We start from the raw sequence: 121,896 nt of genomic DNA on the forward strand, positions 1-121,896 counted from the left end.
ACAGTACTCAGTCGCCACGTCTGCACTCAAGCATTGCCGCGCCGCCGCGCCTGGCGACACTCATGCCAGTAATCGCTCGCATTTCAGCATTCGCATGGGTCGTTTGACATCGCATTTAAATCCATGATTTTAGATATGATGCCTCAAACCGATTTTGCTCAAATTTCGTGAGTAACTAGGAAACTTGTGAAGCTTTATGGACATAATCAAGCGAATTGCCGCAGTCCTTTCATTTTCGCGTTGCATTGCAAAAAAGCGTGGAGACTCCTTATAAGGGGTGCCCCGGGGGTTACTTATAAGGGGGACGGGGTTACTTATAAGGGGGACGGGTTACTTATAAGGAGGGGCCCCCCTTGTGAGTGGGTTTCCCGAACTGACTTTACGGCCCTATTATCGGTAGGGTGGGATATCTAATTAGGCCTACCGGACGCTTTTTAATTTTATCGTGGCTTTGAATTCCGTACTCAGTGGATGAAATTTCGGCTAAAAATAACACCACTTAATCACAGACTCCTGGAAATTACGAATTCAGCCAACCCATGTCGATTCTTCGTTCCAGTTTTTTAGAAAATATGCTTCAAAATACCCCTCGGCTCTAAAAATATTTGTTTTTTGCGTGATGCAAAATCGCATTGTATTACCGGACGCGATGGCGATTTTCGTAATCGAATAATCGAGGCCTTTCGCACCTAGTCCTTGCACCAGAATCACAATTCATCCCACAAATCACCGTACACATTCTCACCGAGTGGATGACAAAGAAAAAAATGGGCAAATGAGGCTCAAATTTCGTATTTTACGGTAAAATGTCTGTCTTGCACATTTCAAACAGTTCACGCAATAAAACCTTGTGAGAAATCGACAACTGGTTAGACTCTATAGATCTACTTCTAGTTTACGTGCTTTGTCTATGGGAGCTGCACGCGCGGGTGATGAGTTGTGGGCCCCTTAGCGCACAACTATTCCGCATCGTTCGCGTTTGAGGACGATAGCTACAAAGAGAGGACCTTGGGAGAGCTACCATACACTGAATACTACAGCCAGTGCATGCGAACACATCACATGCGCACAAATTTCAAATCCATCAACGGATAAGATGTTTGGGTGCGCATGCGCTGGCCGTAGTAGTCAGTGTAGTAGCTCTCCCAAGGTCCTCTCGACCGAGTCACATTCAGTCATCAATTCGAACAGAAAGGGACTGTAGGCAGAACCAAACTTTGTTCGAGGCCTGTTTTCAATACTTCAACTTAATTGGTAAGTCTTCAAATCGAAGAAATTTTTGGATTTTAAGTTGCCATTTACCCGCGATACTAATTCTGTCATGATCCTGAATGCTACAATGCGAAGCCCCATTACGCTATGCGTATGGGGCTGCTGGTCGCAGTTAGCTATGCATACAATGAGCTGCACGCTGCTGGTCGCAGTCTGTGGTTTCGTACAATACTAGTATTTATCGACGCCGTACGGCGACAGCTCTGTTACGAAACCATTATTGCATGATTACTAAGACATGAGAGCACTTTGGGGCGAGTAATTCTCACAGACAACGTACTTTAACGTGAAACACAAACCAAGACAAGGAAATTCAAGGAAACTTTGGGGTACCAAAACTTTTTATTATCTTTAACAAGTTAAGCTTTATTGCAATATTTACTCAACTCAAATAATACTCTCCAAAATTATATCTATGATAATGTATGTTGAATATATCAACCTAATTTTTACTAATATTTATTTTGTTAAACAGATCATAAAATTTCACAAAAACCCCAAATATCATCACCTTGTCAATTCCCCAAAATTCGGACAGCGTCTCCAAAATTCGGACATGCGCGCAATGTCAATACGCATACAAGGCAGCTGAAAAATCTGCGCGCGCCATACATTGTTGGCGCAAGGTCGCATCAGGGATGTTGCGGCGCCCGTTCGTGTCCGAATTTTGGGGACCGTGCACTTGCATTCAGCCCCTGTACATTTATTCACTGCATCGGCACGTACGGAGATTTTGTTTTTCTTTTGTGTTTTTGAGGATACCATCACACTCTGAGCTTGCGATAACCGAAAAATCTCGCAACGGAACGGCGTAATTTTTCAATTTTTAGCGCTTTTTCGGCGACCCTGATTCTTCACACGGGACCTAATTCGCGCGCACTTTGAAAAAGTTGCGGCGATTCCGTGTTTTTGACGGCAGAATTTGGGATTTCAGATGGATTTTTGGAGGTGACTCAGGCACTTTCCTGTGGTGAACGAGTGTGCTAGTGTGTGAAACGATGTGATATGCTTGTGTTGTGACAGTCGACTTTGCTGCATTGTGATAAGTGGGACGTGTCCAGATAGTGGAGGCTGGCCGAAAATTGGGGTTCTTACTCTATACAATGTTGCATCACAGAAAATAGCCATGATCATGGCTCAAAGTGTGAGAAAGTTGGCAGTAGTCTGTGATATAATAGATTCCATTTTGAACATGCTAGCTCACACCAGCTTGCCACAACAGTTACGTGAATATTTTCATGCCTCTTCATCCATCCCGATCCGACCCCATCACAAATCGCACAAACCAACCACGCGGGCGAGGCTTGTGTGTGTGTGTGTGTGTGTGTGTGTCCATGTATAGTGGCTGCCCGTAAATCGGCTCGTTTAAATGGTAAACTGTGTAGACGAAATAAACACAGACTGACGAATCGGGATAAGATTTTGGCTTTTTTAATATCACTTCACAGAATAATTTTGCCAAGGCCACAAGTGGACATATGTTCTCTGCAATGGGATAATTAGCGATTTCCTGCTTAAGATATAACGCAAAATTCATTCATTTAAAATCATGATTGAAGCACGGAAGTTTATCACTCGTTGCGTTTCGTTGTGTGCCAATGCACATACAGCACCCTGTTTGTCTAGGGTCTGCTCGCGCTCGATCACGCTGCGCCGCACAGGAAAGGGCATTAGAGCAACCATGTGGCGTACCGTAAGAGCTTTCATCACGCACACGCACGTTGACACATTCACACACACTGCATGCATCCCAACGCGAAATCTCACACACATAGTACAGTGCCGGAAGACCCGCTGTCAACCTGCGGTGCTTGATAGGTACTCGAATTCGCTCGCACTGCTCGATTAGGGTAAAATCTCACACCGATAATATGAGGCTGTAAAGTGCACAATTGCCAACTTTTCAGCGATTATTACTAAAATTTTCTGTTTTTTGCTGCAGTTTAGCAATTTTCTGCACCGGCCTCCCTTGTGAGATAACAGCATGTGCGTAGTGCAATGGATGCGCGCGTATTCGAGTTGTTTTAATGGGCTTCCATTGAAAATGTACGCGTTCGGTAATAGGATTCTGTTCGGTAATAGGATGCCTGCCTATATATGCCAATGTCAATGATGGGGGGTTGTGTTTCCGGACACTTAACGTCTGAAGTTCGCGCGTGAAAACTTACCTATTTTACATAGAATATGCACCCTTCTTTACCTCAAAGACTTGATATAGACTCCTCATATACTAGACAACATACTCTGAAAACGGCGTGAGAATTCCTGGGTGTGTCATTTTCATTACAGACGCACTTAAAGTCTTACTCTTACAATACGCGTGCGGTCCCACTGAAAGGGGACAACTTTGCACAACAGGGAATGACACTAGAACCAAACTGGCAGGGTTTGCCTTTGAACACTTTAATTTGGTCTTCGGTATCGAATCGTCAACATCGTTGTTTTTTCCGCCCTCTCTCGGCGTATCTGTTACAACCGTTTACACATTATGTTCCCTTACACCACAACCTGTCCGGTCCCACAACGCTTGGTCATAATAGTAAATTTTACAGTAGTACGTAGGACCCCCTACGTGCGTAGAGAGTAATTTATCTATGATGAACACTGACTCTGAGTGTTCGACTCGATGTTGCTCACATTCACAATTGCAAAATTAGCGAGCAGTGGAAAGAGGCTCCTATTTATGGCTATGGTTGTAGGCCCCTACTGGCCCTAGATTCTAATTACTTCATTGACATAAATTTACTACTAGTTCTAACTTAGCCCATCCAGCAATTGTGCACTTTACGGCCCTATCGGTAGGCCTACCTCATTCACCGTGGGCCAAGGTGATATCCCATGAACCACCCCGCACTGAGGAGCTGGCGAGCTTCTCCTGCTGTATGGAACGCCGTTTGACTAGTGATAAGGTCACTAAAACTAAAAGCCCGCCTCACTCACTACTGCGCTTCTGCGGAGCTAGGTGACACATCGGACACTGTGCGATCGCAATTTCGCGTGCCTTTGCTCTCCACTGCAGGGTTATCGAGCTTTAATACAATGTTGCATCGCAGAAAATTCCCATGATCATGGCGCAAAGTGTGAGAAAGTTGGCAGTAGTGTGTGATACAATAGATTCCATTTTTGAACATCCTAGCTTGCACTAGCTCGCCACAACACAACAGTTACATGAATATTTTCATGCCTCCATCCCGATCCAAACCCATCACAAATCGCGCAAACCAACCACATGGGTGAGGTTTGTGTGTGTGTTTGTGTCCATGTAGTGGCTGCCCGTAAATCGGTAGCTATACACACTTCGCACAGCGTCTGGTCGGTTACTTGTGTAGACGAAATGAACACAAACAGATTGACAAATCGGGATAAGATTTTGTGTTTGTTTTTAATTATTATTTCACAGAATGATTTCACCAATCCCGGGAGTGGACGTACAATATGTCCTCCGCAAGATGTTAATTAGTGATTCCCTGTTTAAAGATATAACTCAAAATTCACTCATTTAAAATCATGATTGAAACTTGATTGCGTGGTGGTTCATGGGATATCACCTTGGCATACGGCGAATGAGGTACCGATAATATAGGGTTGTAAAGTGCGCAATTGCTACCTGTTCTTGGTGCCAGTTCTAACATCAATTGCTGTATAGAATCTAGAATCTAGTCATAGATGTCTAACATTAGTCGCCACGTGTGTGTATTTCCTATGCACTCCCGGGTTGGCGAACTAACGATAGGCACTGAATTAGTTCGCTGCCCATAGCGCGCCACGTATTATTAGCGTGTGTGTTATACACACACTTCAAAATGTAGGATGCATTGTGCATCATTGCATTTGAAAAACTTTGTTAATCTGCCACCTGAAATCCATTCGAAATCAAAAACATTCTCGCATTAAAATGGTTTTGTCACCTGTTACATGATAAAATACATTTGGATTACGATTATTTGTGTTTTTATGGAGGAAAAAGGTGAATTAGGAATATCTTTTGAGAGCGATGAAAATCAGTCGCCCCAGCTGATCTCCGATCGCGGCGCACGTTACATGCGATGTGAATGTCTGGCGACTTAATGGTAATCGACATTAGATCTAACACTATTTAGTGTTAGTTATGCAGGGTGATGTGAGCACGAGAGAAATTACTGTGAACCAGGAAGTTGCATATTTTTACAGATGAACACGAAGGTTGCAGATGAGATCAGGTCACGCGTCACTGCCTAATTTGAAAGTAAACAACAATCAAGATCGATGGCACAAACTAGAAGTTATGTTGAACCTACATTGAGATATAAAATGTGTTTCAGACCTAGTAGGGTCATATTTAATACAATAGCTCTCACTGAGGTAGCTGTCCCTGCAATGTTAGGTGTCAAGTTTGATCTGCTGCTTTAAGAAGGATTAAGAATAAGAGAATGTTTTGGGAGATGCAACGTCTCAAGTTAGAAGAAGCATGTAGGCAACATAACATCATTCCACTTTGTTTTGCTCTCCAAAAATAAAATGCTCTTCGCTCACATCTCCTGCTCCTTTGGAAAAAAAAAATGCTGCAAATCCAGTATCCAGTGGATATTCTCCGCCATATTCAAGTAACAAAAAGTAAGCGTGATATCTGTTCCAGAAACGTTACACTCCAACAGCATGGGAGAGGTGAGACAAGAAGTAGTCTAGCGTCTACACGCTGCAAGTGTAGACTGGAGAGCTCTAGTAGTTTAACTAGTAGTACATGTGATGCAAGATGCGCCGGTGCTTTGCATGCAAAACTTATCTGTGATGATCAATTGAATAACGTGGGCAAAATTTTTCAATAATTTGAGACTGCCAGCAGGGATTTGCATAATGTAGATCTATAGGAATACATGATAGGGTCTAACCACTTGCCAACCCCCCCCCCCACACACACACACACACTTCCCCCCCCCCCCCCAGAAATGGCACCAGAAAAATGTGGTTCTGAAGGCGTTCTGTCAGCTGATGAAACCCGGAAATGGTACCAGAAATATAAACTGACCCCCCACACGCTTTTAGAAATGCAGCACCAGCCCTGTGTTAATACTGAAAATCGTCCCTTTCGTCACCGCGCATTGACCACCTAAAGGGTGGACAACAGAGCACCTCACATCACCTTGCATCACCCACTACCCGAAAATTTGGGACATGATAGCAACAAGGGCACATCTAGGCAGGCATGACGTGCGACTAGCCGGACCGTGTGGTAGATGCCATGCAAAGCAGAGTGCTTTGTATTGTTAGGCAGCATTGAACAGTGGACAGTACCAATAAACGCTCATTTGGAAATGCATGCATACCCAACACAGCACATGCAGCCTTTTAACTGTGATGAATGTAGATTTCATGTTTATGAATGGGAATGTAGTTTGTTTTCAAATAGTAAGTATAATTTATATTTTAAACACATAATAGAATAACTGTTTTCGTGTAAAATGAACGGACATTTTGTGTAATTCTCTCAGTTTCAGGCCACAAACATACATGTCTCCATGCATGCCTGTACAAAATTATGCATTGCTCAAGTTCGCTCATATGTTTTATATGATTTGTTATGTCGAGATCATTATCTAAGTTTTATGTATGCATAGGAGAACTCAACATTGATGGTCTTTTTACAGAAATTCAGTGAGACTTCGTACAATGAGAACCATGATAGGATGAAGCCACTGTCGTCTTGAATTAGCAGGAAAATTAGCGGTAGAAATGCTCATTCTTTTCTTGTGCAAAATACTCCAAACTCCTCTTTACTTTTTCTTCCTTTCATATGAATCACACGGTTGACCCATTCAAGAACGAGGCATTCCAACAATTTAAATCTCATAGTCACCAAACTCATCTGGGTTACCAAGCAACAAGGTTTCATACAAAGACATTGTGTGATGTTGAATATTGCAGAACCACAAGCTGTTTCCTTAAATCATCTCTTCATATCTCCCATTCTCTCTCTCTCTCTTTTCCATCTTTATCTACAGACCACATTTGTTGTGGATGAAGTGAGCAACATTATCAAGGAAGCAGTCGAAGGAACCATCGGAGGCAGTGCGTACCAGCATAATAAGGTCAACCAGTGGACGTCCAATGTCGTTGAACAGTGCCTCAACCAACTCACCAAGCTAGGAAAGCCTTTCAAATACATTGGTGAGCAGTGACAAATTATTTCCTAGCCTCATTCACTGCAGTGGTGCCCAATGTCGTGTACCGGTACCTGATTCATCAGTTTGTGCTAGTTCTGCACCTTTCATACACATTGTTCTTGTGTAATTTCTGGTAGAGATCAAGTGTTGCATGTTTTGACGCGGGTAACTTGATCAACATGCTTTCAATGGGCATCTTAAAAGAACTGTCATTCCAACTGTAACAATGACATAAACTGTAAATGCTGATTTTCATTTAACCATGTGGTCGTGCCATTCAATTGCATGTTTTGTAAAGACTAAGTAGAGTACTCTTCTTCATGTATCGAGTCGAGCTTTATCAAAACGTACAAGGGTACAATGTACATGTATGTCTTATTGTACTGCTTTTGACACATGTTTTTTGTTTGTTTTTTTAAATTGATAAAGAGTTACTTGCTCTTCAACTGTAAAAGAAATACGCCAGTCAAAGGAAATACGCCAGTTATTTGAAGATGCTGCTTTCAGAAGGTAACTTTATAAATGCTTAATCTGCTACAAGTATTGGTTTGTCTCTTTCTGTTACCTGTGTAGATTTCTGTGTCGTGTAAAATGTTCAGCAAACCCCTTACATGCATTGTATATCTCTCCTACCACAGTGACCTGTGTCATCATGCAGAAGAACGGCGCGGGTCTCCACACGGCCAGCTCGTGCTTCTGGGATAACTCCACAGATGGCAGCTGCACCGTCCGGTGGGAGAACAAGACCATGTACTGCATTGTCAGCGTCTTTGGACTGGCCATCTAGTTCCTTCCCCTCCTGTTTGTTTTTGTCATGTTCTGTTCTATGTAATGTTGAGCGGGCTTGATGGTGTGGGCAGCATGGCCGCAGGGAAAAGAATTGACCACTGGACGCATCTCCCGATGTCAATGTGATTCCATACTTGAAGCCTTTTACTCTCTGTTTATAAACTTGGTGCATGCTGGGATGGAGGGGAGGGGAGGGAGGATGGGCGTAGGGGAGTTTTCATTTTGAGTACACCTGCATACCCATAAAAAACTTCATTTGCCAGCCGTTTCATTCTTGGTGTTTAATGTTAACACCTGACTGCACAGCCCATATTCAGCAAAATTTTAATATCAGATGCAAAAACTTCATATGCAATCTTTCTTCTTTTCCTCTTTCCTCTTTATCTTTCCTTTGGCTTTGTTGAAGTAGTGGTGGAAAAGATAGATGTTTGGCCAAATGAGATACAGATCAGAAAGATTTACTTTATAATTGACTGTATGTTCCTGTAATTGGCCAGTATATTAGACAGAAAAATACAAACTACACTGTGACAGAGCTCAACAAACATGTTATAGTACACATCAGTTTGTGAAAAAGAAAAAAGAAAAATATGTATATGAAAATTAAGGGTAACCCAGTGACTAGCACCAGATATCATTGCTATGGGTGGCCAAGATCATTGAAGGTGTGCTTTCGATTTTGAAATGAATAGTAGTCTACTCACATGCATGAGGGTCGTACTCACTTATCAAGAAAGCCTTTATTGTAGTCATTGTGTGCGAGCAAATTAATATCACTGTTCAACAACACTGGTTAGATTGTGCAATTAGAACAATGGTACTTGCAGAGTTTAAATTGAATTCCCCACAAAATTTTCTGAACAATTTTATAACTGTAATTAAAATGCACCCATGGTAAGACTACGTAGTCTCCATTATGTATGCTTTTTTATACATGAAAAGCTGGTGTATGAGCTTATCTAAATTATTTCCAATAGATGAGCCAGAAATTTAGAATTGCAGCTATTCCACTGACAGTGTAAATATGCCATTACTCTCTGTTGTTTATATTGTAAAGTCATTGTGTACATAAATACATATATATGTATCTAATGCAAATCTTGGTTTTTGTGTGAAGCAAAATATTATTTTACCAAAATTAACTTTGTTTTTTTTTCTTCAACTGTCCTTGTAGCATCTCTCAAGTGTATACAGGGGAAACTCAATAAAACGAACACTGCTTTGACGAGATATCGGCTATTACAAGGAAACTTGCACAGTCTTAAATTTCCTTCCACGCAAGTCTATGTAAAACACTACTCTTATAGTCTATCGGCTATTATGAAATAACTGCTATAACAAGATAAATGTTATGTTATGCTTTTTTCCTGCCTACTGATATAACGAGATATCACCTGCAGTATAACGAGGAAAACGACTCGGTCTCGACCTTCTCGTTATATTGAGTTTCCCCTGTACTCTCTATTCCTCTTTTCTACATGTTCGGTAATTATGAGAATGCACATGTCAGCTAGTAGGTGAAAGGCTGTGTCATGCTCGAACCAGTTTCAGATGAGTGATTATTGAAGTGGAGCTATTTTAATCTGACTGATTTGGGAAAGATGTGAATTATAACTGGTATAAATGCTTTAAGCAGTCCTTCAGGGTGCTTGCAGACATGTACACTGCACGTTGGAACGCAAATACGTATTTAAAGAGAAAGGAATTGAAATGTGTGAAAGTCTTTTACGCGCCTTTACATTTGCATAGTGTCTACAGCAAATGGGAAATGTCAATAGTTTGAAATGCCCATCATTTCCACACCAGTGAACAGGAGTTGGTCCGTGACTAAAATCGACAGGTCAGAGCCCGTAATGACTTGTCACGTCTTATTCATTGCACGTTAGCAAAGCTTCTTTCATCGTCTTCCTTTCATTCACTGAGAACTGATCCCAAGTGTGCTCAAGCTGACACTGCTAATAGGATGCTTCATACATGTACTTATAATTTTGTCATTGTTATGTGTAGAATTGACATATTGATATTAATTGGGAGGCAAACATACTTTTTTTTCAGTGTTACCTGTGAAATGTTTGTTGAAATTTTTTTTACTTGTTAGCCTTGTGTTTTACGAAATATGGAGGCTTTATACAAATTGTACAGTGATATTGAAACAAGAGCAGATTGTCTTTTTTTTTTTAATGACATGAAATGCAACCACACACATCTTTTTTCTTTTTCTCATTTAATTTAAGATGGATATCTGTTCCAGCTGAATTTGTCAATGAGGAACATGTACAAGACAAAGAGAAAGCAGCGAGGAATGCTGTAAATTCACAGTTCATCTTGATGCTAGTAGAAACTGTCGAATCTAGTCATTTATCACAATGACTATAGAGTCATACCTTGAAAACTGTGAGGAAATTTACAGATAGATTAAAGTTACATTTAATCCATACTTGAAGGAATGCCTCAAGTTTCAAGCTAAGAGCAAAGAGCATGGATCTGCATGAAGATATCAAGACAATGTATGGAATGATCAGTGAATATATGAATGTTGTTACCGTCACACATTATTTGGACGCACAAATCTTATCAGCAAGGTAGTTAGGACCACAGTGATTCTCTTGATATTATGAAGTCTCACTACAGTAGACAAAGTAAATAATGGAAATAATGATTGTATGTATAATAGAAACTGCATTGAATCCCTGTCACTTTCAAGTTCAGGGCAAACCAAATCTGTTCTCCCAGCTCCATTGTGCATGCATGCTGAGAGTTCTGAATCTCTTAAGTTGTGTACATGTTACTACATTCATTCCCTGTCAGTGATCAATTTTGCTATAGTACTTCAGATTTCATCCCACTGTGACCATGCTTGACCAGGGTAATGAGTTTGTGGCTCGATTCTCTATTTATTTAAAGGAAACAATGCTTGAGATTCCTGTCTTATATGCAGCCATTGACATAATGCATTCTCCATGAGCTTTTTGCTGTTCTGATGGAGGCTTTTTGAGTTGTCATAGCTGAGCACATAGTAAATTTAAGACAAGGAGTGTGATGTCTTTACAAATATCGTTCGTGCTTGTTTCAGAATATGTCAAACCACATCGATCACAAACGAAACATAGTTTGGTGTGAAATATGCAAAAATATGCTAATTAGCCACCGTTTATTAGACAACATAGTTTTCACCCACCTGTGTATTAGTTTTATATCATTGTATTTTAAGGTAGAAAAATCTAAGTGAAATATGTACCAATAGACTTATGCTCTGCACCCAATCAATGGAAATTCAAGATCCAATATTATTCTAGCTGTAAATGTTTTGTTTGTAGTATTGGTAAGTCAATCTTTGAGAGATGCCTTTGATGTGTTGTTTTTTTCTGTGTGTTTCTTATTAAATCTTTCAAACTTAATTTTCAGATGTGTGTTTGAGGTGTATCTTGTTTATTTCTAGTAGAGGCCTCTATGAGTATTTTTGAAGTAGGCCTACGGTCAACCTTGCCTATGACAAATCTACTCGGACTGAACAAATATTATATAACAAATATCTTCAACTTAGAGAAAATTTGACTTCTTTGGAATTAAAATCAAGAGAATATAAAGAAAAGAGAACTTGAAAAGACTTGCAACATTGGTGATTTTTTTGACTTATGCGAGGTTGACTTATGCGAGGTTGACTTAAACAAGGTTGACTGTACCTAACAATGATGACTATGCTTGCACTGCTAATTCTGTGAGGTTACGCTAACGAGAGACCATGCACAAGTTGAGAATGCCTGGCCTGGTGAATGTGCCAGTAATGTTTCATATTTATTCATCACAAGCCAAGTGGCAAGGTGAGACTTACACACATCGTGTTGACAGACAAGTTTGCATGCCTTCAAAATAAAATTACCTTGCACAAGGGGATTAAGCTGAACAAATGAGTGACGTAAAGAACAACAAGGTAGGGTTGGGATGCATGCAGGAGAGATAAGCTGAAAAAAAAAAAAGAAAAGAAAGAGAAAGAGATAGCGTGAGGTACAGTAATATTGATTGTTTTCCGCACTGCTCGTATTCCATATGAATGAGTTTGAAGAGCTTTTGTGCAAACAGTGCTGGAAGATGTTGCTACTGATGTTGAAGTTATGCAAATGTGCTTGATTTAATGGTGGTTGTAGGCACACAGATGGTCTTCACAGTTTTGACAGCTTTCCTTTTTTTTTGGGGGGGGGGGGGGGGGGGTACCTCTAGGCCTGATCCAGTGGGTTCTTGTACATACAACCTTGCCATAAAACTTCTTTTTTTTTTCTGGCCCCAGTGTTCTGAATATAAGTTCCCTGTATTGTTTTTGAGACATTGATTGGCATATAAAGAAAATGTTATTATGACAAAGTGAATTCACAGGACCTTGTACCAAGGAGTCCACTATAACTAAGCTAGCATTGAACCTCAGTGACACTGATCTTTCTTCTTCTTCCTTCTTCCTCTTTTCCTTCTTCTTCTTCTTGAAGCAATTTGGGAAAATGACACTGGATGAAAATAGTCAATACATGTAGTGACTGAGAGAAAATCATGGTACGTGTACTGGTACGTTATGTACAGGGTATTTCATCTTTCCGTACATCTTGCCTAAAGAGGGCGGCATTACACTTGCATCAACAGTCCTGTGTGCTTGCAGTTAGTTCCATATACATTGTACATCAGTAATGGAAATTAAACATGAAGCCCATCTCCCTCCCCATCCCCCCCCCCCAAAAAAAATTAATAATAATAATAATAATGATTATAATAAAATCACATAAAGAAGACCTAGGGAACTAATAATCCCACAAGTTTAACCCAAAAAGTGAAAGAAATCCAAGACTACAATGAAATATTGTAAGACACTATGTGAGATGATAAAATACACACAACTAGAAAAGCACACTCTAGGAGCGCAGACCTCTGCCAAGCAGCTAACTTCTGCCACTTGATACATTATTGTTCTTCCACTGAGATCAGTAACTTCCACTCGTACATGCATGCTGAAAGTCGCCCAATTTCCCGATAGGCCACGCCCGCCCGAACAGACTGCGCTTTCGTCCGCGTATAAACATGCAAACCTCAAATACACGTAGCTAGAACTCCCGAGTTCATTGACCTTATCTACCATTTTTTTTTAAGATGAAAAAATCCGTAAATCTATCAACAACAACAACAACAACAAAAACAGAATCCCGGATCACTACCAAAATTAAATAATTTGTTCTTTGTGTCATTATCAACTTTTCCTACAAGTTTCATTCATATCTAATCACAACTTTTTGAGTTATTTTGCAAACAGACAAACAAACTAACACCCGATGAAAACATAACCTCCTTCCTTGTCAAAAGTAAAAATAAATGTAGAAGGGAAAAGAAATTGCAGGCAGTTGAAGGAAACATGGTGGTACTAATTCAATGCAATTCAGTGTTGAAAAAAAATGACATGATATAATAAAAGTGAAGTTTTGTGAAACTGAATATTAAACGTTTTTGGTTGAGAAGAGAATCTGAAAATTCATTGAATGTGATTGTACGTATACAGTTCAAGATCAGCTACGGTTTAAAGAAGAAATCTACCCCCCCCCCCCCCAAAAAAAAAAAAAAAAAAAAAAAAAAAAAACTTCAAAAGAAATAGAAAAGTATTCCCTACAGAACGATACAAAATGACAAAAATCGGATAAGAAATAAGAAAGATATGGCATTATGAAATTTCATTTTTTTTCGGAAAACATTTCTTGACAAGTCCTTAAGAATATTCAAATAAGCGAGTTGATGATGTCATACCCTCACATTTTTTTTCCTGTATGTTATATATGAAATTCAGAAAAAAAAAAGTTATTCTTTAGCTAATACAAGAAAAGGCATGTTCTTATACGAAGGTATATCAGGATTAACATTATTGTTCTTTTTTTATTTTGGGTGGATCAAGTTTTATATTCACACAGCTGAAATGTGAGAATTTTGTCATTTCTGTACTATGAAATGAATACGAAATAGAGAGCATGGCATCGTCAACTTGCTCATTTGAATATTCATCTGGACTAGTCAAGAAATGTTTTCTGAAAAAATATGAAATGTCGAAATGTCATATCTTCCTTATTTCTTATTTGTCATTTTTGTATCGTTCTGTAGGGAATATTTTTCTCTTTCTTTTGAAGTTTATTAATTTTGGGGGTTGATTTCCTCTTTAAGAATGTCTTGAGACTTAATTGAAATGAAGTAGGGATGCCTGAATTCAGGCTCTGGTAGTCCAAAGTTTAGGCCCAAATGCGTACAAAGTATAGTTTCATGCAGAGTTGGAGGTAGTGCACACGTATATCCTACAGCTCTCTTTCATTCTAATCAGGGAGGTGAGACGAAAGCCACCTCCCTGTTCTAACTGACATATTCCTTGTGAAGTAAGAAACCACTCCAGTTATATCATCTCATTGAACACAACATTCATCGTTGGGCAATATCACACATCATACATCAGGACCTACAATTTCAAACACAAAACCCAGCAATGCCCAGTGGCGGATCCAGGCGGTTGCGCGCCGGGCGCGCGCCCCTTTATGATCATTATTATTATTATTTTTTTTTTTTGCTAAAACAAAAGAAATAAATAGAAAAAAGGGGGTAGGGTAAGGTATATTTCGTTTCGCAATCTAGTTAGGGAGGTAAATATAGGGTTTATTTTTCGACAGATCTGAAATTGAGAGAAGAAATGAATTATAAAGAAATATACAAAGTAAAATTAAAAGATTATTGAGTTGGTGGAAACAAAGAGATTTATCTTTGATGGGTAAGGTTTGTTTATCTAAAACATACTCATTATTCAAATTGAGTTATATATCATCGTTAATTGTTGTTTCTTGTGGGTATAGGCCCCCTATGTAGAGGTTAATAAAATTTGTTTATCTTTTTTTATGGAAAGGAAAAGACCGCATTAAAAGGGCAATTATTTGTATCAAGATTACTGAAAAGTTTTAGGGGGACTTAGAATGATAAAGTTTTGAATTGTGGGCTATGTTTTCTGCATTTGAGGGCGATTTCTACATTTGTGGTTTACATTGGTGGGCGTTTACTACTCTGGGTTCAACATGGGCCGCATGTAGAACCACTGATACATGTACTCTGCATTTGATTTCACGCTGAGGGCCCGGGGTGCAGCGGTGCGGTACGGCGCGGTGCGGTGCGACACGGTACGGTGTGCATACATGACGAGCGAACGAAGGAGCGCAACGCAACGCACCGTTGTCCCTTGCGTTGTCCACATGTGTGCGGCGCATCTAGATGCACACAGTTGGCAGCATGCACGTGCGCTACGTACGTACGTACACACTCTACACACTGCACGTGCATCATGTGGAAAAAAAAAAGCCGTTTATCGGTGTTTCATCATCATCAGCCAGTGTATCACTCGTACTCAGTTCGGCGTTTTTAGGGGTTTGTTTCTTCAAAATTAACAAAATGGATTCGTTTGGCTCTTCTTTAGGAAGTTCTCCAGGAAGTGGAACTATGGATAGTGCAAAGAAGAGTCAGATAATGGATGAAGTACGAACACAAATTGCTCTTGCTAACGCCCAGGAGTTATTACAGGTACAAATTTTGCCGTTTGTGTAGTCCCATATATTGGTTTGGATATTAGTAGATCTACGATGTACATGTATGTCATGTCGCATGTCGGTCACCATGTCAGTTCGGGAAACCCACTCACAAGGGGGGCCCCTCCTTATAAGTAACCCGTCCCCCTTATAAGTAACCCCGTCCCCCTTATAAGTAACCTCCGGGGCACCCCTTATAGGGAGTCTCCACGCTTTTTTGCAATGCAACGCGAAAATGAAAGGACTGCGGCAATTCGCTTGATTATGTCCATAAAGCTTCACAAGTTTCCTAGTTACTCACGAAATTTGAGCAAAATCGGTTCGAGGCATCATATCTAAAATCATGGATTTAAATGCGATGTCAAACGACCCATGCGAATGCTGAAATGCGAGCGATTACTGGCGTGAGTGTCGCCAGGCGCGGCGGCGCGGCAATGCTTGAGTGCAGACGTGGCGACTGAGTACATGTACTCAGTCGCCCGGTTGGCCCGGTTGGCCTTGTCAAGCCGCCCTTGTTGGCGCCGCAAATTCATTGCTATTTTTATGCCTCCGCCACGAAGTGGTGCCGGAGGCATTATGTTTTCGGGTTGTCCGTCCGTCCGTCCTTCCGTCCGTCCGTAATGAATTTTGTGGACAAGGTAACTATCAAAACCTGTTGAGGTATCCTAATGAAACTTGGCATGTATGTGTATTAGGGGGTGAAGTTGTGCCTATCAACTTTTGGGTGCACATGCTCAAGGTCAAAGGTCAAAAGGTCAAGGTCAAATGCATAAAATTTCACTATTTCCACCATATCTATTGAATGCATGAAGATATTTTCTTGAAACTTAGTGTATACATGTATTACCCAATTGAGATTCTCTGGTGAAAGTTTGGGTTATGAGGTCAAAGGTCAAAGGTCAAAAGGTCAGGGTCAAATACATAAAATTTCACTATTTCCACCATATCTATTGAATGCCTGAAGATATTTTCTTGAAACTTAATGTATACATGTGTTACCCAATTAAGATTCTCTGGTGAAAGTTTGGGTCATGAAGTCAAAGGTCAAAGGTCAAAAGGTCAAGTAAAAATATTAAAACTTCTTTTTTGTTCTCCGTACCTTGGAAAATTGTTCAAGGTATCTTCATGGAACATAGTATATACATGTACTGACTGGAAGTGATTATCTAGAGAATGTAGGGTCCATGGGGTCAAAGGTCAGGGGTCAAAGGTCAAGCACAGCACTTCAAAATTTTACTATTTCCCTCATATTTATGCAGTGCCAGCAGGGTTATTTTTTTTTTACACATGGTGTATGCATGTGTAACCTAATAGAAATTCTCTGGAAAGTTTTTTTTTCCTTCTTTTTTTGCATCAAAGGTCAAAAGGTCAAAGATCAATTGAAAGTGCTGAACTAACTTTTTCCTCCATATCTCGGAAGTGGCTCAAGTTATCTTGAAACTTCGTACATATTATGCATGTTCTACCTGAAAGTGATTATCTTATGAATTTTAGGGTCAAGGGCCAGATGAAAATGGTAACAATTTACTATTCAATTCAGAAATTGCACTTTTTCTCCACACCTGTACCTTGAAAATTACTCAATGCCTAAATGTATGAATGGGTCAAAGTCAAGTTAAAGTCCTTAAATCCCTAGATACATGCTCTCCTATTCATCCAATTAAACCTAGGTCAAGGAAGGTGAACATTCAACACATTTGTGACAAACTTGTCATTTCAATATTTTGCCAATTTTGTGAAAATGTAATCACACATTGTCCACATGTACTATCCAGACCTATTGGGAAAATCATGCATTATGGCGGAGGCATACCAGTCGCCAAAGCGACATTTCTAGTTCTAATCTGCAGTGTTTTATTCGACCAAGTCAGGTCGACATTAATTACAGTACAGCCACAGACACAGGATCTAGCGAATGAGGCGCGAGGGAAGACGAAAGCATGGCCCTGGGTTTTGGTTACCGGGCAGCTAACTAACCGTACCGGGGCAGGGGGTTGCCAGTGATGCCAACACGTTCGTGTCGATGTTGGGTTATTAGGGAGTTTTCGATTGGGTGAATGAGAAGGTTGTGAAGCCGAGCACAAGCATATGTCATGTCTGTACGTTGACCCGCTGCGGAAAAAACATTTCGATTCCGGGCGTCACGTCTCGTGGCGTGTGCAGGAGACATGTGTGTGAGGCTGCCTGTGCCTTGGGTGCATATTTGGAATTTGTGACTTGTTTTTTTACTTGTAATATTTATTTTGTCTTTGACTAGATGCCGAATAAGTACAGTTGTATCCTGCATTCCTGGGATGCATTATGTGGATTTTAAAACATGATGCATGGTAAAACTACAAGGTAGAATGTACTGCACCAGGCCAAGCACAAGATATGATTGTGTACAGGCTGCAGCATTACGTGTAAATGCATGTGTCGGACTTCGGTATGCAGTTGCAAATTGCATAACAGTGAAAGCAGGCAAATAAAGTAGGTACCAGAGGCTGTAGTTTGTATGTCAGCGCTGCTTCTGTGACGTATCAAGATCGTAAGCTTTCATGTAATTAAACCATTAATATTCTCTCGAAAGAAATAGGAAGACAGGTGAACTGAGCACGAATTTCCTGCGAGTCATCATGCTTTTTCGCATGATTTCGTCTATCGCGAGAGGAGTGTGACGTCATAGATAAGGCGGCTTGAGCGCGGCGCGAGTGAATTGGGTGGACGGTGATAACCGGGGTGAACGCGTTTGAAAACTGGGTGATGAGCCGAGGGTCGACACTCACGCATGCGCAGTACGTAAAAAAAATACGTCATCGCACGAAGACGCCTGGCTCAATGTGCAAATCGAAAAGTGCCCATTTACTGGGCCCGGACGGTTAACCGCACTGGCGACCCTGACCCCGAGGCGCTGTAACCAGTAGTAACATCGAGTGAAAGATTTTGTTTGAGCTTTGAGTCCTTGTGCACTTTGTATCGTTGTACAGTTTGCACGTTGATAACTTCAACAAACTGCACGCAAGTCATCAGGGCGCTGTTCGGTTACTGATACTGGTTACAGCGCCTTGAAGTTAGGGAATCTATACCTCTATTTGAGGAAATGTAGATTTGATTGTTGCAACACTAAAATCATTCCTGTAATTATGACTTGTGATACTTCTTCTGTTCTTTTGACATAACTAACTGCGTATGAGTAATATAGAACTACAAATGTAGACCAGTTTTAGTGTATCATATGGTAAGTTTACACCGAAAACCAAGTCCTGGGCCCCGTTGCAAGAAAGTTGCAATCAATTGCAAATAATTGCTAATTTTGAAACAACCATTCTGATTGGCTCAGGGTCTGCCCTATTAAGAAGACATGCATGCAACAATGATTTTGATTGGCCAGTGACAATCAGTTGCAAGTTGCGTTTAAACGTTAAGTTTCTAGCAACGGGGCCCTGATGTAGCAGGTAGTCTAAACCCAATCTGTCGAGATGATTTTTATGGTTTTGGTTGCCATTAATTTTAATTATTTATTTATTTTTGTCTCTCGAGTCTCAAGAACATTCAGTAGACCCGTATATAGCGTTTTACCAAATTATATATAGCATACTGCAGACTAATGTTATGATGATTGATAGCACACCACCATCCAAATTTCCTTTAGAAGTTTAATTTCCATCATTCATGTTCTATTTCCCAACTACTCAATTTTAGTGCTAAAGATGTACAATAATACAACGTGTGTCACATTCACTCTACTGTACAGAAAATGACAGACAAGTGTTTCAAGAAGTGTGTCTACAAGCCTGGTACATCATTAGACAGTTCAGAACAGGTAAGGTAGCATGCATGTACAATTATTTGAAGGAGTGAATCTATAAAGGAAAGGTTTCAGGGCTCGTATGCGTCATGGAATTTCTGGAAAGTCAGGGAATTTCAAAATACTTTTTCCAGAAGCAAAAAGTCAGGGAAAGTCAGGGAATCCATCTATTTCTTCTGGAAAGTCAGGGAAAATCATTTTTTCAAGATATTTATTAAAATGATATTTGATTTCTCTTATCAACAAAGGAAGAATAGTTTGTCAAATTTGTGGTTTCTCGTATTAAGACCGTTTTCGTAACAAACTCCACGCACATTGGTGTCTAATTGCGTCTTTCATGGGCATGTGCACGTGTACTTGTGTGTATGACTATCGACTGGCAGTGATGTAAGGTGCCGTGGTGCCTTTGTGTACACATATGTACATACGTGACATGAGCGCTGCTGATGATGTGATTTAGTCCATGGGCCAGGCCAGATATTGGTACCATCTGAGGTGGCAAAACCTTTTTGGTGTCATTTTGTTTGTCGGGCATAGATATGCTTATTAAGCTATGATAGCATTTCCAAATGAGTAGCTTAGTCATAGTAAATGAATTTTTAACCAATTTGGTCTCGTTGTTATATCTCTATACTTCTGAATCGAAACTAACCGCTATACAAAGAAGAGCACTGTCTTCTGTATGTTCCATAGAGCTGTAAAATGCAGCTCTATGGTATGTTCACAGGTGTTCTATTGTAAACGCGGTGCGCTTAGTCTTTATTCAAGGCAGCGAAGGGAATATCCAAAGGTTATGATGTCCACAGCGCTTAGTCTTTATTCTAGAGGGCGAAGGGAATATCCAAAGCGTATGATACAGTGTATATCCTTTTATCTAAAAACAACAACAACAACAAAAGCAATTCCTCGTGAATTTTACCGTATCTTTCAATTATTTATCATTTTCCGGCGAAAACGCTACGGTGAAAACGCTGATACCACGCCAATGTCGCTTTATTTCCCTCCAACGATATAAGATATGCAAAAACAATGTACCGGTACACTACAATACATTATAATGAATGATATTGTAAACGAACAGAGTGATTTTTGTTTAAAACTGATGTATTTGTTGATAGGGTAGTATAAAAACAGTATAGATAATCCCTTCTATGAGGAACTGTAGATATGATAACGGTACATTGGTCTAGATAAAGACTAAGCGCACCGCGTGACAGCGGTGGACATCATAACCTTTTGGATATTCCCTTCGCTGCCTTGAATAAAAACTAAGCGCACCGCGTTTACAACAGAACACCTGTGGACATACAGAAGGCAGTGCTCTTCTTTGTATAGTGGTTTAGTTTCGATTCAGAAGTATAGGGATATAAAAACGAGACCAAATTGGTTAAAAATTCATTTATTATGACTAAGCTACTCATTTGGAAATGCTATCATAGCTTGATAAGCATATCTATGCCCGACAAACAAACTGACACCAAAAAGGTTGTGCCACCTCAGATGGTACCAACAACCCATTTTTCGGGTCTTGGCCCATGGACTAATTGACATTATTTTAAATTGCGTGCATGATCGAAGCGTCAGTCATCTAATACAGGGCTCGACACTAAGGGTGGGATTTCACGGAGCACGCGAACGGTTTGCGAAGGACGCGAATGGCAAAATCCAGCATTCGTATTTTAGTCTGCAAAAGATCGCCAAACGAACGTGAGGGTTCGGAAGCGTCGTCAATTGTTCGCGAATGTCGTTTTTACTTCGGCGAGAATTTCAAAAAAGTTTGAAATTTTTGGCGAACCTTTTCCACACACTTGGTCGTGATTTGCTCGTGAATTGTTCTCGAAAGTGTCTTTAAAGCCTCGTCATATGCGCAAGATCTTCGCAAGACACGCGCGATGTTCGCAAAATGTTCGTGAAACCCCAAACAGACTCCGAAACTTTGGAGAATGTCTCGCGTATGTTACGCGAAATCTGCGAAGTTTTTCCGATCATTTTACGACGTAATCGCAAACTGTTCGCATACCTTTTGAGATATTCTCGCGAACGTTTAGCGCACGTTTGGGGGATATATTACCTATACGTTTTCTACAAATAAAAGTCGTAGCATACATCTAAACATCAAACAATTATTAACAACTACAGTAACAAAAGAAATTAAAGACCAGCAAAGAGAAAGAAATGTTTGATATACAAAAAAAATCGCAGAATACACTTAATATTAATCTAAAGTATGCAAAATTTCCTTTAAACTATAGAGATTATGTGTTGGAGGAATTGCTAAAAAAAAAAATCAAATGCTTTACTACTTGTAGTGGAGATAGGTCCTAGGGGAAAAAAAATGTAGGCAAGCACAGGATAGAAAAATGAGAGAAAAAGAAAGGAGAAATAGAGGAAAGAAAAAAAAAATCAACTCAAGACAGCTTCCACCTCTCCTTGGGTACATTTCCTCCCATGATTATTGAAAAATTTTCGTTGTTCGCATTTCCGTCGCGTGTTCTTCGTGAACGTAACATGCTGTACTTAAGCAATGATACACACGACATTCGCACAAACGTCGTGGAAACTTCGCACAAATTGCGCAAGAATAGTTTTCGGCTTCATTGTCGGAACGCATTCGGAGAAAAACTTTTCCGAATGTTGGATTTTGTCATTCGCGTCGTTCGCAAATCGTTCGCGTGCTCCGTGAAATCCCACCCTAACGGTGGCCCGGTAGCCCGTGGCCACAAAAAACGCACATCGGGCCACCAAAAAAAAAAAAAAGTTGGAGGATTGCCTTTACTTTTGGAAATGGACAGCGGTATACACAATCGGCTCCGTAAGATGCTAAAATAAATGTCAGATGTTTGCTTTTAATTTTGGAAATGAATAACGGTAATATTCGACTCGGTATGATACTTAAATAAACGTCAGATGTCTGCTTATACTTTTGGAAATGAATAACGGAAATATTCAGCTCCGTAGGGAGCTAAAATTAATGTCAGATATTTGATTTTGCGTTCGGAAATGAATACGGATAACATTCGGCTCCGGAAGATGCTGAAATAAATGTCGAATGTTTGCTTTGACGTTCGGAAATGAATACTAATAATATTCAACTCCGTACGATGATAGAATAAATGCCGGATGTTTGCTTTTACGTTCGAAAGTAAATAGCAATAACATTCAGCTCCGGAAGATGCTAAAGTAAATGTCGAATGATCCCTGTGACGTTCGGAAATGAATAACAATAATATTCAACTCCGTACGATGATTAAATAAATGTTGGATGTTTGCTACTACTTTCAAAAGTAAATAGCAATAACATTCGGCTCCGGAAGATGCTAAAATAACTGTCAGATGATTGCTTTTTCGTTCGGAAGTGAATAGCAGTAATATTCTGCTTCATACGATGCTAAAATAAATGTCGGATATTTACTATTATATTTCGAAATTAATAACAGTAATAATCAGCTGCGTTTGATGGTAAAGTAAATGTCTGATGTCTGCCTTGACGTTCAAAAATGAAAAACAGTAACATTCGGCTCCGTATATACGATGCTGAAATAATTGTCAGATGATTCATTTCACTTTCGGAAGTGGACAGCAATAACATTCGGCTCCGTACGATAATAAAATAAATGTTAGATGTTTGCTTTCAAATTTGGAAATGAATAACGGTAATATTCTGCTCCGTACGATGCTAAAATAATTAATAGATTGTTGCTTTTACATTTGGAAATGATTAACGGTATCAATCGGCTCAGTTAGATGCTAGAATGAATAGCGGATGCTTGCTTTCACGTTCGGAAATGAATAAGGATAACATTCAGCTCCGTAAGATGCTAAAATGAATGTCAGTTGTTTGCTTTTAATTTTGGAAGTTAATAACGGTAATATTCAACTCCGTATGATACTTAAATAAACGTCGGATGTCTGCTTATACTTTTGGAAATGAATAACGGTAATATTCAGCTCCGTATGGGGAGCTAAAATTAATGTCAGATATTTGATTTTGCGTTCGGAAATGGATAAGGATAACATTCGGCTCCGGAAGATGCTGAAATAAATGTCGAATGTTTGCTTTGACGTTCGGAAATGAATACTAATAATATTCAACTCCGTACGATGATAAAATAAATGCCGGATGTTTGCTTTTGCGTTCGAAAGTAAATTGCACTGAAATTCAGCTCCGGAAGATGCTAAAGTAAATGTCGAATGATCCCTTTGACGTTCGGAAACGAATAACAATAATATTCAACTCCGTACAATGATTATGTCTGATGTTTGCTTTTATAATGTTCGAATGTAAATAGCAATAACATTCAACTCCGGAAGATGCTGAAATAAATGTCGGATATTTGCTTTGACGTTCGGAAATGAATTAAAATAATATTCAACTCCGTACGATGGTAAAATAAATGCCGGATGTTCGCTTTCATGTTCGAAAGTAAATAGCAATAACATTCAGTTCCGGAAGATGCTAAAATAAATGTCGAATGATCCCTTTGACGTTCGGAAATGAATAACAATAATATTCAACTCCGTACGATGATCGAATAAATGTCGGATGTTTGCTTTTACGTTCGAAAGTAAATAGCAATAGAATTCAGCTCCGGAAGATGCTAAAGTAAATGTCGAATGATCCCTTTGACGTTCGGAAATGAATAACAATAATATTCAACTCCCTACGATGATTAAATAAATGTCGGATGTTTGCTTTTACTTTCAAAAGTAAATAGCAATAACATTCGGCTCCGGAAGATGCTAAAATAACTGTCAGATGATTGCTTTTACGTTCGGAAGTGAATAGCAGTAATATTCTGCTTCATACGATGCTAAAATAAATGTCGGATATTTGCTATTATATTTCGAAATTAATAACAGTAACTTTCATCTGCGTTTGATGGTAAAGTAAATGTCTGATGTCTGCCTTGACGTTCAAAAATGAAAAACAGTAACATTCGGCTCCGTACGATGCTGAAATAATTGTCAGATGATTCATTTCACTTTCGGAAGTGGGCAGCAATAACATTCGGCTCCGTACGATAATAAAATAAATGTCGGATGTTTGCTTTTAAATTTGGAAATGAATAACGGTAATATCCTGCTCCGTACGATGCTAAAATAAATAACAGATTGTTGCTTTTACATTTGGAAATGATTAACGGTATCAATCGGCTCAGTTAGATGCTAGAATAAATAGCGGATGCTTGCTTTCACGTTCGGAAATGAATAAGGATAACATTCAGCTCCGTAAGATGCTAAAATGAATGTCAGTTGTTTGCTTTTACTTTTGAAAATGATTAACGGTAACATTCGGCTCCGTAAGGTGTTAAAATATAGTAAATGTTGAATGATTGCTTTCACAATCAGAAATGAGTAACGGTAACTTTCGGCTCTTTACAATGCCAAAACAAGTGTCGGATGTTTACAAATGTCTGTAAATGCTCCCACTTTATCATTTCAAACGTAAGTTTTGACCACCTACATGTAAATAGGCATCAACTTTTATGATAACTCTATTCATTTATTTTAGACATGGGTACCTGTATCACGTCAGTAATGCTTAATATTTATTTTTCTATGTTTAGTAGGACCGATTTAGTTTTTCTTGTGTTTTTCTTGGTTTTTTTTTTTGGCCACCAGATTTTACTTTCGGGCCACCAAAAAATAGAAATCAATGATTTCGGTGGCCAGATCGGGCCACCAAAAATAGAAGTTAGTGTGGCGCCCTGTCTAATAATACGAATGTATGATAACTTTTGGATTGAGATAGTGCTTTGATTTTGATGTAGAATTTGAATTAAAGCATTTTACCACAGAATATTGACAACACAATCATTTCAATGTAAATAATAATCATCTTCCCTCTCCTTTATACTTGAGGATGTTAAGGCTTAGATAATTGTGCGTACATTTATTATTGAACTTGATCAACTGCATTATCGATATCCAAGAAAAAAACTAGAATTGTGAAATTCTATGTACAAATTCAAAGGAGAGTTGTCCTCTTGTGATATCACATATTCTGGCATAGTTCTGTCCAAAGAGGGCAACATACACACTTTTGCATAATTCTTGTTAACAGGTTATCCAAATTTGCTCAACATTTTACTGTTGGGTTTCTAAAATTGTTTTCTACTCACCTAATCCATGTTGTTGTTTGGGGAAAATTCCCCTTTAAGGTGCTTCCTTCAGAACAAAGCATAAGTGTGTATAACCGAATATACACACTTGTTTTGTGTTTTGCTTCCTAGTATTATGATGATGTATTTTTACACACTTTAGAATAAGATGTGTACATCGTGTAAAATAGTCATGGAAATTTACATTTTCTGCTCTGGAAAGTCATGGAAAGTCAGGGAATTTTGAAAATGTGGAAGCGTATGAACCCTGGGTTTTGTAAGTGTGAAGTACAGTCTTAAGTCGACCTCACATAAGTCAAATTATTGCCTAAGTCGAAGGTCTTTTCAAGACCCCTTATTTTTTTTTCATTGTAATCCCTTGTAAGTTGAATTTTTCTCTCAGTGGAAGCTACTTCTTCAGTTTGAATAAATTTGACTTAGGTGAGGTTGACTGTATTTATTTGTGTGCAACTTTTCATGCATTGATTTGCTAGTTTTATGCAGGGAAAACTATTAAACAAGTTAGCATGCGAAACTATGATGTGGGTATATGGTTGAATAGTTTTGAAATGTAATGTATGTCATGTGAAACAGATCATATATTGGATGCTAATTTTTCAATTTTTTTTCCACTTTTCCTCACCCCTCTCCAGAAATGTATAGCAATGTGCATGGACAGGTATATGGATTCATGGAACACGGTGTCAAAGGCCTACAACGCCAGACTGCAGCGGGAACGCAACCGGCTGACATAATGCTGGCGGATGGCCTTCTCTATCTCTTGTCTCTCTGTGTTGTAGATACTGCTCAGTCATCCTTACTTGCGGTCAGTGCAACGGGCATCAACGATTACTGTTCCTCAACGATTAATGGTCCTCGCACGGAAGGTTACGGATAATGCATTCAGTCGGTCAGTCAGGGGACGCAGGCTGAGTGTGCCACGAGTTGGCTGTAATTGTCAAGCGTTTAATTATGCTGTGTCAGTTTGGTGTGAGGTAATCGGTGAGAGATTCGATGTACATGTCTTCCTCTTCAGTTCTCACCCAGCAAAGAACTAATTATTTTCCCCCCAATGAAAGAGCGATATAAGAGTGATTTAAGAGTTCTCATGGGGGATGCAAGCCTACCCAAAATCAGAGATTAACTCCTACCAGAGGATTGTAATGATTCCTTCTGTAAAGGAAGTTTGAGTGTTTGGTGCGGTGGCATTTTTATTAGTCGATCACAACTTTTATCCTACACAGAATCAAATTTCACTCCAGTGTGGTATAGTGTACGTGGTATACAATGTATTCAGTGCAGCAGAATCGGCAGTAAATCAGAATACAGTGGACTCCCATTGTAACGGAGTCCTCAGGACCGGCAATTTTCTTTCGTAATGTCGAAATTTTGTTATAACCGAACAAATAAACAATAAAAATACATAGAGTGGATAGTGTTACAGCCTGAATTTTCACTTCGTTGTAACCGGAATTTCGTTATAACCATGTTCGTTAAATCGGGAGTGCACTGTACTATTTTGCAAGAAGAAGTACGGTAAGCTTACAGAAATTGGAGAAATGCACTGTTTGACTTCTACAGACTTGATGGTTGTTGATAATGGAGAGCTTGTAGCACGACAATGAAAGCCTACTGAGAAGAACTGTGTGTGTTCATTGTGTTCATAAGGTGATGTGAAGTTTGAATCACAGCATGGATCATAGCAGAAATAGATAGCACAGAATTGTCACAGGAGTTTTATATTCTGCTGTAGTCCAGGTTGAAGAATTCATTACCTCCTGTAAAAGTGAAAACTTTCATGCTTGGCTGGATAAGATGAATTTTGTGTTTTTAATTCCACCAAATCAAGATATTGAACTAGTATTACGTATAACAAGCAACAACAACAACAAAAATTATGCTGTTATTTTTGTGTTAGTTTCATGTTGTGTGAAGTGTAAAGATAATTTCTCCACTGTGAAAATTTCAACTTTTACAGTACGTGAAATCCTCAGGGTCCTCCGTTGGAAAAAGTTTAAATTTTGGATGAGTGTATTCAGTAAACATGCATTGATTGTAGACCTATAGAAACCCTGTGATATGCAATTTTTTGGTCACGTGGAACCCTGTCCATTCATACAGATGCTCTACCTCACTGATTCACATGATTGCCAGGTACATACTGTTGAGCATATTCAAACAAATTCTGTTTTGTTTTGGAGCAGCCAGAAACAGCAATATGCCTGCTATGTTACTGTAGGCTGTTTCTGATGCTTATTATTGCAGTTGTATATTTTGTCCCTGTGAGTGTAGTGGAAGTAATTAGTACTCGCTTTCCCAGCATAACCGTATTACTCTCTTTACTTTTGTGTGTGTGTCTTTGTCCATCTCTTAGCCTCTACCCCTACCCTTTCTGTTCATGACTTTCTTTCCTGCTTGATAAATTGCAGAGACTCCAACTCTCCCGTTTTCGACGGGAGATCTCCCGCCGAAAGCCCATTTTTGCAAAATCTCCCGTTCTCCCGTTTGAGATTTGATTTCTCCCGCCCTGGCTCTGTGTCTCCCGGTGGAAAGGATTTCTTACTTATTGCTATCATATGTTGAAAAAATTAGCCTTGATAGCACCAGAGAACATCTAGAACCCTAGGAACTTCGCACACATCAACTTGGAGTCTCCCGTTTGCTAGGGGTTTCGGGCGGGAGAATCTCCAGATCAGAAGGTGCTTGGGGTTGGAGTCTCTGAAATTGCCTTGTAGGTAATTGCCATACATTGTATCAGCGGGAAGGTGCATTAAAGGTGCATAGTCCCGGTAGTGTAGAGGACACTGTTGATGATACTGCCTATCACCGTTAGCCTTGATACGAAGATTACCGAAGTTGAGCTGTCATCAAGAGTAAAGTGCGTAGGTGTTGCTAAGTAACGTTGCCTTTGTTGTCTTTTCTGCGCATCGCGCAGTCTGTAGTAATGCCAGGGTGCGTGCATATGTGCTTCTTATTATGACATCACAAAAGAAGTTTGCTAAAGCTGTCATCCCCCTCAGCCGAATCATGAGCCGAACTGTGATCGGACCACTGACTACAGTGGATCGGACTTCTTCGGACTCGGGGAAGTGGGCCACAGCGTAAGCGCTAAAGAGGAGTCGATAGAGTAGGTCTCTATAGAAAACTTGCGCCGTGCGCCCGCGTACGCATTTTAATAAACCACCGGGACCATGCACCTTTAACCCGTCCAATGCCATGTCCCTGACATTGCAAGCTAGACTGTGTAAAAGGGACCAGATTAGGAGAGCCTCTGCCAGTTTCTGCCCACATTGAACTGTAGTTGTGTTGAGTGTGTAATTTAGCCAAGAAGACTCCATTTCTCCATAATTGCAATTCAGTTCATCTGCTGTGAATGAGGGGCACCCGGACTTATATTTTCAGGAGCTGGCTGAAATGAATCAAATGGCAAAGGAGAGTACAGTCCTATCGTAAGCCCCTCCAGCAGAAAACAACTTGTGTTTCAAAATTATCAAAGTCACTGTCCTGATACATGTATTTATGTTTGTTAAGAGCATGTATGAAATTTTACCTGGAAGTCTTTTCTTGGAGAGATGTCAAGCTCTTTGCCATACTCAGTATTTTTCTTTTCAAACAGTTTATAACAAATTAATTTTTCTTACCTCAGAATTCAAGGTTTGTTGTATCTTCTAACAAAATTTTGATCTGCTATAGCAGTGATTCCTTGGTTTCCAAGGGACTTTTGTTGTGATCAGAAATACCCCGTAACCGCCAAACAATTTCTTCAGAGACCAGTTCACTGCACATCCCATGTGTGGGCCCGACTTGTGCTGTTTCTCGAATTTTGAATTAAAGTTCATGTGCGGACTTGTGTCCCTCTGAATGTTGTTTATGAATTCACCGCTTGCTTGGGAGTCTGCAACAGTCCTCTGAAGTCTGGTGGACCTCGTGATGGAATTTTATAAAGACTGTGAAATGAGTTTTTATGTATTAAAAAGAAAAAAATTATACAATAATATAACTGATTTTTCTATGTGCTGAGTAGTTTTTTGTCTTACATGATTCATTCAGTATGCTCAGTGTGAGAGTTTGGTAAATGTGTTGAATGAGTTTCTGATAAACAGGTACATGTATTCTCAGAAATCAGACCAAGGGTACATTCGAGCACTCTCCTAAATCTGAACCAAACTGAACTGAGCCAAGAGTGGACCACTTCCCGATGTGCTTCAAAGAGGTACCAAGGACGTACATAAAGTTCACATGTGAAGAATGCATGTAACCTGCACATTCATCATGATGCACAGAGTTCATTTGCTTTGTTCAGGACATCTGTAAGTTAAAGCGTGCCAGGTGAATGACCCTGTCGCTACAAAATGTGTGACCCCCTCTAAAAATAACTCGTGAGGTATGCTTTCTCCACAGAGCACTGGAATGCTCAAAATCTTGCACAGTATGGTATGGTTCACTTTGGTTTGCTCTTGAGCACTCTAACACACCGTATTTCACATATCTGCACATTCATGTAGCTCTCTAGAGGCTCCTACCCAAAGCATCTCTTCAAAGGGGAGATTCTCCTACCTGGGGCCCTTTGCAAACTGGAGACTCTGACTGCACAACATGCACACAATAGTGAGAGAGAGAGAGAGAGAGAGAGAGAGACGGCAATCACATTACATTAAGAAACACAAACATATTCAATGGTTATGTTTTCCCTATATATTCTCATTTTAATTTATTGCATGCAAACACAGCACAGTTAGCAAATGTCATTACAATGGTGGCAACGTCTTTAATACACAAACACAGTGATATCCAATATACCCACATCACCAGGTGTACAAAATCCAATAATTTCACACTATAGCATGCATAGACTTAGGTACTGATGGCATAGTAGATAGTATATCCAAAATATCAAATGTACAGCTGATTATGAAGCCCAATGAAAGGGCATATCAGTGCATTGAATCTCCATTTACATCTTTGTTTTTGTGTTTGTTTGTTTTTTCCTCCCACTTTACATCTGCATTCTGTAATCTGGTTATCTTGCAATTGAACAACAAAGTTTGAATATTCATTTTGGGAAGAAGAAAAATGGCAAAAATAAACCCCAAAGGACTGACAAATCACTACATTAAGGTCTTCAAGAACTTTGCTCTTTTCCAGCATTCATGTGGATTACCCTATGATCTTTCATAAGTAGAGGAATGTAAGGTTATTTGCTCCTAGCTTTCAATTTATCCCACAGTTATCTTCCAAAAAACAATTTATGAAATATTGATGTACTGGATATATGCATCATATGGCCCTCTCCTATCTGAAGCATATTTTGCTCAGACCTAAATGTCTCGAAAAGTCACAGCACTATCCATCAACACAAACTTGAGTTCATATAAATAACTGTAGCTAAATACACATATTTTTATATTTTGCTTCTTTTGTCAGTAAATACGTCACTCCAAATATAGCATTTCATGCAAAATTTGAAATAGATGGTATTTTTTAGATGTGAAAATAAATTTTGTTTTTTTTAAATACATGTTGAATACAAAGCATGTGTAACAGGTCAAATAAACCAACTGCAAATACTTTGAAACAAAGGCAATGCAAGAGATTCAGCACATTTTCCATAAATAAGTAATTCTACCCACATGAAGGGAAAATTCTAAAATTCTTCATAACATATACCATTACAGGAATTACAACTTGATGTCATATCTTCAAGGCTTGGAGGACAAAACATTGAATTAAACATGGCACTACACACACAGTCATATATTCAGTATTCAAGGCATTGAAAGTTTCACAAAATCAAGGCATCTGGAGCGCACATTACTACCACAGTACTGGAAGCACCAGCGAACATCAAAAACTGGACGAAAGAGGGCATGGACGGAATGGAAAGTCTTAATGCAAACATATCGTCGGTGGATACGATTCAGTGACCTGGTTTAGGCTGAAGCTAGCATTTGGCTGCATACCGTATTTGTAATACTGTTTCACTTCTATACTTGGCTTCTTTCTCCCTTTAACATAAGAAATGAATAGGTAACTGAGTCTGGCCTCTACAGCTAACCAGGTACTATAAACTAAAACAGAAAAGAGAACAAGACAGTTCAAACTCTACAAGTGTAACACTTGTATGTGAGTCCCACTCGGTCAAAATGGCTCAAACTCCCATACATTGACAAAAGCCATTCATGCAGACAATTGATAACCAACAAATAGAACTACAATTTGCTGTCCCCACGATAACAAAAATGGCATGGTAATAACAAATAGAGAGTATCTTGTACTAAATGCTTTAGATGGTCCAAACAAAAGGGTCATATAGAACTCTGTCACAGTCCACATATTTCATTAACATCATACAAAACAGGTAGCTGATATCTGCAAGGCTTCTTAGACAATACCACGACAGTGTATTGTAAGGAGACATAGCCCACAGTGGAATGTACATTATCTTGTGGTCCAACATGTAAGCTTTTGTAATAAGAGTGTAATGTCTACATGAGGTGTAAAACCAGCTGGCTAGCAAGGCCATGACAAAATTTCACTTCAATAATTTCAAAGCAAAAGGAATAAACTGATGCATATGACAATGCCACTACAAATGCTGAAATAATACATCACCCAAATACATCGAACCGTGTGAATCTATGCATTGTATGACAGTAATTTTCCATTTGTGTAAAGATGTGTGCTATTCTAATTTTTGTATCAGAATATTTATGATCCTGTCCTGTCTATATATCATCTTATTCTTCCTCCCTACATCAAATTATTTTCCCCCATACTAAGCTTCTCATCAATCCCTCAACCTCCCATCTTTCCTCCTCCGCATCCTGCTTCTTCTCCGTCTCCCACGGCAACCAGCCAGCCGACGCCCTACTTGGTGTCGCAGAGCAGGGCCACGCCCCTCAGGATCCAGTGGTCCGGGTGCTGCACGGTCTTCAGGTACAGCGGGAAGATGTAGGTGAGGTCGGTTCGGCGCGGCTTCTTGTAGACGGGGCACTCGTAGAGGCGCGGGTCCTTGCCCCCAAGGGCGTTGATGGCGTACACGTGGCAGACAGGGAGCGGGGTGAAGAGAACCTTGGGCGGGGGCTCAATCAGCTTGCAGTTGCGGCGGTCCCAGCCGGCACCATCCAGGAACAGGCCATGGATGTAGACGCCTAGAGAACGGGGAGAAAAATTCACATTCAAATAGGAGAATGCCCGTCAATCATCATCACACACTTAATCAATGTGCATTGCACAAACAAGATCTCAATGAAATCATAGAAGATGGATATATGATTTCTGACAATATCTCAACAAATATTACAAACAAGCAATGTGATGCACACAAGCATTAAAAAAAGCAAATGCACATTTCAATCATGTCAAGTTCCAATCAATCAATTCATGGCTAAGAAAAACAAAATATTTGTTACATAATATTTTGTGCATATTTGTGAATGTATAATTCTTTTTTTTTCAATCATCAACTCATTTAGGAGAAACATGTGGGAAATCAAGGTCTTGGGTTGCTAGTTGGGCCATTCAATTTTGTACTGGGATGGAGCCATTGCTTTATACAAATACATTTTTTTTTTCGAACTTCAAGTCACTCAAGTCAAGATGATTGGGCATAAGTCTTAAGAGTCTTTGAAAATTCACCAAATTCACCAATTTCAACACCTTGGTGACCTAGTTGCCTGAACTTAGCATTTCCATTCTGAGCGATGGAATGACGTTGCTACAGATGGGCAGGGTGAGTGATGCATGGTAATGTGAGTTGTATCAGAGAAGGTATGAAAGACCGGTGGACTCACCTTCAGCCGGGGGCCCAGAAATGTCTTCCTTGAGGTAGCGGGTCATGTCGTTATGCAACACCACGCTGTCCAGGGCCCATCCCTTGTGGGCACGGGTGATCTCCTGTCGCATGGCTGTCAGGAAACCCTGTGAACACACACACACACACAGACAAAAATCCATTTATCATATTCAAATATGTACAGACACATTCAATATATGCTACTGGAAATTATACAGTCGATTTCTCTTAGCAGAAATTGACAGAAATTGACAGTTGACACCAGACTGGAGACTCATTGCCATATTATTACATTTCTCTTGGGTGTCCTCACAAAGTCACGCATTATCTGATTTGCTTTTTCAAAATGCTGTTGCTGATCAAAACATAAAAGCAAAGGAGTTAACAAGGACTTAATTTTCCTTGTACATCTAATTGAAGAACAAAACATAAAAGCAAAATAGTTCATATAAATTTTCCTTTTCTGAGCAAAAATCTGAAATGATATCAAATCTGAAAGTCACTGGGAGTTGTATACAGCATACCAGTGAATTGGACCTAAATGTGTGTAACTAACTATTAGAAGTCTGTAAATGTTTGTTTGTATTTGTGTTTCTGTTTTGAATGGCTGTCCCTCTTACCTGTGGATTGAAGAATCCTGTCATCCAGAAGACATTAGGGCGCCCGTCGAAGCACCAGCTGTGGAACTGGGCGTGTCTGTCGATCAACTCGGTGAACCAGAACCCCAGGGTCATGGAGTCCCAAGAGATCTATGTAGGCAAGATCAGAAATAACATTTACCAGTTAGCGATACACGAGATAACATCGACAGCACTCACTGGCATGGATAGTTACTGATCATGAAGGGATGTACTGCAATATCTGTACAACACCGAAAAAGATTCTATCTATCCGATTGGTTGATTGCTCATCACATGACATGCGGTCAAAAGTACCATCATGTGCTGTCACTGTTGAGCTAAGCAATTTTCGTCTGGCAATTTTGGATATTGCAGGGTTGACATCACCAATTTACACTGATACCCAAGTTCAGATCATGATCGACTCACAGTTGTTGCAACATTGCAAGCTTCTGACGCCACAATACACAAACTTTTTGGTGAAAGATACATGTACCACTCAGTGAAAGATGAGGTACACTTTTCAACTCAGCTTCTCCTCATTAAACAGACCACCTTATCTTTCACTTGTGTGAAATCTTGTACCATCTCTCTCGTGAACATTCACTATTTGTATACTACTAGTAAGGCATCTTAGAAGACTGTTTTTTTCTTTTTTCAATGTGGTTTCAGCACGTTGGCAAAGACAAACACACCTTCTTCCAGAAGCCGGGCACCCTGGCATCGAACATGTTGTCGAGGGCATCCCGCAGGTTCTCACTCATGATGATGGTGCCGTCGATGGCCAGCTTAAGGTCCTGCAGGGTGGTGCGCACCGAGCTGATGACGCGCTGCATGCGGTCAATCTCCTGGCGCAGGAAGATGTTCAGCGGCTGCAGGTGGCCCATCTTCTGCAGGCGTGCCTTGACCTGGTGGCGGGAGGAGAGAGAAATTTTGAGCTTCAGTTTCAGCGAGGATTTCTTCTACAGGTATGTAGCCACAAAAGGAAGCAAGCAACTACTTATAAACTAGCAACCACAAAACTTGCAAGTCCCTTCAGAAGGACTAAGCGAGGAAGAGAAGGGGACCTGCTGATAGGCACTATCACAGCCACCAACAGACTTGAACTGAGGACCCTTTGACTGAGAACCCAATGTCCTATCCACTGAGCCATATACTGTATAAGCTGTTATTTTTGTGAGGGTTTAATTTTGGCGAATTTCGTGAATCACAGTTGGATCGCAAATTTAACAACACGCGAAAATGCCTCCATGCGCTTTGTTAACAGAGCATTAACGTAAGCGTCAGCGTCAATTCGCGAAAACAACATCTCACGAAAATGTCTGTGACCTCGTCATTTGAGAAAATATCTGTACGCGAAAATAACAGCGTATACAGTAATATGGCACCTGGCAAGGACATCAGCCCCTCAGATGTTACAATATATTCCCCCACACATACGCAGTTCTCATTGGTGGGAACTTGGACCAGAAACACAGCAATACTAATTAAATAATGTCTCACAGCACGATACGAAGGATAACTCATTTAGACATGAAGTGCATGCATTTCTCACTACATTGTATGTATGGTACTATATGAGATCCCCATCACTCATTTATCTGTACCAAAGCCTATCTACCCTCTGTCACTAAAAGCTGCACGCATTGTGAGATCTTCACTGGCATGAGGTTTCCAAGGCAACGATCGCTCACCTCGTGAGGGATAAAGTCGTCCGGTAGTTTGGAGAGCATGTCATCACAGATCCTGTACACAGTGGCCTCACGAGTCTCTCCTCCTCCACCGCCGGAGTCCTTGGGCTGGATGTTGAGGATGGTCTCCAACACCTGGTGATGGGAGAGATAGAAAGGAGGATGGGGGAAAAAGAAGATGAAACTCACTTACAGAACCTCTCAGTTATGTTTGTGCTATAGTACAATGTATGTATCTCAAGATAAAAACTGATGGGCACTTTGGTAATTCTTGAATTATCATCATTATCTGCATCATCATCATCATTACCATCTCCCTCATCATCACCACTACCTTCATTATCTTCATCACAATCATCACGACCAACATCATCGCCATCACTACCATAATCATCATCAACATCATCAGCATCATCATCACCATCATCATTACAATCACCATCATCATTACAATCACCATCACCACCACCATCACCACATCACCACCATCATCATCATCATCATCACCATCACCATCACCATCACCAATCACCATCACCAATCACCAATCACCATCACCATGCCTCACCATCACCATCACCAATCACCATCACCAATCACCAATCACCATCACCATGCCTCACCATCACCATCACCATCACCATCACCATCACCATCACCATCACCATCACCATCACCAATCACCATCACCACCATCACCATCACCATCACCATCACCATCACCATCACCATCACCATCAACATCACCATCACCATCACCATCAACAATGCCATCGCCATCCACCATCACCATCACCATCACCATCACCATCACCATCACCATCACCATCACCATCACTATCAACATCACCATCAACCATCACCAACCACCATCACCAACCACCATCACCATCACCATCACCATCACCAATCACCATCAACATCATCCTACTCACCTCAGTAGCCATGTTGGTGGAGAAGGTAATGTCAGCGTTGGGGTGAAGTCCAAAGGCCTCTGGGGAGTCAGTGAGGGGAAGAGCGTCGATGGCATTGCGATACTCCTCCACATTTCGGCACTTGGGAATGGTGTAGCCTACATATATGACAAAGAAAGCGAGAGAAAAACCACATGATATTGCAATGGATCTGTACATTTTGATGCTCACAGACAATGTGGAAAAACTGATATTCTAACAGATTTCATGAAAAATTATCGTCCAATAGAAAGGGTTACATTTCCCTCTCTGCATTCTAATAATTTATTAAAAGATGTATTGCCCTATTATGGTTAAACTGTTTCTACAATATCTAGACAATTCTTACCAAGTCAAAGTGCCTCTGCTCTTGCAAAGCACTAGCTCTCCTAACATACCAGTACACAATCTATTAATCGGGGAAGAGGTATATTTCAGTGTGGAGCTTGTGGCTCAAAATGGTCTTCTAATATGTCAAGGATGTATTTTTTTTTGGGGGGGGGGGCAGTGAGGGTCACATACATAGGACACTGCTCACTCTGTTGCTCTTATCTTTTACTCACCAGTGTAGAACTTGAACTTGTCACTGAACATGTCCTCGGAGAACCAGACGCGGCAGTAGGTGTTGAGTAGGCGCTTGTCGAAGTCATCAGTGACACGCCCGCCGTACTGAACCTCACCAAACATGTACCGCACTGTGTTCCAGGAAATACCCTGTTGATTGAACGAATCATCAGTTTTAATATCACCAGCACAATCATACTACCCCTTTCAATTGAGTTGTTCCAACATTCAGAACCACAGGGCTGACTCTGCTTACCACAGTGTACACAACCTATTTATTTTCCAGTATACTTTTTGGAACAACAGATAATCTGTGCCATCTGTAATAACATTCAATTTGTTTCTTGCTATGGCAAAGAAAGCACACAAGATACAGCTGCCCACGACTGGAATTTACTTTTCCTTCAAAAACCCTGCACCTTCTAAAGAAGAAATGAAACTTTGACAATATATCACTGTCACAATTTAAAATCATTGCTACAACATGCGAAATTTTCACTTCATTGTCATACAGTCAATAATAATGAATAGAAAGTTGGTAGTCTACAGGGGTGGATCCAGGAATTCCGTATAGAGAGGGCGCCTTAACAAAATTAAAGGGGAACACACACGCCCCCTATTTTTTTTTTTCTTCTGTTTTAGCAAAAAATAAAGAGGGGAGGGCACGCTGGTGCGCTCCCCCCTGGATCCACCACTGAGTTTATAAGATTTGAAGGCAGACAAAAATGTAACTTCACTTCATTTCATATCTGGGAATGGATCAAAGACAGCAAGACAGATGAGAATTATGGAGGGAATGGTTTCTGTGAAACCCTTGTTTGGTTTCAATGCTTTCCTGGCCTGCACCAAACTAGAATTAAAATAAAAGAATTGAAGGCTTCTTTCTACCTTCTTGGGGTCGAGGTCGTCCAAGTGGTTGTTGACAAACTGGACGCTGGCGGTGAAGTCGGCCTGGTTGAACTCGTAGGGGATGTTCCAGCCGAGGGGGCCAAACTTGCGCCTCTCCTGCACCGTGGTGTGGAGGAAGGCCACCCCGTACAGCATCGGCTTCCACTGCGGCATGTTGGAGATCTCAAGTTGCTCCTAACAGAGAGACATGGTGTGTGGGGGAAGGGGAGAGCATATCAATGATACTGGCTCATCTTTAGTAGACCTCCTAACAAATTTTCATTCTTGGTAAGTAGGATTTGTACTGTAGAACAAGATGAGAGCACAAAACAGCATCATGACATCACAAAATACAATATCGTAGTGCCATTTAAATTCTTCCATCTGTGTAAGCAGATGTCACACATAATGAGGATATAAGTATGTGATATGACAATAAGAGCCATTCACTTGTTCTACCAAAAAAAATAATAATAATAATATGATAAAAAAGAAAAGAAAAAAATCCCCAAGCCTCTCTGACTACAATGTGAATATTAAATGGCTCAAAATGACAAAAGGTGGGTTGATTTTCTAAATTACACATGTCTGATTGAATGACAGAGTGAGGAGTCCCACATGACACACACACACATCCTGATACTATTCCACCGTATTTGCTTACCACTGTGTATCTGCAGTTGAATCTTCTCAAAGCTGAAGATACTTCATTCTTGTGACTTTATGAAATATGCACACCAAAACCTCGTTTGGGGGGAAACTCTGAGGTATGTGACATACCTGGGAGATACCAGCGTAGGTCCGCTTGAGGCCAGCCTTGATGCCCTGGGGAGGCTCGTTGGTGAACTTGATGGATGACTGAAGCAGGTTGATGGGGAACTTGGGGTGCACCTCGGTGGTGATCCAGAGGCGGAACTGGTCGTGGCATGACTCCGACGTTGTCACCTGCCAAAAGGATCATCAAGAACAAAAATGTCATAGGTTGAGAAGAGCTTGGTGTGCAAACTTGCTTATTTGACGCCATAATGTCATTCCCTCAAATTTGAAGCTAAAATGCTTCCTCTGTACCTTAATTCAAGGACATGCAAAAAGACAGTAGCTACAGTTATATGCCAGAAATTACAACAAAAGGGTTATGATGACATCAAACTGCACTAATGCTACAGATAAACTTGGCCATAATTGACAAAGACAAAAATAAACATTATATACGAGATAAATTCTATATAAAATGCTGTGAAACTTAGCCATGAATGAGTGCTCTATAAATGAACGTGCAATCCTCCTCCTCTTCCTCCTCCTCCTCCTCATCATCATTATCATCATCACCACCACCACCACCATCATCATCACCATCATCATCACCACCAATCATCATCACCATCATCATCATCAGTACAGTGCCACTTCTGGGAGTGGGCTGTTTGTGGGATACTCACCGTCTCGAGGAGTTCGTCCATGAAGCCGAGACCAAGATGGCAGTTCTGGAGGAGCACCCATCCTCCCTCCCCCATGAATGACTGGAGCAGTCGCCGGGCGTGGACCTCCTGACCTTGACCCATGCTGATGGCACGGCAACCTGCATTGGTGTGTGAGGATGACACATTCATCTTAAATTAATCAAGACATTATCCCCCATCAAACCTACCACATCTAACTTCTAATTCTCCCTTAAATACTTACAGAGGTCAGGAAATTTAGATTATGGCATCCATCCCCAAGAGTCCTCATGACTCTGGATCATACTCTATGTGGTGACTTGACTTACTGCTGTGTCTGACATTCGCATACAGTATTGTGCGCTTGTGTTTCAGGCTAGAGTACAATTCATAGTTCATAAACATTTCACTGTTTTGATTAACATTACAGGAGTGGAAGGGGGAGCTGAGTTTTGGAGCAGAAATACAGCATACACACTGGTACAGTGCGATAGAATGAGTTGGTAACAAATCCCTTTCACAAATCTCTTTAACACTTATAAAGCACACCAACTCTAAAAGCAAAACTAGAAATGTCGCTATGGCGACTGGTATGCCTCCGCCATAATGCATGATTCTCCCAATAGGTCTATAGTACATGTGGACAATGTGTGATTACATTTTCACAAAATTGGCAAAATATTAAAATGACATGTTTGTCACAAATGTATTGAATGTTTACTTTCCTTGACCTATGTTTAATTGGATGAATAGGAGAGCATGTATTTGGGGATTTAAGAACTTTAACTTGACATTGACCATTTCATAAGTTTATGCACTGAGTAATTTTCAAGGTATGGAGAAAAAGCGCAATTTCTGTATTGAACAGTAAATTGTTATCATTTTCATCTGGCCTTTGATTTATAAGAGAATCACTGTCAGGCAGAACATACATAAATTCAGCATGTACTAGGTTTCAAGATAACTTGAGCCACTTCCGAGATATGGAGAAAGAAGTAAGTTCAGCACTTTCACTTGATCTTTGACCTTTTGACCTTTGACGTTCTTGGCAAAAAAAAAAATCCCAGAGAATCTCTATTGGGTTATACATGCATACATTGAGTTAAAAAAAAAATCCTGCTGGCATTGCATAAATATAAGGAAAATAATAAAATTTTGAAGTATTGCCCTTGACCTTTGACCCCATGAACCCTAAATTCCCTAGATAACCACTGCCAGTCAGTAGATGCATATATACTATGTTCCATGAAGATACCTTGAACAATTTCCAAGATACAGAGAAAAAAGTGAAATTTTAACATTTTGCTTGACCTTTTGACCTTTGACCTTTTGACCTCATGACCCAAAACTTTCACCAGAGAATCTTAATTGGGTAGTACATGTATACACTAAGTTTCAAGAAAATATCTTCAGGCATTGCATAGATATGGGGGAAATAGTAAAATTTTAAGCATTTGACCTTGACCTTTTGACCTTTGACCTTGAGCATGTGCACCCAAAAGTTGATAGGCACAACTTCACCCCCTAATACACATACATGCCAAGTTTCATTAGGATACCTCAAAAGGTTTTGGTAGTTACCCTGTCCACAAAATTCATTACGGACGGACGGAAGGACGGACGGACGGACGGACGGACGGACGGAAAGACGGACGGACGGACGGACGGACGGACGGACAACCCGAAAACATAATGCCTCCGGCACCACTTCGTGGCGGAGGCATAAAAAAAAAAAGCAAAAAAAAAAAAGGCAACAACAAGCAAAAACACCAAACTAAAATGTAAATGTTTCAACCAATCTTATATTGTATGTATTTTTGGGGGGTCTGTATCACAAAATTTACGTACATTCTTGTCATCAAGTCATGTTTTGTCATCAAGTCATGTTTTGTCATCATGTCTTGTCATTATGTCATCATATATATTTTGTACTCTAAAATCCCACAATTTCAATAGGGGAAGAGGATAACTCACGAAGGTTCATCTTCTTAGCCAGCGCCTCGATGGAGGCAGTGGGGTCGGATCCCATGGACAGGAAACAGATGAGGGGTGTCCTCTTGTCACTCTCCTCCCACATCGTTTCCAGGTTGAGGATGACTCCCTCCGCAAACTGGAACGCATCACAGAGACAAAGAGAGATGGAGGGGTCAACGACACCTGTAAGGATGGCACTTTACCCTCAACAGGTTAACGGCAATAATGCTATGTCAACAACAATGCTGTGAATTTTGAAATTGCTCCAGTGCATAGATGAGCATATTTGTCATTATATCTTTGTAGAGACTTTGTAATCACTGTACATGTGTAACACAGTTTTAAGAAAATGAGGGAAAATAGCTGGGAAAAGACTGAGAGAGGGAAAGAGAATTTAATAGAGAGACATGAAGAGAGAGACAATCGACTTTAATAAAAAGTAAAGTGTCAACACACAGTCACTGAGGCATTAATATCATTTTGTTCTGGCAGTATCTTGGCTTGATTATATGTCTCTAAAAGTGCCGTAGACAGAGAGAGTCTGGCCAACTACAAGAAAGGGCGCCACGTCATGTTGCTACCCAAACATTGAGTATGTTCATGCATGTATATTTACACACATACAATTGTATTTGCAGTGTTTTACATGTAGTTTGATAACTATAGCCACTGTGTGGCGAGCATGGCATTGGGTAAGGACATGGCACCTGGTGATCAACGGATCAGCTATTGACCAATCACAGCTCATTTAGGCAACTACCTGAGTTGGCCATACGCTCTCTATATACGGCATTGGCTTATCCGGTAAGAGTATCCCACACTCACCCTCACGCCGATGGAATCAGCAATGTACTTGCGAGCCTGGGGGATGGCGCGGTCAGGACACCAGGAGCGGACGAGGAGGAGGCGGCGGAAGACGTCCAGAGAGGTGGAGTAGCCGTCGGGGATGGTGGCCTCCTCAGGGCTGTCCTCGTCGAACCAGTTCTTCCAGGCCTTGTCGTTGCGCGACACCTGCCCCAGCAGCTGGGAGAACTGGGGCAGCTTGCTCAGCTGCACCAGATTCAGCCACGTGGTGTCCAGGATCCACTTGCGGGGCTTGGGGTCCACGGCGTTCATGTCCAGAGCTGCACCACCTGTTGGGCATCAGCACAACGCAGAAAGACAGTTTGCTTGTTAAGATGTTTGTACTTTTTTTCAATATGAGCAAATGGATGGAGGAAAAATACAGCATCATCCATATAAAGAAAGCCCTAGTGCTCTCAGAGACATTTAAATCTTAATAGAGTATGCAACAAATGCCATAAAGTAAATAAACTCTTAATACAAACAAACATATGCAGTGAGTCCCCATACAAAGAGAAACAAACTAACGGTTACTGAATAGTAAATCCTCCATGGGCCTTAAGGAGTTGGCAATGAAAGTCGAGCTTTGCTAAGCAACTCAAAAGAATTCATTTGTGTAAAAGTTTCCTCTGAATACTCAGAAATATCTCAGACCCTGGTCAAAAAAATGCACCCATTCTTTTACATATTTCATGAAGAAAATTCTACTTTGATAATAAAAAACCCCACACAAACATACAAAACACTGAACAGTAATTGCTAATTTGTATTGCACCATATCTTTGGAGGGAAATGAATTTTTTTTTATAGTATTTTCTCAGGGTTCTGTAGTCTCACTCTAGCTAATAGCTCTCATTAAAGCATCTTTCCCTATGCTGTGGATGTGACTAGAGAAAAATGAGCATGCTTACCCTTGATGAAGGTGGAGAACTCCTCATGCTTGATCTTCGCGAGCTGCATGTCGATCTTCAGCGTGAGCAGCAGGGTGAAGAGGAACTTGTGGTTCTCGTACAGGCCGCGCGCCGTGTACTTGAAGACATCGTAGGTCATGAAGTCGATGATGTTGGCGATGCGCTTGGCAGTGATCGGACTCTTCTGCGACCTGTGCGATCGGGAAAGGAGATGGATGGAAGAGTGGATGCGTCAGAGACCGAGTGGAGGGGACGAGGGGACAAATCTTACATTCATGAAACTGTCTTGATGGTGCATATGCATTGAGGCCTTCGAGGTGCGATATCACTGCAATGGATACCCTCCTCACCATTTCTCATTTTTCCACACAGTCACGCGTGTTATACAGAAAACTCACTTTCCTCTTAACAATCTTATTGTGTATAGACAAGATATCAATGGTTTCGATCCACGGACGACAACAGTTTTTGTCGCCTATCAAAATTGTGTGAGGAGGGCACATCATGTGACTGAAAATACTGGTTCTTGCCTGCGCGGTATCTGTGGGGCTTTCAAATGAAGTAACTTAAAATGTGGAGGGAAAACAAAACAAACTTCAAGAGCACTCTTGTGTATTTGTGTTGGTTTTTCTCCTCTTTTTATTTCAGAATGGTTAAACATTACAATATGAATGTTATCTCCCTAAATACAAATTCCAATCTCAATTCCATAGCAGTACCATACAAGCACCTTCTTCTTCTCAAAACTTAATACCTTTTTCATGTTTAAATTGACAATTGCTTACATGTATGTATGTATGTATATACATCTATATTGTTTGTTGTTTGTTGTTCTAATGTTATATATTCTATGATAATCTGTTGTGACATAACATTCTGTTCCACAGCGTCATGAGTAACTTTTGGGGTTGAATGAGCGCTCTATAAGAGTCTCTCTATCATTATCATTATCATATTATTACTAGTATATGTAGTGCAAAGTTTGGCTGTCTGGTAATTTACTTTACGAGAGGCAAACATGTCATACATCAACGAGATGTGTCTAAAGCAACAACTGTGACAAACCTTGCCATGGAGAGGTCAAAGAGACCCAGGAACTGCTTGAGGGAGGTCTGGTACATGACGTTCACCATGCTCATCTCAGTGATCAAGAAGTACAGGGTGCTACCACGGGTGGCCACTGGAATGATGGCGAAAGGGAGAAAGATGACAATCGTAAGTTGTACAGTGTATTAATCCATACTGACATCTTTAACACATACTAGAAGGCATAGAGAGATCTCAGCCTTCCTTGAGGCTTACTTGCTTGTTTGCTATGTGCATACTTATAACCTATCTTTTGTTGATGAGGAAATTAAATGAATAATTACAAGAACTGCTTTGGTTCCATGGCATTTCTAAAGCTAAAAAGATTTATCAAGACACTACAAAGGGCACTTAAGACTATATTCCTATAGGCTTTGGACGACTTGTAAAAGACACATATGGGTAAAAGGTTGGCATAATCTTACTTGATAAATCTTTGACAATTACATACACACGTTTCAAATCGTCCTTTCCCTACCAAGAGGGAAAAATGTACAATAAAAGTCACAAGAGCTATTAAACACAGACTGGTACTAATTTTTCGCACTTGGGGGGGGGGGGTAGAAGAGTTTCGTGTGTTTTAATTCTGCAAAATCAAGACATCAACTACTTGAACCTGTGGCAAGCAAAAATATTTGCATGCTTTTCTTTTCCTGACAGTTTCTGGTTGTGTGAAATGTACAAAAATTTCAACACCACGAAAATGTCCACTTTTACAGTATCTTCACAAGGCATACAGCAAATATTGCTTGTGGAAGGAGTCGCTTAAAGGCACGTGGCAGTGAGCACTCACCCGGTCTGAACTCCTCGCGGGCGGTGTTGATGCGGACCTCTGTCTCCGCGGCGATGGTCAGCTTCTCGCTGACCTCCTCGGCCGTGATCTTGGTGACGCGCAGCACCTCGATGAGGCTCTCGTCCTCCACGAGGGAGCCCTCCGTGCTGGTCAGGCGGTAGAGGAGGTTGTCCTCCAGCTCCTGCATCTTGCGCTTGTTGGCCGTCACCTCCTCCATCAGCTTGGTGCGCTCTGCCTCCAGCTCCTGGAAGAGAAGGATATTTAGGGGGGTATTTAAGGAGTCGGTGGTTACGTGAAAGTGGAGTCAAGTGCATCAAAGCAATGAGCAATAGTTGCCAAGGCATTTGAGGAGTAAGGAGTTGGTAGTCGGTAGAAATTGAAGTCAAGTGCATCAAAGTGATGGCTGATTGTTGCTGAGAAATTTGAGGGGTCAGGAGTCGGTAATCATAAGAAAGTGGAGTCAAGTGCATCAGAACAGGCCAGCAATATCAAATTCCTCACATATCAGAGTTATAATCACCTCCTAAAAATGGTTTTGTGGCGTAAGGCACGAGATTAACGGACCATCTACTCGATTCTTGATCCATGACATTTTTTTTCTCCTTTTTCTTCTCAGCAAAAGAATTGAAATGGGATGACTCTGTGATGCAGTAGTATTCCCGTTAGGCACAGTCTAAAATTTTAGCACAAGAATCTATATCCTACCTCCCTCATGTCAACAATTTTATGATTGGTAGATCATTACACAATTTTTCAGATGACAGATTATACTAGGCATTGTAAATTCCTCTGAAGTCAATATGTACCAACACAGCTTACAGATACAGTAGACTCCCATTATAACAAAGTCCTCGGGACCAGCTGTATTCTTTCGTTAAATCGAAATTTCGTTATAAGCGAACAAATAAACAATAAAAAAACATAAACCTGATAATGATGTGACCTGAATCTTAATTTTGTTGCAACCGGAATTTCGCAATAGCTGTGTTCGTTATAACGGGAGAGCACTGTACCGTATGTCCCCCCCAAAAAATTACAATGGGACCTTCCACAATGATAACTCTAAAAATAGTGAATCAACCCAAATACAATTTCAGGGTATGAAACTATAACTTATTTCCCACATCATACAGAAAACCCCATCCAATTTGCTTCAGTGGTCAAAGAGAAATGAGGAGTTTCGTAGAACATGTCGGGAATCCCTTCCCTCCAAGTTCTGTCTATTGTGTTCACACATTATGCAGTTCCAAGAGCATCCAAGTGCCTAACTTGGAAGAATCAGACTCATGACATGCTTTACAACAATCCACATTTCTCTGTAACCGCTTGACCAAATTGAATGGAGTTTTCTGCAAAATAGAGCTAAGATGTTATATTTTAAGATCCTGAAGTAGCATTTGGACAGTTTAATCGCATTTGGTATTATCAATGTGAAAATCCGATTTTTATTTTTGTTTTGGACATACTGTATGCATGTGTGCACATGTTTCGATGTTTGTCAACTCACATTCTTCTCCGTAAGGATGACAATGCCCAGAAGTTGGTCTTCCAGCCCCTTCATGGTGACAGTGAAGTCGATGATGGAGGTCCTGGCACTGATCTCTGGGGTGTAGGCCGGGTTGGCCAGCTTGGTGGTGATGTACATGGCAAAGTTGTTCATCACGTCACACTCCTTGTCTCCAACTTTCACCTGGAGGAGAGGTGGGGAAGGGGAGGGGGGAGGGAGGAAGGAACCAAGTGATATGACATCTCAAGATGAATGATGCTACTTTGAAGGTGATGATATACCACACAAGAACAACAAAAGCAATAATGAGTACAATACTCAGAGATATAAACAAATCGAATGTTTATGCGCAGCTTATCTACCTTAAATGAATGACGCTGCTTTGAATGTGACGATACGCAAATTCCAACTACAAACAAAAACAACAATAAGAATAATCAGATTTATAAACAAACAAATGAATGATGCTACTTTAAACGTGATGATACACCAGGTGAAGACAACAACTAACAAACAAGCAGTAATGAGAACAATACTCAGGGATATAAACAAACAAAATAACGATTATGTGTCGCTCATCTACCTTGAATGTGGAGCCAGATTTGATGAAGTTCTTCTCCAGCACATTGTCCAGGGCGGGGTCCAACTCCTCTGCCACATCCTCGATGAGGAGGGGTCGCCCTAGCGACAGGGCATCCTCCAGATGGGTACGGAAGTACTTGTGGTTCAGGGATGTCACCTGTAAGTTGTAGGAGTGACAAGTTGCACCAAATGGAACGACTGTAATGTAATGCTTATCAACTCCTTTTCCTGGCTGCATATTAATAATAATGAAGACGACTTTTGGAATCCAAATATCGTAAGAGTCTCAACAAACGCTGGTAAATATGTGATGGATGATAGCACTACAAGCATTTCTCTTTTAGTAAGCAACAGTACAATCACATACAATTGTATACTAAAATTTCAGTATATTGGGATACATTTTGTATGACTACAATGTATAATACTATTATTATCGTCATCGTCGTCGTCGTCACCGTCTTCATCATCATCTATCATCAATCATCATCTTCATCACCATCACGCTCTATCATTATTTGTACTAAAAGATTATAAACCTTTAATTTCTCTTCTTTTTTTTTTCTTTCTATCTTTCTTTTTTCCCGAGAGTGTAGACGGAATCAGCTCTGACCTGGAGTTCGTTGGACTTCTCCTTCTCCTTGATCCAGGCCTTGCCCTGGCCCTGGGGGTCGATGAGGAGGGGGAAGCGGGACGCCTTGGTGACGATGATGCCGTTCTGGATGGAGAGCTCATCGTTGGGCAGGCCCTGCAGGTTCCACTCGCCAATGGTGGCGTTGTCGACCAGGAGCGAGGTCAGGTTCAGGTCCTGGGTGGAAGTTGCAAATGAAGCAGAAATAGAAGGAAAAAAAAGAAGAAATACATGTATGAGACCAACCAGTATCAACTTTGTAATTGACATCAGTAAGCATCCAAAAATGTAATTGCATGTCCTAGAGTGTTTGTCCCTGCACCTGTGTTCACTGCTGGCTATTATATCAAACTGCCATCATACTTTCCAGGGAACAGAACTATGACCTAATTTGGGTCTACATCAGAATTTCACCACACATTGCACAAGACTTTTCCATCCAAACTCACAGACAATATAAGATTGGAATAAAACATCATGAATGCACATACTTAATCAAAGATTAAAAGATCTTGATGGTCAGAATAACAGAGATATCCTACACAAACAAAATGACACTCACATCACTGTAAGGGATCTTGTTAGAAGCCATCTCCCTCTTCCAGTTCCTCTGCAGGAGATTTCTGAACTCTTGGTTGAAGGGACCGGAATACGACAAGAACCCTGTGGCCAGCAGAACATCACCAACCAGCCTGGGAGGAGAAGTAAGACAAAGGGAAATATTTCATCATGGTAGTCAATCATCAGCTGTAGTTGGATTTCTACCTGTTTTGTGTTTGTTTTGGGTTTTGTGTGTGTGTGTGTGTGTGTGTGTGCGCGTGCATGTGTGTGTGTGTGTGTGCATGTGTGTGTGTGTGTGTGCGTGTGTGTGTGTGTGCATGTGTGTTTATTTTGTTTTGTTTTGTTTGTTTTCTTAAGGGGAAGCATGGTATCTAGAATGAGCTTCCTCCAAAAGCCACAAAGTAGGCAAAATATTAGTTGTTCAGTGAGCAAAAGTTTTGCTAAGCATCACACCAGTTTGCAATGAAAAGCAAGTGAACATGGGTTCTAGTGTGGAGGATGCGGGACCACTAAGTTCCAAGCTTTCTCTTGGCTTTACCTTTTGTGGCAAAGAGAGTAGTGGGTGATGAATAAATGAACACCTACAGCGCAAGCACACCTCTGATACAGGACTGGAAAAAAGGAAAGGGAAACATAATCCGAAATTGAATGGTCACCTGTTGATCTGGTCTTCAAATCGCTTGCTTGCCTCGGTCCAACGCACCCTCTCGCCTCCCAGGCCAGAAATCAGGGCTGTGGCGTTGTTCATCTTGCGCCGACAGCTCTCAGCGTCGTCCAACAGAGCCTGATGTGGAAGGAAATGCACAAATCATTCCGTTAGAAACAGGTTATTCTCCAGTTGAGATATCAAGTCTTTCTAGTTTGGCGCATCATGCCATAACACAACAGAAATATATCTTTCCAAATTTGTCAAGTTGTGTATGAGGTCATGCATTTAGATTTGTTAATCCCATGACTCTGAATGTCACTCCCGTTTCATAAAATCAATGCATCTTCATTTTGTTTTTGTTTCTTTGTTATGTTTTGTCTTTGTTCTGTTTTTCCCAATAAGACCATAGTACATCATACAAACAGGCATCCTGGGCAACTTTTATTTTCAGGCACAATTTATCATTAATCAACATGCTAGTTTGCTTCTCCCAACTGTTCCCAGAGATATAAAACTAAACCACAAATTCTCCATCCATTCATACCTGTGCGAGAGAGGAAAAAAGGTTGACTAACTGCCCTGGAATTCCACGAAGTTTTACCCCATTCAACTGCCCTGGAATTCCATGAAGTTTTACCCCATTTACACTCCAGCCAAAATTTGGAGCCTCTTCAAACTGTTTTGAAAACTCATTTGGAAAGCCAACCGCTTGCCTATTTATACTGCTCTGGCTGTCTGCTACGATTTTTTCCCAAGCAGGTCATGACTGGCCCCGTTCTCATGGTCACCGGGTCCCCCTCCTATGAACGACACATGTTTATGAGTACCATAACGCTTCTCTAAACCCATAGTGCTTATGATGCAGCTTAGCCTCTTTGAGGCAGCTACAATAAACAGAAGGCGCTGAAACCTCCCCCTTTACATGATTTCAAAACCTGATTGAATTAGATCGCCTCTGTCATATTTTGGTCTGTCCACGCTGGGCTACAAGGTTGTTTGAGGCTGCTCAAGGAGGCTTCAGAAACCAACTTCTGCTTAGTAGAAGTGTAGTATTTGTCACTTCTAAACACGCATCCAAACAAGGGGGGGGGGGGGGGGCCTGAACTGACCTGCTTCTCGCTCATGGCCGCATCAAACTTGGCCTGGACAATGTCCAGCTCCCTCTGCTTCTCGTCCAGTTGGGCCTGGGCCTCGGCCAGAGCTCCGTTGGCCTTGGTGAGACGGGCCTCCTGCACAATCAGGTTGGCCTGTGATGGGATAGACGGGCACACACACACACACACACATGCAAAGATGACATTATCAGCAACACTCCAGTTAAACTTCATTTTGTTTTAATGTGAGTCATTATCATGAGACACGAGCACATGGAAATATCATCCTTCCATGGTTAGCTTACCTTACATGTACTTTTGTGTATATGTAAGCTCGTTCAGATGTTGCAAGAAAGAAAACAGGACTATATATAAACAGTCATCAGACTGCTATTTACAGTGAAATTCCACATCACATTCAAATTGATCTGAATAATTTGAGCAAATTTCGAAAAACAGAACAGTAGAAGTTTTAGTCAAAATAAAGCGTAAGATAAAACTCTAGAAAGTAGTGGAAAACAAGACAAATCAACTTAAATCATCTTAATACTCAATTGATAAAGACATGAATATACAATCAGAGAACTATCTAGTTGATGTATATTTAGAAGACAAATAGCTGTTCAGCATTCTGTTCCTTTTTCTTTATATAAATATATATAAAAAAAAAAACCTTCCATACTCAAATGAGCTGACAGTGTATATACCTTCAAGGGGAGAACTTCCTTGTTGATACCAAAGAAGAAGGCCATGGCCTCGGTCCAGGAGCAGAGGCCAGCAACGTCTCCACACACCCTCTTGGCGGTCTCTAGGTTGTAGTCCTCCATAGTCAGGTAGGGCTGTAGGAGCTCCACAGTCTCACCGTTGATGCTATCCTTGGGGAAGTTCATCAACCCCTGCAGTTGCCATGGAAACAAAATACTAGTGACATGCTATGGTAAACATGGAAACGATGCGGTAAGGAGAAATTTCATGATTGAAAATATAACAATGTATGGAGGTTTTGTCAAACGAACGTCGTCAAGGAACCAAAGAGTTCATCTTCATTAAAATCAATATTATCATTCTGTGATGCTGTCGACGGACAACCATGAACTATGTACAGTATAGGACCTTTTTATTCAGATGCTTTGCAATCACAAGTACTGTTTGTTGGAATAACCGCAGTTGCTGCAACAGTAAGAGAGTGCTGATTGGAACAGAAAAACCCTACAGTGTTTGTACACTCTGTCCGTAGTCCCTGGCACAGAAAGGGTTAAAGGGGAAATCAAGTCCAAATATGAGTTAGTCTGATAAGAAAGGGTAAAATGTTACTAGTTCAACGGTAAAATTTTAATCGAAATCGGGCGAAAAATAAGGAAGTTAGGACATTTTGAAGTTTCGCTAATTTTTCAGGAAACAGTTCTTGAACGGTCAATATGAATATGCAAATGGCAAAGTGAGCACGTCATTCCCTCACAACTTGCCATTTATAGTTTGTACACAAAATTGTGAAACTTCCAGTTTTTCATTCAAACGCAATTATGCCCGAGGCTTAAATCCTGGTTTATCTAACTCATCACTATTCTGAAGTTATTCAACCGCGAATAAAATCATGTTTCAGACTTCAGTGACAGAAACATTGAATTTTCGTCATTTTTTGTACACGATCAATGGAAAATTGTGAGGGTATGACATGGTTAGCTCACTCATTTCCATATTCATATCCACTGTACAAGAATTGTTTTTGCAGAAATTAGCAAAAGTTCAAAATGTCATAACTTCCTTATTTTTCCTCCGATTTCAGTCAAATTTTTACCATTGAACTCGTAAGATTTCACTCTTTTTTTATCAGACTAACATCTATTTGGACCGGATTTCCCCATTAAAGCCATTGGCATTGTTTCTGCTATTATCACAATTTTACAGTGACTGTTGCAGAAAGGCATTGACTCTTAAGACATTGGACAGAGTGCGCAACCTCCCAGTTCCCAGCTCAGGATGTGGTAACATGACACACAGCATGGAATAACCATGTACAAGAACAGAAGGGTCTCGGAGAAGGAGGAGGAGGAGGAAGAGGAGGAGGAAGAGGAGGAGGAGGAAGAGGAGGAAGAGGAAGAGGAAGAGGAAGAGGAGGAGGAAGAGGAGGAAGAGGAGGAGGAAGAGGAGGAGGAAGAGGAGGAGGAAGAGGAAGAGGAGGAGGAAGAGAAGGAGGAAGAGGAGGAGGAGGAAGAGGAGGAGGAGGAGGAGGAGGAGGAGGAAGAGGAGGAGGAAGAGGAGGAGGAAGAGGAGGAGGAAGAGGAGGAGGAAGAGGAGGAGGAAGAGGAGGAAGAAGAGGAGGAGGAAGAGGAGGAGGAAGAAGAAGAAGAGGAGGAGGAGGAGGAGGTGCAAAGTAAGAGCTCCATACCGGCAGGAAAGTGTTGCTGCCCATGAGTCGAAGGGCCTCGCCCCAAGAAGGCTTGGGGCAGGGGCGCTCTGGGTCCAATTGCATGGTCTCCACGCGGCGCTGGAAGAGCAGCAGTACACAGTCCATGATACGCATGATGAGGTGGGGCGGCTTGGCCAGCTTACGCACTGTGGAGATGTGGGCGGGCTTGATGGTATTCAGTGCCGCTTCGGCCTCAGCGAGGGCGGGCTTGGCCGCGTCCAGCTTGACCTCTGCTGCAGATTTGTCCACCTGTTTGTTTGGAAAGTACAATGAGATTTTTCAACATACCGTAGATGCCAATCAACTTGACAGACCAGATATAACAGTAAATTCGTGCATCACTGCTGTAACAATCATAGCATTCTTTGAATTTGTCTCCATGTCTTGATGCAAAGACTACTGGATTATGCAACACTTCATATGTAGCATTAGCAAAATTTAAACAGAAATAACTAACCTGCACACAGATTTGACAATTAAACACTTATTAAAATTGCAACCCTTGGATTAATATCATCACAAGGAAATGATACACATGTACCACATATCACAGGTAATCACTTTACCCTTCAATGCACCCATATTACACTACACCCACATGATGACAGACTATCAAATCTTTATCTAAAATCTCTAGAATTCTATTGATGATCTTGAGGTAAATGTGGGCAGTTTACAACATGTTTACAGGTCAAGTTCACATTACGTCGTGCGCATGGCAGATTGTCATTACAGCGCTTCCTTGCGCCTGGTAGATTGTCGTTACAGTGTGGGAGTGCGCATGGCAGATTGTCGTTAGGGTGTGGGAGTGCGCATAGGGTTAACAACATTCTGCCATGCGCACGGAAGTGCGCTAACAACAATCTGCCATGCGCATGACGATTAGTCAAAACTCTGCACAAAAATATGTTACTAGGGAACTGTTTTAGTCACCATTGAAATCAACGGGGAAAAACAAGCAAGCGGATGTTTCAACTTCACTTACAATAGTATCTTAACAAGAGATGATGCCAGGTACTCACATTGATTTCGTCCACAATGGCCTGAGCCTTGTCCTTGACCTTTTGGACTTGAGCCTTGACCTTCTCGGCAGCCTGGGCACTGACCGTCACTTCTGCCAGCACGGTGTCGGCCTTCTTGGATGCCACGGCCAGCTCCTTCTCCTTGACCGCCAGCTCCTTGCTCAGTTCATTGACCGAGGCGGTGGCTTCCACCAGCTTGGCCAGACCTAGATTGAAGGCGAATGAAGATGGAAAGTTTTGGGGGCATCACTCTTTACCAACTGAATATTTGTCAAACTTTGAAAAGAATAAGGAATCAAAATCCACATCTTCAGCACAAGGAGCATGACAATGCTGGAATTTTTGTCTCGTGGGCAAAACAAGATCATGAATGCACACTGTTCTGCAAGTATTACAGTAAGTCTGTCCCTTTGTATGTCTCTGTCTGTCTAACCCTCACCCTTGCCACTCCATCTATAATAACAAGCTTAAAAGCAAAATTACCAGCTTTAGATCTGCAACATAATAATAATAATAATACAGGGTGCTTATAATGTGCCAATTCCACATAGCTAACGTGCTCAAGGCGCAGTAGAAGTAACTTATGAAATACAAAAATCCTTACACAAACATGCACATGAAAATGAATGACACAATAATGATAATGAAAAAAATATATATCATAATATACAATTCTACAGGAAAATGGTTTCGAACAAATGAGTCTTGGGGGCAACTTTAAAGGAGTCAACATTTGAAATGTAACGGATAGCTTGAGGCAACTGATTCCACAGGTAAGGTCTAGCATGTGCAAATGAACGATCCCCCAATGATGACCGATCCCCTCATGAATGCTAAGACGACGCAGTCTCCTGTGTTGGACAATAAACGGCTGTCTCGTGCATGTGCAGAACACCTTTTTTGCCTGATTAGCGTCGTCTTAGCGTTCGCGATGCAGATCTAAAGCTTGCCATTGAAAACAGATATCTCACACATGTGCAGAATACCAATATTTGCCTCTTATATTCCACATACTAAGAATCTTGCTATAGGATTGGTCAAGAGCTGATCACATGATAAAGCGTAGTTTTGCCCATATAATCACCTGAGAAGAACTAGGTCACTTGATAGTACACAGTGCAACGCACTTTCCCTTCAGTGTCGCGCGGTGCGCACAGCAAATTCACTGTTTTGTCATCTAAAAGACAGCTGTTTGTTTTGCTGATCTCTGGCAGTCCATACAGTCTTAACGCGAGATGAGTACGCGCGAAATAAAAGTGCGTTGCACTGTGGACTATCATTTAACTAGGTCACTTGATAGTACACAGTGCAACGCACTTTCACTTCAGTGCCGCGCGGTGAGCGCAGTAAATTCATTGTTTTGTCATCTACGCGCACAGGTAGCCTAAGCCCTAAGGATACCTAAAGACAGCTAAAACTGTTTCAGATGTGGAATAAAATGGGAATTTCTAGGACCCTAGATGTGGACTATACAGCAAATAATCAACTTTAGTTTCAGGCAATGAGACAAACTATCACTTCCTCGGCGATCTGAATGTGTACGCTATCTTTCCTCAGCTGCGCTTCGGAAAGATAGCTACATCCAGATCGCCTCGGAAGTGATAGTTTGTCCCATCACCTTCACCAACGTTGATTATTTGCTTAATAGTGGCTTCTTAGAGTTAATGTCCCAGATCTAAAGCACGCTTATACACCTCCTTAGTTCACACTGTCCAAAATCCCTGGCACACAAAAGGTTACATGTAAGCATTTTTTTCACCGAGATTGAGAATGGCTATATGCTGACTTTCAAAGGTTATACCTGTGTGCATCCTCTCAGCAAGAATGCCAATGGCTTCCTTTTTCTCCATGTAGATCTTCTTGTAGCCGTCGATGAAGGACAGGTAGGACTTGGGCGTCACGTGGGTCTGGCGACGGTATCGCTGGAAGTATTCCACGCACGTCTCGGCCACCAGATCCTGTACATTTTGGCGATTGGTGATTTTGTTAACATCAACTGGTTAGGGGGTGGGAGTGGTGAGATATAAACGTTAACATTCTGTGCTGGGGTGCATTTTTGGTGCCATGAATTGTAACAGTCTGCTCATAACCTAACCTGCATATATGCATATGGTAAGTTCTGAAGTGTCTACCTTTACACACATCTATCTAATTTGTCCTTTGAGTGCTACTAGTTCTACCTCGGGTACAAGACAATTGAGCAGGTTCACCTCAGTAAGATAGCTAGACTGTGACAGCTTTATACCCAGTTCATCGTATCAGTGATCTTACTATCAAATGCTATCAATTAAAAAACAAGCAAACAAGCAAGCAAGCAAGCAAGCAAGCAAACAAACAAACAAACAAACAAACAAACAAACAAACAAACAAACAAACAAACAAACAAACAAAAACCGTTGCCTGATGCAAAATAATCGAGGGAAATTGTGTATCTAAACTCCCATGTACCTAATCATCAACATATAGATGTATGCATGGAAGTTTGCAAAAACGTAGTCTTTTTTCTCCTTTTAATGGGGAGGGGGTGGGATCTTTAATTGAGATGACATCATAAACTGCTAATCCTGTTTAATGTATTCATCATCTTGGCCATTTGGCATCCTTTTCCAAGAATGAATGCATAATGACCCAAACTGACCTGGAACACGCCCATTGTGTTGACCACGCTCTTCTTGACTGTCTCGGTGCAGACGATGGGGAACGTGGACAGGAAGTGGTGCGCCACCGCGATGAGGGCGTCCTTCGGCCAGCGGCTGAACCAGTCCATGGTGCAGCCCGAGAAGAGGCCGGGGAACTTCAGCGAGCGGTTGCGGAACTTCTCGCCGACCTGGCCGCGTCAACGGCAGAGGGGGATCAGAGAGAGAAGGAGTCAACATAACTGATGTGTGCATGCCAATAAACAAGACAATATACAAATGATGCACAGGTGTGAATGCATCAGCAGGAATTGTGTGTATAAGGTAACTACAGAATGTTAGATCAAATTCCACAGTTACCGCATGCACACTATTCCTAATGATGCACAAGACATGTCCATCATCTGTTTTATATCACGGGAGACAATTTTTTTTTTTTTGGCCAGAAACCCACTTTTTGCCCATGAGACCTGATGGCAAATTTATTGGATGCATTTCCTTTTGAATTGCCATAGACGCAAACCATGTATCCAATCCTTCCAGCCATGCATCCAGTAATTACTGAATGCACAGTAGATTAAGTGGATGCATGGTTAGCTAGCCAATAGGCATCTCTGAATGCACGAATGTTTGCTTAATGCGCAAACACTTGCTACAACTGCGCCATAACATGTTTACAGTGATTATTTCAACAACTTGTCTGCTCAGCTGTGATTTACAAAAATATCTGTATGCAAAAATATCAACGTGTACAGCACAATGTTTTCTCAATGAGTCAAAATATTCTGCAGTGCCAAGACATTTAACAAACAACTCACAGGCGAGAAGCAGAGAACCACGTGAAGGTTGTTGCGGACGCGAGTCAGGAAGTAGTCGTAGAGGTTCTCGTTGGTCGGCGGTCGCCGTGGATACTCCTTCTTCATGACGGCGATCAGCTCGCCGGTGATTTCGTCAATCTCGTCACGGGCAAACAGGTTGGAGACCTGAGGGAGGAGGCGAACGTACATGTATTCACCGCGAAACTTATTCCAACTTTTTCTGACGTTCATGACACTCTACAGAAGGGACTGATTGACTAACAAAACAATATTTCAGTTAGTAAGTGTGGAGGAATGCCATGGGTGATATGAAATATTAAGCAATACTCTTAAGAATGATTGTACATGTCAGATAATATCTTATTTCTGTAATCATGTGAAATGGATGGGAAATGGTTCAAATTTGCAGTCTTGCATTCACACTCTTTTGGGCGCTAATAGATCAGGTTCAGATTTATGATTTTGTATTTATAATCTCTGGAGGAAAAAAAGTGCTGCACATTGAGCAAGATTGGAGTCTTGGATTCTTGATCTCATAGGACAAACTGAACTGACCAAGATTGTAATGTTACATTTTAATGAGGGGGGGGGGGATTGAATTGTAATAGCCATGAAATAGGTGATATCACGTCACATGATCTCATATTCACACTCAATACGTTGTAGATTGAAATCTTTTTTGAAGTCTATTAATAATTTTGGGGGAATATTTCAAAATAGTTTAGATTCAAAATGTATTATACATAATGAGGGAGCGCTAAGGAGGGGAGTGTGAAGGGGTGGGGTGGGGGTTCCTAAAGCTGGATTTCTGAAGTCCAACTAATAATATTCTGCTTTATAATGTAATACACATATGGGCCTGGGAGGTGAGAAGGGAGGAAGGGAGGAATGGGGAGGAATGGGGGAGGGAAGGGGAAAAGAGGGTGAAGGGGGGTGAAGAGGTGGGTAGGGGGTCACATTGAAACATTCCAACAAAGCAGGTGACATTTTGCCATCCGGGGGAAAAGATGAGTATTATGAGAGAGAAATCACTGACCTCTCCGGAGGCGATGACGTTGTTCATGTACTCCAGGAAGGCTTCGTCCTTGATCTCGTTGTCGGTGAAGATGAAGGTGATGCCCTGGCCGTGCTGACCGGCGGTGCGGTACAGGTACTTGAGGTCATCCATCAGGTTGGTCACATTGTAGGACCTTTTAGAGGGGTTGGACGGAAAAACAAGAGGAGAATGAATGAGAGTGGTGTAGAGGGCAGTGAGTGGAGGGAAGGTAAATTTGTGCATGAATATTCCAAGCACATCATGGTTATTAATATGTGCACATGTATCACCAGTAAATACATGAATTCTCAAGGAGTTTCTTTGTCATGCATTGTGACAAACTTCCACTCTTACGAGTAAAACTTTTTGTTCACAAAACTGATTATGGTCAATTCAAAGATGAATTGAATGAAGAGAGGCTTAATTTGCCCTATGAAGAGAAGTGGGAAACTGGAAAGCCTAAAACTAATTGTCTTGGAAGAAAGGGAAATATCCCTTGGTGATAACAGTACCCTAAAATATCATCTCAATCAGGACAAAATGTGCTCTTCCTTGCAAAAGATTTGAATTCTCTGAACTATCAAACTCTGTTATGTAAAATACTAGTCTAAGACAAAGATGATTTCTTGAAAACAATTCTCAGCAAGAAAATCCTACAACACCAACTTGTATTGAAGAAGAAATGAGCAGTTATCAAATACATGATGGGTTATTTCAAAAGAGGAAAATTCCGTTGGTATCGCAACACATTTCTCCAGCAATCAGTGAGCGATCCCTCTGCCCCTTACCTGCTGAGGGTGATTTGGAAGCTCTTGTAGCCGGCGATGAAGGAGGCTAGACGGGTCAAGCTCTGCTTGCCGGAGCCACCCACTCCCACCAGGAGGGCATTGCCCCGGTTGGTCCGGATGACGCGGGAGATCTTCAGCAAGTGGACCATGGCATCCTGTCAAACAACATCGATGAATAAAACAAACGAGGGAGATAAATGAAGGCTGTCCGAGTGATGCGCAGATGGAATGCACTTTATACATCTCTTGCTCCTTCTCTGCTCCATATTTCCTTGTACTTTAAAATAGTTACTGTTCGTGATGATGTCCTTGTTACCTACATTACATTGAACAGTTATATTTTAGCTGTCCATGGATAGATTTTGGATAGTAATATTGTAGTTTCTACACATATTACGTTTTGAGTGATCCACATTTTATAAGCCCTGCTTTTCTTTCGACCACTATTTTCCACTGTTGTACTTACTTTTCTGTCAAACTTGAAATGTATGCATTGCTGTTCTTGGGTATTCTACTTAATTGCACATATATTTTGTTGTGTACTTCGTAATCCACACTGCATTACATATTTCTTACAAACTGATGTAAAAAACAGTATAATTTGTGTCATATGTACGCTTTGTATTATGTTTCGCTCTTAAGCTGGATGGAAATGAATAATAAATTGAACTGCATTAAATTGAATTGCTCCGAATTGTTCTCTACATGTGCTTCTTACTGATAAACACTTCCATCATCCTCACAAAGTTCATTGGAATCTGATTTTCTTTGTTTTGTTAGAATTTTTTCGGAGAGCAGTGGTGCATACTTTCCCCCTACTCCAGAAAATATCAAGCATCCAGCCCGCTAAACTCACCTTGAAGAATACAAGGTCCATCTTTGAACCACGGATGGACTCGTTGTACATCTCCTGGAACATGGTGAGGCGGTCCGCCAGGGCCTCCAGTGTGGTGACTGGCTCATAGATCTTGGGAGCGTCAAGGTCCGCGTCTTCTGGCTCCTCTCCTGCAAGGTTGACCATTTGGAACAGCTGGACATTAAAGACTAGCTTCTTCAATGTCTCGTTCACATCAGTCCCCTTGTGACCATGTCGCCTCATACCAGCTCAAATCAGTGATGCCCAGCACAAAATTTCGAGAAAACTTTTTTTTTCCTCAACTAAAAACAATTCTATGGAACCTCAGTTGCCTCCCTCAATATGCGCCAACTGGGCATAGTCATCTCTGAACCACTTTAGGTTGCACAAAATAAACCATGAGCTAACAAGACAAAAAGAACCTCTACTGTGATGTTGACGAGTTAAAACAACTGGATTTCAAGACTAGTCTCACATTATGGGAAGAACAGCTTCAAGAGTTTCTGCTTGACTACCTTGTCTGTCACGTATGCCTCCACAGTTTCCATAGTACAGTGTCAATGGCTGGTATTCACTAAGGTTTAAATTCAGTCCTTGGTTTTCGCAAATTTCTTCTGCGTAAATGTGCGTGACAGATTGTATACGCCAACAGACATCCAAAGGCAACTGTGCATTGATACTCACGTATAAAAGGTATGTGTACGCCTATTTCATGCTTATGTTTTGTCCATGTACTGAATTCAAACCATTCTTTTGATTTAAACCACCTACATGAATATGAGCCTTCAGAGTTTTCCTTTACGTAAATCAGATAATTCCTAACTTACATGATAAATGATGAATAGGACTGAAATGGGTCTTTGGCAGTGAACTGAAATTGTCCGTGAATATATTTGATATTCCCTGCGAAGCTCTATCATGCATTCACATTAGTGGTAACTCTATCTCACTGCACACACCAATGAAATCAGTTGATAGTCTTGGGAAAGAATGTGATATTTGCCTGAATTCAGAGTATTAGAGATATATCACTCGAGATTGTGTGAAATGCTTTTCTCACAGACCTGTAATCTCTGGTGCATCCCTGAGGAAATCCACAAAGAACGGCTCCTTGGGTACCTGCTCGGCAAAGGAAGTACCCAGGTCCTCTTCAATCGTCTGTTGGATGACAAACACACAGAGCAACAAGTAGAGATGAATATCATATCATATCATATGTGACATAGCAAATGATAGAAACTTCAATGCAGCTGCTATAAGAAACTAAACAGTTTTTCCTCATGTAACAAAATATGAAACTGTTTGCTGAGTTGATGATGAAATAGAATAATCCTGATAACTACGATTATCATTTTCTATAACCCATGCCATATGGGAACCTGGTGGTCTGTGTTATAACTCTATGGGGATTTCAGAATTCAGTGTGGAATGGGTTAATGCAGCAACCATTCATTTTGCATGAGAAATCCACTACGTGACAATACCAGTACTAAACAGAAATTTTCAATTTGACCACTATGCTCCAATACATGTGGACCTTGAAACCAAAGTCTAGCATATTTGTTGCATCTGAAATAATATTGGACTGTTTTTCAGCATGAACATCATAAAAACAGCTGGCAACACTTGTAAACAGCATAAGGAAAACAAACAAAATAGAAAATATCAAACAGCTTACAGGAAACAAACAAAATAGAAAATATCAAAAACAGGAAAGTAGGTATTGTATGAAACAGATAAACAATAAAGTTTACTAAATTGAAAGTCAGAGAATGACGGAGATCAGATGATGATTAGAGTGACCACGACCATGAGAGGTAGCATTCACTCTACATTAATCCTTATGTGTGCATCGATTGTTGATTGGCACAGAAAACCCCATAGCATTATACACACTGTCTAAAGTCCCTGGCACAGAGATGGTGAATTCCATCCATAGATGGCATAGAAGTAAACATCAGAGATTGTCTTGGCTGCACCGCTGAGGGTCACATCGACTCACCAGCTTGATGGTCTTCTCAAACCAGTCCTTGTCCTCCTGGTTGATGAAGCGGTCAGCGACGACACGCGTGCACTCGTGCTTCCACAGCCCCAGGAGCACGGATGGGCTGGAGATGACCTCCGCCGAGCTGTTCAGCATACCCTGAGATGTGGGGGGAAGGATGGTATAGAAAGCGGTAAGATGAGATGACCTCACTCAACAAGGCTTCCAAAATTCTCGGAACATACTGACGATGCATACATTCTCGAGATAGACAGAACTTCTGGACAAGATTTAAGGGGATGGTATAGCTACAAGTCAGTACTCACTACATGCCCATATTTAGCTCATGCGCATGCCCAAAGGCCTGCTGACATAATGTGCTAGTATTTTGCTAAGGCTCTGAAAACCTCTGCCAAACAAAAAAGTGAAACACAGCCCATAGGAGATCTGACACAAATATCACTACTACTGCAATTTACCGCTACAAACACTTTTAATAACGATAAACAATAATGAATATTACAATGATGATTATAATCATCATCACCATCATCTTAATCATTATCAACATCATCAGCATCATCTTCATCATCATTACCATCATCATCATCACCATCATCATATAATATCACCATTATCATCATCACTATAGCAATACCAAAAACGATAACACCATCAAAAAAAAAAAAACCCTCATGATCTTACCTCCCAAATCCTGCTGAGATCGCGGAGGTTGAAGATGTAGTGGAACTTGGCCGGTGTGGGCAGCATCTTGATCTTGGTGCGCTGCCAGAGCTTGCGGGTGCAGGAGACGAGGCTGTCGGCCAGCTGGCACACCTCCTCACTGAACTCTCGCTCCTGGTGGGGAGAGGGGGGACAGGATGGGAAATGATCACGATGGCATGGGTGTGGTTGACAAGAGTGCAGATGCAATTGACAGGTCATAATTGTTGGCTGACATGAAATAATTTTGTAATTTTGGTGAACTATATGTGCCATTACTCACTCTCTTTTTTTTCTCTCTAGTGACAGTCCGCACTACTTTACCTCAAGCTTTGACATACTTGATATGATCTTCGAGATCTTGCTTTCTCCTTAAGAGTAGCTGGTTGTGTTTTGCCGAGTTTTCTAACATAAGGTGAAGGTGGGCCATATGACTTCATATTTGAGGAGCTTCGCACTTTATTTCATCATCATTCCTTGTCCTTTGTCTTTATCTTGGTTTTGATTTTAAACTATAAGCCCAACTTTCTCATGAACCCCCGTCTTTTTGCCACTCCTTTGTTATTTAGCTTTCAGAATTACTTTTGTAGCCATGATTGAATTCTTCTAGTTGTGCCCTATGGCAGTTCCTAATATTCTTATTCTACTTGAATCACCCAGTACAATGAAATGAGTAAGAGATTAACACCAAGCTACAATGTCACGACAGAACGTCAAAGCAAGTGATATTTGCGAAGCAGACACAGCTTCCTGGTAGTCATTTCTTCCAAGAGTCAGGCTAAAATGTACCTTGCAATAGTGTCCCGTGCCAATGGTGCGGAAGATTTTGTCGATGGAGGCGTTGGAGGGCAGGGTGCAGTTGAAGATGTTGAACTGGCGCTTGAGGCGCTGCGGGATGTCGTTGCGGCCGCCTCCTGGTTGGATCATGGCTGCCAGGAACTGGATGTCCACGATGTTGGTGAACTCGCCGGGCTTCTCCAAGCTGTAGAAGCCCCTCGTTGCCATCAGCTGACGCACAATCTCGTTGGTGATCTGTTTGAATGAATAAAATCAAGGAGTGTGACAAGCTGTCACTCAAAATCCCCTTCCTTCATAGGTTACAGATAGCAAAGACAACACATTCATGTACATGTCCTTTTAGTCATGAAGATCATGTAATATTCCTGTTCAGTAGTTGACGTTATGAAAGAGTTGACTTTCTGACATTCTTTTCTTTGCCCATTGTTTGTTTGTTTGTTTGGTTTTTTTGGGGGGGAGGGGTCATTAACATTTCATGCTGAATCAGCAACATCAGAAGTGTAGCTTCCACTGTGTGTGTGTGTGTGGGGGGGGAGATTTCTGTCTGTAAGTATCTAATACATTTTTTTCAAAAATTCTCTTGTTAAGCTGATTATCCTTGCAGTACAATCATTGTGGTCAACGGTCCCGATTTATTGTAATGTAACACTGTTGCATGTGCTAATCTCGCTTGCCTACTCCATTAGCTTGATACAGTGACACTTGACAGCAAATCACCAACCACTTGTCCTGTCTTGTCTTTTGCTAAATATATAATTGATAACTTAAAGAGAAATGCTTGCAATGAGGAGGAATGCTGGAGGAAGTCGTGTACTTGTGAGATCAACAAACAACAATCTCACCTGATCTCCCCACTCATTGATGATTGGCATGTTGACGTCGTCAATGAAGACCGACATGCTCTTGCCAGCTGGAGGGCCATAGGTGGTACCCACTCGCTTGTCCACGTAACTCTCGATGGTACGCTGCAGAGACGGGGAGGAGGGTGTAAGAGTAGATAGACAAGCATTGTAGAAAATAGTACCTCCAGTCAATTGACATAAAAAAAAAATGATAAACTATTTTTCAGTGACACTGTGTCAATCCCTCATCAAATGTAGAAATGCATTAGAAGAATACACACAAAAAGCAATCATATAGTATCAATCCCACATATTAAATTTTGAATCACAAATAAATTTGTGTCAAGAATTTAAAAAAAAAAAGGATGGACATACTCTGTACGGACACAACATTCCTGCTGGACTGAAGATAGACCACTCTTTATCTCATTCTTATCAAATTCTCTATGCATACAATAGCTATAGAGTAAAAAAAAAACCCTGCTGATTGGCCAATCTTAACGACAGAGTTGCTTATTTTTATCCTTAGAGTTCTGAATAGGTACTATGCCTACATAAAAACTTATCCTGAAAGGACATCTGAAACTTAAAAAAAGAAATCAAAGAAATCACTGCACACCATATCTACGACAAGAGTTCTCACGCTCAGGTAAAAAGAACTTCTGTAAAATCTCTGCACCTATGACAGAGGCACGAGTACATGTAAATGTTTCAACAGCATACCTGGAACATGTTTGGCGTGGTGGCGGATGAGAAGTTCAAGCTCTTGAAGAGGTGATGTTCAGCATCATACTTGTTGCAGTAGCCCTTGATGACAACAGTCTTGGCTGTTCCTTGCTCACCTGTCGTGGTCAAATGTGGTTATATAATGATTACAGAGTGATGACTGTAACTGCACTTATCACATGCTATATGACTTTCAAGCAGAAATACAACAGCACTCTACATACACGTTGTATTTCTTCAAATTCACTGGCCAGATCATTAACTCTTCATTCTAAATATGACATGCTTCGATATAGCTTCAACTGACTGATCTTTAAGTTACTTATATCAGATATACCATGACCAAGTTTGATTTCCACATTCTATCAATTCTTCTTATGCACTGACAAAGTCGTAATTCCCGTTTCACAACCAATATGTCATGAACTAGTGCAAAAGCTGACCTGTTTAAGTTACTATGATACAGGCAACATGACAAGTATGATTTCATTTGAAATGGTTGTCAATGCTACAACTGCCAGTGTTACATAAATACTTGAAAACAGATTATCAAATACTTGGAAATCTGAGAAAACATCTCCTTTCCAAATGACAAGAGTTCAATAAGAGGTCAGTGGACAGCTTAAAAGGTGTCATCGGAGTCAGGATTTGATGAACCTGTCTGAATAGATATGAATGAATGGGAAGGCATTTACAGTAAGGGGAAGGGAAAGGAGTAAGTAAAGTGGACAAAGAAAAAAACAAAAGGAAGAGAGACAGGTAATAAGAGAGGTGTAGCTATAACGAGGAGGACACCATAGTCTTTTTCTCACCAATGAGAAGAACGGCCTTCTCCTGCTTGGCGATGGTGTGGATCAAGAAGTCAGTGCAGACGTTGTCCACGTTGGGAACCAGGATGGTGGCGTATTCTGGGGTAGAGTCCTTCGGATACACATACTCAGGCACCTGGGGATCAGAGGAGACACAATGATTTCCAGTAAAATCACAAGCAACATGTGTCATGAGATACGTGCGATAGTCACAGTATATTTCCACACATTTCAAGCATGATGCCTGCATTATTGGATTCCTCTTTCCCTCCAATGAGAAGAGTGAATAGATAACTTGATATCTGCTTAGCTTTCTGACATTAAACTGTCCATAACGGGTGTGTATACATTATCGTACCTGCGCTGATTTAATGAAACAGTACATCAAACCCTTTCAATGCAGTTTGTTTCTCAAACAGCATCCTACGAAAAAGTTGAGATTTACATATCATTATCTTTATTATGATTACTTATTCAGCCAAACAAGACATCACAAATAAAGTTACATGTTACACATCCAAGTGGAAATGGCACAGTTCACTTGCATAGTTCATTCACCAGCCATCCATCCTTTCATCCATTCATTCATCCATCTATCCATCCTCCATCATCTATCCATCCATCCATCATCCATCCATCCATCCATCCATCATCTATGCATCCATCTATCATTCATTCATTCATCCATCCATACCTTTATCCATCCATGCATCCATTCATCCCTCCAACACATCCTAATCATCCATCATCCATCTATCCATATATCATCAATCCATACATACATCATTCATCCATTTCCCCATTCATCGATCCATCCCTCTCATCTGTCCATCACCCTATCTTCCAAAGTAATCACAGAAGGGATCAGTGAGCAGCGGATCCTCCCAGAGGCAAACGTTCCTTACCCTATCCGACCAGTGCTGCCACTGACCGTCGTCCGTGACGACAAACTCAAAGATGGTCTGTCCAGGCTGGGTCTTGGGTAGCAACAGGCCACCTCTTTCCACTAGCCACTCCTCCATCTGTCAATTGAACGTAAAATGACATCATCAATATCAGAAAATCATGACCATCAATTAAAATTTAATGCTGTGATGATTTTTCCCCCAGAGCAGCAAGCGATAGGGACAATTTTACAGTAAAATGTTAGTAGAAACATCTGGAAAAAGATGAATGAATAGATTTTTAAGACAAGATAAACTGCCTCACCATGTGTTTATCAACCATGACTACTTATATCAGCACTACACACCAACAAACCAGGATTATTGCAATGTATCTTCCTTTTGTTTCAGTTTTCAAGCATGACACTCAACCCCTGCATGATATTTTTTTCTTTATTCAAGGCACAAAATTATGTAAGATTGCTACAAAAATATTTAGCATGTAAGCTACGGTGTACTTTATCTGCAAAAACCTGCTAAAGATGGCTACTCACAAGAGTCCAACATGCTGTTCTCATTGATAAGACAGCAGGGGGTAATCCATCAAATAAAACTATTTCAGACATCCCACACTTGAGCATTCTCTTACAAAAAAGTTCTAAAATTTATCACCAAACCAGAAACGTATTTCGTTGTTCTATGATTGATCCTTTGTGGGCTTCTTTTAAAGCCACCTATTTTTCATATTGGGTGCTCTGAATCCACTTGTCCTCTTGCGCTAGGCAACCACAGCTCCCCCCCCCCCCCCCCCCATCTCTAGAATGTGTGATAAAAGATGAATGAGATGCTTATCCCTGACTAGGGAACTTGAAATTGAAACAAATTTGGTGCCTACCAATGCCACAAATATTTGAAAAATAATATTTAATATGAATGTGTAGATATAATGATTATTGCCTACATTTTTCATTGAGTCAATCTCTAACGATTTTGTGTTTTTTGTTTGTTTGTTTGTTTGTTTTTTGGGGGTGTTTGTTGTTGTTGTTGTTGTTTTCTCTCTAGTTTGTGATGAACTCTGACCTTCTTCCTGTCGTCCAGCTCCAGCAGGGCTCCCAGGGACCACATGAGGCCAAAGATGTAGAGACGCTCCAGATGCTCCCTGGAGGGGTTGGCATCCTCCCCTGGGATCAGGCCCGACAGGATGTCGATGGCCTGACGCACGTACATGCACTCCAGGATCTGTGAGTGAGGTCAGAGGTCAGAAGATGAGGTCAAAGGTCATAAGTCAGCAGTTATGCAACCAGAGGGTGAGGAGGTGAAATGGACAGGACAAATTTAGGTATTTGACAACATACATGTACTGACATAAATACATACTGACATACATACATACATACATGTACATGTACAATTTGTACATACTGACAGTTCAGAGATAGGTAAATGATTAGAGACAATGAACTCCTTGAGATAAGAAGAACAAGTCAGGATCACATAGTGCTACAATACTTACATGTCCCTCTGGTAACCTTACAGTGACAATCTCCAAAATTCTTCTAAATCAGTTTTGCGATTTATAAGAATTTTGGATATTACACTTCGACTGGATGAATAACAATCTACATCAGCTTACAGTGACAAGTAATTCAAAGACCACGCTATATGATTAAAGGACGTCACACAGGTTGTAGGAGAAGCTTCAGGGAGCTGTAATAAAACTTTAACAACAAAATGCAAGATAGATAATTCGTGAACATGACACTATGCTGTCATAGCACTTGTTGGAATAGCAAAAAAATAACAAAGACAAATCTTACATCCATCTTGGGCACCAAGTTCTGGACGATGTAAGTGTAGAGATCCTTGAAGGTATCCTCAAACAGCGACATCAGCACTTCCTGCTGGGTGGCCGGCCTGGTGTACAGCCAACCCTAGAGGGAGACATAATGCAAATACAAACAAGGTGAGTAGACAAGATAGGAATTCATGCCTGCCTGTGATAAAGCACATGGAGGTGCATGTATGTAAGGTCAATTCAAATCTGCACATTGGTGTGGTATAACATGGAATGCAATGTGCTTTAGTTTGACGTACTTAAATCCTGAAAACTACTTGTATTTTTACCCATCTCCATCTTTGTTAAGTTTATTTCTCTGCCTGTGCCAACAAATCACTGAGGATATTTATAGATGTATCAATGTGAATTAGTGTACATCACAGTGGAGAACTCATCAATTTTCACTTAAACCCAGACTATCAATACGACACTTTCAATCTGAATATCTTGAATGAGCATGAGTCATGACTGGTTCCATGACATTTGCTCCTGCGACAATTTCGCCCATGAAATATCTGCACGCTAAGCCAAAAATGAAACTTACCCCACAAACACAACCCTGGCCCTAATTCTATTCTTCACATCAAACTAAACCTAAAATCCTATCACAACCCTAACCCTAACCCACAAACATCACCCTAGCCCTAATTCTATTCTTCGCATCAAACTAAACCTAAAACCCGATCACAACCCTAACCCTAAGTCCTTGGAGTAAATAAGACCGGAACACCTGTCGCAGCAGCAAGTGTTGTGTCAGCATCATGACTATGCTTTGTTCCTGGAAGAAATTGAATTTGCAACTGTCCAGTCTGATAAAATCTTGCTCCAATATCAAACAAACAAAGAGAAAACAAACAAACGAAACACATAAACATAACCCTAACCCTAATCCTAATCCTCACATGAAAATAAACCTAAAACCCCATCACAACCCTAACCCTAACCCTAAGTCCTTGGAGTGTATCTTACTTGGAGGATGGGATTCCAGTCCATGATGGAGGAGCTCATGTAGACCATGCCGTTCCTGGAAACGGTGGCCGGGGAGGCGTTGTCGATATTGTGGGGCTCAAAGACCACCTTGCAGTTGGGCGACATGGGGATTCGGTCGCCGTTGGCCAGGGTCAGCGTCTTGTTGTCGTCCAGCACGCTGTTCAGGTTCTCGATCCAGATGGCGTCCACCGGACCGTCCAGCACGATCCAGATGTGCTCCCCCTGGAACGATGCAAGAGCAATCCACGAGTGGAATAATGTTCTCTATATTTTGCCGCACACAGATTCAATACATTAAAGAGACTTTTTCCATATTTCTCATTATTTTCATCCATCTTGAAAAAGAATATACACTCTAACTGCATGCAATTGTTCTTTATTTAATTAATCACCAGATGAACAAAGCATACACAAACAGGTATTGCCTGAGCACCATTACTTACAGTCTCTGATGTAATAATCTAGATAAGATATGAAGTGAGTGAGGAGGGGTACAACAACGGGAGACAATAACCCTCAACCACTGATCTCAATAGGAGGTATCTAGATGTCTCATAAGCCAATCGCTTTGAAGCCAGCACACGGCCATCTTACCTCGCACTTTGCCCACACAGTTGTGAATGGAGTTCACAACTAACACGATCTTGGTGACAGTCTGCTTGAAAATGCATACAAGTCCCCATAGAGTGTGTCTGGTAACATGTTGGCATGGTGGCTTCACTCGATTGTACAGCATGAATGGACGACTGAGATATCCAGACACTTCCTATAGTGATCAATGCCCTCAAATCCATCAAGAATGGATGCTGAAATAAACCATTTAAAGTGAACTATTCACGTCACTGACCTTCTTGGCTTTGAGCGTCTTCCTCCAGAGGGTGGAAAAGATACCGTCAGTCCAGTCGTTGGTGGCGACGTCCAGTCGGCCGAACATCTGGGGGGCGGTGATGGCCTTGGGATTCATCCTCATCTCCCTGTGGGGGGCGCCACAGTCACCCATGGCCTTCATCAGAACGTTGATACACTTTGTCTTGCCTGGAAGGGAGGGGGCAGAGGTCAATGAATTGTGATGATAACTGCAGCATGTAAAGAATTACTTGTTTGTTTTTGTTATTTTGTTTATGTGTGTGTGTGTGTGTGTGTGCGTGTGTGTGTTTTAAGAGAAATGACAGGCATTGAGTAAAAGCAGTCTGCAAAAATAGAAAATAATCTGGGGGTATATATTGTTTTCTTTGTGTGTGTTTTTTTTTAAGTGTGTAATAAGAAGCCTTATAGGATATTGGTATGCATATCATGAATACAACAGGGCAAAGGTACCAAGTTGACCCTGATAATAAAAGAGAAAACAAATGCATTGGCAAAGTCTTTTCAGCCTAAACTCTGATAAGGGAGAAGGGGAGAAGTAAATGGAATAAGTGAGGCATACCATTTATCTAATTTGTATTGAAATCTACTCTTATATATTGCATTATGTTCTCCCAGAATTAGGAAGCTCATTCTTGGGTTATGACTTCCTGTTGGGGATTTTGCCACCACAGCCTCTGACCGGTACACTGACCTGCACCGCTGGGTCCAAGGGTCATCATGCCGTGGCGGACGCGTTGTGTCTCGTACAGCTGAATCAACTTCAGCGTCCAGGGGGGATGGTGGACCAGGCCTGCTTCACGGATCTACAGAATTTGAGAGAAAAAGGATTGAGTGACAATTATTCACGCTCTCCATCTCACCCTTCAATTTGTAAAAGTTTGTGGAAAATTTCAGTGATCGACAATTTGACAGAAATTCAATGTAAAGATTTATTACATCACTCTTTCCATGTAATTCATATGGTGCTGAGAAGCAGAAGTCACAGGATAACATAAAAGCTTGTGGAAGGCCAGATTCACTCAAATCTACAGTGGCAAACTGTTGAGAATAATGACTGGCTTTTCTATTTCTAAATTGTGATATAACAATTTAGTCATTTGAGTGGCAAAACTTTGTTGGCAAAGAAACTATGTTGGTAAAAATTGATGCCTTTAACTTTCTTGTTATCAGAGCGGCGTCCACATTGCTTCAAGCAGATTTAGCCATAATATCAGGATTACACTCGGCACATTTTTTTCCCCTACATCTACAAGCAAATAGAAATATTATAGGCTAGTGTCTGTCTTACCTGTTTCTCAATGGCTGCCTCGATGTCGGGATAACCAGCCTTGTCTAGCGTCATGCCAGGGAACAGATCATCAATGAGAGACAAGAACAAAGGTTCATCCTCGTCGACCTGTAGAGGGCAACAAACAGAGGCCATATCACATTCAGGTTTATTTACTGGTCAGCTATTTGGACAAGGTCATGAGTAGTACTTTACTTGGGAACAGCTTTCATTCTCTTGCAGTTTAAATGCTAACAGAAGCACAACAGATATTTAGCCTCACTGCAAGGATGCTAATCTTCTCAAAAACAAGGATCTCAACTTGGGATAAGCAACATCACAGACTCACAGGTACGAACTACTCGAATCACAAAATCCACATACCAGTTTGGAGAGGTTCATGTCCCTCAGAACCCTCATGACAATCATGTTCTCACTGTCCTGTGGGTTAGCTCTCTTGAAGGCTCCCAGGGTACGCAGCACGGAGAGAATGTTGCGCAGACCAAAGTCGTAGTGGACCTGTTAAGTCACATACATGTATGAGTAAAAGGAACATTTGTTATAAGAATAGAACAGAAAAGCAATTGAAAGATTATTTCATGAAAGAGAGAGTCTGATTACAATGACTGCTAGTTATCTGGGTGAGTACATACATGTATGCCTGTATTCAACAAAATATAATTACCCAGTTATCATCACGAAAAGGAAATGACATACGGGAATCATACTCTTTCTATGGAGGGGGAGGGGTGACAGGGGAGGAAAAAGTCACAATATCAAGGATGTCACTACATGTAAAAAATTGACATCTTCTTCAAGCATACAGTGGATGCCAAAAAATGACATTATGACAATAATGACAAATCATGTTGCCCTATATGACTCAACACTCATTAAAACATATCGCTTGATCAATATGACTGAAAACTTACATGCAATTGCTGGAACGTATCCATCCAATATATCAGACATTGTATTACACCTATACACCATGTTCTTTGTTGAGGATGCAGATTTCTGCTTACACACAAAATGTATCAGTTCATCTCCGTCGCATGCAATATAAGGTCTTTATGCAATCGACGCTCCGGTCAAACTGTCCTTGATGACCGCTCACCTGTTTGGTCAGCTGCTCCTCACACAGCTTGTAGAGGGTGTAGAACTTGCGGGCCAGGATCACGTTGCCCTGGAAACCACAGGCGGCTAGCTTGACCCTCATGATGATCTGCCGGTCAGGGACCATCATGGCCACGGTACGGAACTGGATCTTCAGGTTCTCGGGCAGCTCCTGCCGACCGGCATAGCCAGGGTTCTGTTGGGGGGGGGGGGGGTTAAAGGATGGTACAATAGGTGCAGATATTTACAAGACAGTTCACTTCCAATATGATGCATTTTGATGGTGGTAAACTTTGAGGAAGGCAAGTAAAAAAAAAAAAGTGACATTTAGGTTGACTTCTGTGGGTGTGAGACACAGTACAACTTAAGTGCACACCACATATCTGTTATAAGCAGAATACATCAATGAACTAATACAGAACATGAGAGACACAACGGCACATATTTCTTTGACAACAGTGACAAGTTGATAATGCTAACAAAAATGGGGGCGGATCTACAGTTTTGAAGCACTGGGTCTGCTCATATCAAAATAGGTTACACGTACTTACAACTCTTAATAATATGACTGTACCACCAAACATTCTTCCAGTAAAGTTCTGATATGTGCTCCACTAAATCAAAATCTCCATGCAGCAGCATTGTGGTACTCTAGATAAGACCCTTGAATTTGAAACAGGTCCCAGGTTCAGGTCCTGCAAGTGCCTAAATCTTTGGACAAGATGTTTTGTTTCTGTTTTTTTCCCTGCCCAGTCCAGGTGTATAAATGGATACCAGGCAATGCTAGGGCAATAATAATGGTAGGGTCCTCTGGAAGAACAGTGCTAACACTGAAGAAGCTACCCAGGATAAATAAGACCACATAAGTGAACAAATTGACAGAGTGCAGCATCTAGGAGGATGGAGGTAGTCTCACCATGGTCAAGAAGATGCCAAACTCTGGGTCCATGTCGACCACATCTCCGTCGGTGAAGATGAACTGGTTCTTGCGCTCCTTCTTGCACATGAGAACGATGTAGATCTGCTGAGCGGCCACGGAGAGCACGGGCAGTTCAATGCGGTTGAACTCGTCGAAGCAGCCCCAGCTCCCGGACTGAGCCAGACCTGAAGAACCATGAACACAGCGTGTGAGTTGGTGATGGTGTTATCATTCGCTCTCTGTGTAAAGCCTCTTTTTTTTCTTGTTTTTTTTAATCCTAAATGATCTAGACATGCTCTGCAGGGAAATGATACATAAATGTGGCTCTGAGACTTTGTTTATTGTCAATATAGCGTAAAGGATTCTGATGTTGATCAATCATCTCTGCAGATTTTATGACAGATGATCTTGAATTCACTTGGCTTATCAATCCCCTCACTCATTTCTTTAATACTAAATGTGATGTTCACAATGTACTAGTACTGTATGCAAACACATTCACTTCCGATCTTGTTTCTGCAAGTTCTCCTCATTTTGCCACCACTAGCCCAGGACTTTACCTTTGTAGATGCGCCCCAGACCTCTGAAGTCCATCTGGTCAGAGCAATTGAAGACGACAACATATTTTCCCAGAGCTTTGCCCATGTCCTTGGTGGTCTCTGTCTTGCCCGTGCCTGCGGGGCCAGCTGGGGCTCCTCCCATACTCATCCCAAGGGCCTGAGACAGGGTGATGTAGCACCTACAATCCCAGCCAAAGATGATGATAAAGTTAGTTCAATGATATATCACATTACTTACAATATACAGTTACAAAAGGGACTAAGAGAAACAAAAATATTATCAAGTTTCAACAGATGTTTTACTGTTCAAGTTATGTTTGGGTAAGGTGGATCTTCTCGCCCCCTGATTTGGCTTGTTCCAGTCTCTGCAGTGCACACACTTTTTTCAGTTGGAAGGGAGGATGAAACTGCTAATTGGTCACTCATTAGTTTGTTTACTTGTTTGTTTGTTATATTCTCCTTCCCCATCTCGGAATATCGCTCTTGCACAAGATCTGATTTGTATATGGTAACTTAATGTTCTGCCTTTTTTTTGTTCTTTTTTACAATTCCTCTATGTTGTTCAGTGATTGCGTTATTCTAATCAAGTTGATTGTTGTAAATAATGTGATTCTGTATAATTTTTCAATAAAACATAAATAAAAAAAAACAGATGTTTTACTGATTTGATATGAATTTGAATTGATCTGAAGATAGCTTGAAATACATGGATTTGCGAATGTACAACCCAAATACTGTAACTTTATCACTGTAATATTATCAACACCTAATATGAAGATATATATAAATTTACGATTAAATTCACTGCATACATAGACGTTACCCCCATGCACTTAATTCTCGTGAATTGAGCCCAACTGGCTACACAAAGCTATAACAGTTTCTCGTGAAAAAATCTGCATGATTGTTGAATCCATGCAGTTGTCATTGCACAGGAATCCCTTACTCAACAAACTGTGTAACTCTGATATATATATACACCTCATAAGCCATTTACACATACTCCTTGTGAGCCATTTGCATATAATCCTTGTGAGCCAATTCAAACACACACACACCTTGTGAGCCATTTACACATACACCTTGTGAACCATTTACTCATACTCCTTGTACGTCATTTTCACATATTCCTTGGGGGCCATTTCTACATACACATTGTGAGCCATTTGAACATACTCCTTGTGGGCTAGAAGTGTTTACACATACACCCTGTAAGCCACAAGTGTTTATACACATACACCTTGTGAGCTACACTGGGGGAAGGACTGACCTGTCAGTGAGAGGAGTGATCACCAATCGGTCCGTGCAGCCCACAGGTTCGTTCATGTAGGCAAAGTCGACGTCGGTGACAGAGATGATGCACTGGTCGGTGTCCTCGTTGAAGTAGAAGCGAGACTGCTTGAGCCACTCAAAGTCATTGGATGACTTGATGTGCATGCGTACCTGTCAGATGCCAATGAAAATATATGTCATATTATACCCATATGCACCATAGTACATACAGAATGTTCTACATATATCATGTGTTATGTTTCAGACTTCAATCTCATACACAATATCTATAGCAGTGCATGACTTAAACACACTGTGGCAGAAAGCCAGAAAATTATATAAGATAGATGCAATGTTTGATTTATTAGTTTTGTGAACAAAACATAAACAGTCAAACCTATCTTAGCGAATACCTGTCTATAGCAGCCCTTACCGTATATAACCATTAAAAACAATTCCCTCTCAGAGAAAAAGCATGTTTAGGCCACCGCAATACTATACAACTTTAGGTCACACGACTAAGCAACTTTTGATCTGGGCTAATGTAATTTCGGATCCAAAGTCTGTCAATCATGCGACTGACAGTCAGATACTAAGCGGTTGCCTTTATATAATCTGTCTATAGCGGCCACTTGTCTATAACTGCCACCTTTTTTTCGGCTCCCTTGCGTGTCCGCTACAGGCCAGATTGACTACTTGCAGGGGTTGCCCAATATGTGGTTTAAGTAAAGCGTCGGCGATCAATGCCCCCATTTCACGAGGAAAATGCATCCTCTACAGCTGGTCACTTGGGAAAGGTTAAGCGTTAGGATTTGGGGCACCACTGCTCACCAGATCATCAAAGATGTCCCTCTGGTGGACGTGGATGGTGACAAGGGTCTCAAACTTGGTCCTCTCATACTTGGTGAGCTCCTGGGTGGTCATGTCGATCAGCATGTTCAGCATGTCGAGGAAGTACTGGTTGGTGGTCGCCATGATCTGTGAAGGGGACACAGAAATTATTAGCATGGGACTATCAAAGTTGCAGGGATCACTAATCACACATGATATTACATACATCATAGACAGTAAAGGGACTAGATCTGCATTCGCCTACAAATGTTTTACACCTTGACAAGTACGAGAAGCAATCTACATACAGTGCATTCAACCTAAAGATCGCAAATGCATTGCAAGGTATCGTCATCAAATTCATGTACCATTTTAACGGATAGTGAAGTGACCTGTCCAACAACAACACCAGAATTCAGGTGACTAATGCCGACCCCTCCAATAGATTCACCCTGGGTGTTGAACAGCAGCCACAATAATGAATACATATTTTGCAAATAATTTTTGCACTAGACCGTGTAAGATGAATCTTAAATGTTCTTGATTCCACAGAATCAGAACGTAAAATAGTATTACATGTACATGTAATAATATAAAAACAAATTGTATGCTTTTCCTTTTATGCTAGTTTAATGTCTTATGAAATGCACAAAAATTTCCACACCACACAAGATTTTGACTTTTACAGTGATGGAGAGGACGAACCTTTCGGTCTGAGCGGGCATTCTTTAGGGCATCCTCGCTGTCCCTGGTCCAGATCATCTGGATTCCCAGCAGGCCCACCTGGGCTGCGTAGGTGTTCTCAAACTCGATCAGATTGAAGTTCTCCTTGTCCTGCAGGGCGATGTGGGCCGTGCGGATCACAGTGTGGATGGATTTCCGGATGTTCTTCAGCAGCTCTCCCAGCCACAACTCAACGTTGCCCTGGAGGAGAAAGGTGTACAGGAAAAAAAAAAAGTTTCAACCTTGTACAGTTCATTCCCATAATAACAAGCATGTTTGTAACAAAATTCTCAATGCAACAAAGCAAACATTCAGGTCCTACAAATCATAATCTATACAGCTGTACACACTTTACTGTCCAGCTACAACAAAATTTTGGTATAATGAAAAAAAACACAACAACAACAACATGCCAATCCAAAGGGCTTTTACACAAAAAGGAGTGCACTGTCCTGACATTTAACTCCAATGGCTTGCAATCCAGAAACATTATCGTACCTACTCCATGAATCATGTTTTTTCTCCTGCTGAAGGCATTCATACATGTAGCAATCAAGCTGATGTTTTCATCAAGTCCTATGGAAATATTCAGAAACATGGATGCAAACTCAACTTCTCAAGTTACAGAATTTATTGAGAATGTGATACCTGGACCAAACAGGCATCATTCTCCTACAATCAGGAAATCTTAAAAACTAATCACAATCCATCTGAATTATACTTAGTACCAAAACTTTAAAAATAAAAAGTGAACCGATAGAGTGATAGTTACTGTGATAATACTTCACGATAAGAAATATCAGGGTTGTCATGGCAACTGACCTGGGCATTGATGGGAGTGACCAGGTCAATCTTTTCCTTCTCCCTGGAGCTGATGGCCAGGATCTGGTCGTAGTTCTTCTCATGGAAGTCCACCGTCTTCACGTTGTCAAACAGACCCTCAAGATGGTGCTGCGAGGTACAAAGAGATATCCATGGGATGATGAAGAGGCCATAGTGTACACCAAAGTCAATAGCAGAACAATGTCTGAATGCTGAATAATTATAATATGGTTCTAGGTAATGTCCTTAGTGCCCTTAAAGCTGAAGATAAGTCATCGGACAGATGGCGCTTAGGATATTTAACTACTTTGATGGGATGAACGGACATTACTACATGTACTACATGATTAATTTTGAACATACATTGTAGGTAAAGCTTGCGTTAGAAAGATTGCATAATTGCATCTAACAGAAAGACAGAAATCACGTCAACCTTTTTCAGGATGGAGTGAAGACACAAAAACTCTCGTTGTCAGTCCTTACCTGGATGGTGTGTGAGTCCGAGGCCTGCCCAAGAATCTCCAGCAGGGCGGGGTCAGAGACGAAGAAGAAGCGGGGGAAGACCAGGCGCTTCTTCTCCAGGTAGCCCGTCAGCGACTTCTGGCAGATCTCCAGCTGCTCCAACAGGTGGGGCAGGAGCTGGGAGAGGGTGTCGTCACCCACACAGCAGCCCACCACATTGGTGTTCTCATGGGCCCGCTGCATGATCTTGGTCCACGACTTGTCGATGTTGCTGAACCGCTTGGCTTCCTGTAGGGGGTAGGGGAAGGGAAGCAAATATAAGGGGGTGACTTACCTCAGTTGCGTGCTCATCAATGATCATCTTATTCCTTAAGTTTAGAGTATCTGGTTTCATTAAGTCATAACATTTTAATCCATTTAATAATCCCATCAATTAACCAGTTGAGGATGAGTCCCAAGTACACTCGGGTGAGTGTCTATGGGAAATGCGTGTTGTAGCAAAATCAGTCTGTTCTCTATGGGTTAAGTGGCAAATATGCATGGGTGATGACTGACACTTGATCCATTGATGTAAGGATACTAAGATTTCATCCTACCAGTCAGAGGACATATTATTTAACCCATTGAGGATGGACTGTTTTTGCTATAACACATATTTCCAACAGACATCTGCCTGAGTATCCTCTGGACGAGTCTTCAACAGGTTAAGTTAACAGTCAGACTTGTAACAACATCTACACGGCCATTACCAAACACATAGACAGCAAAATTAAGATTTCTGGAATGGTGACATCGCTCAATGAATCCATCACTCATTGAAATGATCATCAAATATTCTACTAGTTTCTGTGGAAACGGGTGCATCACGACATCTCACCTGCGGCAACTGCTTGGCGATGTCGCCACCGACGAACACAGCCTCAAGGTAGACCCACAGGTTCTGCACCTGCATCCAGTTTTCAATGATTTCAGTGGTGTTGGACAGCCGCTGCACCCATTTCTGGATCTCAGGCTTGAATGGGGCATTGTATCTGTTTGCGTGTGTGGGTGGAATATGGTAAAGAGTAGCCATTAGCATAAAATCAAAGGCAGCAACACTTTTATCTCTATCATCTATATTAGAAAAATTGTTGATGGAGAATTATTTAATTGCAAAATCTACAATTTTTATATGACATGTACGTAAACTCTAATCACATAGACAACAAAACAACTGATACATTGCATGTCAAAAGATGATCATAAATCAAATCTAAGGTAGCATCTGGAGTTGAGATCTCAATGTAACCAAAACTTGTCTGTCACTAGGCATGCAATTAGCAGAATGTTTTAAAGTAATCAATTTTCTGGGTGAATCTGATAAAAACTGATGAGTATGGTATTCATTAAAAGACATAAAACATGCCCGTAAAATTACAAGCAGTCAATGTGATTCTTGAGTGCACTTACTGATACCTTTCATCTAGCCAAAACATTCAAACATGCTTAAAAATTTTCTCTTCACCATTATATCCCAAATTGGCCAATATACCTTATTACATTTCCGACAGTTGACACTTTCATTCTAAAACTCCATCTAAACTTATCAGACAACATATCACTATTGCAAATGGTTCCTAACCACTGAAGAACAATTTAACTGAGGCTAACAACTTTCTTCATTGGCAAAGTGTGAAAGCTTTGAACACATAGAGGCAGGCACTGCTGAACGAATAAATATGCCCTCGTTTGTAGGCATTGTCATAATTAGAGAGTCTGGCCAACCTGGTTTTTGACTAATGAGCGGTGATTGGTCAACAGTTGGTCCCATGATCTCCGGCTACCATGTCATTATCCAATGCTGCACGCATGACCAGAGCTCACTGCCTAGTGCTAACTACGTGTGTGTGCCACTTCGAAAAACACTGCTCATTCATGCTCTATATATACGGCACTGGCTGCAGGGAGTGAACGAAGCCTGCCCTCACCTGTTGCTCATGAGCGAAGCCAGCACCATGAGACTGTCCTCCATCATGGAGATGATCTCGCCCGTGGTGTCGCCCTTCAGCATCAGCTCCCCACGCGTCTTGAAGGAGGAGAACTGGAAGTCCTGCACGCTCCACTCCGCCACCACCTGTTTCAGCTTGGCCTCGATGTCCTTCTCCTTCACCGCAGAGATGCACACATCCTGCAATAGAGGGCGCCAGACAGTGGAAAACATTTTAGTGAATCAACAAGGTTTTAAACGGCTTGACAAAATCTTATTATTGTTGCCATTATTACTATTCTCACATATCTATTCATGTCTCTTGAATGTGCATGTCTTTCATCTGATACACGCTAAACTACTTGAGTACCAGTATTCTGGTAGCATAGGAAAACTTTATTCCAAAGATTACTTTCATCTTGCAAACAACCGTATCAATACTGTAAAACCAGAAACAATACAGCATTACATTTTCGCGAACTGGCGACCATGAAGAAGTTACAAATGTACTACATATAGTGTACCACATATACTAGATTGCACAGATGAAAACTTTTGCCTGCATTTTTACTTTGCAAATGTGAATCGTGGCTCCTTGCAATTTTCACAAAAGTTTCATACATGCAAAACTTTCCAGATTTATAGTATGGCGTGGCATATTGAGGATTGCATTTGCACAAAGAGCAGAAGAAAGAAGAATGAGTGAGTAATATTGGAGAGCCGGCAGGAGCCACACCTCAATGTCTTCCTTGTTGGGAAGGAGAGGAGCGGTCATGATGTTGCGGAGAAGGAAAGTGTCCGAATCCACGTCGAAGGTGTGGCTGGTGATGTTGGCGATACGGTCCCAGTGCCTCGTCATCATGGCCTTGTTGGACATCATCTCCAGGAGGGGGCAGCACTCGCTGAAGTCGTCGATCTTCTTCTTCAGGTCCAGGAAGGCCTGCCATTCCTTGAGGGCCTTGGGCAGCTTGCGGCATCTAGGCAACGAGACGGATTGATAATTTGTTTTAAATTTGGGTGACAGAGACTCCCGACTTGTAAAATTTACTCTAAAAGCTGTAATTCTTTAATGAAAGTATCAGTTATAGTCCTGCACAAAGAAATTTCATAGTTCGGAATGTGCCTGATGCTGCACACATTATGGATGTCCCAAACATGCAATGGGCTATATACCATTAAAGCATTAATTAAACAAAGACGTTTGAAAGTGTCCCATATAGCTAGGTTATATAATTACATTTAAGTTGCAGTTTTAAGCAAGATATCATAACTTTGCTAGTTTCTGAATGGTGCCATACTCCCTACATCAATTTGCAGTCTTTTATAGCTGGTGAAATTGATGAAAGATATACAGGAATGAAGTTTATCAAAAATCTGAGATACACTCCATCAAGGCTCTTCTAAAACAAAGTTTTCTTGACAAAAATCATTCATTTGGGACTTTCCTGGCCCAATCAATCATAGTGATTTTCTTGGCCAAACAATCACTGAGTCACAAGCTAACATGTACTGTAAAGCAAGATATATTCGCGGCACAAAATGTTTGTGAATTGGAGCCAATGGCCTTTTTCATGGCACAAAATTTTCACGATTTGCCACTGGCCTTCAACGTATACAGTACAGACAAGGACTTTCATGTGCATTCTAATTTTGCGAATATTGGCTCTCACGAAATTCGTGAAATTGAAATGCACGCAGATATTCCTCGTTTTTACGGTACACATAAGTGTGAGAGACATAGAGGGAGTTAGAGATATAAAAAAATGAGATTGTACTTGTTCTGGAAGTCCTGCAGCTCCCCATTGATCTTCTCGATGTCGACGTCCACCCAGGGGATGTCGTAGTATCCGTTGACATTCTCGATGACGGCGTTGTAGAGGCCGTAGAGCTTCTGGAGCAGGTTCAGCTCCTTCTTGATGCGCTGCAGGTCCGGGTACTCGGTGACCGGGAGCCCAAAGAGCTCCTCGCCGCCCGAATACGTGATGAACTTGGACCAGAGCTCGTCGAAGCGGGCCTGGAATAGCTGGAGACGGTCGCTGGCCTCACGGGGTGCGATTCCCTGCACCATGGGACCCCTGTATGAAACAAACACAGTCATGCACAGTTATATGAGTATCGTTCCAATTCTATAAGTTGTGCAATATTGTCGATCTATGTAATCCTTGTTTTGCTGGCTTCCCACTGACGCGCAGTTCGCTACGCATGCCACGATTGGCCACTAGTAGCCAATCATGGAATCTTTTGTTAATGTCTATCACAACAATTATGCTGTAAATTGTGGAGTGACAGTGGTGATAGAATTAAAATCTTGAAGTTTGTCATGGCAATTCCATTGATTGTAAACTATTTTCGAAATGTCAAATATTTGTACATGATTATCGTGATCGCCACAACCGACCTCAAGATCTCATACCATCTGATATGATCACAATTACTCTTCCATGAAGACCACAATTTCAATTCCAATTGTGCAGCAAGTTGTCATAGACATAAACAAAAATTCCGCGATCAGCTACTCATGGCCAATCGTGGCTTGTATAGTGGATCCCTTAACAGTGAAAATCAAGCAGACCACAAAAAAAGAAATACACAAATAAGTAGCTCCTGAGTAGCTCCCTATCGACACGTTTTCTTTTTCCTTTTCTTCAGTCTATTAACAGTCCATTGTACCCATAAATTTCAATTATGTTCAGGTGTGCAGACTGTATGCCTTATGGTGTTGGAAAAATAAATAACTGTATATCATTTGTAATTATATTCAATGCAGAAAAATTCCAAATAAATTCAACTGAATTGAAAAATTGAAATTGAATGTCACAATAACACAATACCACATTTACAATGTATGAAGCACATGACTGTGGAAGAACTCAACACTCTTTTAAAATCTGTACGTGGAAATGAAATACAAAATGCTGGAAGTGAACTATAGTATTTGGCAAATGGTTTGACACAAACATAGCATTGATTTATCAAGATGATTACAAAGATTTTACAGATCAGGATTTTCCACTGGAGATCCCAACACAGTAGAGTTGAGGAGCACACTGATAGATTCTACTGGTCTACATGTATCCGTCTGCATGGGCTAGCCAAACCCATCACACCGTGCTCTGTATCTTGCACTCACTTTTCGTTGTACTCGTCCACAAACAGGGTGGAGTCTTGCTGGAAAACGCCCACACCGGTCAGCAGGTCACCTTTGAACTGAGGCTGGATGGACAGCAGGTGATCTTGGACAGTGATGGACTGCAGAGTGGGGGGGGGGAGTTGGGGGAAGGATGCACAAAATAGTGAAATAAACATTCTACACTTATTCGGAACGATGCATGCTATGCGGATTAAAATCAGCACTGGCTTTCGTGTAGAAGCTCAGTGGTTTAGTGGATAAGATGCCTGTTCAGAGATCAGGAGGTCATAGGTTCGAATCCTGTTTGAGTATGTACATGTATGCCCATTTCTTTTTCATGGCTAATACTAAAACACTAATCAATTCAGTGCTTATTTACAGTGATGTAGGGCAATTTGTCATTCAGCTGCAATACAAGCAGCTTGACACAAAATTTCATAAATTCAAAAAATTTTACACATGATCATCAATTTCTTGATGTAAAGAGACAAATTAGCTTACATCTAACATTAATTCAGCTATCTTCTCACTGGTAGCTTACACTAGAGATGTCTCAGCTCAACACAGCGGCATGAATGTCATTTCATATCTGATGCCACAAATCTCGCTCTCAAATCCAAAGTGTTTCTGAAAGATGATTAGTTTCATACTCAATATGACATACTTTGGGAATGTGCAGTCCAGCAGCACAAACATCCACACTTATTTCTTTCCCGTTAAGATTTTTGGATAAGGAAATTTTAATTTCTTCCTCTCCACCTCAAACATACACTACTCATCCTCTGCTGATAATCATAACAATTATGGCCTTGGTCTCAAAGCCAATACAAAAAATAGGGAATGTTTCAACAGTGCATCAAATGTTGTTACACATCTCTTGCGAGTAAATTCCATATTATCTACCTGTGAGGTGACATTCTTCCAGCTGTAGGACAGGCTGTCGACCTTCTCAGCGTTCCCGTCAGAGAAGAAGAGCTCGTACTTGTTGAGCAACGCATATGACTCCTCGATGGGAGTGATGGTCATGTCGATGCGGATCTCCGACTCGCGAATTTCGTTGAGGGACGCCATGGCCGCCCGGACGTCGTCGAGGTCCTTGATGGGGCGCGAGAGCCGCTTCTGGAGGTCCTCGATGAAGTCAAAGATCTCGGCCATGTCGGCAGAGGCCTTGGAGTTCAGGGCACGGCCGAACGCCACCTTCCACGCCTTTGTCTCCGCCACGAGGGCAGTGTTGAGTCGCTCAGTCATGCAGATGACAGAACCTACACGGTAGTTAGGCGGGATCTCTGTAATCTTGTGCTCATAAGCCTGACGTACAAAAAAAGATATAAAGAAACCAGAGGTAAGACCGACACATGGAAAACTTCTCCTTCTTTTCCCCACAATACCATAAAACACATTCCAATGCTTCTCAGAAATCTTCAAAGTGCCTTTTGAAAATTTGGTGTTCTTCTTGTAAGAATTACATCAAGGCTATTCCTCTTTTATGAAAGTGAAAGAGAGAGACTTCCCTAACTAATTTGTATGCCTTCTGAAATTGTTGTAGTCCTATCTGTAAAACTTACAGCATTTATTTCAGTGCTTCTCCAAGGCATAATCCAATTGTCTTGAGAAAAACATCTTTCTATCACTGATAATTCCAATCACATAAGAGTCATTTCAATCTTTACAAAGTCTGTCTTCTGGTTTCATCATGAAAGATTTGATCTACAGATCAACAGGATGAATTCTCTACAAAATAAAAACACAAACACACACAAACACAAACAAAACCCCAAATTACCTGGTAATATCTCATATTGGACTCAATCTCAGACATCAAAGGCTTGGTGTCCATGAATTCCTTCACCTTTTCCTCAGGATCCTGCAAAATATGACACAGAAGAACAATGTTTACATGTATGCAACAAAAAACCGATGGATCTTAAGGACACAAATATAACAGAAAGCAATATGATGCAGTTACTACTGGCTGTGTAAAGGTGTTTTTTTTTTCTGGGGGGTGGGTGGGGGGGTCATTGGCAAAAAAAAACAACAAAAACCCACAAAAAACTTACAACATTACTGTCAAAAAATGTTTCAATAAAAACTGATGTGAATGAGAAATGTGGCATAATGAAATACTGCGGATTTTCACAATTTCATTTTCTTAAATCACATGCAATGACTGTATTGACAAAAATGACAGTTCTTGCAGAAATTACATAAATCTAACATATTACAACTTTGTGGCTGTACCAGATCAGATTGTCAAATTTTACAAATTGTCAATATTTATTGAATTATCAAATGTAAAGCTGGGATTTAAACTGTACAAATTTGCAAAAGACACTAAGTTTGTCATGTGGATAAGAAGCAATCTCAGCGAAGAAAATATTTCACACTACAGGTGAGTATCTTTTTATGTATGGCAAAACTTCACCCCTAGATCAAATGCCACAGTTAGAGAATCACAATAGATTTACTTGTACTGATGAGTTGACGGGTATTACTACATGTAAATACACATGATTGTCTTTTGATAGGGAGAAACAAGAAGGAGAATCATCTCAAATAGCTGACTCTGGGCACAGTACCTCATTCCAGAGCTCGCTGAAGTGGGTGAACTCATTTAGGATGTTCTGGCACTCAATCTTGAAGTTGCCCACGATGTTGTTGAGGGCGATGACCACCTTGATGATGTCCTTGTGCTCGGCGATGACCTTGTGCAGGGGTTTCTGGGATATGGCCAGCAGGGTGACCTTCTCTGCGTCCGCCTTCTCATCCTTAGATTCCTCCAGCTCCTGTTGGTAGGAAGCAGTAGAGGAAGTTTGATTAACCCACTCGACGCTGGAACATACAGTTTGCGTGCCTGAAAATCCACATCCATCACTTGTGCTGACTTGAGGAGGTCAACACAACTTGCCAAATTCTATAAAGTTACTTGTTTGTATGTGTGTATGGATGCAAAGACTTTACAGATTAGCTACCATGATGTGGTCCATATATTCTTGTGATGCTACACTTGTACAAAACCTGGTTGCATGCGATTAAAGCTCATACAATCTGCATCTGATCAGAGTTCAAGTTCAAATATATCAAAACCTGATCATATAGCTGATATTAAAAGGCAAGCAATTGTCAGTTTACTTACATTTTAACTTGCTCAGATGAGCTACCATTTCAACAGATTAATAAAAGCAACATTAGCTGACATATGCATAGCAATACATGCTTGTAAATGCGGTTAACGCAACAGTTCCACTCAATGATATTAGTCGAAACATGGAACGATCATGATTGATGAGACACTATGAATGGAGCAGTTGGAAGAAAAATGTGTACAAACACTGACACTAGCATTACAACTGATTGCTTGGGAGCTGAATGGGAGAACGGTGGTTTAATTCTGATGTTGTTTATGAATGGATATATATCAATATACAGTGTAGATACCAACAAAGCAAAAGCTTAAAACAGAATGGAAATGGAACTCATTAGTTAGAGAGATGTCCATGCAGAGACACAAAAGGCATCTTATTGAATTTGCATAGTAATGTAGAGTTTCAATATTCATCCCTCTACCACAGCTGTACTGCATTCCTTATTGTTCCTCTTCCAAAATTTGACAATTCCATGGGAAGGTCATGATCCCACTCACTAATTCCACAAAATGGGAATACCTTCCTACCTACAAATTGTATCTGCCCTCATACAGTAATATTGCACAGGAGCAATTTCTAGCACTGTGTGTATTTGGAGAAAAATTAACATTTGGATTTTGGTGTTAATATTCTGTCAGGATAGGGGTGATCACTAACATGACCTTTCACAGAACTGACATGAGAAATTAAACAGAATAAATGTCTCACTGTCCATCTACAGTATCTGATGCTACATCAACATTGCATGTTCACATACTCTGCCTTCAAGATCTTCTAATTTCTAACACTCCTACATTTAAAGGTATATATAAAAAAATCATATCACTAGATGTGGGTAAGATCACTTGAAATAAGATGACACTCATACCCAATAATAATATTATTTAAATGAAAACTGAGCATTTTTAATGTCAAAAAATTAAGTTACACCTTCATGCTAGTCACATGCTGAGCTTAGTATTTCTTTGAATTTTAATCATCTTGACAACATCACTGATCAAATGGAACAGACATGATATAATCTGACTTGTACAGACATGACAACCCATCAATTAATGAATATAAAAGGGCTTGCAATAAACATAGAATATGCATGATGCATCACAACATAATCTGCAAATTGTGATAAGTTGTGCTGGTGAAATGCTGGTGACTGATTATTTTTGCAAATGGTAGATAATATTTTTTTCTTTGGAATAACATCCATTGTTGGCAGAAATATTAATTGCAGAATGCTTCACAGAATAATATACTTCACGTAAGATATGCTGTACATGATATATATTTTTGTGCAGAAGACCAAGTGAATTAAAATGCAAGGCAGAACAGAGTTTTGCAGGATATGTGAACTTTCAACACAATTCATTACACAGAATTGAAAGGTGAGACATCCAGACCTATGATGTGATAAATATCTCCCCACTCCACTCGGAAAGCCATAGATACATAACACTTGCAGTGATGACATATACATGTATCATATAAACACTGCACAAACTTGAAATACAAATATTTACCCCATCCTTACACCCCTTCCCCCCCCCCCCCCCTCCATGAGAAAGTGGCTCTGAGTCTTATCCATCTCACAAAGTAAAGCATTCAACCCTGAGAGCTGTTCAAAGCAAAACAGAAATACTTGTAGTGAACACATTATTTTCTAACGTAACTGTAACAAGGACAGGAACAATGGTCTCCCACCAGGCACTTCTACCTCAAATACTGAAGACTTTGGCTTTTGGTAAATGTATAAGATGGGCTCTCTTGAAAAACAATAATTTGAATATCCATATTGCAGGGCCATAGCTTCAAGCTCATTACCGCTATGTTCCTCTTCATCCTACAGTACACTCGACTACCGATAATCTATATTCTACATCACAATATTTTGTGTTCTTGTCACAAATAGCCATTACACTGTCCTAATGCTGCATACAGAATGTATTAGTCACCCCAAAATCCCTATGATAGAAAAATGGCACAAAAAGAACTTGATTATTAAACTGGCCAGTTTTACGGATACATATTCCAGGTGGAACATTCGATTGGTTATTAATGATTTATGATCCCTCGCACATGTAAGGATACTGTGTATGGAGATGAAAATTTTACACTTTTGAGCAGTTGCCAGTTGTTACTGATTACATGCTGCAGGTGAGTAATTTCAAGATGTCAATCAATGATACCCAAGCACACATTTTATGCATGGGAGTAAGCAGGTTCCACCAAAGTATATACACCATTAGCTTTTGGGAGCTTACCCCTTGGTACATGTTCATCTCCAGCAGTTGTTTCTGTTTTCAGAAACACAACAAACAGCTCAAACATGAAAACGGTTCAGATAGGAAGTGCATTCACGTTTTGCCTTATCACCTCCTCTTTTTTCTTTTCAGCAAGCAAATTCTTGAAGCTTTGGAAAATGAAACTAAGGAAGATGAAGGATGCTAAGAATGCTTCTTTTCTTCTGAGGATAGGATTATAAAAAATTCCATTCTGAAATGTGCATTATCTCAAGTTTTGTCCAAAGTTATTGCTTTTCGTTCTCCAAAATGACAGTGATGTCCTCATTTGCTAGGACATTCCCTCCATTTCTTTGCTCATATTTCGCCCCAAGATTGCATTTGGCATCAGAAGAGCATAGGATGATTAAACAAGATGAGGAAGAGAGAAGATATCGCAAGGAACACCCACTTAAATGTATTAATGTTTGTGATATTTGTCTAGGCAATTTTCTGATTTGGGAGGAAATGCATCACTGCGAGATCACTGCCCTGCTCTCACAGAGCAATCGTCTTTACTCCAAATAAATTTGAAGATATTCAGGTATAGTTCACAGAGTCTGGATATTTGCACAACAGGAATGTGTTATCACTTGTCCAGTGGGAAACAGATTCAGAACACACTCAAAATAGGACTTGAATATATACATGTATATATGAATATATCCATTATATAATGGACCACATCACAGCATTCTCAATTTGAGCCTCCAGAACAATGGATCAAAGATAAAGTTAAGAAAAATTATAAAAAAATTGAAGATGGCACAGAAAGTTCTTCTTGTGAGATGATCAGAGGTGCAGCTGCTGAAGTGTAGAAAAATACACAAATAAATGAGTGAGAAAAAAAAAGGGGGTGTGGTTAGTTAAAGTTGTAATGTTAGTGTGAATTCCACCGACTGTGACAGTGGTGATGAGCAGGTGGGCAGATGGGGAAACAGAGGGTGCGCCCCCTTGGGGAGAGTTGACACGAATACGTCACCTTTCTATCCCCCAGCATGATCTTGGGTTGTGGGTGGGGTCAAAAAAAAAAAAAAAAAGAGGTGGGTGACATCACAGACGACATGGAAGGGAAAAGTTGGATAAGACAAGGCTTTGGTTAGAAGGTGGGGGATTCTACGACTTTCACCACTAACACCGTGAGAGCTATGAATAGAATGAAACCTCTATAAGGAACACAGACAAAGGGTAGACAATAAACACACTGACTTCTTCTTCTTCTATACTTCACATTAATGCTCCAACTCCCAACCTCTCCCCCTCTCCCATAAAATAAGGATATAAACAAATGTAAAACCACAGGTGCACTGGATATACACACTGTTTGCTATTGCTATAAAAGTGAAAGAAACTGTGAATATGGCTTCATAACATTGTAGAATGTGCAAAAGATACAGAAGAGTGACAAGGGCAATTACTTGAATGATTTGGAAAATTTGGCAAACTGGCAAGGTTCACTCAGTTTTGCAGCACCCCTGTAAACTGAATTACTCAAATCCTTAAAGTCATTCATCTCTACTCCGAAGAAAATGCACATAGAGTAAGGATGGATTTGTGGTTGACTTCTGTCAATGGTAACAACAAAAGTGGCACATTCTTGAACTTTACAGCAGTTTAAGTGCTTAAGAGGCCAAGTTTTGGGGTTTACTCTCCCAAAATGATAGTGTCTGTGCAACAGTGATAATATTATACAAAACCAAAGATATGAGTTTTACTGAGAGGAGACTGCTACACAAGAACTGCTACACAGTAAACACGATAAAATAATTTCACTGGTTCCATATACATTTTACACCAAGTGTCCACCGTAAGTCGTGTCAAATGAATTGGAGAAAACTGTGTCACAAACTTTTCATCAGAGTTGCTCAGTTGACAAAGACATTTAACTTGTGTTTTGTAATAGGCATAAAGCAAAAAAACACTCTTAGCACGGTGTCAGTGACGTATGAACACAGCAAAACTTGATGTTGAAAGCATTATTGGTCAGGACATGGTGTACTTTGACATATTCATATTTTATATGCAAATTTCATATCAACTGAGAGAAAAGTGAAGTACAGTCAAAATTAACTTAACATACATTGCATACGCAGTCATCAATTGTAGCATTGTGAGCAGTGAATTGACACTTACACTGAGTGTTTAAGCAGACACATGTTCTGTAGTGTATGTTTATAATGCTTTTAACGCCATTAAGAAAGTGCACAATACTCTTGCCTCACATTCGATTGGATCTTTGCAAACTTCAGATTTGACAAGAAAGTGCATTTTATGACTCGTTAGAGCTTCATTCTTTTTTTTCTTTTACATCTTTTCAGATGAATACAGTCCTTGCAATTTTGTTTGTGGGTATTTGGAGGTGACTGTGTGGATAAGGGTACACATTCCAGTGGAGTACTTGCTTTGACCATTCCGCGCTGAGCGGATACCTGGGCCAGCCATTTGCTGAAGAGGTCGGGAGGAAGCCGTTTCTACGGCAACCAAATTAGTGACCCGTTTAGGAGGAGGGAAGAGAATGATAGAGTCAGAGAGCATCCCTAGTTAGTATAGTGAGACGTGGTCGAGTGCTGAGGGACACAGGGTTTAGATAGACGACTTGATCCAAATTTAAGTGTGCCACGAGTAGAGACACCAAAATCCCTTCAGTTAACCCTTTGTGCACTTTGAGTAAAGATTGATTAGAAACTGCTATAATGCTGTGTTTGCTGTCTAAAGTTCCTGGCAAAGAAAGGGTTAAAGCACATGATGCTCTACCAGACAGTTGCAAGACCTGGCATATCTAACCCTGTCAATTAAGTGAGACAGCTAACAAAAATCCTACAATTGGTCCCCCATCAACAATAAAAGAGATTTTTTTTTTTTTTAATATTTCAAAAAATCTGACCTCTGCCTCACAATGATATTAAAGAGCTTGCACGGGAATGGGCTTTGCGGAATTACCAATTAAATTTTGGAATGTATCATCGAAGCAGTGAAAACTTTCACAGAATTTTTTGCCTGAATTACATAGATCTCTTTCATTCATTGCCATAAACATCACGTCTCTTAATTATTGTTACACATTGCTTTTAAAAATCTACTTACACCTGACAAAATTCCCACATTCTTTGTCTTTCCTGAAATAACATAATTTTCACTCTGAAGGGAGGGTCTTTTTTGTTTCTCCCCTTTGGGGGGAGGAACCAACCAATACTACATCATGACTGGTTGGAAAAGAAAAACTGAAAAAAAAGACAATGACGGACAGAGAATAGATTTTTATGAAAAAAAGCTATATTGGCTTAGATTTGCTGCTCTACAGAGGCACAAAACAGTTTGTGGGGCTGGAAATTGTCTCTAAGTGTCATTGCAATCAAAGTCATTCTAATGCAAATTTTTCAACACCTAGAGTTCAAGATAGGATCATCATGCTTAGGATAGATGTACAACGCATACTTAGGGAATAGTCAGCGCTTTGAAGATTTGCCTGGGCCTGAAATGTGAGGCATGTTGAAATAAAGACGCAATTTGCCAGACTTGAAAAAAAAAACTATCTCGAAGAGGGCGCGATAGGTCACCGAGTGACCACTCTCATCAAAGGCTCAGCTTGGAGCGCAATATCAAGAAGAGGTTCGGCTTTGCAACGACTTCCAAAGGAGAAGCAAAGTGAAGGCCTATGCGAAAAGATCCTCTGCCTTCGAAGATGAATTAAACATGGTTTCCCCATTAGTGCTTTAAAAATTGTTTGACCCCATTTTTGAAAGAGTTTCCAAACATCTACTTCCACCTGTAATGGGCGGTGAAAAGCACAAATCTACTTCAATAAGGGGACAAAATGTCTTCATATTCAAAAACAAAATTGCACAATGACAAAACAGCATCTCTGCATCAAACTGGGTTTTCCTCTGAAAAGTAAAACTTCTCAGTGATTGGGCTACACAAGTCTGAACTTCGATAAGAAAGGTCACTCGGGCAGAAACTACACCTAAGAAGGCAGACTAGATTTGAAGAAGATTTTTTCTCTTTGTGCAATATCTGCTCTTGACATCTACAGAAGCGATCCAGAATACTTGCTTCATGAGTGCGCGACACTCTCCACCTTGTACCAAATATGTTTGCAGAACTTATATTCTAACTCCCAGAGGGGATGAACACGGGAAAGAAAAAAACATAAACATCTATGAATATAATGCTAAATATTAGCAGATACTGGAAATAATGACCCGGAAGATTTCCCCATTGTCAAATCAATCTTTCAGAGCTGCAGATATGCCTCAATTTTTTCTTTCTCTTTCTTTTTCTTTCTTTTTTTTTTTGCTTGCTATCAAGTTGGTATTAGCCTCACGTGTGTACATGTACATAAGATGTGTATGATATACTTTCATTCATTAATGGTGAGATCCCATGCACCCAATGGAAATTATGCAAGTATGAGTGGGTTTTTTTTTTTCCAACTGTTCAAGACCTCTTTGGTGACAAGTTGACCAGCACAGTCGATCCTGCATAAACTGCTGTCAGATAGAAGTAAAGCCAATATAAATGTATGTAACTGTCCATTAACAGAGATTGTGCATATCAGTGAAATTGATAGAGCTGGGTCATCATCATTACCGATAGTGCATGCCTATATCTGCGTTATGCGGTCAATCTCGGTTTATACGAACAAGGTGACCCTCTGTTACCTTGAGGGCAGCCTTCTGGCTGAGGATGGTCTGCTCCCACTGCGGGATGTTCTGGGCCATCTTGAGGATGACCTGGACCGCTTTGTTGACCGTCTGCTGGATCTCGTCCAGGCTGGGCTGGAGGACGATGGAGGGGATGACCAGCACGATGTCGGCGTGGAAGAGCGGCACCTTGGCCTCCTCGTTCTCGGTGGCACCGCGGGTGTACTTGTTGGTGCCCGTCTGCAGGCGGCGCTTGATGGTGTCCAGGGAGAGTCGGGTGCCTTTGGTGGTGAATGTAAAATTGCAGAGTCCAGATGGTTGCACATCCATTCAAACACATACATGTACTTGCAGCTACAAAATCATGGTGTATACACCATCATTACAATGCACTCCTTTCTTGTGTTCATGGTGCACCACCATCTTTCACCCATTATACATGATGAAACATTTACATAGCATTGTTTCTTGTTGATAACAACTACAAGTAGATGGTGTATAATGATGGATGATTGTAACATTAAAAATATTATATACATATATTACATGCAATGTCTAAGTTAATATCATGAAATTGTGGCATATGTTACTGCATCTCAGTTATAAATGGACAAGTACCATGTGAAATAAGATATGACTATTCACTAGCACATGCATCTGTACATTGGCAGCTTACAGGGCTGCAGATAATGCAAAGACTCAATCCAATTGCAACTACACACCAAGACAAGTATGTGGGGCTTAAGAAAGATAAAGGACAGCCCAAGATGTACCCCAATTTTTACCTACACAAAGTTGAATACATGGGACCTGCTGTTTCACAGGAAGAAAGAAGGGAGGCAATTAATGGCACTCACATTTGATGAGGGCATCGGTGTTGCGCTGGCTGAAGCTGCCAAGCATGGTGTAGAAGCAGCAGGGGAGGCACTCCAGACACCGTTTGTGCTTGGAGTCGGGGTGGAGGCAGGGGTAGGCTCCAGAGAGGTTCTTCTTCTCATTGTCCCGCAAGTTGCTGACCAGCAGGCCCACCAGGTCCTTGACCGAAGCCTCAACTGCCTTGCTCTGCCTGCAAGATATACCAGGGTTGGAGGAATATGTTAAATATTACACAATTGTTCATCCATGAACTGCTCAAAAGTATGGCATGAACCTGCTGAAGAGAATGGAGGCAAGCCCAGAGGGGCATATGTATCAATTGTATCTGTCATATATTTCATAACCATATTATTACACAAAGTGTAAATGAGAAAGCAGACGTACACTTTTTCAAGAAAAAAGTTAGTAATATCCTACTTTCGAGACGTTATACAATGTATTTGTGTCACTGAAGGCAATATTTTTGTGGACTACTTGTTTCCGTGCGTATCGGTGGACTCAATTTGCAAACATGAAAACATCACAGAATATTATACCACATAGAGTGTACCAAAAGCCCACAGGGGGAGTTGAGGGGTGTTCTAGAGATGGCTAGACCACATTGCCATCCTATGTCCTATCCTATCCTACAATATTAGGGAAAGAAAAGTTGGGAACTTGCCTCGTCAGCTGCTCGCAAGCTTCTTGGCACGTCTTCTCCGTGGTGGCCAAGAATTCCTTGGTGGAGGTCGGCTCGTGGATCGGCAGGTCGCACAGGGCAGTGGTGGCCATGTCCTTCAGGACGTCGTCGATGCGGCACTCCAGGAGGTCAACGACCTGCTTGGTCAGATGCTGCATGAAGTGGATCTCGGTGTACGTCTGGCTGATGTCTGCAGAACATAAACGGAAACGAATGGATCAGCTGAGAAACTTTAGTTTGCTCTTAATACACCATAGCAATGATATGCTCACAGCATTACAGATTTCAAGGACAAGTCAGACATCTACACAGAAGTAACACCAGTTTTTTAAACACTACAAACAAGATTACAAGAAGGACAATGAAATTTGAATGATGGTCGATACAGTCGTATCAGGCAGTTCAGACTTCTTTCTGGTTTGGTCATTCTTCCAGGAATTGAACCAGGACTCACATTGGTCAAGGCTGAGCGATGTCCAGTTGAGACTGGTCAGGCCTGGCTGGAGGGCGTCCTCCACGCGCTGCCGGAACGGGGTCATCAGAGGGAGGAGGATGTTGGGGATGGTGCCAACGATGCGGTCATATTCCTGCAGCATCTCAAGCAGTCTGAAACCAGAACATTTTTTTTTTTTAATGAAAAAGAGAAATCAAACAGATGAAAGCAACAAATTATGAAAATTTGCAATGCAAGATGAAGACGAACAGCAAGAAAGTGTTAGTAATCTTCAATGTCAGTGAATCATCTGCATGACATCACATACATGTAGCAACCTTAAACTTTTCATCTTTGCCACTTCCACTGTAATATTGCTTGTGTACAAATTTTCATAGGTAAATTCTCTTAAAAGATCTAAAGTGGACCAGCATTTAAATCTAAAATCGAGATCAAAGCTATCACATAATATTTCGTCAGCTGAGAGCAAGAAGGTGGTAAGTCAACACAAAGTCCATTTAACACACTTCTGTCTCTCAACCAATGATCTACGGATGATTGTGCCCCGTCAATGCGTGCAAGGACTTCAGATTGGCTCACCCGACATAATTGTCCTTGATGTCCTGTTCTCTGAGGACTAGGACTCCAGCAGCCTCGGGCACTTCCAGCCCAAGCTTGCCCATGTACTTGGCCTCAGCAATCAGCTCTAGGACCTGGGGGTCGAAGTTGACAAAGAGCTCCTTGGTCTCCGGGTGGCGGACCAAGAGGGAGGCCTGGAGACCAGACTTGATGTTGTCTACTGCCTTGAACCAGCCGCGGTGGTAGAGAACCTGCCAAACACAAGGGAAGATGCATCAGAATATGAACATCATTTTGAAAAAAAAAAAATATTATGAATTCATTAGAAGAAGGGTGTTAGGGTTGGCAAAGTACACAGTAAACACCCTTCTGGCTTTCTACTGACAATCTACTGCATGCGGCAAATAATTCATGAGGATTTTACTTTCGCAAATTTCACAAATTGGGTGCTATTGGCGAATATATACAACACTGATTCCATTCCATCAGATTAGTTTTGAGGAAAAGTGTGGCATTTATGGTGTAGCAGCATACTTGTACGTATGTCAATGAAAATGTCTCTTTCTCTTTGTTAAGAGCAAGATTGCATTTTGCCAAAGCTGCATTATCTGCTCTCCTGGGGAAAGACCATAGCATTCATCAGGCAATGTGTCTTTATGTCATCCCACGGCCTTCAACAATGCGAGTTCCACAGTGTGATGTCATAGTCATTTATTGCAATGGAAACTGGTTCTAAACAACCTCACCTGGCCCGAAATATGAACACCACTGTTGCTGATCATGCTCTGCAACTGGTTCCAACCCAAGCTATAATAAAAGACTGTGACATGATCACTTCAGTACTCTATACTACTGAAAATATGAATGAGTGAAAAGGAAAGCTACTTATTATCTGGATGCAAGGGGACTCACCTCATACTCTAGAAGAACTGTGGCCATCTTGTTGTAGTTACGGATCAGCTTCTTGGCTTCATTTGTCTGTGCACAAAGACATATATATGGGATGTGAAAAAGTTATAACTGCTTCATGTATCAGAGAATTGTCAGCAACACATCATACATACACATATGTATGCTGTCATCATACAGTGTGGCATCACACAAACAGGAATTTTAAATATTATGTTACTCATAAAGTGGTGTGGCTGTTACTTTGCATACTTTATTTCAGTAAGTGCTCTAACTGCTCGATAAGGTCTGTTTATATACCTTGCTGATCAATACATTCTTAGTAAACAATCTATTACAGAAATAATTATGCCCAAATGTATATTGCAAAACTTTTCATAATTCATATCACAATAACATGAAAATATGGTGCTGATATATAAACTGGGTTTACAGTGAAGGCTCAATATCTCTAAAATGATAGTCGACTCCCAAACTCAATACAATGCGGCACCATTTTCATAACCTTATAATCCATTTCAAAATAATTTGGCCATCAATAACACCAGCATGCTATTGCATGAATGTTACAATGATGAAGAAACTCTTCATAGTGCCCAGATAATCTTGAGTCAGAGATGAAAGGAAATGGCCAAAAGAGGGCGCCCCTCACCCGCAGGATCTCGGCCTTCATCTTGAAGGCCCGCATGGGCTGCTCGATCTTCCGGTACAGCTGGCGCGCCCAGACAATCTTGCCTGCCACAGGTGGAATGTTGCGCATGGTTGGCGGGTCTTCCTTGCCCTTCTGATACAGCTTGCGCACCGTCTCCAGGTCGCGCCCGTAGTTGGCCAGCACCCGCATGTACTTGTCATTCAGGTTCAGGTTGGCTCCAGTGATCTTCTCAAACTTGCCCAGGAGCTCAATGGCCTTTTCAGTCTGTGGTACGTGCAGGTCACCACGATGAAAAGGAAAAAATGAAAATGATGATATATAAATGACCATGACTTCTATCAATACATAGAGTACCAAGTACGTATTAACAGAATTGTGCCGACCCTCTTAAAAAGTCTCGTATATCCAACACATTTGATCAATAACCCTAAGCATCATTTGTTTTTCAACTAATATGGGAGTTTCCCCATCATAAATGACAATGCTGCAATTGGTAGAAAGCATATTCTTGAGTCATTCTACACCCACTGAAAGTTTAGCAAATAGCTCTGACACCCTAGCTTTCTGAAACAGGATTTTAAACATCAAGTCAGCGGATTAACTCTACTTGCCACTTCAATCGCAAACCAACATCTGTATAAATCTGACGTATACTGAGTCACTGCGCAAAAACCAATAAATACAAGATCATACATAACTTGAATATAAAACATCTTACTAGAGGCTACACAAAAAAAGTAATATGTACAACAACAAAAAGACTCTGAAAACTTTACATATGAGCAGATTGGCAACAACTTAAAGGGCAAAGCAAAGTATTTAAGACATCACAAATTTACATAAAAGATGACTGCAAACTCACGGTAAGAGGCTTCTCAAACCAGCTGTCTACAAAGTTTTGCAGGGCACTGTGAAGGCTTTCAATCTGGGAGCGGAAGTCCATGTAATCCTGGTCAAACTGTGGAGCAACAGATATGCATACATTTAAATATAGCCTCAATTTTTTTTTCGGCAACTTTCTTGTTTATCAATTCTCAAAAGAAACATCAAATGAATAATAATCATTTCAGCTGATCTACTCCAGCATTGCTTGATGTAACAAATGCATTAATTAAGCAGTATGTTTGAGAGTCTGGGGAAAAATTTTCATCAAATATACAAATGATTGCAAAAGCATATGAAGAGTTTTATCACAAAATGGGCTTTGCATCATTTTTTAACATTTTACAGTAAGTCCATCAACAGATAGAGCAAAATAAAACTTTTCCAGTGATACCTCACTTAAATCATAACATGGAATATTCTTGAAGTTGTTTATAAAAATATCCTGTATTTTCTTACTTTTTTTCTTTGTTTATGTATAGAAGCTTTAATCGCAAATATCTCAATTTAACAAGAATATAGTTAGCTCCTTTTGTGGTAAAACTCTCCTTTTGTGGTAAAACTCTTTGCATATTACGGAAGGATGATAATAGAAATCATTGCATGGTGAAACACATTCTCCTCAACTCTCTCCTTCTGGGATGGGAGTCAGAATCATTCCATTTCTGAGCTCACCTCTCCCTTGCGATGGTCAAGCAGGTCATAGTTCTTCTTCTTGTACGTGGCCACAATACCAGTGAAGCGAATGTACAGGGAGTCGATGCCCTCGATCTTGACGTCGGCCAGTCCGCTCAGGGATTCCATGGTGTTGACCATGTCAGCGATGCGCTGGAGGCGGCGGCAGAAGGTGTCAAACTTGCCGAAGATGTAGTTCTCACTGATGTGGAGGACAGAGAGAGAGACAGTTTAAGTTGTCATGGCAATCGATAGATGAGAGATGGCATTATGTTCTGCCTTCACAAACATTAATCAGTATATCAGCAATTGTGTTCAAACACAAGCTGCACAAGTAGGATGTCTGAGGACACAGCAGTCTTGGAATATAAACATTCATACGCATTACATGAGCCCATTTTGCTATATTTTGGACTTTAAAGGCAAAACACTATGAATATCTTACGCAAAAGAGCCGTCAACGCATTAACTGAGCATACTTGTACATGTTAAGAAATAAGACAACGAATTGTACGGATAATAACACTAGAAATGACCAATCCAATGAGGACATTGTTCACTAGGAAATTAATCTCCTCACAAAAATGTGCTCTTACCCCTGCATAAAACTGTCACACATGCTTTTCACACTCTTTTCATTTCATATTAGAAGAGAAAAATGAAAACATGATAAAATTCATCAAATGACACAGCTTTGAATCGACAGCTCATTTATTCAACAATCAATTCAATGAAATTGCTTTTATCAAAAACTCAGGACATTTTCATGTTATTTTTGTGACCAGCTAGTTGCATGAGTTGACCTCCCTGAATGGCTTCTTACCTGAACTCAAACTGGCGCTCCTCTGGAGTCTCTTTCAGACGTTCCTTGGTGCGGTGGAAACACTTCTGGTACTCGTCATTCAGCTTGATGCAGTCATTCAGTCTCTTCAACAGCTCAGGCCTACAGAGGTCAAGATATGACAGAATTGGGGGGGGGGGGGTGAATATTACAATATGTTTGATTCTTTGACAATGATATCAATCATCTCAGTGGTTTAATGATTACCAAGTCACTGTGGATGTCATAAAGTTGCATGTGAGTGTGTGTGTGTGTGTTTGCTTGTTTGTGTGTGCATTCCACAGATGGACTGCAGCAAAAGCAAAATCTCACGGTACATGACACACAAAAAGCTTTGCGGTCATGTCTACACATAAATTGCAATAGAATGAAATGACTTACTGCTTTGACAACAAATGGAAGCAGCAGAGTTGGAGTCTTAGAGTGCGTTTGAGCGCTCTCCTAAAGCGAACCGAACCGCACTGAGTCCGCACCAGAGGAGTGCTCGAATGCTCCTAAAGTGTACCATACGGAACTGAACCGAGCCAAAAGTGGATAACTTCCCAAAGTGCTCTAAAAAAGTGCCAAAAGCGCACCAAAAGTTTGCTTGTGGACAACGAGCGTAACATGCACATACGTCATAATGCAAAGAGTTCATTCTCTTTGTTCAGGACATCTGAAAGTAGTTTAAGCACACCAGGTGAATGACCCTGTTGCTACAAAATGTATGACCCCTTCTAAAAACAACTCATGAGATATGTTTTTTCAACAGAGCACTCCAACACTCCAAATCTGGAACAGCACACTATGGTTCACTTCGGTTCAGTTTGGTTCAATTTTGAGCGCTCAAACGCACCCTTTGTGAATGCATGAATGAGATAAAAAGTAAATCCTGCTGACCTCTCATGGTCCCAGATCTTGGAGACGTCACGGTTGATGTAGGCCTTGCAGGTGGTGATCATCTGGTTGGTGACCTTCACAAAGAGCGAGGTCATGCGCTCCGAGGTGTTGTAGTAGCGCGAGATGCTGTGGATCATGCGGATGGCGTTCATCAGGCTTGGGATGTGCTCAATCATGGCACTCTGGAGATGGGGGTGAGGATTGTGGAGGGTAGAAATCAAAGACAGTGTCATCAAGAGGATGTTCATGGTAGGGTAGCATGATGTGAGAAAAATGCAAACAACACTTATTGATGTTTATTACTTTATCCATGGTGAAAAGGTCCACTGTATAGAATGTAACTCATTCAACCTTTGATAAAGCATTTTCCCCTGCCTGTATTCAGGAGTTTGCAGAATTTGCAGAAGCAGTGATCAAGTCCAGCTCAATCTTCAGTTTGAAGCTTTGCAATATTGCATGTCTACTATTGCCCTTAATTGCCTTTTCTGTTGTTCTTGCTAGTAAGATCCACATATCTGTCCCCTGATTTTCTCTATTATACACCAACAAAAATCCCACATACATACTTCATTAAAGTTACTACATTGCCGTCACAGTTGGATATGCCAATGCAGCAAAGACTGATGAAATTACTGTGCTTACCGGGTCACATTTGACCAGGGGTCCGAAGAACTTGTCAAGGGTGTAGAGATACTTTACATTGTCCTTTGCCTCGTTGGCTGCATCAGTGATACGACGATCCTGCGATAAAAAGAGAAGGATGTTCATATAAGTACATATACAATGTATGTGAAACTGCTAAGTAAATCAACATGTGCCTTTGCCGTGTTACTGTGTTGAGATCTTCATTAACAAAACACATGTTCTCCAAGTAGCAATTCGATTTTATATGACTTTCCATATGTTTCAAACACATGAGGATACATACACAACAAAATGATTGCTGGATGTAGAACTATACATGCTGGAGGTTAATACGAGATCTATCTCCTCCTTGAGGGCTTTTCTTCTATAAAGTCATGGTGTGTCCCTGGGACATGTGAGAGAGAGAGAAAAAAAGGAGCATTGAAAATATACATACAGGGAGCTTTGGGCTTCCATGCATCTGATCTTGGTATAATGTCAATATATGATGATGTTATCAAGAGATATGACTCTAAAGAAGATTTCAAGTCTGATGAAAGTCTAATCTTGGTGTTTTCCAAGTCTACCTTAATATAATAAAAGTACTGAACCAAATCCCATACCCTCATAGGTCTAAAGACAGTCTTCTGCAAAGAGAGTGCAATCACAATCAGACCAGAGTCCACTCTAGGTCAAAGGGGGGGGGGGGGGGGATTTATCAAACATTTTGTGAGATACTTTTTCTGACAAATGTGCTCTCAGCTAATCAGATGCAAGAGTTTCAGTAGCTTGGAAACAGCTTGTGAGAAAAAAAATCTCTGACAAAATGCTTGATGAAATGCTCCTCAGATTTCTTGACTCTTACCAGTTCCTTCCACTGCTTGAGGACCTTGGACTTGGCCGCGTTGAGCACACCAACCACTGCCTTGCAGCGGGGGCTCTTGATCTGGTCCAGCAGACTGTTGAACTTGGCCATGCGCTTCTTCCAGTGGTCCAGCTCGGCGGCGGGCCCGATGTCGTCGGCCTCCTTGCGCATCTGCTCGCTCTCCGTCAGCACCTGCACGATCTGCCTCAGCCACATCATGCTCAGCTCCTCCAGTTTCTCCACAGTGTCTGGGGCCGAGGCTACGGGCGATGAGGGAGAGAGGGGAGGAGGAAAGTGAGACATCGTCCGCTCATCGAAGGATGGACATTTCATACATAATCATTGCACTTTCAGGTTCTTGTTCACACTCAAGGGATGATTTCATGGGATTTCCACTTTGACGGAAGGATCTGGTGCACTAATTTGAGATTTAAAAGACCAACACATGCCTACACTGTTTTTCTCACAGTTTTTCTTCTATATATATATCACTACAGCATATGGCATAGATCCTGCACAATACAAAGAAAAACATTTTAGCCTTTATATACTGTATACGCTACATATTTCGCGGGGGTTTTATTTTCGCGAATTTCGCGAGTTGGGAGCTATTCGCGAAATTAACAATACGCGAAAATATTTACCTTCCAAAATGAATCCCTTGCCTTGATGATACAAACATTTCAGTACTAGTATACCATGTCGCGGCTTACTGAACAGACCATACTGGTTAAGCTTGTTTACGTACATACAGCACGTCCACGTCTATACTTACGAATACTGTAGAGAGCCAATCCATTATCGCAAGGGGACCACTCGTCAGAAATCTAGCGCGATGGAATTAACCACTTCAAAAATGTTGAATTCTAACTTACTAGTTCGCAGAGTTTGGTAAGATTTTTTCATGCAGTGTATAACTAGTATCATTCTTATTTGCTAGTAAGTTGAAAATTCACACTTTCTTTGCCACTTCATATTTTCTCTGGTCCCCCAATCGCGAATTTAACCACTCGCGAAAATGTGTGACAGCGGCAATTCGCGAATATTTATGTACGCGAAAATTATAGCGTATACAGTATTTCAGTAACAGGCCGCCAAGGAAGTGTGTACTTTTTTGTAGAAAGATGAAGATTTGTTGAAATTCATTCAATATTGTCTTTATTTTGTTCCACTACTCCGACATCGCAAGTTCTTGTACAGTTCTAATCTAGTCAGACCCACATGGGAATTTCCCAGAACATAAGATTCATAACTTTTTTCAGGATGGTTCTGGGTTCTGGGTTCTTGATTCTGTAATCAGGATGGAGCAGCTACAGTGTAGCTGCCACATGTTTATGTACAGCGCCCACACACACGACAGCTTACACAGTACCATGGATGCAAGTATCCCTGTCTTAAGAAACCAAAGCAGCCACCAAATCAGGTCAGAGCAAGAAAGACACTGGGTAAACTCTCCGTCCTGTCTGCCCTACTGTCCCGAATCAAAAGCTCCCTAATACGATATCTTTCAACTGTTTCTCACCAGCAGCCTGGAAGTCAGCAGCAGTCTTCAGCGAATCCAACATGGACTCGAGGTACTCGTGCTCACACAGCTGCACGCGGCCGTCCATGTTGGAGGTGGCCGTCCCGAGGCTGCCTACAAACTTCTCCAGCTGCTCCATGAACTCGGACACTTGACCGTTGTCCTTGATCTCGCCCCAGTTCTGTTGAAAGTGAGATAATGTTGAGAATGAGATGTTGGTCATTTCAGTAGCAAGGCGTAGAATCATTAAGTAACATGCCTTTCCTTTTAGCACAGCAATTGCAGATGGTTAGGAACTCACAAGGTCTCAGCATTTTATGCATTGTTAAGATATGTGATAAATGAACGCACATATACCAATGGGTGACGAGTATGCTTATTACACATTACCATGAACATCACCACTGCCAAGTTACGAGTTTTTCCAACACTGTTATGATGCTGTTTGTACGCTCACATTAACCCTTTATGGTATGATAAATGTCTAATCTTCTGGCACTTGATCCCAGCTAACACACCAACCATGTAAAAGTAGAAACTTTCACACAATTACACCTTTTTGAACTGGGCTGATTTCAGTTAAACCTCAATTTGTTCTGAGAATATCTTTCGTACAATCTGTTATACCTCCATGAACATTTGCATGCTAGCATTTTGACCATAACTATGTTAAGCCCTAAATTTGCAAAAAAAAGTATCCCCTGTGTGAAATACTCCAATGTTAGGATATGCTCAACATCACAAGCACTATTAACATTGTTATCCTCACCACCATCATAAACTTCATATCGATTGTCATGCACACTTAGCCATAGCTCACCTCTTGGAGTTTGAGGGCGGGCATCATGACCCTAGCCAGCATGGTCTTAAAGCCCTCCAGGATCTTCCCATTGCCACAGTCCATCATGCCAAAGTTGACCTCGGCAGCGATGTTGGCCACCGTGATGGCCTTGTTGGTGGAGCGGAGGAAGAAGTAGCACATGCCATTCAGCCCCTCGGACGTACCTGCAAGACAAGGGAAGAAGGACATGTGAATGGAAGTCCTCTCTAAAGAGCACAGTACACCAGGATAGATATTTAAGTTCTTATTCTTGGCATTTTAACAGAATGTCAGGTGGAAACTGTTGTAATATGCTAAAATGAAACTTGCAGACATGTAATGCCTTATATGGTTTTTAAGCATCAATCATCCAGCCTATTCTATTTTCAGCCTGATACTTCTTGTGTCAAGTCAACGGATTCCGCAGGGAACACGTGGAATTTCTCCTTACATGTGGCAAAGATATTCATGGGATGGACAGGAGTCTATTTTTACTTCTCTGATTTCAAAACAGCAGGAAATGAGATGAAATAGTACAAGAGAGAGAAAAGGAAACAGGGGAACTGCAGACACTGTGTAGACTATAAAGTTAACAGGATTTGGTTTTGTTCATCTCTTTTTTTATAAAGCATTATCTTTTCTAATATGGTATAGACATGTACATGTATGGTAAAAGCAAATCAGATCAACAACTGCATCCATTGTGTTGCAATTTACCTGTGGTGAGGAAGAGGCGTTTCTGGGCTGGTTGGGTCACCACGCTGGAAGTGTCAGTCCTAGAATACAGGGTGTCTCGACCCATTGTCTCCTGGTAGAAGAACATGAGCTTGCGGGGACCATCCTGGGCAAAGAACTCCTCAATCATGTCAAACTGAAACACAAACAAACAAACAAACAAACAAACAAACAAAAATGATAATTTGTAATACATAATGCAAGCAATCGTTCATGATACGGTGTATTACCTATCTGTTTTATCTTTAATGTACTGCATGTTGGAGACTGTTCAAAAGACACCAGAAACAAGATGTCAGAACAACAGTATCCAATCAACAGTCAAATGGCACAGATTTGCCCGAATGTCAGATGCTTTGTTGCCAGGTACAATGTAAATGACTGATGGTGGTTGAGTTTATAGGCATCATTGTATCATATACTCATCATCCCAAACAATTACTGTGGCATGACATGGGCCAATGATGTACTCAAAGTACTTAAGTTAATGGCCAGAGTCTAGCTTGCACAATTTGAGAGTAAGACATTGAAATGTATTTTACACATGAAATACCATATTAACCTGTTTGAGGATGAGCTATTTTGCTATGACATGCATTTTCTACAGACATCTATCCGAGTATAGACCGATTCTGTGAGGTGGTTTGCGTATTATCGGCATGGGCAGCGCCATTACTGCGGTGTCCCGGCCGACCCCAACCCCCTCCCTCCTCCCTACATTCTACACGCGCACGGAATGAAAAACTGATGCACGGTTGTTTTAGCCAATAGGCGTCTCGTACTGAGTGCACGAACGCTCACTTAATGCGCGAACCTTTGTTACAAGTGTGCTTACTCCTGCTATAAGTGCGCGATAAGCATGTTGCCCGTGGGGTGGGGGAGAGGAGGGGGGGGGGGTAGGCTGGGACACCGCAATTTGAGCTAATGGCTGCGCCCAGTGCCACAAATTGTCTGCTGCCCTCAACGAACCCGAATCGGTCTATACTCAGGACTAGTCTTTAATGGGTAAAGGTGATCTCATGCTCAATATCCTGTTATCAGAAAGTCAGTACAAATTTGGAGAACATGTAAGTGTAGGGGAAAAGTGTAAACCATACATTCTTTGTATCTTCAGCTATTCTGAAGGAGAAGCATGACAACACATGTGGGCCAAGATATTGAAGACAGAAACTGAGCTGTGATCAAAATTTTGGCGATCAATTTTAGCTAACATACTATTGTCGAGGTGGGGGGGGGGGGGGGGGGAGTGGTAGATCACCCTTGTGCTATTAGCCTACAATTCTGCTAATACTTTCTTGCATAATAATGTACTGCTGATCTTAAAGATCACTGCAATTCTCACTTTCTCGTAAGGTACACAACTACATGTACTTACAGCATGTACAACAACATTACATTAATTATTCTCAAAATTAAGAGTCTTAGAATGGATTGCACATGTGATATAAGCTTATTTAGACATCATGCATAAACCGATGAATGACTTCAATACTGGTTGTATAATATTTTACCCTGAATAAATGGTAGGTTGAACTGAAGGTCCCAGAGTGGGCAGTATAAAATGTAAACATACTCATTGAACCTTGAGCGTAAGTCAAGTGCATTTCCAGCATGAACCATCCCTCGTGCTGGTGGGAGCTAGCTTATACCTGCCTGCCTGTGAGATCTTGGCCCTCTGGTTTCTTGCACTTCAAATTATTTTCAAGAGGCCGGCCTTTGTTCAAGGCTGACGTACATTATTGTGTTTGTACCTTGTCATCCCCAAGGAGGAAATCTTCCACTTGCGCCATCTCCATGTTCAGGGCGTCGGCAAGCTGTGAGGAAAATAAGCAAAATGTTACATGAATGAAACGAGAAACAGAAAATACTGAACAGAGTATGCATCATTGCGTAGCAGATGGGCTATATATTTCACAGCGTTACAAATTTCAAGAGTTGATCGATATTTCAGAAATTACCAACTTGTACAAATATTGCTTCCAGCAGAAGCACAAAAATGTGTTGTTATATTTTATTGCTTGTTTTTTATTTTGTAAAAGGTGATAATTTGTCTTTCCTATTACTCAAAGTGGTTCTAGATTGGGAATTAAACCACTTGCAACATTGTCTTACAATTCCTAATTTGCAAAATATAATTATGGTGTACACAGTATGAGGCAGAATACGACCATACTACATGTCATCCGCGATCTCAGTACAAAGACTACAAATGTACCTAGCATGAATTATTACAATCAAATCAACAGTAGTTTCTGTCATTAATTTCTAGAACATGGCAAAATTTTTATCAATATGTAACAACCAGAAAGCCACAGGATAAACTTAAAAGAATGAGTTCATTGTTCATGCTGATCTGCATGAAAAAATTAAATAAAGTGTATTATTCTGATGATGCTTTATGGACTGTACTAATACTTACACTTGAAAACATGAACTGATGTCTTGCATCCATCTGTTGAAGTAGAAAGAACAAAGACAATTACCTCAATCATATATCATGTTTAAAATAATACATCTATCTACTTTCTACCAGAGCATTTATGTTTGCTTGTTTTTTCTTTGTGGCCTCAAGAAAAAAAAAAACATATACATGTATGTACATACCCAGTAGATATTCTACTCAACACTTGATGCAACCCAAAGATTCAACTGATAGAAAAAATATTTGAGTAATTACCTTCCCATTTTATCCATTATGAACCAATGTGTTACTTGTCTTTCAAATACTTTATATCTGCATACATGTATTCTTGCCGGCATAGATAAGTAATGATGTTTAGAATCCATTTAGACAGACTATATAAAGAAAATTATGGAAAGAATATCTAACAATATTACTTCATGATGTGTTTGTTTTATTTCTTCTTTTTATATTCTGTCTATCTTTAAAAAACAACAACAATGCTATGATTATGAGTAGCACCCATAAAACTAATTACAGCAAACACAAGGAACAAAACTTGTCTCTGGCAGAAAGTGGTATTGTTTTACAACATGCATTTGACCCAAGCTTTTAGTTAAATAGTTAAAGTCTATTCTCGTATCATTGTGCTATATAGAAGAGAGGGAAGACTAATGTGTATGATGACCAACTCACCGTCAGCCTGCGCTCATCCCTGTTGGCCTTAGCCTGCTTGGCCATCTCTTTCATGGCCTCGGACGACATCACCACATTCTTCTTGACCATAGACTGTGGACAGGACAGGACAGGACAAAGACAGAAGGAAAGCAGTAAACTCACTGACCAGTCTGTTGGTTTGTCACTTTAATGATTAATGCATTCATTAACAAGGAAAATTGACTGCAAGCATTACAGCATATTGTAGCCACTTGCAAAAAGGTTTCTTTTTTTTTTATGAAACTGCTGTTGTGGCTGCAAAATAAAATGCTCAATCAAATAAATGTTGATAGAAAAAAGAACAAATAGCATTGTTGCATAGGAAATACAAGTGTAACTGCAGCATACACTTGCAGAAAAGCTGGATGAGGCAAAAGGTAAAGAGATGGGAAATGGATACATGAATGTTCATAATGACTTATTTCCAGCATGATGCAGGAATTCCATCTAGCAACAGAGGAAATACAGTGACTTGAGATGGAGATAGAGATCTATGAATTATGCTTTTTCTGAGGTAAATGCATTGAACTTTGAAAGGCACAATTACAATTGTACTCAGCTGATGCAAATCGGCAAATTGTATCTACAATGGACAGTATATACTGTATATGCACTAGTGCTTCATCATTCTCATTATAAAATGGGTACAGAAATCTTTTGTGGGCAATATATACAATGTACACATTCTACAGTGAGCAATGAATCTGACATACATTTGTACATTTGTACAATCTGCAACATCTGAGATGGCAGTGGCTGCTAAGAAATGATGAAATCAAAGTGAAATTCTTGCTACATATTGTATGTACAATGTACATGTACATGTACGTTATGCTATGAAAAAGCCAGCATGGAATTGATCGACAAGTGAGAAATAATAGCCATTTCCTTTTATATATCTCACTTGATCAGAGATACAGTGTACTTGTATGTGATCTGAACACATGTGCATACACACTGGAAGATAGTGCTAGCAATAGGAGCAAAAAACAAACAAACAAAAAAATATACATATATATATATATATATATATATATATATATATATATACAATGTATATATATATATAGTACAATATGTAAATTGTACTGACTCATAAAGTTAGTACAAACAGGTGTGTACATGTACATTGTACATTGGAAGCACATACAACAGCAGACAGACACTCTTCAGTGTATAGAGTCAAGTTTGAGGGCACAATAAGGACTATGCCAGAATGAAAATCTCATTGACAGTAAAGCTTTACGGTCCAATTGTCTCCATCTACAGCAACTGCTAATCATCTTTTTGCAAAAATTTTCCTCACTTGTTTTGCATGGCAGGAATTGGTGTAGCAGGAAATCTACCCCTGATGTGAAATATATTTGCAAGAAAGCAAGAAAAAGATAGACCACCTGCACACAGCATGACAGTCAGGGATGCCAACTGTATAAATGACATTGCTGGATTGCAGTATTCTGAAAGCTGAGAAAGCATATTTTTGGTGGAAAAATAACATACTGTATTTACCTTTCCTGCAATAGACATGTGTGTAATACAATTTATGGGGAAAAGTATTTTCCGTGAAACCTGCAGTATTTGGGAAGAAAAACAGTGCTAGATATTGCTAAGAAAACAAACGGCTGGCGTTGCTGGACAGTATCGGAATACTAGTGTTGTAGATGAGGAAATATGCACACTTCAAGAAACAGCAAGTCGATTATAACTTAACATAATACACATACAAACACACAATCAATCTTCTTCAACTTTTTATCTGTTACTTGACGTACAAGTATGTCAGTTAATTGACCAGTATTTTGAGGTCATGCAATTCTATGTACGGTACTACTTATATCATAAAGTATTAGCCAATCTTTAAGTTTCCTCCATGAAAAACAAAAGAAACAGCACTTATTACTTTTCACTTTTTAAGAGGGTCATATCAGGAACCAAGCACACGGTTATCAATGTAATACTTTTGCTCTGTTTGTAAAGAATATTCAGTTTTCAGCAGTGCACAGCACTGTTCAACATAGAAGAAGCCAAACTGTCTACAATGTATTTAAAGATACCCAGAGTAGAACACTGATTTGTGCAGGCTGTGGATTAACTGCTATATCATGGTCACTTACAATACGCACAAATCATGACCATATTTGATATATCATATTTAAGTGCAGAGGCCACAACCTGTACACTGAAATATATATCTAATACTCCTCAGAACACCTGCCACTTCCGTAGTCAATTGACAATGCATCTTCTGCACTGCATTTTGTATGAAAGGTGCCATGGGAAGTCACTGACTTTTTTTGTTTCACTGTCAGCAGGTGGGTTGGATTGGTTGCCAGGCAAGGTCTATTCTGTTGTTAGGGAAGCTGCCAACTTTATTTGAGATTGGGGGAGGGGTGCATAGAAAGCTATTATACTATATTTTTAAAAGGCATGCATGTAATTATCGATGCAGAAGGGGATGGTTATTATACCTGTACAATGTATATCATGTTCACAATATGTATTGCCCATCAGTGCCAACACACAAACCTTGAAATTGTATCTCATTTATTAGTAGTTTCATTATCTCCATGTACCTTATCTCTTCCATTTTTTGTTTTTGTTCCGCATTGTTGCTATGGTGTTACTGATCATTCTGGTAACATGTGTGTGTGTGTTTTATGTATGTGTGTATTGCACATATATAGACCGTGTATGTAACTCTGTACAATGTATTTGTACATTGTACATGTACAGATGTATAAATTGTGCACCTCTCTATTCAAACCTTGTGTGAAAAAATGTTAATCTACTTGATGAGAATGGCTAAATTGATAAGCCATCAATAAAACCATTAACACTACTGTGAAAACTGCCCAGCCAGTATTGCTACATGTATATCTCTGATCATACCTATTAATTTCTGCAGATGCAATGAGATGGAAAAGCAATAATTTGAAAAGGGCATGATAATGGCACTTTTCTATGCATGCAGATCTCCTTGTTCTACAATATGGGCAACATAAAGCTTGGTGGTGGTATTGCTGAATGAAAGAGCATGTATAATGTATGCTATTAAACTACTGTATGGAACTAATGAAAATGTGTCACATGCCATGGATGAAAATAGCATGCACAATGGGAATAATTCCAATTCTATTGTCAGTTTTCACTTTAGTTTCATCACCAAGGCTCTTTGAAAAGACCAGTCTGTTATAACATGTGGGATTAATAAGTCCTCAGTAGAGTATAAGTGTTTGTATTTTGCCCCCTCCCCTCCCCCTGTCACATTATTATAATGTATGGTAGTAATTGAAGAATTGTACTGCAGATAAATGTCACTTGCAAAATAGAGATTAAAAAAGGAAAACGTAACAAAAAAATATCCTAGTCTCCCCCATCCCCATCATTTGTAAAACAGAAATGAAATTACCAAAAAAAAAAAAAAAATTCAAAGAGATGCCCAGGTAACTAAAGAAATAAAAAACAATGGAGTATACCTGTGATGCTTATAAATCTGCAACCTACTGCAATCTGTCTAATATGTGATGTGACTTTTTAAAGTTTGATTGAAAATAGCTTACTCTGATAACAGTCAATACAATATTAGATATACTGACAAATACAATGAATTATATATGGAATGATTGCATTTCATGGGAGCATTTGGATGGAAGCTCAAACATGCAATCTCTATGGAAGCATGGTAGCACTTCTTAGCATTATGATGAAATAAGAGTTTCTGCCAAAGGTCAGGGAGTTGCATACAGTTACTTGGGGGTAATGGTAGCAATATGATGGAGTGAAATTTTGTGTAATACATAGAACATACAAAACGTCTGCTCCTGGGATCGCTGGTGGACCCAGATACATGGATGTCCCCTGGCTGCAGCGAAATGGAGACACGACTAGTCTTGTGTCCAGGAACCTGAGTTTTCAGAGGTGAGAGGTCATTTTGGCATGATACCTGCACATTTTGGCCTCTACAGAGCACATCTTATTTGTTAGAATGAATTCCCTCCCTGCCAAAATGAATGGACTACATGTATGTGCATAGAAATTAATACATACAGTATATGTGTGATTTTGAAACCAATGCTCCATTTTTTATTTACAGCATGGTGTATGTAGTTTAACTACTTTACACAATACTGTAAAAAAAAAGTGACTGACAATATGTTTCCACTATAAGCAGGGAATAATTTTACCTCCTCAAAACTAATTAGCAATTTCAGCCAATAGATCAACATTTCAAATGAAATTGTGTACACTTCTACATATGGAAGAAGAAATTGCTAAAATAATAATTTAACAAAAGATATCTTGTATACGTGCTGTAGCAGTCATATAAAGATTCACAGCAAATTGCTTTGCAGTACCAGGAAAATTATTCTCTGATATTATAAGCTAGCAGAATATGATAAATGACATTTGACAATTTGCTAAGAGATACACAGTGTATGCTTTGCATTTATTTCTTTTTTAATGATTATGTACACCTGTAAGGTAAATTTTTATGTGCCGCCACAGGTGTAGAAGATGTAAAAAGTCTATGCGACTATGGATACTAGGTTATCTCTGCAAATGCACTTTTCAGTCAATGGCATGGTGCATAGCAATACCACATCAACTTTTTTCCCCTTGATAATGATAAATACCTTTTTATCATTTCATCGCATATGATATAGTATGTTTGCACAAAATATTGCCACACAGCAAAAAAACCAACAAAAAAACGAAGTCATTATACATATTAATTATAACAAAATGCATGTTTTCAAACAAATCATCATCCTTTTATATGTGCACAGTGATCTAGTGTACATGTACAATCGTATACTGTTATGTCCTATTTCAATGAAACTGAACTGCAAATTCTGTTAATGAATTTTTTTCACTAAATTCAATATTAAGGTCAATTTAACCCTGAATTGGCATTTAACATTAAAAACTACATTTTGTAAATCCCATGGCATAATCAAAGTACGGTTTAAGACAATTGTAAGTACAGCTCAGTGTACAGAGGCACAAACTCTTCCCAACTTTGCACAGCATGGAAGCACTCCATGTTGCTCTAGTGGTGGGCGAACTCGAGGGGGGTTAATGTAAATATTGACTCTCTGTCAACAAATGCCCTCCTAGACTGTATCAAGCCCACTAATGGGGCCACAATGAGATATGTCAATAGACAGAGCCCATAGTCAAACCACACCTACTGGGGTAGGGGGACAATGGTAGCCAATGGTCTGGGTCAACAGGATGGAGTGAGTGCAATAAGGGTCAACAAAAGGGACAGCACCTGTCAGGGCACAGTGATCTGTGGGAGCGCACTGGGATGTACAAACTGTACGAGAACAATTTGCACTGAACCTACACTGTAGGGCAGGCATTTGATTTAAATTGTCAATATTTTGAGCATGCAGTTCTTTGAATGCAAACAAATTGGTGAACATGATAGGATGTGTGCTTCTTAGCTGTATATTAGAGTTTCTTTATGTATTTTTTATGATTTCTCTTTTTATAATGATACACCATATGTGTTAGCACAGGGATTAAATTTGTGAACAATACTTATGAATGGAAAAGTCATTCATATTTAGATTTTTTTATAAGAAACTAAAAAAAATAAATTCACAAATGTGGATAATGGATACTTGAAATTTAGGCACAATAGGGATATTATGAATGACAAAAGCATGGTGTAATGACCTACATTGAAAAAAAAAAGTTTCAGCAGATAAGACAAACAATAAGAAAAATATGGAAATATTTAGTTACATCTCTGCAAAACAAAGACCTGTACAACGTATCTGTACCATCACTGTAAAATGCAAATTAAATGATTACGTCATCAGCTTGCAATGCTTTGATGATTTGAGCAAACAAACAAACAAAAACAAAAAAAATTGTAACTACAAATATTCTCTTTCTTGATGTCAATGTTATTGTAACTCCCCTTTCCCCTAAATAAAAGTTTGCATTACTAATTTGTTCTAGAAATTTGTTCTAGAACCGAAGGATACATGTCCAGTACAAGATGCAAAAATAATGGCTTTTTCATGTCCAAATGGGAACTTTGCAACAGATGGCCCACAAGCAATTGAGGATATGTGAGGCCTGGACATACAATGAACCTCTATTTATAATCACCTTTATCCAGATCTAATTTACATATCAAACACTATAAGACTACTCTAAAACTGATAACTGTTTGGGAACTACATTGATTACAAAATTCCATATTTTTCCTTTTAAAACAAAGTTCTTTCTGTTGTTAACAACAGTAACTCTTCTCTGGAATATAGTTTACTTGAACTTGTATGTAAAATTCTTACTCTATAAATACAGGCAAGTTTCCGGACATCTTTCTTGGCTGTTCAAATGTAATCTGTCTTTGCCTTGTACGTGTACGTGTTATCAGGTTTTCGGGGTTTGCAATGTCTACCTTCATGAATATCAATGTTGTCTTGGGAAGGTTGCATAAATCTTTTGCTCATGAAATGCTATTTTGATTTACTTACAATAACTTAAGGACATTTAGCCCATCTAGTAATTACAAAGCAGGCCTTTCTGTTTTTGCACAGCACTTCAAACACACACACACAAACATAAGATTTCACTAGAAACTTGAGATGAATTGCACGTTTAATGAATCCAGTACTAATAAAACTTTGAGCATTATCAAAAATACTGAATGTTGAATAATTGTGACCTGCTCATCAAACATCATTGTATCACTGTTTGAAAATTGAATAAACTCTAAGTGATTTCTTAACAAGACAAACATACATTCAACATCAACCACAAGATTATTCAGTCAACTTCACAAAGGTCTTACTGAGACAAAACTAGTGTATGACATTGTGCATGTTGTATACACTGTACACCTGTACATCACCATCAAGTAGAGGCATTTTCTGTAAAATGCAGTTTAACCAAAAGTGATTTATGAATAATTGTGTTGCTTTCCACAAATCGCTTGAGTTATGATTCATAATTATTGCACAAGACTCACGACTATTATTTTTAAAGTCATATCAAATCTTCCACTACATTGGTGTGATACAAACATGGCAACAATCAAGTAGTGCATCAGCACTGATAAATGCAAAGACATGGCATCATGATCACAGGCCCTTGTGTGGCAGCAACAATGGCAATAATGATGTACACACAAGAGACGTTTTCACATCAGCCCGATGTTTCGAAACAGCGCATATTTTCTGACTTGGGAAATTAACACGATCACAAAATAGCGCGCTATTTGATAATGTGAACACAAATTAGTGCACTAATTGTATCGCTCTGATCGAGAAAATTTCTTGAGTCCAACTCGGGAAATTTCTGAAATAGCGGGATAGTAGCGTGCTATTTGATAATGTGAAAACGACTCGAGAAATTAGCGCGATGCATCCCATCATGCCTATCGTGTGTGACCCGATCGATCAAGGCAAACTGCCTATAAATCATGACAAATTTTTTAAAGTGCACACATTACTGATGCTGCTTGCACATGCTCAGCTGTCGAATTAGCTCAAAATAATTTCGGGCTTATTCTCTTCGGGCTGATGTGAATAAGAAATGAAATCGCGCGCTAATTCGCAATCGCGAAAAGTATCTCAAGCTTGGATTTTTAACGGGCTGATGTGAAAACGTCCACTGACAGCAACAGGCAAACCACCCCAAGAATGCACATCAAATCAAACTTACCGGTCCTTTTGAAGCATGCTGAGAGCAAGGAACAAGTAACAAAAGTGAAATGTTATATTCCTCAGGGAATTCAGAGACAATGTCAGTGGCCTACCAGCAAGACAACTAAAGGTATTTCAGAATCTGGAACAATTTTATACTCATCAAGCTCATCCCTCTACATGTACAATACCTCTCTGACACTTGTTTTCTCTTGTCATTGAGAGCTGTCGCCAACTTTCTGACGCAAAGTACTGACACCTATTAAAAGCAGCCTGCTCGTTCATCTTTTTTCCGAAATTTGATAAATAACTAACGCCAAACAATGCTACACAGCTCGCTTTCACAATGGGGGGAGACAAGTGTCAGGGTAAAGCAAGGAGATGGGAAGGTTTCATCAATCGACCACCTGGTGGCCCACTAGAGCTGATAAATCAGTGGTCATGTGGTCTTTTGTGTTCGTTGAAATGGACAACGGGCCCCGATGTTCGGCGTAATTGAATAGCAGAGCGTGGGCAATTAGAGTCACAGTGATCCTGGCTGACAGGATCCCTCATTACAATGATTATAGGAAGAGGCAAAGAAAAAAAAAGAGGACAACTTTCACACCAGCTGTAAGTAAAGCATGCCTCTTACACAGGTGGAAGAATGCATCGTTATTGGACAAATTCGATATTGATCTAAGTTTTTGACACATGGAGCAGTTAGGCACGTGGCCAATTTTGTTTGGAGCATTTTTCACACAAATTAGCATCCATCAAAGGCAAAGGTGCCATGACAGCATATTACGTGTACATGTATGACAGTTGTATAGATCTGTGAAATGCCATATCTAATGGTTAAATCTGAAGACTACCAATTATATCCTGAAATGAAAAACTTAGTCTGTACACAGTTTAGAATTTTCTTTTCTTATCAATGATTGGATGCAAATATCATAACCCCAAATCACATTTCTTAACACACATTGTAAGTTTAGTAAGTATTGTACTTCTGAAATAAATGTGCAATACACATATCAAATGCTCAAGTTTTATAAAATGTAATTAGGAGTCTGAAGTCCTAAACTACAGCTGTAAGTACATCCACCTCTCATCCCCCTCAAAATAAAAACAAACTAAAGTGTCTTATATGCAAATACATACAAACACACACACACACACACACACACACACTACGTGTATAGTGTATCACAAAAAGTCAAAGGACAGATTTATAGAAGGAGGGCTTGTACAACAAGTTACAAATCAAGAAGCTCTACTTACTGCTGGCCCAGCCCCTCTTCGTGCTGGAGCACCAACTTTCTTCTTCTCTTGCTTGGTCTCAGCATCTTTCTCCGCTGGTGAATACAAAATAATAATAATAATAATAATAATAATAATAACAACAACAATAATAATAATAATAACAATAATGATAATAAAAATAATAATGATAATGATAATAATTAGATAATAATAATAATTGACAGTGCTTACATACATGTAGTGCATAACACATAGTGCATAACGCAAAATATGAACATCTTTTCTGTTGAAAAAAATATAAATACACTGTATATATATTTACACATTTAGATACAAAACAAAAAGAGATGATACCAGAAATACATGTAGACAATCATACACAGTGTATGTTGTGACAATTTACCAATAGTGTTCGCAATAGTCCTAGGGCTTATCTTTATATTGCCATCGAATGCTCAGGATCCTATTCTCAGCAAAATTACTTCATCCTTCTTCCTTCATACAGCAGGGTTACCATATGCAAATGTTTGAAATGTACAATGTCTACTGCACATAAACATGATTATGGCCTGAAAACTGACATGAATGCACAAGTGCATAAGCAATTAATGCAGGAAAAGTGGGTATATAAAAGACTCTAGCAGTATTTTTTTTTTATCAAAGTCTTTTAAAGTTTTTGGATGCACCTTGAGGACAGAATATCTTTTTTGTAAATTTACTACTCTTTTTTGTTTTTTCCCCCTTGAATACCAAAATTGTGGTTTCCATATCACAGCAGAAAACATGTAGTACCAGAGTACAATGAAAAAAAAAACCATGGCAACAACGTTCCCTCGAAAATGGCCATGAATTTGGATTAACAGCTCAGCATGAAATCAGCAGCAGGTGGTAATTGGTGGTCATACAGCATACTGTACAGTGCACTTGAGCAGTGTGTAAGTTCCATCATGACCTTGTGGAATGACTATGTACAATTATGGATAAACACCCTAATGCCAGTTGTACACTGTGCTGATGTTGTGTACAATTTAACGTGACAACCAAAACAATACCATACTTTTTAAATCTTTTATGGAAGTCCATATCTGTGCATGCAGGTCTCTTTTAACCTGTTGAGGACAGGCTGATTTTGCTAAATTACAAGCATTTTCCAGTGACACCTGCCCAAGTTCACTTAAGACTAGTATTTAACAGGTTAAATCTTTAAACCTTGCCACTTCATCTAACAATCTATTTATTTTCATAAAAATGCATTCACTTTCTACAAGCAACACAAGAGACAGAATGTGTAACACCAGAAAAAGTCAGAGTGATGACATACTGTAACTGGTACCTTTCAAATTCATATCATCTCTTGGCACAAATATTAATATCTTCCTTCAGCTGTTTTATCAGACTGTTTCTTGAGATGACTGAGTATTTACAAGATGTACATCACAACAGGTATGATATATTACTGCATTAATGTGTAGCATTGCACTTTTCATACTATGCTGCCATCAAAATCATTATATAATTGGGTCAAATGGCAGACAGTACTCAAATTAGGATTTAGTACAAATATTGGACTCTTGCAACATCATCCTACAGTAGGCACCATCATATTATCATCATAATAATCCCTTCCAGGTCCAAATTGTATTCTTTAATCAAACATCTGGTGAGATGAAGCAACATATTTACAGAGACAAGGCATCAGGTATCTGTTTTTTTAAAGGTTCATGAAATTAAGAGGGAAAAGGGTACTATGAAGAGTCTACAAGACGGTAGATTTCTGCAGGAAAGGTGAAATTTAAACATAAAAGTTTAATTTAAAGAATTAATTTTGAATATCAATTAGAAGTTGGTCCATTCTGAGACTGCGCTTTTGGAAATACAATGTACAATATTGCACAGTATCTCGAAATTGAAAAAACATTTTAAATAGTCTAGATCTTTAAATTTAGGACAAGTTTAGAATGACTAAATTCTAAATCAGCAATGCCAATATCAACTGCAAAACACAATGCCTGGACCACTACAAACACCATGCATTAAAATTGTATGCCTAACATTAATAAAATTTGGGTTCTCTCTACCTGCTTGTAAGATGAGATCACATAATGGTTTCTATTTTGGCACCATTTAATATCTTGAAGTGAATCTAGCACATTTATGCATACAATATAAGTGGGGGTAGATTCAAATGGGTGATGTTAGTTATTCAATAATTCATAAATCTAAATTATGATATCAAAGAAGGTGAGCAGTCCTAACAAACCTTCAGAATCATCCACTTGCCTCATTTCTTTTGGAAATAAAACAAACCTTTGGAACAACAAACCTTTCTTCTTCTTCTCCTTTTTGGATTACTGAACCTTGTATTTCAGAATAACACACCTTCGGAATGTTAAAACTGCACCAGTTCAAATAAAGTAACTACCAATGAAGAAAACACACCATCTTATAAACAACACTGTCAACAGAGAACACTTTAAATACTAAGACTATATAGTACTATACTCTACAGCTAAATTCTAATTTTAAAAGCTACTCTAGTGTAAAGGGCCTGCCATCACTTATTATCAGTTCTACCTCACTTTGCCATGTTTACAATCACATCTTCCATCATTATTGATGATAAATAGAAGTTAGAACTAGATCTACAATGTAGATCTAGATTGTTAAGCTGAATTGTTTTAAAAAAAAATGTAATTTAAGTGTTATTCAAGCAACTTTTAGTTACCATCTCACTTGGAAGCATTCAATAGCGTTCTTGAGCAAGTCTACTTTAAAGGAATGGTAGGGATAGATTGGTTGAGATGAGGATATTTGATAAGCTTTTAACATTCTTTTTTTTTTGGCGAGATATAGGTATTAATTATTCTTCTACTCATTGACCACCTATTTAGATCGACCACCATCGTGCAATGGCTTTCTCATGTATAAAATCATACATACGCGTGGGATGTGGCGCAATATGCTGGAACATTGGAACATGAATACAAATCAAGATAAATTAGGGGGATACTGTAGGTAAATAACCTGAGAAAACAGGAGGAAAAAGAATTGAAGAAAATCCTCATTAGTAATTTATATACATTGTAATTATTGTTAACATGTATTTGCCGTTCACTGGATTTATGTTAGCGCTTTTCAATGGAAAAATGAGTGGTTGATTAAAATGAGCTTTGCCAGTGCATAGTACAAAATATCATTTGCATAATTGTCACAGAGAATTCCATGCGTACAGTGGCGTACGGTACGATTCAACTATCCGAGCCTGGGATATGAATCTGCGGTACTTTCTGCCTTGAGTGAAATGAATTTAAGGTGAAACTGAGGGATATTTTCAAAGATCTAAGGTACATTGTAGACCTAAATGGGTTGTCTAGATATATTTAACCAAAACAGTGGTCAATGAGTAGTGGGTCCAACTCCAAGTTACTTACTTAAACCACTGTCACTGATCTGCACTCTGAAATGTTAACACTACTTGTTACAAGAACTCTGAGAGGAATGAAAAGTTCATCTGAATAATAACCGCACAAAATAAGTTGAAAACATGACGCCCCATCTCGACCAAAACTGCTTAACGTTAGTGTTAACTGTTTTGTTAGGGCCTACTACTACTAGCTATCCCCTTAACTTTGACTGACAGTGAGTGTTTACTGCCATTGTTTTGAACACGTCTCAGGAGACGTAGGACCACTTGCACTGCATTTCTAGCTGACCTTCAACTTTTCAATTTACCTATCACTAGTTAAACAAGTTCAAATTACCAAATAAATCTAAACATCTCATAGGGGGTACAAGGCTAATCAATAACACTACATTAATTAACAGCAATAATTTACTTCAGGTCAGAGTCGAATTTCTGAGTTACAATGATATAGCAGAAAGGCTAACGATAAAAATCAAAATGAATTGATCATTGCACATAACCACAACAAATTACCAGCAATGAATATGATTTTTATAGCTGCCAATGTCACTCACGTTTTGTGGTGGTGATCAAGGGAGGTGCAACTTCTTGATCTGGCTTCGGGGAATCGGGCTTATTTGCCTCTTTTTCGCTTGGTCCTCCGTCTGTAGCAGTCGCGTTTGCTGCTTCCGTGTCTGCCATTATATCGCTAAAAAACTATCTTGCTAGGCCCTACTTGTAGAAGTTCTAATGTTCAAAACAGGCCTTAATTTCCCATACTTATAGAAATTAAGTCGCGCTACATACAAGGTGTAACTGTTCAGCCAGGCCTGCAGCTCGTCCTAATAAGTCTCGATAATGTCAACACGTACACACGTAGACACGCATTCAGGTAGAATACATGGGACTACCAAAACAGGACTTGGTAAAGATCTTTGGCAGGCAGGATGATTGACCCTGAACAAACGAGAGCCGACATAGAATTTCGCTCACCCAGGTAGCGAGATCATTTGGTATGCAAATTACTTGGTCGATCAGATTCATACGCCAAACTTCGTTGCTGTTTCACAGATTTTCCACTCACAAATG

The 121,896-nt window shown here is 40.3% G+C and overlaps 3 protein-coding genes across 3 annotated transcripts in view; 2 read left to right on the forward strand and 1 right to left on the reverse strand.

Annotated features, from left to right (window-relative positions):
• The window catches only part of LOC139735885 (dynein light chain Tctex-type 1), a 12,624-nt gene extending 1,695 nt beyond the window's left edge, over positions 1-10,929 (forward strand). The window contains exons 2-3 of the mRNA XM_071646639.1: positions 7,251-7,416; positions 8,051-10,929. Coding sequence (XP_071502740.1) covers positions 7,251-7,416; positions 8,051-8,199 — 315 coding nt within the window. The 3' untranslated portion in view covers positions 8,200-10,929. The remainder of the gene's footprint in view (positions 1-7,250; positions 7,417-8,050) is intronic.
• A 4,662-nt stretch (positions 10,930-15,591) lies between these two features.
• Positions 15,592-26,436, forward strand: LOC139735886 (mitochondrial import inner membrane translocase subunit Tim13-like). The gene is made up of 3 exons (XM_071646640.1): positions 15,592-15,773; positions 19,512-19,580; positions 26,320-26,436. The coding sequence occupies exons 1-3, from the start codon at positions 15,645-15,647 to the stop codon at positions 26,419-26,421; spliced, it is 300 nt and encodes a 99-aa protein (XP_071502741.1). The 5' UTR covers positions 15,592-15,644; the 3' UTR covers positions 26,422-26,436.
• Positions 26,437-30,372: 3,936 nt separating this feature from the next.
• Positions 30,373-121,518, reverse strand: LOC139735866 (dynein axonemal heavy chain 5-like). Its single transcript, XM_071646613.1, has 85 exons — positions 121,383-121,518; positions 117,423-117,496; positions 116,179-116,196; positions 112,301-112,396; positions 108,472-108,564; positions 107,794-107,826; positions 107,126-107,188; positions 105,357-105,510; positions 104,640-104,824; positions 103,820-104,000; positions 102,298-102,557; positions 101,451-101,549; positions 100,809-100,990; positions 99,912-100,031; positions 99,089-99,290; positions 98,394-98,489; positions 97,532-97,795; positions 96,883-96,948; positions 95,992-96,221; positions 95,413-95,564; positions 94,937-95,148; positions 94,261-94,465; positions 93,422-93,684; positions 88,743-88,775; positions 85,918-86,124; positions 85,125-85,205; positions 84,245-84,649; positions 83,342-83,460; positions 81,987-82,286; positions 80,948-81,188; positions 80,213-80,412; positions 79,123-79,276; positions 78,267-78,533; positions 77,784-77,912; positions 76,944-77,162; positions 76,239-76,385; positions 75,406-75,578; positions 74,136-74,314; positions 73,573-73,760; positions 72,658-72,852; positions 71,925-72,059; positions 71,562-71,669; positions 70,965-71,076; positions 70,254-70,441; positions 69,386-69,628; positions 68,397-68,510; positions 67,660-67,818; positions 66,601-66,717; positions 65,699-65,831; positions 64,884-65,002; positions 64,161-64,283; positions 63,310-63,552; positions 62,503-62,655; positions 61,816-61,956; positions 60,878-60,971; positions 59,814-59,962; positions 58,958-59,112; positions 58,170-58,323; positions 57,134-57,298; positions 56,318-56,506; positions 55,481-55,637; positions 53,680-53,885; positions 52,637-52,906; positions 50,955-51,143; positions 50,263-50,400; positions 49,161-49,288; positions 48,506-48,635; positions 47,926-48,120; positions 47,314-47,469; positions 46,731-46,913; positions 45,224-45,467; positions 44,410-44,524; positions 43,345-43,535; positions 42,416-42,723; positions 41,591-41,726; positions 39,617-39,756; positions 38,958-39,122; positions 38,178-38,372; positions 37,289-37,439; positions 36,708-36,844; positions 35,776-35,907; positions 34,777-34,989; positions 34,082-34,210; positions 33,460-33,586; positions 30,373-32,817 (listed from the first exon to the last, which is right to left on the reverse strand). The coding sequence occupies exons 1-85, from the start codon at positions 121,507-121,509 to the stop codon at positions 32,534-32,536; spliced, it is 14,025 nt and encodes a 4,674-aa protein (XP_071502714.1). The 5' UTR covers positions 121,510-121,518; the 3' UTR covers positions 30,373-32,533.
• Between the last annotated feature and the right edge of the window lie 378 nt (positions 121,519-121,896).

This window comes from Diadema antillarum, unplaced genomic scaffold (assembly GCF_040938485.1).
Source record: "Diadema antillarum isolate AM-2024a unplaced genomic scaffold, OU_Dant_1.0 seq00000604_RagTag, whole genome shotgun sequence".
NCBI lineage: Eukaryota > Metazoa > Echinodermata > Echinoidea > Diadematoida > Diadematidae > Diadema > Diadema antillarum.

Bases quoted from the DNA above. Each gene is read 5' to 3' on its own strand.
- LOC139735866 (XM_071646613.1), bottom strand. From the start codon at position 121,509: ATGGCAGACACGGAAGCAGCAAACGCGACTGCTACAGACGGAGGACCA. The intron at 86,125-88,742 runs GTAAGCTCCCAA...TCCTACCAACAG, and splicing joins AGATGAACATGTACCAAGGG to GAGCTGGAGGAATCTAAGGA. The intron at 52,907-53,679 runs GTGAGTACCTGG...CCAAACAAACAG, and splicing joins CCATTGTGGACGAAATCAAT to GTGGACAAATCTGCAGCAGA.
- LOC139735886 (XM_071646640.1), top strand. From the start codon at position 15,645: ATGGATTCGTTTGGCTCTTCTTTAGGAAGTTCTCCAGGAAGTGGAACT. The intron at 15,774-19,511 runs GTACAAATTTTG...TCTACTGTACAG, and splicing joins ACGCCCAGGAGTTATTACAG to AAAATGACAGACAAGTGTTT. The intron at 19,581-26,319 runs GTAAGGTAGCAT...ACCCCTCTCCAG, and splicing joins CATTAGACAGTTCAGAACAG to AAATGTATAGCAATGTGCAT.